The following is a 140,685-nucleotide window of genomic DNA, read 5'->3' on the forward strand; positions in this document are numbered from 1 at the left end:
TTTTTATTCCAGAGGGCTCAGAGAATATTCTCTCTATGCCTAAAGATATTTATGTTTCATATAAAAGAGGTGACTGGTGCCAGGTGCGGTGGCTCATGCCTGTAATCCCAGCACTTTGGGAGGCTGAGGCAGGCGGATCACGAGGTCAGGAGTTTGAGACCAGCCTGACCAACATGGTGAAACCCCGTCTCTACTAAAAATACCAAAATTAGCCAGGCGTGGTGGCGCTCACCTGTAAACCCAGCTAATCAGGAAGCTGAGACAGGAGAATCGCTTGAACCCGGGAGGTGGAGGTTGCAGTGAGCCGAGATTGTGCCACTGCACTCCAGCCTGGGGGATAGAGCGAGACTCCGTCTCAAAAAAAGAAAAAAATAAATAAAAAAAAAGAGGTGACTGACAGAAATATTGTGCTGAAGTATATTGTGTATCTAGACTGTTTCTTTTTGAACCAGAATAGGTTCAGAGAGGCTTCTTGTAGACTATTTCTACACCAAGCATTTAACTGCTAGTCTAGAATTAATTAAACCCAGGGTTGACAGACAGTCCTTCTCAAGAGAAAAGATACTCTGTGTAGAGAAACTTCTCCTGCCAGTGTGAAAGAAGCCAAAAGTTTTGGGGTAAACAGCAGCTTTTAAACAGACTTTGGGGCCGGGCACGGTGGCTCATGCTTGTAATCCCAGCACTTTGGGAGGCTGAGGAGGGCGGATTATTTGAGGTCAGGAGTTTCAGACCAGCCTGGCCAACATGGTGAAACCCTGTCTCTACTAAAAATACAAAAATTAGCCGGGCCTGGTGGCACGCACCTGTAGTCCCAGCTGCTCAGGAGACACAGGTTGCAGTGAGCCAAGATCATGCCACTGCACTCCAGCCTGGGCGACAGAGCGAGACTCCACCTCAAAAAAAAAAAAAAAAAAGAGAGAGACTTTGGGGCCAGATGCAATGGCTCACGCCTATAATCCCAACATTTTTGGGAGGCTGAGGTAGGAGGATCGCTTGAGCCCAGGAGTTTGAGATCAGCCTGGGCAACATAGGGAGACCCTGTCTCTACGAAAAAAAAAAAAAGTAATCGTGGTGGGGGGTGGCACGTGCCTTGTAATCCTAGCTACTCAGGAGGCTGAGGTGGGAGGATCACTTGAGCCTAGAAGTTTGAGGCTGCAGCGAGCCATGATCGTGCCACTGCACTCCAGTCTTGGTGACCAGAGTGAGTCCCTGTCTCAAAAAAGAAAGAAAGAAAGAAACTTTGGCCAGAGTTATATCATTACTTTGAGAAAAGCACCCAAGGTATTGGTTTTGCAGATTGTGCGGAGTCATTAAGAAAAGGAACAGGCACTTCTGCTTCTAGCCAAAATTAATTAACAGGGACCAAATGTAACTTCCCATCTGAAACAGCCAAAAAATCCCAGACTATGTAAGTGAAACAAAGGTTTTAAAGACACTGGATATCAGGCAATGTAGGACAGTGGCCCCTGAGAAATGGGAAATAAACAAGGTGAGCCCTATGACTGTCCCAGCTCACTGCCGTGATAAGGGATAGAGTTTCCAGGCCATAGCACAGAGAGGAGGAATTGAGGTGAAATCTGGTAGACTCCTTGAATCGAATACATTTCTTTGTCATAATATTGTACTATAGTTTTGCAATACGTTATTATGGGGGGAATTTGGCAAAAGGATACACTAATCTCTCTGTGTTCTTTTCTCTTCTTTTCTCGATGGGAAGGTGGGGGTGGGGACAGGGTCTTGCTCTGTTGCCCAGGCTGGAGTACAGTGGTGTGATCACACCCATTGCAGCCTTGACCTCCTGGGCTCAATCGATCCTCCCACCTCAGCCTCCTGAGTAGCTGGGACTACAGGTGTGTGCCACGGGGAAAAATACACTGTATTAACACCAGTGAAAAGAAAGCTGGGGTAGCTATATAAATATCACACAATTTAGATTCCAGAGCAAAAAATATATAATGGAAAAGAAGGCCATTCCATAATGATAAAGCAGTCAATTAATCAAGAGAACATAACAATGCTAAACACTTATGTACCTGGCCAGGTGTGGTGGCTCACGCCTGTAATCTCAGCACTTTGGGAGGCCAAGATAGGTGGATCACCTGAGGTCAGGAGTTCGAGACCAGCCTGGCCAACATGGTGAAACCCCGTCTGTACTAAAAATACAAAAATTAGCCAGGTGTGGTGGCGCATACCTGTAGTCCTAGCTACTCGGGAGGCTGAGGCAGGAGAATCGCTTGAATCCGGGAGGCAGAGGTTGCAGTGAGCCGATATCACGCCACTGCACTCCAGCCTGGGTTGACAGAGTGAGACTCAGTCTCAAAAAAATAAAAAATAAAAATAAAAAAAACAAAAGACACTTATGCACCTAAAACAGAGCTTCAAATTACATGAAGCAAAGCCAACAGAATTGCAGGGAGAAATAGATTTCAATTCCCCTCTTTCAAAAGCTGATAGAGCAAGTAAGCTAAAAAATATCAACAAGGATTTAGTTGATGTGAACAACATTGTATTAGTTTGCTAGGGCTACCATAACTAAATACCACAGACTGAATGGCTTAAACAACAGAAATTTATTTTCTTCTCATTCTAAAGCTGGAAGTTCAAGATCAAGGTGTCAGCAGCTTTTGTTCCTCCTGAGCCCTTGCTCCTTGGCTTACAGATGGCCACCTTCTTGCTGTGTCCTCACACGGCCTTTTTTTGTGCACTCGTGCCCCTGCTGTCTCTTTCTCATCTTTTTTTTTTTTTTTTTGGGTGGGGGGTCAAGTTCTCACTCTGTCACCCAGGCTGAAGTGCAATCATATCTCACTGTAACCTCAAAGTCCTGGGCTCAAGTGATCCTCCCACCTCAGCCTCCTGGGAAGCAGGGACTAGAGGTGCACACCCCAATGCCCAGCTAATTAATTTTTTTTTTTGTAGAGATGGGACCTCACTATGTTGCCCAGGTTGGTCTTCAACTCCTGGTCTCAAGTGATTCTCCCACCTCGCTGCCCAAGGTGCTGGGATTACAGGTGTGAGTCACTCCACCCCACCTCTTCCTCTTCATTTTTTTTTTGTTTGTTTTTGAATTTTGCTCTTGTCGCCCAGGCTACAGTGCAATAGCGCGATCTTGGCTCACTGCAACCTCTGCCTCCTGGGTTCAAGGGATTCTCCTGCCTCGGCCTCCCAAAGTGCTGGGATTACAGGTGTGAGCCACTACGCCCAGCCTTCCTCTTCTTACAAGAACACCAATTCTATTGGATTAGGACCCCACCATTATGAACTCATTTAACCTTAATTTCCTCTTTTAAAGGCCCTATCTCAAAATACAGTCACACTGGGGGTTAAGGCTTCAACATGTAATTTTTGGGGAAACACAATTTAGTCCATAACAAACACTACTGGCCAGCACTGGCTGACCTGGGTACCTGCAGGCCACCAGGATTGCTAAAACATCTGTTGATGCTGTGACTGAACCTTCTGAAATGAAACTAGACTTCATTTTGGATTATTTGGGTGTTTATTCTTGTGTAATCTTATCAGTGTCCTTGAACTTGGATCATTCAATAAGTACTGCCAAGGGACATAGATATTTGCTTTGATACTTTAATAATTTCAGTGGTGATGACAGTGATAACAGGAACAGTTAATAAGTACTACACAGTCACTATGCATCAGGCATTCTGTAAAGTTTGATGCAGATTAGTTCACAGAATCTTACAAGAACCCTATGGTGAAAATACTTTTAGAAAATATTAAAGATGTTAAAGCCTATAATCAGTTGACTTAAAGTTAAAAAAAATTAAAGATGAAACAGACACCAAGAGAAGAAACAGCTTGTCCAAGATCGCACAGTTATTAATACATAGCAGGACCTGAGGATATTCACACACTCTAACTAGATAAGTGGTCAAGTATTAAGGCATTCTGGGTAACTTCAGAATTGATTTTCTCATACCACATCATGGTAGGCAACATTTACATGGGTGACAAAAACTATTGCAAGCTATTTTATACTATATACAGAGAGGACTACATATTATATCAATAATGATATAGCAAAGACAACATGTGGTTCACTTATCCAGAAAAAATGAAAATTATTTGGAGTATATTTGAAATTTCATTTACAATAATTTTATAAATTGAATCAAAATTTATTAAATATAGATGATGTAAACCAACAGATATTACACTTTTTTTTCTCCTACGATGGGTGGTGAAATCTACTGTGGGTCAGTGTATATGTGCTTGGAATAAATGTGTAAACCTTGAGAAAATTTTTACAAAGTGTATTTCTGATTGAAACCAAAAGAAGACATTTCAGAATTCCTTGTTTGGTGGAAATGCTTTTTGTTTCTTTGTTTAATTAATTACACTTTAAAAATAATTGCTGACCATACTGAATTGCAATCCCTACCAAGGGAGCTACCAGGGAGGGAGAGAGGTGTCTGTCACTGTCCATGGCATCTTAAAGGTGGCCCCCACTGCTCAGTGTTTGTTTATGGGTTCATATTGATCCCTTTGCTTAACTAGTAAATATTTTCCTATTTGAGAAATAATCATACTTAGCACAGAATGTCCTCATCAGAGTAAATCTTTAATAATAAAATTATACGACTGTTATTTGATTTAATCATGTTTTTCCACTCATCTGATCCTTGGGTTTGGAAATGGAAAATATATCAGCCTGCACTTTTTTTTTTTTTTAAAGGAGTCTTGCTGTGTCGCCCAGGCTAGAGTGCAGTGGCGTGATCTTGGCTCACTGCAAACTCTGCCTCCCGGGTTCACACCATTCTCCTGCCTCAGCCTCCTGAGTAGCTGGGACTACAGGTGTCCACCACCACGCCCGGCTAATTTTTTTTGTATTTTTAATAGAGAAGGGGTTTCACCTGTGTTAGCCAGGATGGTCTCGATCTCCTGACCTCGTGATCCACCCGCCTCGGCCTCCCAAAGTCAGCCTGCACTTTTGTTTAATTTTATGAAAATATGGAGGTACCCTATATAACATATAATGAACTTTAAAAAAATAATTAAACAGGCCGGGCGTGCTGGCTCACGTCTGTAATCCTAGCACTTTGTGAGGCCAAGGCAGGCATATTGCCTGAGCTCAGGAGTTCGAGACTAGCCTGGGCAACATGGTGAAACCCCGTCTCACTAAAATACAAAATATTAACCGGGCGTGGTGGCGCACGCTGTAGTCCCAGCTACTCGGGAGGCTGAGGCAGGAGAATGCTGTGAACCCGGGAGGCAGAGCTTGCACTGAGCCGAGATCTCACCACTGTACTCCAGCCTGGGCGACAGAGCGAGACTGTTTCCAAAAACAAACAAACAAACAAACAAAACAAAACAAAACAAAACAAAAACAACAAAAAAAACCCCCAAAACTCTGTCTGTTAAATGGTGTGTTTTTCATAGGGATAGCAAATTGAAATTACTACTCAATGAATTTTGCTAAGAAAGACTTTTTAATAAGAACAGTTAAAAAGTCATGGTTAAATTCACTTACTTGTAAATTTCCTACACCTCTCCCCCGAGGGTTGTATATTAAAAATCCCTTCTAGGAATGTACAGAAGTGGAAACTTCCACACTCTACTTTTATTAAGGATTTCGATGGAACAATTACTGTTGCCTCATCACTAATTTAAAAGCAACATTAAGTTCCTTGTTTGTAGCCGGTCTCAGGCCCACACACCTCCCATTGGCCACCTCCTGTGCATAGCTATTGGTCTGTCAGTGGCTCCGTGGTGAAGTAGAGCCTATCAATGCCCAGGGTATCCCAAGGCCCGCCTTCTACTGCACTGCTATTGGCAGATCTCGCTGCCTGTTGGGGGGGCCTGTTGCGGAGAGAGGCTCCCTGGGTTGGCAGAGCGGAGCTGGTGGTTGAGGGGCCTGAGTCAAACCTGTGTTCCCGGTCTCAGAGAAATGTGCATGCACGGTCAACTCCCCCGAAATGAACAGCTGAGAGGGCGGCGGTGGGATGGGGTCCCAGAGATGGCGCTCTCCAGGCCGCAGCAGGGGCCGGTGAGGTCGGCGGCTTTGGAAAATGAGAGTCGCACGTTTTAGAGGAGGTCCCCAGGCACGCAGGACTGCTGGGTGGATCTGGGATTCCTTAAGGAGGTGCCCATGGCCCGCACCCTTGTTAAACACTTTTTATCAAACGAAGTCCTGGAGCACTCTCTCCTTTTCCCCTCTGGTTAGGGCAGCCTGAACCTTAATGTCCTCAGCTATAAAAGTAGCATTACAACGGCAGTCGGTGAACACTTCAGATTTTAAAAATTTTTCAGACATATTTCTGAGACTTTAAAATGAACAACAATAAAAACCAACAAGTACTTTGATAACTTTACATTTTTTTCCAGATGGATAATTACAAGGGGGATGTCAGAAAACTATAATCAACTAGTTTGGGTTTTAATTTTTGTCTTAATACATGGTACTTCCAATGGTTTAAATATGGTGGTGATGATAATGACAAAAAATCAAAAAGGCCAGGCGCTGTGACATGCGTCTGTGGTCCCAGCTTTCTGGGAGGATGGCTTGAGCCCAGGAGGTCGAGGCCGCAGTGAGCTGTGATTGCACCACTGCACTCCAGCCTGGGTGACAGAGCCAGACTCTGTCGCAAAACAAAAGAAAACCAAACCTAAATCACTTTAAAGGACTTCATGCTTTAAAGTGTCAGGTACCTGTAAGGCACTTGGCTGAAGTGCCAGTTGAGATGGGTGTGAAGTGAGTCTATGAGTCCTTGGGGGAGAAAGCATTGCCTTTGAGTGGGCTGTGTCCCCTACCCTTCCCCTCCTTCCCCCATCCTGCAAAAGCAATGAGCTTTTGCTGGCATTTTTCTCATCTTTTTGTAAACGTTGAACGATGGAGCCAGAGGTCTGTCTTCAAATACTGCCTAGAAATTAAAGTTTTTAAACAAATTAAATATTTAAGTGAATTGAAATGTAAAATGCACTCCCCTATTCCCCTCCCCAAAGCCCCTCACTGAGCTCCAAACAGGAGTTGTTCCTGACCCCACTGGCACTGAGGTGTTTGCCAGGGCTCCTGCAGTGGGAGATGGAGATTCAGGGTCTAGGGATTTAATTTCAGAAAAAAGAATTTTTTCAAAATAATTTCTCTAACCAATAAGAATTTGTAAGAAACAAATGTTTAGAATTATGTTTGTGGCCTTCTTCTTCTTTTTTTTTTTTTTTGCCATGCAGTTCTTATTCTGGTATATTACACATAAAGCAAAATATATCCATTTTCAGTGTAGAGTTCAATGAGGCTGGGCAAGGTGGCTCATGCCTGTAATCCCAGCACTTTGGGAGGCCGAGGTGGGAGGATCACTTGAGCCCAGGAGTTTAAGAACAGCCTGGGCAACATAGTGAGACTCCATCTCCACAGAAAATTTTAAAAATTAGCTGAGTGTGGTGGTGCATGCCTGTAATCCCAGCTACTTGGGAGGCCGAGGTGGGAGAATTACTTAAGCCCAGGAGGTCAAGGCGCAGTGAGCCATGACCGTGCCACTGCACTCCAGTCTGGGTGACAGAGCCAGACTCTGTCTCAAAAATAAAAAAAGATAATAATAAAAATAGAGTTCAATGAGTTCTGACAAATGCATACAGAACATTCCAATCACCTGCAAAAGTTCTTTAATGCACTTCCCAGTCATTCTCCCTCAAAACAACATCTAATGTGATTTCCTTCACTATAGATTAGTTTTGCCTGGTTTAGATTTCATATGGGTGGAATACAGTATTTCTCTTTTGTGTCTGGCTTTTTTCATTTTGCCCCATGTCTACGAGATTCATCTATGCTCTTCCTATATGTCAGTAATTTATTCCCTTTCATTGCTGAGTAGTATTCCATAATCCCATTGTTGTATTTTTTCGTCAGTTCTGTTTCTGGACACCTGGGCTGTTTCCAGTTTTTTGCTATTAAGAAAAAGCTAATCTGAACATTTGCATACAAGTTTTTGTGCAGACATATTGTAATAGTAGCATGTTGTAGCTGGCTCACCAGAGCGGATTTTGTGCATCTCTTTTAAATCTGGTTCAGCGACTGTCATATTGGTAGCCTGAAATAAGCCATGGGGACAGTACAAATTAGAGCTATTTTCTTCCTGGAGCGTTGGTTGTTAAACATTTACCAGCACACCATTGGACATGTGTTTTCATTTCTCTAGAGTAAATACCTAGGAGTGAGATTGCTGGATTGATTGCATGGCAGGTCTATGTTTAATTTTATATGAAACTGCCAAACTGTTTCTAAAGTGCTTGTGCCACTTTACACTCCCAATAGCAATGTATGAAAGTTCCAATTGCTCTACATTATCATCAATACATAGTATTGTCAGTCTTTTTAATTTTATCCATTGGAGTTGGGCATGGTGGCTCATGCCTGTAATCCTAGAGTGTTGGGAGAACGAGGCCAGGAGCTCGACACCAGCCTGGGCAACGTAGTGAGATCCTGTCTCTAAAAAAAAAAAAAAATTTTTTTTTAGCCATTAAATGGTGAAGATCCGAATAGAAAAGTGGAGTTGGGGCCAGGTGTGGTGGCTCAAGCCTGTAATCCCAGCACTTTGGGAGGCCGAGGTGGGCAGATCACTTGAGGTCAGGAGTTTCAGAGCAGCCTGGCCAACATAGTGAAATCCCGTCTCTACTAAAAATATAAAAATTAGCCGGGCATGGTCGTGGGCGCCTGTAGTCCCAGCTACTTGGGAGGCTGAGGCAGGAGAATCACTTGAACCCAGGAGGCGGAGGTTGCAGTGAGCCAAGATCTTGCCACTGTACTCCAGCCTGGGTGACAGAGCAAGGCTCTGTCTCAAAAAAAAAAAAAAACAAAAAAGAAAGAAAAGAAAAGAAAAGGGGAGTTGGGAAATGGAAATTATATGGGAGGCCAGTAGGCAGAACTTCTGTCTTCCTTCTTATAGACAGAGAAAGCCATGTGATAAATACAGATTGAAATATGTTGAGGCCCCCCCTCACCTATGACCTTCCTCTGATCTTTCCCATTACATTGCCAAAGGATGCTAAATCTCCAAACAGGAGAATGCAGTCACTTGAAACACAACAGGCCATTCATGGTGTTGGGGAAATAATGAAAAAGAGAATCTCGTGCCAACCCAATGAATCCTCTCCACAAAGTAGACAAGAATGAAAAGTTTTTTTTTGTTTTTTGTTTTATTGAGACAGGGTCACTCTGTCACCCAGGCTGGAGTGCAAGTGGCAAGTGGCGTGATCTCGGCTCACTGCAATCTCTGTCTCCTGGGTTCAAGTGATTCTCCTGCCTCAGCATTCTAGGTAGCTGGGATTACAGGCGCGCGCCACCGCGCCCAACTGACTTTTTTTTTTTTTTTGCATTTTTAGTAAAGATGGGGTTTCGCCATGTTGGCCAGGCTGGTCTCGAACTCCTGGCCTCAAGTGATCCGCCCGCCTTGGCCTCCCAAAGTGCTGGGATTACAGGCATCAGTCACCGCACCCGGCAGGAATGGAAAGTTTTATAACTGAATAAGCATTACACCAGACTGTGATGCACATCACAAACAATCTGCTACAGAGGTTTCAAAGACAGAAAGAAATCTCATCCGTTTATGTAGCAGGCAGATACAGCCCATTACAAACATATTCTCAAACAATAACTTGTGCTCAAGAAACTTGACGGCACCATTTGGTACACATACTTCATCCCAAATTCACCTGGTAATTAGGGTGGCTATCTGTGTTAGTTAATTGCCTTTATCCAAAGGAAAACGAAAACTCATATCTCTATGACAAGCAGGTAATAACTTGAAGCCAGGCACGCAGATCAAATTCCCACGAAGACAGGGAAAGACAGGGGTGCTATTTTCATTGATGTTTACATTTCAAAGAGATGGCTACAAGGCTCTTAAGAAAAACATTCCGGGGATGTAAAACTGGCAAGAGATTTAGCTTTTTAAAGGACTTACATACATCTCAAAGGGACAGAGAAAATTTTACAGTTACAAGTTTTCTAAAGGAAATGCTCTAAGAGAGACGTCTTTCTCTTTTGACACCAGGGAAAATTCGATCTTTAAAAATTTGTGTTTACCCCACAATACCTCCACACATTGACTGGCATCGTGCTCCCTTCCAGGTCCGCACTTCCCTCTTCACCTGGCCACCTGTGACTAGTTTTTCATAGTCCTAATCAACCCCATTCCTAAAGGAAGCCTCCCAGACAGCAGGCCGCCCCTCCTAGGCCCAGTCCCCCAGCCCCCGCCACACCAGAGACCCGCTGTCCTCAAAGGCTATGAACTACAGTCTCCTAGAGCTGGTGAACATCGCCGATCATTTGTTCTGATTCCAACCCATTTCAAAGATGGTAAAACTGAGACACGGGAAAAATCATAAAAGGGTGCTTAGGGCACTGGCCCAAAAAGGGTACTTAAGGATTTCTCCGCCCAGATGCCAAAGCCCTAAGGTCAGCCCCAAATGACCCGTGTTCTGCTTTATACGTCTATGCCACTGTTGGGGTTAAAGCCCTAGGCACGCAGGTCTTGCCTCAACTGCGCCTGCGCGAGTCAGGACGTGCGCTTGTCCCAGATCTTGGCGTTTCAGGCGGCCCCTCCTAATCCGGAACACGACTCACATTTCGTTGGTCTTGCCTTGACAGACGTGACCCTGATCCAATAAGGGTGGAAGGCTGAGTCCCGCAGAGCCAATAACGAGAGTCCGAGAGGCGACGGAGGCGGACTCTGTGAGGAAACAAGAAGAGAGGCCCAAGATGGAGGCGGCGGTGGCTGTAGCGGCGTGACAGGTGAGGGCGGGCCCGGGAGGGCTCGGTTTCTGGAGCGGCTGCCGGGCACGGGCAGGGAGCCCGGACCGAAAGCTCAGCTCCAGGATGGCTGCGCCTGGGCCCCGGCGTTCCCTGCCCGGAACCGGAGGAGTGGTTTGACCCGGGGCGAGACCATCGTCGACAGCGGGGGTGGGGTGGGTAACAGGAATAGGCGGGCAAGGCTGCGGGTGATGGTTTCGCCCGCTGCTAGTGGTGGTGCGCCTGCGCAGAGCCGGAAGCCCTTTGGTAGGCGGGACCCGACCGAGTGGTGCCGGGATTCCGTCTTAACCCCCGCTAAGGTGTCCAATGACCTTTCCTTACCAACTGCGGGGAGTGTGTGGAAACGCGGTTCACTCCCCGGTTTCCTTATTCTGGATCAGTGTCTGACCGCCCCCGCCGGGAGAATGTCAGGATTCTCGCCTCTGTAACCGCCTTCCATGATCCCTCATTCAGTTTAGACCAGTAATATGCCTGTGACCCCTCACAAGTTGTCAAGGAGAATTTTGGAGCTCCCTCTTTACCTCCATTTTTCTCCCCGCAACACCATACCTTCCTTCTCCTTTTGCTATGACAATGTCTGGTGGTCCACCATTACCTCCCCAGTTCGGCTAAATGTCTGGTCATTTCCATTTCCACCCTTCTCCCCATTACAGTCCCTAGTGACGCCTGTTACATCTCCCTTCCGCATAGTATGTAGTGACCCCCCCCCCACCATGAATTCCTCATCATAGAGGCTTGGGACTTCCATTAGCCACCTAACAACGGTGTCTGTGGTCCTAACATCAACATTATACCCCAGGGCTTAGGGATGTCCACAGTGCCCTTTAAGGACATGTTTGGTGCAACCTCCATCTTCCCCAAACTAAGGGCAGTATCTGATAATCCTCTCTTTCCCATCACCCTGCCTGCGACTCCTCCCTCACCACAGTATCTGGCATTTCCCCCGTTCTCTGTTAAAAAACCAGGACACTTTGGGAGGCTGAGGCGGGTGGATCACCTGAGGTCAGGAGTTCGAGACCAGCCTGGCCAACATGGTGAAACCCCGTCTCTACTAAAAATACAAAAAATTAGCCGGGCGTGGTGGCACACGCCTGTAGTTCCAGCTACTCAGGAGGCTGAGGCGGGAGAATGGCTTCAACTTGGGAGGTGGAGGTTGCGGTGAGCTGAGACCATGCCATTGCACTCCAGCCTGGGCAACAAGAGCGAAACTCTGTCAAAAAAAAAAAAAAACAGAAAAGAAAAAAAAAAAACAAACCCAGGACATTCTGTTCGTGCTTCTTATGTACCTGACAGCTCAGTGCAGTGTGTACTGACTTCCCCATTGGTCCCCAGCACAGAGTCTTGTGTGCTCCTGTACCTTCCAAGACAGTATGCTCTGTCCCCCTTCCCTGTTATCTCCCCTGCAACCCTGTGCAGTGAAGCTGAGACCTTGGCACTCAAGAGTGAGACAAGCAACAGGAGGGCCTGAGCAGAGAAGGAACTGGAAGGACTTCAGATGTGAGCAGGATCTCTTGGACTGTCGTGTGAAAATTAGGCTGCAGGGGGCGACAAGAGCCTGGACTTTGAATTTTATTTTGTCCCCTGCCACTTTGCTTCTAGACTATCATTATTGGACCTCTGAATTCTTCTGTCTGCCTTCTTGTAGGAGCCCCATGGCACCTGCCCAGCCCCACCTCAGCCCATCTTGACAAAATCTAAGGCTCCATGGAGCCACCACGGGGCCCCCCTGCCAATGGGGCCGAGCCATCCCGGGCAGTGGGCACCGTCAAAGTATACCTGCCCAACAAGCAACGCACGGTGGTGAGTCATGGAAGCGAAATGGCAGGGGCTGTGGATGGACCCAGTTGTAACTCTGGGATCAAAAGGGTGACAACGGTTGGGGGAGGCCTTTGCAGAAGGATGGGAACATCAGCTGCGGCTTCTGTTGGGCATTGAGGACCCCTACATCTGCACATACACACAGGTGACTGTCCGGGATGGCATGAGTGTCTACGACTCTCTAGACAAGGCCCTGAAGGTGCGGGGTCTAAATCAGGACTGCTGTGTGGTCTACCGACTCATCAAGGGGTGAGTGTGGCAGCCCCACGCCCACCCACTGGGTGTCCCACCTCCCATCCCCTCCTCAGTCATTTGATTCCTTCTGTACTTTATCGCAGAGTCTTCCATTAGTCTTCCCTTAGTCTTTAGTCCCCCCTTATCTGCAGGGTACATGTTCCAAGACCCCCAGTGGATGCTTGAAACCATAGATAGTACCGAACCCAATTGCTATGAGTCGGAACATGTTTCTATTCTTGTCTTCTACCCATAAATGTAATGCCTTCTCCGTCTTAACTAAGCACGTATCATGCACTCCGGCCATCACTTTTGCAGTTTGAGGTATGACATCAAAACTAGCATGAATTTATTTTTCCTTCTTCACAATTCCAAAGATGGAAGATTCTTTCTTACAGTAGATCTCAGCAGCCTCAGCATATGATTTTCTTTTAAGTCAAGAACTTTTACCTTTTTGCTTAAAGGAAGCACTTTACAGCTTCTCTTTGGCATGTCCGAATTGCCACCAACACTACTCTTGTGCTTTTGGGCCATTATTAAGTAAAATGGCAGTCACTTGAAGACAGCCACTATGATATTGAGTCAGTTGTTTGATAACTGAGCAGGCTACTAAGTGATGGGCGGTAGCGTAGACAGTGTGGATCTGCTAGATAAAGAGGTGATTCACATCCTGGGTGGGATGGTGCAGGATTTCATCACGCTACTCAGAATGCACGTAATTTAAAACTTATGAATTGTTTATTTCTGCAATTTTCAATTTAATACTTTCCCACCCGGTTGACCACAGGTAACTGAAACCATGGAGAGTGAAACCACAGATAAGGGAGGACTACTGTAGTTCAAGTAATCTATGAGTTCATCCATCTTTTGTTTTGTTACTTCATTGGTTTATTGGCCTGTAAGGTCAGCAACTCATTCTCCCCTGGCCCCCAAGTCCTCACCCTGGTCCATCACTTCTGCCCAGATTTCATCTATTTTGTCCTTTCACGATGTCATGACTTCATCAGCTCTCTTCTTCCTCATTTTCCCCATTCTCTGTCTGCTGAGTTGGGTCTTGCTGACTTTATTTATTCCTCTCTCGTGGGGTTCCTTAATTTATGATGCAGTTCACACACTGCACTTTATTTGTTGTTTCAGTGCCTCCTCAGCCCCCTTTTCAGGGGCTGGCTTAGCGCTTCTAAGATGTAGTTGTTTAGTTTCATTTGCTTCTCCCCTTCCGTTTCAGAGCATGGACTCTTCACACCATCCTGCCTCTCATTACCCTTGTGGCCCAGGGCCAGTCACTTTATCCCTCTGAGCCTGTTTCCCCATCTGTAAAGTTGGGGCAAGGATAGTGACTAATTTCTAGAGTTGCTGTGATGAGAATTAAACATGCCAGACATGACCCTGTGGGTAGCAGGCTTGGAGGGACTTGTGGGGGTTCCCTGCCTCCCCATGGCCCCTACCCAACCTCCCACTCATTCCTTTCCATGCCCCCTGCAGACGAAAGACGGTCACTGCCTGGGACACAGCCATTGCTCCCCTGGATGGCGAGGAGCTCATTGTCGAGGTCCTTGAAGATGTCCCGCTGACCATGCACAATTTTGTGAGTGCAGGGTGGACGGTGGGGGTGGACCATGGTGGGGGGGTGTCCTTGACCAGGTCTCAAACTTCCCTGCTCTGTGGCATCAGGTACGGAAGACCTTCTTCAGCCTGGCGTTCTGTGACTTCTGCCTTAAGTTTCTGTTCCATGGCTTCCGTTGCCAAACCTGTGGCTACAAGTTCCACCAGCATTGTTCCTCCAAGGTCCCCACAGTCTGTGTTGACATGAGTACCAACCGCCAACAGTGAGCCCAGCCTGGGGTGGGTGGGGGGATGGGGAGCACAGAGGCCCAGCCACAAGGCCCTTACAGACAGCTGACCCGTGTCCCCTTGCTTTATACCCTTCATGCCCTCAAGGTTCTACCACAGTGTCCAGGATTTGTCCGGAGGCTCCAGACAGCATGAGGCTCCCTCGAACCGCCCCCTGAATGAGTTGCTAACCCCCCAGGGTCCCAGGTAGGGATGCCTTAGCTGAAGAGCTGCTGGGGGAGAAAAAGATCTTGGGGCTCTTGTAGACCACGAGCCATACTTTATTCATTTGTTTACTTGACAAACATTTATTGAGCACCTACAAGTGTGAGTAAGGGCATGAAACTGGGACCTTGGGCAAGTCACCTCATTTCTCTGGGCCTCAGTTTTCTCATCTGTAAAGAGGGGATGATGATACTTTCTACCATATAAGGTTCTGGTGAGGCTTAAATGAGTTAAGACATGTTCAGTGCCTAGAACAGGATCTGGTACAGTGTAAATAATCAATTTTTTTATTATTAATTATAAATATATTTATAAGCATCTAACTACTTTGCTAATTCTAGTATAATCATACTCAAGCCTTTCCATTTTGAAATACGTATTATTTTATCATAAATTACTTCCCTTTTATTGCTTTTTTATGTTAAATATTATATAAAACTATAGCTATATTAAAATATATTATTGCTCTAATATATATTTTATGATGTGCATATTTTATGGTATATTTATGTTATTGTATCATGTTGTATTACATAATTTTATATAATGTAGAACATCATACATGTTTATATGATACATAAAATAAAGTTAGGGTATTATTTTAAATTATGAGTGTATGTGCATTAATTACCTTTGAGTTTCATTTCAGGATAGTGAAGGGAACATTAACATATTTTTGTAACTTTACAATATGTTTAGCATATATCATATGTATAACATGTATGTATAACAATATGGTAATATGTATATTTTAAAACATTGCCATTTTTATATAGATGATACATATTATATAACATTTGAAGAGTACATGTAATTATAATATATAATTATAAAATATGATACATTACCCTTTCCCCACTATTTGTGTGGCCTGCTATCCTGCCTTTAGGCGTTTACTCCATTGTCATCTCCTCCTCAGAGAAACCTTTCCTGACACTTTCTAGGAACACTTTGTGTCTCCTTATTTTGCTTTACTATTTTTCTTTATTGCACCTATCACCATCAGGCATATTATATATTTGTTTTTTATTTCAGCCCCACCAGGGCAAGAACTGTTATTTTGTTTTACAGTTTTATCTCCATCACCTAGAATGGTATCTGGCACACAGCAGGCACTCAATAAATGTTTCTTGAAGCAATGAATAATAGTACTGCCAGTGGACATTCGCTCTGTGTGAGCCAAATGCATGTTTATGGCTGGGGGTGGGGTGGGGGGCTTTCTCGGTTCTCTGATTCCTGGCAGTGATTTCACAGCCTTTCCCCTGGCAGCCCCCGCACCCAGCACTGTGACCCGGAGCACTTCCCCTTCCCTGCCCCAGCCAATGCCCCCCTACAGCGCATCCGCTCCACGTCCACTCCCAACGTCCATATGGTCAGCACCACGGCCCCCATGGACTCCAACCTCATCCAGGTTGGTGCTGTGGGGGACAATGCCGGGGACCACAGGGCAGAGGGTAGAGCCATCCCTGTTGGCCTCCGTGCCCTCTTTTTGACTCCTGTCCCTCTTCTTCTAGCTCACTGGCCAGAGTTTCAGCACTGATGGTGAGTCCCCTGTGCCTGCACCCTGAGCCCCGCCGCCCCACTTACCTCCACTCACATCCTCTCTGCAACTGCAGCTGCCGGTAGTAGAGGAGGTAGTGATGGAACCCCCCGGGGGAGCCCCAGCCCAGCCAGCGTGTCCTCGGGGAGGAAGTCCCCACATTCCAAGTCACCAGCAGAGCAGCGCGAGCGGAAGTCCTTGGCCGATGACAAGAAGAAAGTGGTATGCTCGAGGGGGATCCTTTTGGGGCCACCAAGGCTGAGTGACGTGGGATGAGGGATGTGGGCAGGCCTCTTAGATGCCACCCATCTGGCCCACAGAAGAACCTGGGGTACCGGGACTCAGGCTATTACTGGGAGGTACCACCCAGTGAGGTGCAGCTGCTGAAGAGGATCGGGACGGGCTCGTTTGGCACCGTGTTTCGAGGGCGGTGGCATGGCGATGTGGCCGTGAAGGTGCTCAAGGTGTCCCAGCCCACAGCTGAGCAGGCCCAGGCTTTCAAGAATGAGATGCAGGTGCTCAGGTGAGGTGGCATGTGTGCGTGGATGGGGGTGGCAGGCCCGGCCTTGGCATCTCTCTGGGAAAAGGCCATGCTTGGAGTGCTTCCTGGACATCACCTGTGTTTGTGTTGTTAAACCATCATCAGAAGTTGTTTCTCTCTGAAGGGTGTCCCTTTCCCCTCTGGGAAATGAGTATGTTTAGAGGACCTGTGATCATGCAGTTGTTTGTGTTTGGGTTATTAATGAATGGTTCTGCCTCCAAAATGTGAGTCTTCTCATTTGCCTGCTGCGAACTGGGTCTGTGTGTGGGCCACCATTCTTGTTACTGCATTGCCAGGAAGGCTTCCATCTTTCCTTCCCCTCTGCTTGGGCTACAATGGTAATGTTCTGTTTATAGTGTTGGTTCTTGTTATTCATTAATTCTAATACCTTGATTTAAACAATATTATCATCATCACCATAATCTAATCATTGCTTAATTATTATAATTGCTGTAATATGTAATCAATACAGTATTCATCTAGTCACGCTAAGAAAGCCAGGTGTCTCCTTTTTGCTGCTATAGTTACTATGTAGCATAGTACTGTATACCTATATACTATAGGTAGTGCTGGATAGCGTCTACCAACCCTGGGGATGTTGGCATTGGCTTTTCCTCTGTGTCAGATGGGCACAATTATGTTACAGAGAATAAGGTAGCTAATGCAATGATCAGTTTTACAGTTGAGGAACATGAGGCCCAGAGAGGTTAAATGTCCTTCCCAAGGTTGTACCTTGAGTACCTGGTGAGGCCTAGATTTGAACATGAGTCCAGACTCCAAGCTCTTTACCTCTAAGCTTCTCATGCTGCTGAACAGGCTCTAATCATCATATATTACCAATGTTTTAATCCTGCATCTATCCATATTATATTGATACATCAGTTAGGAAGGCTGGCATTCTGCTTTCTCATCTGTGAGATGGTCACAGACCCAGGTAATGGTCAGAGTCAGAGGGGTGGGGGATGTTAATGATTAGAAATGCTGCTGTAGGCAGGGAGGGGGAGGGGCAGCAATTCCTCCCTCCTGCTTTTGTTGGGAGACTCGGATGGGGAAGCTCCACATATAAGCCCACAGCAGAGAATCATAGCCCAGTAAACACATCTCACAAATTCATGGAATCTGGCAATGCTTTGGTCCTGAGTGCCCCAAAAGACAGGGTGAAAATAAATGACCGAGGAAGGTAAAGAACAGTGCCACTCCTGATGCTCGGTAAGTGACAGTTGCTATTTTTCCTCCCCACCTCTGACACTGCCCTCCCTGCCTGCAGGAAGACAAGACATGTCAACATCTTGCTGTTTATGGGCTTCATGACCCGGCCGGGATTTGCCATCATCACACAGTGGTGTGAGGGCTCCAGCCTCTACCATCACCTGCATGTGGCCGACACACGCTTCGACATGGTCCAGCTCATCGACGTGGCCCGGCAGACTGCCCAGGGCATGGAGTGAGCCTCCCAGCCTGGGGAGGGGTGGGGGGAAAGGGTGGGGGAAATGAGGTAACCCCCAGCCAATCCGCCACCTGCCTCCACCCCCACAGCTACCTCCATGCCAAGAACATCATCCACCGAGATCTCAAGTCTAACAGTATCTATCTGTCCCTGGGCTGGGGTTGAGTGGGGGTGTCAAGGGCTTAGAAGGATGCCTCTTGTGGGGGTTCTGGGAATTACAAGGGAGGGGCATGTGTCCCAGAGCTCCTTGCCAGGTGGCAGAGCTATGGCCAGCCAGGGGGCTTTAATGGCAGTCTCTTAGAAGTCAGAGGTGTGGCTGGTTCAGGTACTATTCTTGGGGACTCTGGTTAGAGTCTGATGTCTGACAGTTGTGGAGGGCATTATGGTCAACATCAGAGGCATAGTGGGTTTGGGTGCCCTCCGAGGGGCTTCCTGTTCAGGAGTCACAGCGGGGCTGAGTGTGGGCGGCATTAGCAGGCGTTCCCTGCCCACGTCAAGGTTGTGGATAGTTTGCTTGATATTAAGGGGCTCCTGGTCAGGATCAGAGGGATGAGTGGTATAGGGGCACCAATGGGAACCTCCGAGGCAGGGTGAGAGGCATGGCTATTAGGAGTCCCTGTAGTGGTCCTTGACGCTGGCGGACATCTTCCTACATGAGGGGCTCACGGTGAAGATCGGTGACTTTGGCTTGGCCACAGTGAAGACTCGATGGAGCGGGGCCCAGCCCTTGGAGCAGCCCTCAGGATCTGTGCTGTGGATGGTGAGTTGGGCCAGGCTGGATGGGGGGCACATGGGGACGTGGGCTCCGGGATTGGGGTGTGTGGGGCCAAGTGGGGACGGGGATGCCTGTGCCAGATGTGGGTGTCTGGACTCCTCACGTCCCACCTCGTGGGGGTGGCTCTGAGTTGTACCCTGTGTGGCCAGTGGGATCTGGGACTGTGGACCAGCCATTTGCTGACCTCCATGGTCCCCCTGCCCGGTCTGGCCTGTTGTAGGCAGCTGAGGTGATCCGTATGCAGGACCCGAACCCCTACAGCTTCCAGTCAGACGTCTATGCCTACGGGGTTGTGCTCTACGAGCTTATGACTGGCTCACTGCCTTACAGCCACATTGGCTGCCGTGACCAGGTGAGCCCCACACCTTACCCACAGTTCCCTGGGCTGAGGGATCCCCTCAGGCATCCATACCCCACATCCCCTCCTTTGCACTGATAAATGCCACACTTTCCCCAGAAACCTAAAATTTTCTAGGATAAGGACTCCCAGAATCCCTTGGGCTCCAGACACTTAGAATAAATTCTCTGGGTCTCCCCTACCCCAACTTCCCTCTTCTCACATCCACAGCCCTCTGGGACAAAAATCTTTGAAGTCCAAAATGCCCCGAATCTCCATACCTAGAATCCCCCGAGCCCCCCAAATACCCCAAAGCCCTCTGTATCCCTAGACGCCTATAGTCGTCTGCTCTGGGTACTCAAAATCCCCCAGATCCTCAAAGCCCAGATCTCATTTCTCCCAGCATCCCATTTCTCCCCAGAAACAGAACCCCTTTGTGCTTCTGGAATAGTCATGGACACCCACAGTCACCTAGGCCTTGGGTATCTAGCAGGCCCCAGGGCCGGGATACCTAGAACCCTCTAGGCCCCAGACCCCCACGGAAGTACAAGCTCCCCCAGACCCAGAACTCCATGTTTTCCCGAGACTCAGTACTTTCCAGGTCCCTAAGCCTCCTAGAAACCCGTGGGCCTATAATCCTCTGAGCCCCAGATACCTACAATCCTTGACAACCCCCAATTTAAATCCCTCTGTTCTGAAAGCAGAGAATCCTCCCAAGTCCTCAAGGACAGAGAATCCTCTGGGCCTTGATACTGACAGTACCCCAGCTCACTAAAAATGAACCTTCCAGGTCCCTCAATACAAAATTCCTTGGGCCTCCCAGCCCCTGACCCCAGATCACCCCTTTCCTGCCCCCCTCTGCCCCCAGATTATCTTTATGGTGGGCCGTGGCTATCTGTCCCCGGACCTCAGCAAAATCTCCAGCAACTGCCCCAAGGCCATGCGGCGCCTGCTGTCTGACTGCCTCAAGTTCCAGCGGGAGGAGCGGCCCCTCTTCCCCCAGGTGGGCTGGGTAGGGGGCTGGACACCTTGGGTGGGTGACTCTGGGATAGAGGAAGACTGAGATGGAGGCAGATGTGAATATGAAAGCTCAGAGGTATAGTGTGTGTGTGTGTGTGTGTGTGTGTGTGTGTGTGTGTGTTTCGCCATGAGGCTGGGACTGTTGGGTGTGTGTGTGTGTGTGTGTGTGTGTGTGTGTGTGTGTGTGTGTGTGTTTCGCCATGAGGCTGGGGCTGTTGGGATGCCCACAGGGCTCTGGACACCCCTCCTCACCCCCACCTGCCCTCAGATCCTGGCCACAATTGAGCTGCTGCAACGGTCACTCCCCAAGATTGAGCGGAGTGCCTCGGAACCCTCCTTGCACCGCACCCAGGCCGATGAGTTGCCTGCCTGCCTACTCAGCGCAGCCCGCCTTGTGCCTTAGGCCCCGCCCAAGCCACCAGGGAGCCAATCTCAGCCCTCCACGCCAAGGAGCCTTGCCCACCAGCCAATCAATGTTCGTCTCTGCCCTGATGCTGCCTCAGGATCCCCCATTCCCCACCCTGGGAGATGAGGGGGTCCCCATGTGCTTTTCCAGTTCTTCTGGAATTGGGGGACCCCTGCCAAAGACTGAGCCCCCTGTCTCCTCCATCATTTGGTTTCCTCTTGGCTTTGGGGATACTTCTAAATTTTGGGAGCTCCTCCATCTCCAATGGCTGGGATTTGTGGCAGGGATTCCACTCAGAACCTCTCTGGAATTTGTGCCTGATGTGCCTTCCACTGGATTTTGGGGTTCCCAGCACCCCATGTGGATTTTGGGGGTCCCTTTTGTGTCTCCCCCGCCATTCAAGGACTCCTCTCTTTCTTCACCAAGAAGCACAGAATTCTGCTGGGCCTTTGCTTGTTTATTTTGTTTCCCGACTCTTCTCTTGGGGTTCAGAGCCGCTGAGGGGTGGGGTGAGTCCAGGCAAGGAGTGAAGGTAAGGGGGAGGTGCGGACCACATAAACAGCGTCACTGCACGCATCACCACAGGCGGCACGATGAACGAGGACCACATATGCCAAGCACGGCACAAAAGGAGGCCACGTCAGTCACAGACACAGACATCACAGCAAAGGTGGGGAAGCGGAGACCACTGGCCTTCCGTGTGCAAAGGATTCTGGGAAGATGGGTGGAGTTTGCATATTTAAAGACAGCTGTCAGAGGCAGGAAACTGGGGAGGGGGTCCCTGGGGGAACCGAGGGGTCCTGGAAGTGGGAGGAGCTCCCAAGGTATTGAATGAGGTTGAGGGGAGCTGGTGAAGGGAAATCCTTGTGGGGCTAGGTGTTGGGTGGCATTTGAAGATGTGGATCTTCAGAGGGATGGAAGATCCATGGGAAGGGGCTCAACAGTAGGGGTTTCTTGAGGATTTGGAAAATTATGATGGGAAATAGGTGTGCTGGAGAGATTTGGGACCAAAAATAGGGTTTTCCAGGAACTTCAGGGCTCCAGGAAGGGATTCTGCAATGGGTTGCCTGGTATTTGGGCACTTCCAGGAAGGAAAACGCCCTCTGGGGAAACCAGGGGTGGAGGTCTTCAGGAATGTGGAGGTTCTAAAACAGAAGTAGATCCTGAAGTGACCACGAGTGGGGTTCTAAAAGGACTTGGGGATTCCACATGTGAGAACCGGATTTAGGGCCAGGAGGAGTCAGGTTTCTCAAGGTACTCAGGGATCTTGAGGAATGAGAGGTGGAATCTTGGAGAACCGGGAGATGGGTTCTCAAGGGATTTGGAGACTCCAAAAGTGAGAAATGGATTCAGGGCCCAGAGAAGGGTTGCCCAGGGATTTTGGGGTTCTCAGAGTGGGGTATCAGTCGGAGAAGAGGCTGGCGAAAGACTTCCTCAGGCTGCGGATGGTCTCAGCTTTCACCTCGTCCTGGCTAAGGCTGGGCCTGGGCGGGGCTGGCTCTGGAAGGTTGAAGGCATTGGTCAGAGACTGGGATTTGCTAGAGAGAGACAAGGTGGAGGCGTGGGAGGAAGGGGGAAGAGGAAGGGGAGGAAGGGGAGAGAAACACAACGTTACCCCAGGCCCAGCCCCAGCCCTGCCCCTCTGATCCTGGGGCTGTGCCTGTGACCTCCCCACCTGCCACCATGGGCCTGGACCCTAACAGGTTCTCAAGGCTGGGAGCACTCAGGTGGAGTGGGTGGAGTCCTGGGCCAGGGAGGCGAGATCTGGGACAGGCTGGGAGGACTTGGATCCAGGGTGAAGTGTGGGATTCGTGGCAAGAGTCCTGGGCAGAACCTTCTCTGTGAATTCTTGGCTAGTTTGATACAAAGGGGAAGATGAGCAGGGAGGTTTCCAATCTAAGGGTGAGGTGTCTAGGAGGGCATAGAAAGGGCTTGGACCAAGGACAGGCTGTTGGGCAAGTGAGCCTAAGGCAGAGCAGCTGGGTGGGGCAGGGAGGACGTCTGAGCTGGGATGGGAGTTGGAATGGACCAGAAAAGGCAGATGGGTGATGATTCGCGGGGAGACTGAGATGGGCCAGAAGGATGTGAAGGAGGAGGAAAAGTATGAGGATGGAGTGGGAAGAGCCAGATGATAGGAGGACTAGGACTCGGGCCAGGAGTTTTAGGGATGGGTTGGGGGGGGTGGCAGTTTGGCAGGGAAGGCTCTGGGCTGGGCAGGAAGTTGCAGAGGGTGGGTCAGCCAGGTGCCTGGGAGGCCCTAGAGGAGGAAACTTTCCCAGGGCCTTTGAGGAGGAATTCGAACTGAGTGCAGTTTCTCTGGGATTCTGGCACCAAATTCCTGGGGTGGGGGTGCGGAGCCTCTGGTGGGCCGGGAGGAGCCAAAGCTTGGGGGAAGGGCTTGGCTCAGGCTGGAGAGAGTTCGTGGGACCCCTGCATAGGACCTGGGTCTGAGGAGCAAGGGAGCTAGGGCTGCTCTACTGGGGCAGCGGCCCGCTTTGTGAGCAGCAAGGCGAGGGCTGCTGTAGGGGTCCCCTTACTTGAGCTGGGGGTGCGGAGGTCCCCCTGCAGCGGCGGTGGCGGGTGGCGGCACGTCCTGGCTGGGTTTCTGGGCCAGCTGTGGTTTGGGACGTCCAGCGGGGCCCGGGCCGCTGGGCCGAGGCTGCTGCGTGGTGGGTGGCCCAGTGCGGGGCACGGGACCCGCCTGGCTGGCCTGGCGTGTGGGGCCGGCTGGGCCTGGGGGTTTCTGGGGCGGGCCCTGGCGCTGCTGCCCGCCCGGTGGGGCCCCAGAGGCCTTTGGCGGAGCCGGGCCAGAGACGGATGTCTGACGGGTAGCCTGTGGGGGGCCCGCCTGGCGCTGGGGAGACGGAGAGGCGGGCGGGCGGGCTGCTGGAGGCGCCCCGGGGCCTCCCGCCACTGGCCGGGATTGGCGGCCTTGACCCTGGGTCGGCGGCGCGGCCTGGGACGCGGGCTGCTGGGGCGCTGAGGTGGGACTTGGAAGGCGCTGGGGCAGGGGGCTGCCAGCTGGGGGTCCAAGGCCTGAAAGGTGCTGCTGGCCCTGCGGGGGCGGGCGCTGCTGCAATGGGGGTCCCTGGCGCTGGGGGCCTGGACCCGGCTGTGGAGGGCCGCCTGGGGGACAGAGGGAGAGAAAGAGCACACGTGAGAGTGAGCGGGTAAGAGATGGCGGGCTGAGGGAGGGGACTGCGACCGCCAGCCTCTCGCTTACCCTGTGGTGGGGGTCGCTGCTGAGCCGGGGGCCCTGCGGGCTGCTGGGAGGTCTGGCGGCCCAAGGGCAGGGCCCCTGGGGACGGAGTCTGCGGCAGAGGAATGGAGCAGGAGAGGTTAAAAATAGTTACCAGCCAGTGGAGCATCAGCCAGTGATGACACAGGTTCCCTGTGCGCTGGGTGTTGCCCCACTTGTGGCTGAGCTGAGGGTACTCTGGGTTGTGGGGTGGGGGACCTGTTCCCAGGGGCAGGGCAGGGAGGTGCTCAGGGAAGTCAGGGCAGCAGCTGCTTATCAATGTTTTAAACAATTGGCAATCGCAGCCACATGTGTGCAAAGGTGATGCTGTGAGCCTACAGATTATCAGCTTCATGGCACAGCATGACCCAAGGCCGGCCTCCCCACACTAGCTCAAGCCACTAGCTCAGCGCCAGGGGCCTGACCTGGCCATGGGAGCCCCTGCCAGGGGAGGCATCCCGCTGTCGCTGCCGGGGCAGGGCCTGAGCCATCTTGTTGACCACGAGCTCTACGATGAGCTGTTTGTCTTCATCCTGGTGGTCACCAATGAGCGGCATGGAGGAACCCACCACCTGGGGGAAGGAAAGGATCCGTGAGGGGAGAGGCAGGCCTCGCACCTGAGGCAGCAGTAACGCCGTGCTTTCAGTTGGCCAAGGGCATGGCCGCCGCTGAGCCCCAGTGTCTGAGGCACTGATTGTGCACGGTGAGGAAGGCTTGTCTGTTCCAAGGTACCTTACAGCTTAGAAGGTGCTTCAGAGCAGGGCTCAGCAAATTAGGGCCCATGGGCCCAACCTGGCCGACCACCTGGTTCTGTATGACCCAGAGCTAAGGATGGGTCTTTAAATTTTGTAACAGTTGAAAAAAATCGAAAGATTTTATAACATGCGAAAATGGCATGAAATTTAAATTTCAATGTCCATAAACAAAGTTTTATTGGAACACAGCCACACTTATTTTTTTAACATATCGTCTATGGCTGCTTTTGCAGAGTTGAGTAGTTACGGCAGAGGCTACGTGGCCTACAAAGCCTAAAATATGTACCGTCTGCTCCTTTACAGAAAATGTTTGCCGATCCCTGCTTCACGGTTTTCTAGGTGCTTTGTCCTTTCCAAAATGCTTTGCTGTTGGTCCAGTTCGCAGAATACTTTAAAGGTTACTAAGGGCCTCGCCATTCACCAAGATGTCTCGATTCGCAGAGCACTAAACAATCTAATAAGGGTTTTGCTAGTCACCAGGGACGTGCAAGTTCAGTCTAGTGTTCTGCCATTGCAAGGGATGGCCCCTTCGAAAGTTCGTCAGGCACCTTACAGTGTACTAAGCACATTGCTGTTGGCTGAGGACCTCTGTGCCATGGAGTGCTTCAGTTTGCACTGCTGCTGCCTGGCATCTGTTCCTCCCTCTACCCCACCTACCCCTGGGTGCTCATACCTCAATGATGTGATCCCTTCCGTCCTTGCCATGTAGCGCTTCCACTGCGCAGATGTCCAGTCCCCCAAAAATCTCTGAGCACGTGTCCACCCACAGCTTGTATCTGCCAAGACAAAGGGTGGGGAAGCCTGTCAGTCTCTCACCTGAGCTGCCGTGCTCCCACCCCTCCTTCCCCTCACACCCTGAGTTCGGGCTGCCCACCTGTCAGACATGGCAATTTGCTCCAGCATCGCAGAGCCAGTATTGGTCTTCCAGTTCCCTGACACTGACGTCCTCCTGGGGGACAAGGGGACAGAAGCTCAGGGGTGCCTCAGCTGCATGAGGCAAGGCAGGGGACCCCTCCCAGGGCCTTGGTCTCTCCACTCACATGTAGGCCTTGTAGTTCTGCCCAATCTTCTGGACACGCACGTCATATTTGGCATCGATGAAGGGCTCGGCAGTGGCATACGTCTTGGTCAGTGCCACGACACTTGCGATGTCCTGGAAGTCATGCTGGTTGTCAACCTTGACCTGTGGACGTGCGGGCAAGGATCAGGGCCTGGTCAGGATAGGGCAGCTGTGGGGAGTGGGGGTGCCTGGGGGAGCATGTATACATGACACACAGGTGAGGCGAGTACACAAAAATTAGGTGGACATGCCAAGGCGCTCAAGCAGGCACGATCATGGGTCTCCTGTTTTGTATGTGAGCACACAGGCACAAAGTTGGGTGTGTAGAACACTGAGCATACCAAAATGTATTGAATTGTCTACTTTAAATGGGTGAGTTGTAGGGTGTGTGAATTATCTCTCACTAAAGCTGTGAAAAAACTGTGTATGTACAATATACTAATATAGGCATCCAGACGCAAAATCAATTGTACACACAACATGCTAAGATACAGAAACTCGGACACAAATTACAAGTCTACTTTCTACGTACACAGAGACAAAATCAGATGGATGTAAAGCACACAGGACCCCAAGACTTTGGAACATAAAAGATCACACCACATCATGTGTGTTTGGCACAGGCATGCATGTACACACAGACACGATGCTGGAGACAAGCAAAATAACAGGACACACAAAATTGGCTGAATGCAGGAGGAAAAAGGGGTCGATGAGGTCAGCTGAATGTGAGAAAACAAAAATCTATTAGGTTGGTGCAAAAGTAATTGTGGTTTTTACCATAAGAACTGGCAAAACCCGCAATTACTTTTGCACCAACCTGATAGATAACGACACCCCAGGAGACGCGATCACACAGAATGACTGGTGTGCATTGCACAAATACACATCTACCTATGCACAGCCCAGCCAGAGACTCACCTTGCCCATCCCAGAGTGTGCGTGCCCCATCTTCACAACCACGGGGTACGTTGTACTGCTGAGCTGGTGGGGAAAAGGCAGAGGAGACATGCTCAGGGCAGAAAGGGTGACCTCCAGGGGTGGGGCGGCACTGAGGGGATCCCAGCCAGTGGGAACTGCATTATGAGTCACTTCCCAGGACACACGGGTCAGAGACAGGCAGGCAGCAGCTGGGGGTCACACAGTGTCTCCACCTCCGGGCCCAGAATTGAACCCAGAGCCCTGTCTGTCTGTCCCTCACTCCACCCCACCAACAAGTTCCAGACGTCCCGCCCCTGCTTTCCCGGGCAGAGGCATGGTATGAGCGTGGGGGACTGTTCCAGTAAAAAGAAAGTTTGTTTTTACAGTGGATGGATGATAGTGAGGCAAGTGTGTGCCAGTGCATGTGTGTGGGGGTGGGAGGGGGGTGGGGAGTGGTGGTGAGCATGTAGTGACTGAACCCCTCAGCCAAACCTTGTATGTAAGCCTCACCTGCACACATAAACTATTGAGAGGCATGAGCCCTTGGAACTCAGATGTACATCGCCAAACCCAGAGATGCCAGTGACATTGAGACTGACAGCCAACACAGGCTCAAAGCACATGAGCTCTGGAGCAGCACAGACACCCACACAGTCATTCAGCCAGCCAGGTGCCCATAGCGTGGGTCAGCAGCCAGCACTCCAGGGCAGCACACACTGGACACCCTTAGGCACACAATCAATACTTGGGCACACACCCAGGTTCCCTCCCCTCACCCAAACCCACATCACCATCAGGGGAACACACACAACACAAAAGATTACCCGTCCAATCAAGAGACACACAACTCAAAAGATTACCCGTCCAATCAAGAGACACACAACTCTACAGGCGCACTCCACAGAACCGGGCACATACTCAACACACAGGCACACATAAAACACCCCTAGGCAAATGCACAGCAAATAAGGCCCTACACAACACACAGAGGTGTATGCACTTCTAGGTATTCACATCACCACTGGGACCCGTAAGAGACCCACGCCACATTCCTGGGCATACAAAAAGTATATCTAGACACACACACAACATGCCTTGCCACATATACAATACAGAGAGGCTACACACAACCAGAGACACCCACAACTCAGTTTGCAGAAAACATTCCTGGACACTCCCACCCCAACACACATACAGTCACACATTCAGGCGAGAGGGATACCTCAAGTCTCCCCCGCTCCTGGATGGGGTAGAGGAAACCAGGTTGGACGGCCCTAGGCTCCCCGCTCCCTCCACCCCCACCCCCACAGCACAGCTGCACAGTGCCCCTCTGGTGGCCCTCCCTCTCGCTGACAAGGTAGAGAGATGGCATTCCCGGAGGGGCTGCTGGGGCGGTGGTGGTTCCCAGTTCCCGACAGGCACAGGAAGCCCGCAGACTCAGGGTGACCGATTGACCTTAAGGCCTCCCTCTGCACACCCCCCCTTCCTCATTTCCCAAATGACTGGCGTCATTATGAGGTGGGCTGAGAGGCACGATGTTGGGACGGGGGTTTGGGGCATCTCTGGGCAGCGGGCCAGGGAAATGATGCCGAGGCAGATGCATACAGTACCACCCAGGTGTGCGCACAGCACACAGAAGTGCATAATGCACTCAGTTACATATGCAACCCAGATCTGCTTTGCCGAGGCTGGTAGACAACTCCCAGAAGTAACACACAAAACACACTGGCACATGCTCGACTCTTAGGAATGGACACACAACACACCAGAGAGCTGTGCGTACACACCCATACCTCCCCCAACAACCCTGAGGTTTCTAGGTGCCTCTTTTCGTTAACTGTCCTTGTTTTCTCTGGACTTGAGCCTGAACACAACGCTCTGTATATGTGTGTGTGCCCGTACATGTGTGCATGCAGAGTGCTTTGAACTCTGACTCTGGGAGCTCCTGGAAAGCCCTAGGTCTGAATTTTGGCCTTTCTTCTTCCTAAGGCCATGAAGGACACAACCCCTCCCTGAGCCTCAGTTTCCCCATCTGCACAAAGAGCACAATGAGGCCCAAGCACCTGGTATGCTGTGGGCATTGTCAGGTGTCCGCTTTGCACACGCCTCCTGGACCCCCATGGGCCCCCACACCCATCCAGCTCCCCAGATGGTCACACACCCCTCCATGAACACCCCTCCCACTCTCCATTTCAAAACTGCACAATAACCGGATCCACACGACTCCTCATGTAAACAGTCGGCAACACTCTGTGCTGACTCAGGTTTCAAAGAGTTGGCGTCAGAACCAGAGTCAGCGAGGGGCCAAGGCAGGACTTCCCCTGCCCTCATTTCTCCCTCGGAGGCACCAGGTTACTCAGCCCCGTCTCATTCACTCTCACTGTCCCACTTTCATAATCAGCTCCTACAGATTTTTTTGGTTTACTTCCCTTCCTCCCTGTTTTTGTCCCCCCCCCCACCCTCCCCCCACCACCCCGCAACAGAGCCATTTCTTCATTCTCATTCCTGGGTAGGTCACTCAGCCCTTTTGTGTCTAAGTTTCCTCATCTGTATAATGAGAACATGAGCTATATCTAACTCACAGGGATATTGTGAGAAATAAGTTAGTTATTTTGGGAAAAATGCTCTACATGGTATCGGGCATACAGTAAGCCTCGATCCTCAAGAAGTGTTGGGTACTGTTATTATTGGCTTAACATCTCTTCCTTAACTAACATTAATGAACAAAGAGGCAATCGGGATTGATTAAATGAGATAATGTCTGTAAAAAGACTTTAGAACAGTGCTTTTTTTTTTTTTTAAATAGAGACAGGGTTTCACCATGTTGCCCAGACTGGTCTTGAACTCCTGAGCTCAAGCGATCTGCCTGCCTCAGCCTCCCAAAGTGCTGGGATTACAGGTGTGAGCCACCATGCCCGGCCAAGTGCTTTCTTAAAAAATAGATTTAGGCTGGGTGCCGTAGCTCACGCATGTAATCGCAGCACTTTGGGAGGCTGAGGTGGGCGGATCACCCGAGGTCAGGAGTTTGAGACCAGCCTGGCCAACATGGTGAAACCCCGTCTCTACTAAAAATACAAAAATTAGCCAGGCGTGGTGGCGTGTGCCTGTAACCCCAGCTACTGAGGAGGCTGAGGCAGGAGAATTGCTTGAACCCAGGAGGTGGAGGTTGCAGTGAGCCAAGATCTTGCCATTGCACTCCAGCCTGGGAAACAAGATCGAAACTCTGTCTAAAAAAAAAAAAAAGATTTAGAAGGCCGGGTGTGGTGGCTCACGCCTGTAATCCCAACACTTTGGGAGGTCGAGGCAGGTGGATCACCTGAGGTCAGGAGTTCGAGATCTGACCAATATGGTGAAACCCCCGTCTCTACTAAAACTACAAAAATTAGCTGGGGGTGGTGGTGGTGTGGCTGTAATCCCAGCTACTCAGGAGGCTGAGACAGGAGAATCTCTTGAACCCCGGAGGCGGAGGTTGCAGTGAGCTGAGATCGCGCCACTGCACTCCAGCCTGGGTGACAGAGCAAGACTCTGTCAAAAAAAAAAAATAGATTTAGAGGGTACAGCTGCAGTTTTGTGACATGGATATATTACATAGTGGTGAAGTCTGGGCTTTTAGTGTCCCCATCAACCAAATAGTGTACATTGTACCCATTAGGCAATTTCTCATCCCTCACATTCCTCCCACCCAGAATAGTGCTGGATACGCAGTAAGCACTCCATAAGGGCTGCTGGTAGTTTTTGTTGTGTTCTTGTTATTGGGCTAACATCCCTGAGTTAATCAAACTTAATTAGCAAGGGAGTATGGTGAGTGAATGAGATAATTTATACAAACACTTTAGCACATAGTACACAGAAAGTGCTCAATAAGTGGCTGCCATCATCACTACAATTATTATTATTGATCTATCCTCTCGAATTAAGGATGTTAATCAGAACCCCAGGGAAGGTTCCTGCATTGTCAAAAAGCTGGTGGGCAAGGATTGCCCCACCCCACCCCGCACCAGGGGTACAGGTCCATGGGGAAGGGGCAGGGCAGGATGGGGTGGGGATTAGTTTTCTACTGACCCACTCACTTGCTTCTTTCACCATCATTCATGGCCACCCCCTTCCCAATGCTCATTCATTCACCCGCACCATTCCCTGCTTGCTAGGACGGTGCCACTCCTGAGTTACAACCCTGGTGCCAGGTAGCCTCCGTTTGAATCCCGGCCATGCCCTGTGATCTTAGGAAAATTCTACAGTTCCTCTACGCCCCATATTTCCTCATCTGTAAAACGGGAATAAGAACCGGTACCCATCTCAGAGATTTGTTGTGAGCTTTGAGTGAGATAAACTATGCTGAGTGCCTGGTATACAGTAGGTGCTGTATAAATGCCGGCTATTTGCCTGTGTTATTTGAGACCCTGGCTTTGGCTCCTGGCCACCTGAGTTCCAGTCTCAGTTCTGCCATGTATTGACTCTGTGATCCTGGGTAAGTCACTTAACTGCTCCGTGCCTCAGTTTCCCCATTTTGTATTCCTCCCCTTTCACCTGCCTTATCTCCCTCCACTGCTGCTACTTAATTTGTTTCCTCTCTGCCACCCCTCACCAGCATGTCAGACATACAAAACAAGGGATTTTTGTGTGCTTGGCACACAGTAGATGCACAATAAATGTTGAAGGGCTGAACTAATTTGGGTTTGAGTCATAGGGAGCTTGGGGGATGTGGGTGATTGGATAGATTCTGGAGACTTTAGGGGACTGGGCCGGGGGAAATGCGGCCTCTAAGCTCTCCGCTGAGGCGGCTTGGAAGGAATAGTGACTGACGTGGAGGTGGGGGAGGGGGCTGGCCCGGGCGAGGCCCAGGGAGAGGGAGAGGAGGCGGGTGGGAGAGGAGGAGGGTGTATCTCCTTTCGTCGGCCCGCCCCTTGGCTTCTGCACTGATGGTGGGTGGATGAGTAATGCATCCAGGAAGCCTGGAGGCCTGTGGTTTCCGCACCCGCTGCCACCCCCGCCCCTAGCGTGGACATTTATCCTCTAGCGCTCAGGCCCTGCCGCCATCGCCGCAGATCCAGCGCCCAGAGAGACACCAGAGGTAAGCAGGGCCCGGGGTGGCCCAGCAGGGACCGGAGCTGGGCTGCAGCTTGTGTGCTGGCCACCAGGCCCGTGCACTCCCGTGCCAGATGCCTGTCTACTCAGCTTGGCCTGCGGGTACCAGGACCCTGGGCTAGTCTAGGGGGAAGAGGGTCGGAGGCTGGAACTGCTTTCCCAACCCCGAGGCTCCAAACTCCCTAGAACCCCTGACATCCGCCCCCAATTCCCCCAAACCCATGACCCCCTACTATCACAAATGCTTTCCAAATCCCCCCGCAAATTCCTTCATCCCGCAATTTCCCTCATCGCCCCCTAAATACCCACCGCTAACCCCTGCAGCTCCCTAAACTCCCCCAGCTCCCCAATCCCCAGTTCCCCAGCTCCCAAGCTTCTTTTGCCCTCAAATTCCTCAAGTATCCCCATTGCCTTAAGCCCCCAAATTCCCCCAACCCCTTCAACCTCCAAACTCCCCCAGCTCCCTAAACCCCCAACCTCCTCCAAATTCCTCAACCTCCCTAAATTCCCCTAGCCTCTTATATCTCTTAATATACACAACCCCTAAACTCTGCCTTCTCCAAACTCCTCCAGCCCCCAATCCCAAATTCCTCACCCCCAAACTCCTCAACCTCCAGAATTCCCCAATCCCCTCATTCCTCAAACTTCCTCAGCCTCGTTCTCCCCCAAGTGCCACAACCCCATAACCCCGCAACTCACTCAGTCCCTCAATAATTTAAACTCTCCCAACTCTCTAAACCCTAAATTCCTCTGCGCTCCCCAATCCCCTTAAAATCCCTAAGCTTACCAACCCCTCAAGCCCAAATCCAGCCCCCTAATCCCCCCCCCATAGGCTGCCCCGGGGCAAGATGGGGTGGATGACCTGCCCAGGTCAGCAGATCAGCTGGGCCGGGGCCTGCCTGACATCTCCCTTCCCCACAGAACCCACCATGGCCCCCTTTGAGCCCCTGGCTTCCGGCATCCTGTTGTTGCTGTGGCTGATAGCCCCCAGCAGGGCCTGCACCTGTGTCCCACCCCACCCACAGACGGCCTTCTGCAATTCCGACCTCGGTGAGTCCTCACCCCACTCAGCCCACACACTCTGCCTTGGTTTCCCTTTCAGTCCAGTGGGGCTCACCATGGCACTTACCTCTAGAATGATTCCACTCGTCCCTGCACTTCTGCTTTAGCCACACTGGCATCCTCACACTTCCTTGAGTACTCTGTGCCCAAGCCCACCACAGGATCTGCATGCTGGCTGCTCCCTCTGCCTGGTACACTTTCCCCCCAGGTATCCACATGGGTGGCTGCCTCAAACGTCACCTTCTCAGGATGGCCTTCCCTGGCCATCCTGTTTAAAATTTTAACCCCTGCCCCTTAGTACTCCTGATCTCCTGTTAAACAGAAAAGTATTCAGTGATACTTGTTATAACACAGTAAGGAAGACCATATTCAGGACCATGGTGATGGGTATAGGAACCACTGCAATGGGATCTTGCAGTCGGTGGGAGAGATTGGGCTCAACACTGAATATAGCATGGGCCAGTGGGAATGTGTAGCTAAGGAGCAGTGTGAGGGTCTGTGGGTGGAAATTACTAAGAAGAAACATCAGGGGTAAGGGGGATTCTGGCTAAACCGACGTAACAGGATTCTTGCTGAAGGCAGGCCAAGGGGAATCAGACATCACCTGGGGGATGGTGGAAGATGAAGAACCCAGTCAGATAGCAAGGATGATCAGAGATTGAGGATGATCAGGTATTGAGGATGATCAGAGATTGAGGATGATCAGGTATTGAGGATGATCAGAGATTGAGGATGATCAGGTATTGAGGATGATCAAAGATTGAGGATGATCAGATATAGAAGATAGGGGTTCTTGCTAAACTGACTTAGCAAGGCTCTCGGCTAAAACTGGATTTTACAAGGAAGTGCACAGATGGGCCTAGGAGGAGGTTCAGGAGCCTGAGTAAAGTTTGGTCAAGCAAAGAATCTTTGTCAGCCCCTTACCCAGGTCTGTAATTCCCCATTATACTTAATGTCTAACATTCCATATCCTTATTTTGTTTGTTCTTAGCCTGTCTCCTCCTGGCTAGAATGTGAACTCCACAAGGAAAGGGATTTCTGTGTTTTGTTCACTGTTGTGTCCCTAACACCCAGAACAATGTCTGGCACACAGTGGGCACTCCCAAATATTTGAGGAGTAAATGAACAAATCAATGTATGAAAATGGCTTAAGCAGTGCCTGGCAAAGAGAGACACTCAACATACAGATGAATCAATGAACAAATGTGTAAATCACTTTGTGTGCTGTCTGGCATCCAATAACCCCTATTTATGTATGCGCTTTGCTGGTATGATGATGATGATGATGATGATCTTATTTTTATTGGCTCATGCAGTCCATTTGACTCATATTTCCCTCCTCTCCTGCAGTCATCAGGGCCAAGTTCGTGGGGACACCAGAAGTCAACCAGACCACCTTATACCAGCGTTATGAGATCAAGATGACCAAGGTATCCCCTGCCCCCGCCTCTTTCCCAGCATTTTCTAACATCTTCCTCCTGGTCAAAACAGAAACTTCTGGCCACTGGTTGGTGCGAGAAAGTTGGCTGTGATCTTGGGATGCTATGTGACTTCAGGGAAGAACCTGGAGTGGGAGGATTATGTCAGTAAAAGAGACACTTCCCCTCATCCATCAACAGATGTATAAAGGGTTCCAAGCCTTAGGGGATGCCGCTGACATCCGGTTCGTCTACACCCCCGCCATGGAGAGTGTCTGCGGATACTTCCACAGGTCCCACAATCGCAGCGAGGAGTTTCTCATTGCTGGTGAGGCACCGTCCCCGCGCCCTGTGCCACACCAACCAGTCCCTGGGGCGCGGCCTAGCAACCACGAGGGGGCGAGGCTCTGATGGGAATGGTCCCACTGGAAATGGGGACCACCCCAATTTCAGTCTATCAGAAGGCCGGGCCTTTGCCAGCCTGGCAGCTCAGCCAATCACAAGCTGCTTGTCCGTCCCCCCCCCCCCCACCCGCCTTTCTCCTTAGGAAAACTGCAGGACGGACTCTTGCACATCACTACCTGCAGTTTCGTGGCTCCCTGGAACAGCCTGAGCTTAGCTCAGCGCCGGGGCTTCACCAAGACCTACACTGTTGGCTGTGAGGAATGCACAGTGAGTGCCTGGACCCTGACCTCCAACGGGAGATCCTTCCCGGGGCCATTCCCTAAATCGTGGGCTTGTTTCTTGCTCCCTCTGGCTATTCTGTGTCCCTGTGGCTGCTCCCCAACCCTAAGGGCTGTCCCTGATCTCTCTTGCTATTTCCCCAAGCCCGAGACTGCTCCCTTACAAATTCTGGCTGCTCCCTTTCCCTGTGTCCAATACCCTGTGATCGCCTGTCCCTCCCTGGTCCCTCTAATTCTCCCTTGTGACTATTCTGTAATCCCACTCCCCGTTCCTGAGCCCCTGGGATTGTTTCTTCGTTCCCCAGAATGTTCTCCAAGAACCCAAAGTGCTGTTCCCTAATCCCACTGACCCTTCCTCAGCACATCTGCTTGTTGCTCTGCAGCTCTGACTATTCCAGACACCAGAGGGTGTTACACTGACCTCCTGGCTAGTCCAAGCCTGTTCCCTGATGGCTCCTGATGGCCTCTGAGCCCAGTGACTATCTTGAAGCCCCACTGGCTATTCCTGTGCTTAAACTCCTTAGCCGCCAACCGGGTGGGGCCCCTTACTACTGCCAGTTTTTCCCTGTCCTTTGGGACAATTCCACAGGCGACCTGCCTGACTGACCCCCAGGGCCTATTCCCCAGCCACCATTCCAGGACACTGATTTACTGGCTTACTGTTATCTTTCAGGACCCAGTGACATTTCCCTCAATGGGAGGGGCTGTCCTGGGGTATGTACTTAGGTGGGGTGAGAGCAAGTCTCCCCAGCGGCTCAGTGTTGAAAGCTGAGGAGAGGAAGTTCTGCTCCACGGGGGAGGCAGGGAGAAGCCCTCAGAGATGTTTCCCTCCTCCCTTCCAGGTGTTTCCCTGTTTATCCATCCCCTGCAAACTGCAGAGTGGCACTCATTGCTTGTGGACGGACCAGCTCCTCCAAGGCTCTGAAAAGGGCTTCCAGTCCCGTCACCTTGCCTGCCTGCCTCGGGAGCCAGGGCTGTGCACCTGGCAGTCCCTGCGGTCCCAGATAGCCTGAATCCTGCCCGGAGTGGAAGCTGAAGCCTGCACAGTGTCCACCCTGTTCCCACTCCCATCTTTCTTCCGGACAATGAAATAAAGAGTTACCACCCAGCAGACATTGTTTCTGTGTAGTGCCTGGGAACAAACCCATGTTGCTGATGACCTGGTGTGAGCACTCCGGGACCAGTGGGGATGAGGGATGCCAAATGTTGGGTTTTTATATTTTACTTAAATTCTGATGTACTGGTAGTAATTCTCAACATTGGCATTAGCACTGATGATCTGCAACAGCAGTAATGGTCACTGAACCTGCATTATCAACCGTAACCTCTGAATAATTTCTCCAGCCAATACTTTAAAACATTTTCCTATACTGATTCCTAATTGCTATTTGCCCAGGGCTTTCTAGTTATAAATTATCCCACAGCTGACAAATCACTGCCTTACTGGAAATTCCCCATTCACACATCTTGCCAGCTGACAGAGTCATTGACAAATGCCCTACCAATTGGCAAATGACTGTCATTGCCTCAAGCACAGTCCTGATGTTGTCCAGTGAGGATGCCCCATCCAAACACGTGGGTGTTACTGTCCTCATCCTCAGGTTTTGTACCATGAGTCTGACTTGAGTGAAAGGGGACCCAGGGCACCCAGAGTCCCACAGTAACCCAGCTGGGGACTTGGGAAGAAGGGGTGGCCCTGGCTCCCCAGCCATGGCTGCAGGACATTCCTTGGAAGGGGCTGTTTGGGGCAGAGGAGAGGTGGGATGGAGAGAAGGTATGAGCTAAAAATCCCCAAGCTCTGCCATCCTCCCTCCCCTACTTCTCCCCTCACTCCTCTGACCAACTTGGAAGGAAATACTGACAGCAATGAAATGCAGGTAGGGTTCAAAATTAAGACCAGCCAGATATGCTGGCCCATACCCTCCACACACCTCCCTCAACCCAACTGTCCCCTCACCCAAACTAGGGTCTCTAGACTCGACCCTCACCTTTATGAATCATCCTTTCTCTAGAAAAACTGAGCGAGAGAACCTCCAAATACTCCCCTCTGAGGCCTTCCTGCTTCCACAGCGGGGTCCAGTCCCTGGCTCCTGCCCCTCATACTCCAAAGGTCTTGACTCAAGTGAGGCCCTTGGGAACTAGAATTTCAGACTGGTGCAAACATTCAATGGAGCACCTGTGTCCTCCTGACCTGAACCTGCTTGAAAAGGGCCCCAATATATCTCCTTTGGTAAAGAAAAGGATCCCCAAATTCCCTCTCATCAGAGTACCCACTGCTCTTACCAGTAAGAACCCAGGTCTCCTCCAGGGCATTCTAGGTCACCAAGCACAGCCCCCTGGATCTTCTGTGGTCCTGTCCCAGAGCCTTTTACACTCCTGGGAGGTTACCCCATGGCCCAAATTATGTCCCGGATGGGAATGGGCAGATTTTGAACACACAGTACTCAGCCACTTAAGCAGGGAATGCGCATGCAGCAACAATTTCTACATCAACATCTACACCTTGGTTACGCCCTCGGAGGGTCTGAACCTTGTCCACCGAAGGGGCCAACCGCAGCCTTTGCTGATGGGCACAACTGTAAGGTAAGGGCCCGAGCCCTGGTTCATCCCTGGTGACCTTGTCAATGTTCCCTCAGCTGCCTGCAAGAGGCTGACCGCTCCTGGCAATTCGCCAAACCTTAGTGTCAGCTACCTGCACTCTTAAGCTGCTCCCTGGCCTCAGGGCCCATTTCCTAAGTCCTCAGCTCTTCCAAGCCCTAGGGGGAAGGTGAAGTAGCAGGGGAAGGATGGAACCCAGTGTGGAGGTCGTTCTCCTGATGACCTGTCTACCCTGCAGGTCAGCCCTTCGCCAAGTGCAATGCAGAATGGACAGGGAGGACCGGAGACCAGAACAGGTCTCAGGGGACACAGAGTCCAGAACAGCAGACGAGGCTACCTCCACCAGAGACCTGGCATGAGCTCCTGGCAGGATCTGTAACCCTGGGCTCATTACATCCCCCATTGCTCTTGTAGAACATCCGTTAAAATAGGTCAAGTGAGCATCCTCCATCCCCAGCATTCGGAGTGTCTGTGGGTGAATCTCTGGGAGAGACTCTGTGACAGCTGAGAGGAAGCTTGTAGGGGTCACAGCCATGTGGTATTCAGCATGGGACCCAGCTCAGTGGGGAGCCTGGGGGCCAGTCCTTCTCTCACCTGAGCCTCAGTCCTTCTCGCCATGTTTAAACATGGGCGTCACAGTCCTGGCCCAGAATCCTTCAGAGGTCTGTGGTGGGGTTAGAGGATGTTTATGGGGTGTCTTTGCCCCTTGGATATTTTTGGGGGGGTCAAAACACAGGAAATGGGACAGTCACGGTGGCTGACGCCTGTAATACTAGCACTTTGGGAGGCCAAGGTGGGCAGATCACGAGGTCAGGAGTTCAAGACGAGCCTGGCCAACATGGTTTCCATCTCTACTAAATATACAAAATTTAGCCAGCTGTGGTGGCGCATGCCCTGTGGTCCCAGTTACTTGGGAGGCTGAGGCACAAGAATCGTTTGAACCCAGGAGGCGGAAGTTGCAGGGAGCTGAGATCATGCCACTGCACCCCAGGCTGGGGGATAGAGCAAGACTGTCTCAAAAAAAAAAAAAAAAAAGGCCGGGCACGGTGGCTTACGCCTGTAATCCCAGCAATTTGGGAGGCCAAGGTGGGCAGATCACGAGGTCAGGAGATCGAGACCATCCTGGCTAACAAGGTGAAACCCTGTCTCTACTAAAAATACCAAAAAAAAAAAAAAAAAATTAGCCGAGTATGGTGGTGGGCGCCTGTAGTCCCAGCTACTCGAGAGGCAGGAGAATGGCATGAACCTGGGAGGCGGAGCTTGCAGTGAGCTGAGATCAAGCCACTGCACTCCAGCCTGGGCAACAGAGCCAGACTCCGTCTCAAAAAAAAAAAAAAAAAAAAAAAGCAGGAACCCTGGAGCCAGATCATCTGCATTCAAATCTTGCCCCTGCCATGTCTTAGCTCTGTGTCCTTGAATAAATCATATTGCCTCTTTGAGCCTCAGTTCCTGCATCTGTAAGACAGGGATAAAAAGAAGGCCTAACTCATAGAGACAATGTCCATATTAAATGAGGTTGTATATGTGAAGTACTTGGAACAGTGCTAGGCATATAGCACTTACAAGCATTAGTTACTAGAAGTAGTTATGATAACTATAACTTAACTTATAACTTTAGTAGTGATTATTTATAATATTGCAAACAATGTTTGATATTAGGCATGATAATATACAATATTGGAAACAATGTGTATGATTAATACCAATAATTTAATGTCCATTTCTCCCCCACACCAGTCTCCTCACCAAAATACAAGCTCCTGACCCTGCTCTGCCTGAAGGAATGGGGTAGGTCTCCGAGACCCAAAAGCTCCTGATGTGATACTAATATCCCAGCTCTTTACGCCATAAATATTCCTCAGTCCCAGTGTCCCTCTCTCTTTTCCCCCTCACAGACAATCCAGTTTCCTAGTGGAGTCCTGAACCTGTGGCTCACAGAAGCACCTGAAAATAAAGAGCAATGTGGTTAGATCCTTCTACACACCCACCCACAACAACTGTGGCGACACCATGAGGAGAGGTTCCCCTTTAGGGATTCCTAACGGCAGGCCAGCCAACCTGTCCCCACCCTGTGTGGACTCCTCACCCTCAGGTCTCCCTCTGCACCACCCTGGAACAAAAAGTCCCCATCCCTGGAGCATTCTCCCCACGAAGAACCCCCGCCTCACAATACTATGTTCCCAACTTCAGCCCGTCACAGCAAATTCTGTCCCCAGTCCGTAGTGTTCTGAGTCTTTGAGACTTGGGGATCATAGCATGTCCTAGCCAAGGGACATATGGTCATGCTACACTGGTCCTTGGGACATGGCCTCTGTCCCTCCAGGTCCTTTGAGGGATAGAAGTCTGCACTCTGCGAGATGGGGGGTGCATCCTTGGAAGGGGCTCAGGGAGGAGCCCAGAAAGGGCTTCCTGACTTTCTATAGGAAAGGATGCGATGGGGCCTTGAGTGAGTCCCTCAGGGACTCCCGCAGCCACAGGCGTCCCCTTTGTGTTGTGGCTCACCCCTGTTCTTCCTGCCTCTTGCTCCCCTACTTCTTCTTCCTATTCCCTGCTCCTTGTCCCCGTTGCCTACTTCCTATCCCTTGGTCCTTCTACATATTCCCTACTCTTTTGTAAAATGTTTTATTTTGTTTTATTTTATTTTTGAGACAGAGTCTCACTCTGTTGCCCCAGCTGGAGTGCAGTGGTGCAATCATGGTTCATTGCAACCTCAACCTCCTGGGCTCAAGCGATCCTCCCACCTCAGCCAGCTAAGTAGCTGGGTCTACAGGCACATGCCACCATGCTCAGCTAATTTTTTGTAGAGACGGGGTTTCATCATGTTGCCCAGGCTGGTCCGGAACTCCTAGGCTCAAGCGATCCTCCCAGCTCAGCCTCCCAAAGTGCTGGGATTACAGGCGTGGGCCATCAGGCTCCGCCTGCATGTTCCCTACTATCAAGCCCTGCTCCAGCTCCTGTTCCCACTCTTCGTGGTTCCCTTTCTGTTTCTACTCTTGTCAGAACTACATAGTTACAAAACAGCCAGGAGGTGCTGCTGCCCTACCAGGAACCAGGAATTAATGAGAAAAGTTGCTGTTAAGGTAGTATGGCTTTGGTACAGGTTTACAGAAAGTGGCCAATGGAACAGAATAGAGTTCTGAACCTGCAGGACAGAGATATGAAATGTTAGTATAGGCCGGGCGCGGTGGCTCACACCTATAATCCCAGCACTTTAGGAGGCCGAGGCGGGTGGATCACCTGAAGTCAGGAGTTCGAGACCAGCCTGGCCAACATGGTGAAACCCCGTCTCTACTACAAATGCAAAAATTAGCTGGGTGTGGTGGGATGCCCCTGTAATCCCAGCTACTTGGGAGGCTGAGGTGGGAGAATTGCTTGAACCCAGGAGGCGGAGGCTGCAGTGAGCCAAGATTGCACCACTGCACTCCAGCCTGGGCAACAGAGAGACACCCTGTCTCAAAAAAAAAAAAAGTATATATATGACAGAGGTGGCATACAAGCTCAGTGGGGGACAAGGGCTTACCTATAAGGAAAAAGATGAACTCAATCCCTACCTCCTTCACACTGTATATGAAAAGGAATTTCAGAAGAATGAAGAATTTAGATGGCAAAAACGAAACTTTACTAAAAAGTCCCTCTTTGCTCTAGTGACTTGAGTCACTACTTTGATCATACACTAAAGTTCCATATGTACATGGATCTATAACTGGACTTTTGTTTTTCTTCCTTTAATCTGTCAGCCTGTCTATTCATGGGTCAGCATCATACTATTTAAATTATAAAAGTTTCAGGCTGGACATGGCGGCTCACGCCTATAATCCCAGAGTTTTGGGGAGGCCAAGGCAGGAGGATTACTTGAGGCCAGGAGTTTGAGACCAACCTAGGCAACATAGCAAGACCGTGCCTCTACAAAATAAACAATAAAAAAATTAGCTATACATGCACCTGTAATTATAGCTACTCAGGAGGCTGAGGTGGAAGGATTGCTGGAACCCAGGAGGTTGGGGCTGCAGTGAGCTGCAATCATGCCACTGCACTCCGGCCTGGGCAATACAGCAAGATTTTGTCTCAAATAAATAAATAAATAAATAAACAAATAAATGAAATCTTCGTAAAATGTCTGGTGGCAGAGGCATCAGGCTCCCTGTGGGCTGGGAGTATGAGTCCTTATTATCACTTTTCTTTTTCAGGGTTTTCCTAGTTTTTCTTGCATGTTCGCTTTTCCATATGAACTTTACTATCAACTCATTTAGCTCTAGATATAAGTTTGTAGGTATATTTTTGGGAACCACATTAAATATATAAATTAAATAAGGACGTGAGAAGGTGAACTGCCATTTTCATGATGTTAATTCATTCTACCCGAGAACAAGGAATGTCTTTCCATCTGCCTAAGTCTACCTTTGTGCCTTTCAGGAGTGTTTTAAACTTTTCCTCATATCACTTTGCACATCCCTTGTTGATCTTATCCCAAAATATCTTATTTTTTTTGTTGTTATTGTATATGTTTTCTCTTCTATTATACCTTCTATCTGGTTATTTGTGTATATAAAAACTACTGATTTCTGCATGTTGATTTCATATGCTGCTGTTACTGCGTTCTTTTTTATTTTTATTTTTTGAGACAAGGTCTCGCTCTGTCACCCAGGCTGGAGTGCAGTGGTGGGATCATAGCTCACTGCAGCCTCAAACTCCTGGACTTAAGTGACCCTCCCGCCTCAGCCTCCCGAGTAGCTGGGACTACAAGGGTGCACCACCATGTCTGGCTAATTTTGTGTTTTTTTTGTTTTGTTTTGTTTTTTTGATAGAGATGGGGTTTCACCATGTTGACCAGGCTGGTCTTGAACTCCTGGGCTCAAGTGATCCTCCTGCCTTGGCCTCCCAAAGTGTTGGGATTACGATGTAAGCCACCGTGCTCACCCTTAATGTGGTTTTGAATTTCTTTGCTAATATTTTATTTAGGATTTTTGCATTGATATTTATAGTAAAAATGGTCTATGCTTTTTTTTTTTTGAGACAAAGTCTCGCTCTATCACCCAGGCTGGAGTGCAGTGGCATGATCTCAGCTCACTCAACCTCTGCCTCCTGGGTTCAAGTTATTCTCCTGCCTCAGCCTCCGGAGTAGCTGGGACTACAGGCGCACACCACCACGCCCAGCTAATTTTTATATTTTTAGTAGAGATGGGGTTTTACCATGTTGGTCAGGCTGGTCTCGAACTCCTGATCTCAAGTGATCCACCTGCCCTGGCCTCCCAACATGCTGTGATTATAGCCGTGAGCCACTGCACCAGGTCTATGCTTTTCTTTGTGCTATTAATGTTATAATTGCTTTAGAAAGGTAATATGGAAGTTTGTCTTCATTTTCCATTCTGTGGAACAATTTATGTGGCCATTGGGATTAACTAGTCTCTAGCATTTCAGTGGAATTCCCCTGTGAAATCATCTGGGCCTGATGATTTTTTATGGGGAAGTTCCTTAAAAACTTTCTCTATTTCTTTTATGGAAATTGGTTTGTTAACCTCTAATGGGGTCGATTTTGGTAAACTGTGTTTCCCCAGGAAATTACTTATTTTCATCTAGGTTTTCTATTTTATCTGTGGATGCCTTTTTTATATTTTGACTTTTAGAACCACGCTAACGTCTTACATTTAAAAATATAAAATTAAATCAGCATTACCAGGCGTGGTGGCTCATGCCTGTAATCCTAGCACTTTGGGAGGCCAAGGCAGGTAGATCGCTCAGGCTCAGGAGTTTGAGAGTAGCCTGAGCAACATGGTGAAACCCAATCTCTTATAAAAAATACAAAAGAATTAGCTAGGCATGGTGGCACGCACCTGTGGCCCCAGCTACTCAGGAGGCTGAGGTGGGAAGGTTGCTTGAGTCCAGGAGGCAGAGGTTGCAGTGAGCCAAGATTGCGCCACTGCACTCCAGCCTGGGCGACAGAGTCACGGACTCTATCTCAAAAAAAAAAAAAAGGCTGGGTGCAGTGGCTCACGTCTGTAATCCCAGAACTTTGGGAGGCCGAGGCAAGTGGATCACCTGAGGCCAGGAGTTCAAGACCAGCCTGGCTAACATGGTGAAACCCCATCTCTACTAAAAATACAAAAATAATTAGCTGGGTGTGGTGGCGCACACCTGTAGTCCCAGCTACTTGGGAGGCTGATGCAAGAGAATTGCTTGAACCCGGGAGGCAGAGGCTGCAGTGAGCCAAGACCACACCACCACACTCCAGTTGGGCGACAAAGTGAGACTCTGTCTCAAAAAAAAAAAAAAAAGAAAAAGAAAAAAAAAGACCTCCCTTTTAGAAGGGGTCCTGCCCAATACCCAGAAGGAAGGGATGTTGCAGAGAGAGTCTAAGGCTCTGAACAGACAGGCCTTGCTGGGTTTCCCCACTCAGTCTGTTAGTACAAGATCACACCCTTTTTGTCCCATCACATTTCTTTCTTTCTTTTCTTTTCTTTTCTTTTTTTTTTTTTTTGAGACAGAGTTTCGCTCTTGTTGCCCAGGCTGGAGTGCAATGGTGTGATCTCAGCTCACCGCAACCTCCGTCTCCTTGGTTCAAGCAATTCTCCTGCCTCAGCCGCTCGAGTAGCTGGGATTACAGGCATGCGCCACTGCCCCTGGCTAATTTTGTATTTTTAGTAGGTACGGGGTTTCTCCATGTTGGTCAGGCTGGTCTAGAACTCCCGACCTCAGGTGATCCGCCTGCCTCAGCCTCCCAAAGTGCTGGGATTACAGGTGTGAGCCACTGCGCCCGGCTGTCCCATCACATTTCTATACAGTTATAAATCCTGCCTATGCAATGAAGTCTCCATGAAGGGCTGAAGAGGATGGAGTTGGAGAGCTTCTGGATAGCCGAACATGTGGGGTTCCTGGAGGGTGGCTACCTGGGGGTGGGGCATGGAAGCTCTGTGCTCTTTCCCACATGCTTCGTCCTCTGCATCTCTTCATCTGTATCCTTTGTAATGTAATACTCTTTACAATAAACCGATCATGTAAATAAGTGTTTCCCTGAGCTCCATGAGCCACACTAGCAAACTAATTGAACCTGAGGAAGGGGTTGTGGACCCCGATTTATAGCTAGTTGGTCAGAAGCACAGGTAAAATAACCTGGGGCTTGCCATCAGCATTAGAAGTAGGGCTTAGTCCTGTGGGACTACATCCTTAACCTGTGTGATCTGATGCTATCCTCCAGGTAGATAGTGTCAGAATTGAATTGCAGGACATCCAGCTGGTATATTAATTTGCTGCAGAATTAATTGCTTCTTGGTGTGTGTGTAAAAGCCTCCACACATTGTATTGTGAGAGCAGAAGAAAAAACAGTTTGATTCTTCTACTCACACACATATAACAATTTTATATATACACATATATGAAATTATATATATATACATAAAGAAATGAAATGTCCTAGCTGTGTACAATGAGAGGGCCTTGAAGCAAGAACATTCCAGTAGCAATGAGTAAATCTAGTTCCCAGATCTTGGCTTTGAAATACTATTATCTTTGGGCTGGGGCCGGGAAAGAACAAGATATGCCTGGAGGTGATGTCAGCAGAAATGTAAGAGCCTGTCCTCTCCTCCTTAAAATTGCTTAAAAGCAATGAGAACACTGGCAAAAATTGTCAAAACAAACTTATCAGAACTCTGGAAATTGACCAAGGTTTACAATTCAGAAAGCGTTTTTTCAAGAAAATGGCTGAATCTTGGTAACAACAGGAAACTGTGGCATTTGAACTTCTCTTGTACACATCCCCTTCTCCTCACCTCCACAAGAGCCTTGAAAATCAACAGCCCTGCAATTCCAGTGAAAATCAGCAGACTAGCAACCATTGGAGGAGGCAGAACAGGGTTGGAGTTCCTCCAAAACCTCATTTCCAGAGAACTGTCTTTATTTGATCTGTCTGGCACTATCCTGAATACTCCACTCATGGGGCTCATCTGGTATAAACAGCTTTCTCTGGGGGTGCTTTTCAGAAACAATTAGCAGCAACTGTTTAACACAGCAGTGATAACATTTAGGAAAAAACAAGCTTTTCAAGAAAACTTAAAAGGAAAATCTAGGTAATTATATATCCATTATCAGTCCATTATTAGGCTTTAAAAAGCTCTGACATATGCCTGGGAATCTAGAAAAACACAAATACGCATAAGGCTGTATGTATGCCTAGGATCTCTGGCTGACCTCAAAACTCTGCACAAGCAGGAAATGAAGGATAAGGCAAAGTTGTAAACAGCCTGCCTTTGCATTAAAGGCACACCCTGACATGCACATAGAGCCCATCAGCAAAGTCTGGGAGACTTACTGGTTTCAGGTGATTTAAAGAAATATCTGTCCAATCATTAGCTGACCACTAAGCTAATGGAGCAGAGACTTGGGTAGCCACATATGACAAAGAACACAGGCTTTACAGAATTAGTTCAGGAAGGTCACTAAAAACAAAACAAAACAAAGCAATAAAAACAAATCCTGAGGAGGGGAGAGAATCTGATTCCCAGAGTTGCCACATTATATTATTTAGATGTCCAGTTTTCAACAAAAATGTATGAGAGATGCAAAGAAACAAAATTAAGTGTGGCCCAAACACAGGGAAAAAAGCAGTCAAACACTATCCCTGAGGAAACCCAGATGTTAGACTTAATAGGCAAAAACTGTAAATCAGTGATTTTTAATATTTTCAAAGAACTAAAGGAAACTATGTTTAAAGAACTAAAGGAAAGGATAAAATGATATCCTAATAAGTACAGAGTATCAATAAAGAGAAATTACATGAAAAAGAAATTCTGGGCCGGGCATGGTGGCTCATGCCTGTAATCCCAGCACTTTGGGAGACTGAGGCGGGTGGATCACCTGAGGTCAGGAGTTTGAGACCAGCCTGGCCAATACGGTGAAACCCCCCTCTCAACTAAAAATACAAAAATTATCCAGGCATGGTGGCGTGTGCCTGTAATCCCAGCTACTCAGGAGGCTGAGGCACGAGAATTGCTTGAACCTGGGAGGTGGAGGTTGCAGTGAGCCGAGATTGTGCCATTGCACTCTAGCCTGGGTGACAGGAGTGAAACTCCATCTCAAAAAAAAAAAAAAAAAAAAGAAATTCTGGAGATAAAAAGCATAATAACTGAAATGAAAAATTCACTAGAGGGGATCAACAGTAGCTTTGAGCTGGCAGAGTAAAGAATCAGTGAATTTGAAGACAGGTCAGGTGAGATGATCCAATCTGAGGAACAGGAAGAAGAAAAGTAAACAAAATGAACACAGTCCTAGAGGTCTGTGGAACACCATGAAGCATATAAACACCCACATAATGGAAGTCCCAAAAGGAGAGAGAAAAGAGAGAAAAAAAGGTGCAAGAAAGACTATTTGAAGGAATAATGGCTAAAAATTCCCCCAATTTGATTTAAAGCATTAATCTATTCATTCAAGAAGTGCACCGAACTCCAACTAAGATAAATTCAAAGAGATAGGCACCCAGACACATCATAAACTTATAAAAGCTAAAGACAGAGAGAATCTTGAAAGTAAGAGAGAAGTAACTCATCATATACAAGGAATCCTCAATAGGATTAGCAGCTAATTTCTCATTAGAAATATTGAAGTCAGAGGGCAGTAGGACAACATATTCAAAGTACTGAAAGAAAAAGACTGCCAAACAAGAATTCTACATCCAGCAAAATTATCTTTCAAAAATGAAGGAGAAATTAAGACATTCACAGATAAACAAAAACTGAGATAGTTCATCACTAACACACTTCTACAAAAAATGCTAAACGGAGTCCTTCAGGGTGAAATAAAATGATACTAGCTAGTAATGTAAATCTACATAAAGAAATAAATAGCACCTGTAAAGTTAACTACATAGGTAAATATAAAAGACAGTATAAATGCATTTTTTTGTGTGTAACACTTTTTTACTCCTGATTTAAAAGACAACTGCATAAAGCAATAACTATAACTATGTTCATGGGCACACAATGTGTAAAGATGTAATTTGTTTGACAATAATAGCACAAAGGAGGGATGATGGAATAAAGTTATATAGAGGCAATTTCTTTGTATTACTGAGCTTAATTTGGTATTAATTCTAATTGGAGTAATATAAATAATGACGTTAATTGTAATACCCAAGGAAACAACTAAGAAAAAAAAAAAACAGGCTAAGTGCAGTGGCTCATGCCTGTAATCACAACACTTTGGGAGGCCAAGGTGGGTAACTTGAGCTCAGGAGTTTGAGACCAGCATGGGCAATATGGCAAGGTCCTGTCTCTATAAAAAAATTAAAAATTGGCCAGGTGCGGTGGCACACGCCTGTAATCCCAGTACTTTGGGAAGCCAAGGCGGGCGGATCACAAGGTCAGGAGTTCGAGACCAGCCTGGCCAACATGGTGAAACCCCGCCTCAACTAAAAATACAAAAAAATTAGCTGGGTGTGGTGGCAGGCGCCTGTAGTCCCAGCTACTAAGAAGGCTGAGGCAGGAGAATTGCTTGAACCCAGGAGGTGGAGGTTGCAGTGAGCCGAGATCATGCCACTGCATTCCAGCCTGGGTGACAGAGTGAGACTCTGTCTCAAAATAAATAAATAAATAAATAAATAAATAATAAAAAACTAAAAATTAGCTGAGCATGATAGCATATGCCTGTGATCCCAGCTATTCAGGAGGCTGAGGCAGGAGGGTAGCTTGAGCCCAGGAGGTTGAGGCTCCAATGAGCCATGTTCCTACCATGGCACTCTGGCCTGGGTGACAGAGCAAGACCCTGTATCAAAAAAAAATAAAAATTTTTTAAATTAAAAAAATGAATAAAAGACATAGGGAAGAAATAACAGAAAAATTAAAAATGGTACACTAGAAAATATCTGTTTAACTTAAAAGAAGGCATTACTAGAGGAATACAGGAACAAAAAATAAGATATAGAAAACAAATAGCAAAATTGCAAACATAAACCCTACCTTATCAGGAATTACAATAACATAAGTTAATTAAACACTGCGATTAACCCTTTTCCTGTTTAGGAAAAAAAAACGTGCAGCTTGCTGCCTGTGCTCACTAGATTTTACATAAACATGCTCTTTGAGGCTGAAGCAAAGCTAACTGATTTTCAATGTCAAAACATAATATAAAAACTATTCTTGGAGTTATTTCTAAGCTGAACTAACATCAGAATCATCTGAATCATCAGAATCATCTGAATCATCAGAACCATCTATTTTGGAAAAATCAGATTCATCAAATGATTCTTCATCCAACGACTGTTCAAGAACGATGTTAACATCATTTGTAGGGATGCTACATTTTCTAGGATTTGACATTTTCAATGATTGAGAATTACTATATTTTGTAAGTGGAAATACCACTCCTAAAAACAGAATGCTATAAATAGAATGATGTCTTTTGTTTCCAAAGTCGATATACTAGAGTGATGTGAAAATAATAATAAAAATGAGACAGTTTGTGGCAAAGTTATCTCGGGGTGAACACTGCAGCCGCAAGTGCCATCAGAGAGTGTTCTCAGCACAAATGGTAAAGGGTTAATAGGCACAGTGGATGAAAAACGTGACTTAATTATATGCTATCTGTAAGAGGCACATTTTAGATTCACAGACCCAAATAAGTTGAAAGTAAATGGATGGAAAAAGATTTACCATGCAAACAATAGCCAAAAGAGAGCTGGAATAGCTATACTAATATGAGGTAAAATAGAATTTAAAACAGCAATTGTTACTTGAGATAAAGAAAAATATTTTATAAGCATAAATGGTCAATCCATCAAGAAGATTTAACAATAAGAAGTATATGTGCACCTAACAACACAGCACAAAATATATGAAATAAAAACAGGCAGAATTGGAGACAGAAATAGACAATTCAACAATTATAGCTGAAGACTTCAATATCTCATTTAAAGAAATGGATAAAACAACTAGACAGGGAACCAACAAGGAAGTTTTTTTTTTTTTTGGAGACGTGGTCTCACTCAGACTGGAGTGCAGTGGTGCAATCTCAGCTCACTGCAACCTCCACTTTCTGGGCTCAAGTGATCCTCCCACTTCAGCCTCCTGAGTAGCTGGGACTATAGGCGTGTGCCACCATGTGGCTTTTTGTGTGTGCATGTGTATTTTTTGCAGAGTTGGGGTTTTGCCATGTAGCCCAGGATGGTCTTGAACTCCTGCACTCAAGCAATCCACCCACCTCAGACTCCCAAGGTGCTGGAATTACAGGTGTGAGCTACTGTGCATGGCCAATAAGGAAGATTTGAAAAATGCTATAAACCAATTAGACCTCATAAACATCTATAGAACACTTCACCCTACAACGGCAGAATACACATTCTTCTTCAGTGCACATGGAACATTCTTCAGGACAGACTATATGTTAAGCCAGAAAACAAATCTCAGTAAATTGAAAAGGACTGAAATTATACAAAATATGTTCTCTGACCACAATGGAATGAAATTAGACATCAAAAACAGAAGAAAATTTGAAAAATTTACAAATATGTGGAAAGTAACACACTCCTAAATAACCAATAGGTCAAAGAAGAAATCACAAGTGAAATTAGAAGATACTTTGAGATGAATGAAAATGAACACACAACATATCAAAAGGTAAGGGATGCAGTTAAAGTGGTGCTTAAAGGAGAATTCATAGTTGTAACTGCCTATATCTAAAAAGAAGAAAGATATCAAAATCAGTAACCTAATCTTCCATTTTTTTCTAGGAAATTAGAAAGAAAAGAGCAAACTAAGTCCAAAGCAAGCACAAGGAAAAACATAATAAGAGTAGAAATAAATGACATAAAGAATTTTAAAAATAGAGAACTAATAAAACAAAAATTTGGTTCTTTGAAAAGATCAATAAAATTGATAAACCTTTAGACTAAGAATAAAAAAGGGCAGAAAATTCTAATTACTAAAATGAGGAATCAAAGAGTGGACATACTACTGACCTTACAGAAATAAAAAGTATTATAAGAGAGTATAAGAGAGTACTGTGAACAATTATGTGCCAGTAAGTTAGAAAACCTAGATGAAATGGACAAATTCCTAGAAAGACACAAACTACAAAAACTGACTCAGTAAGAAATGGAAAATCTCAATAGACCTATAACAAGTGAAGAGATTGATTTAGGAATAAGTAAAACTTCCTACAAAGACAAACCCAGGACCAGATGTCTTCACTGGTGAATTCTATTAACATTTAAAAAGAATTAATACCGACCAGGCATGGTGGCTCACACCTGTAATCCTAGCATTTTGGTAGGCCAAAGCAGGAGGATCGCTTGAGCCCAGGGGTTCAAGACCAGCCTGAGCAACACAGCAAGACCCTGTCTCAAAAAAAGAAAAAAAATTAATGCCAATCTTCACAAAATCTTCCCAAAAATAGAAGAAGGAACACTGTCCAACTTATTCTATGAGGCCAGTGTTATCCTGATACCAAAACCAGAAAAAGACATCATAAGAAAACTACAGAACAATGTCTCTTACGAATATAGATACAATAATCCTTAACAAAATAATCACAAACTAAATCCTACAACATACAAAAAGGATTTATACCAAGGCCAAGTGAGATTTAGCCTAGGAATGCAAATGTCTACACCTAGACACATCATAAACAAACTTATGAATGTATCAACTTGCATGAAAATCAATTAATGTACTATATACCATATTCATAGAATAAAGGACAAAATTCACACAATCATGTCAATAAACACAGAAGAAGCATTTGACAATGTCCAACATCCTTTCACAACAAAAATACTCAACCAACTAAGAATAGAAGGAGAAATTTGTCAACACTGAGGTAGCAGTTAATATATGCCAGATGCATTGTTCTAGACACCTTACATTTACTAAGTAATTTCATTCTCACACCAACTATATGAGGCGGGAACTATTATTACCTACATTTTGCAGATGAATAAACTGAGGTACAGGGCGTTTAAGTAACTTTTCCTGTGTTAAGCAACTAATAAGTTGTGGAGGTAAGATTCTTATACAGAAATTCTGGCTACAGAGTCCATGCTCTTAATCACATTCTGCTCTACTGTCTCTCAAAGAATGTAGACTAATAATAATGATAAACAAATTGGGTTTCCTTAAAACTAATGATTCAAGCCAGGCATGGTGGTTCACGCCTGTAATCCCAGCACTTTGGGAGGCCGAGGCGGGCAGATTGAGACCATGCTGGCCAACATGGTGAAACCCCTTTTCTACTAAAAATACAAAAAGTAGCTGGGCGTGGTGGCACGCACCTGTAGTCCCAGCTACTCGGGAGGCTGAGGCAGGAGATTCGCTTGAACCCAGGAGGCGGAGGCTGCAGTGAGCTGAGATTGTGCCACTGCACTCCAGCCTGGCGACAGAGCGAGACTCCTCCTCAAAAAAAAAAAGAAAAACTAATGATTCAATCTTTATCTGTAAGTAAACTTAACTTACAACACTGTTGACGTATATCAGTGATCATAATTTGTAATACTGGTAAGAATTGCTAATATTAGTAGCAATGTTTATTTAATCAAGTTGATAGTGTTGGATCAATATTTATATTTAATTGTAATTTTAGTCATAAAATTGGTGATGATCATTTACATGAGTAAACATAATTTGTAATATTGGTAAAAATTGACAAAATTACTTATACAATTTGATTGCATTAGTAACAATTATTTAATTTCTATTTGTAACTAAAATTTGATTCATAACTGTGGTACTCATAATTTATATTAGTAATCAAAATTTTAATATTAGTGATTTTTTAAATAATAGTTAGAATGTTAACCATATTAGTAATTATTTCTATTAGGAACTACAAGATAATTCAAAACACAGGTACTCATGGGTTATATTAGTAATCTTAATTTGTAACACTGGTAATAGTTATATCTGTAAAAATTTTTACACTGTTTGTACTAATGGTTTAATTTTATTTACTTATTTATTTAATGTTTTGAGACAGGGTCTCACTCTGTTGCCCAGGTTGGGGTGTGGTGGTGCTACCATGGCTCACTGCAGCCTCAACCTCCAGGGCTCAAGCGATCTTCCCACCTCAGCCTCCCAAGTAGCTGGGACTACAGGTGTATGCCACCACGCCGGGCTGATTTTTAAATTTTTTGTAGAAATGGGGTCTCGCTATGTTGCCCAGGCTGGTCTCAAACTCCTGGGCTCACGAGATCCTCCCACTTTGGGTTTAAATTTTTAAAAAATAATTACAACAATTTACAACATAAGTACTAATCATTTATACTAATAAACTTAATTTGTAACACTGTAATGCATTGTAATATTAGTTGTTATATTTGATGATATTAGCAATGATAATTCAATTTCTATTATTTAAACGTTCAGCATATTTTATTCTGGCATATTGTAGCCCAATGACCCAACTGTGGTAGTCTCCACTGCGTGCCATGTTTATGTAAGTCAAAACAGGTACTTATAATTTATATTAGAGCATAATTTGTAATAGCAATAATCATTTGTAATAACAGCAATAATCTTTGATGCTATTAGTAATGATTATTCAATTTCTACTAGAAACTATAATTTAATTCATGACATAGGTACTCAATTTACAACAGTAAAAATAATTTATAATATTAGTGATAATTTGTAATATTAGTGATTTTTTTATATATATATATATATATATATATATTTTTTTTTTTTTTTCTGAGACGGAGTTTTGCTCTTGTTGCCCAAGCTGGAGTGTAATAGCGTGATCTTGGCTCACCACAACCTCCGCCTCCCGGGTTCCAGCGATTCCCCTGCCTCAACTTCCCAAGTAGCTGGGATTACAGGCATGCACCACCACGCCGGGCTAATTTTGTATTTTTTTAGTAGAGACAGGGTTTCTCCATGTTGGTCAGGCTGGTCTCAAACTCCCGACCTCAGGTGATCCGCCCACTTCGGCCTCCCGAAGTGTTGGGATTACAGGCATGAGCCACCGCGCCCGGCCAGTGATTATATTTCATAATAGTAACCAAAAGTTCAATTTCTATTAATTAATTAATAGGAGGGAGGCTGAGGTGGGACTCTGTTGCCCAAGCTGGAGTGCAGTGGCGTGATCTCTGGTCACTGCAACCTCCAACTCCCGGGTTCAAGTGATTCTCCTGCCTCAGCCTCCCAAGTAGCTGGGACTACAGGCACGCACCACCATGCCCAGCTAATTTTTGTATTTTTAGTAGAGACGGGGTCTCATTATGTTGACCAGGCTGGTCTTGATCTCCTGACCTCATGATCTGCTCACCTCAGCCTCTCAAAGTGCTGGGATTACAGGCATGAGCCACTGTGCCTTGCCAACAATTTAATTTATAACATTATTATTGATAAATGTTATTGGCAATCCTAATTTGAATATAGGTAAAATTTCTATCAGAAGGAATATTTGATAATGTTAGTAATAATGACTTAATTTCTATATGTAATATATTCTGATTCATTACATTAATTCTGTCAATTCACATTAGAAATAGGTTTTTAATACTGGCAAAAATAGATAACATGAGTAACAGGATCTGATAAATATTAGAATGGATCATGATTTAGTTTTCCTTGTAAGCATAAGGAAATTCACGGTAGACCCTATCACAAAGCAACTTCATGACTCCACGTGTACACAGCAGCCACACTCTTGATATCGCACTGCTGATAATATACCAATATTTAATATTATTGCAGTAGTTATGACTCTTCCCTCCTGCCCACTCTATTTTCCCCAAACTCACCATTTCTTTGTGATTGGGGTAGAAGGTCTGATCAATTAGAGGGAATTCTTCTGTCCCCAGTTTCTTATGCAGTCGAACCATCTGGGCAAACTATGAGAACCAGGAGAGCTGGGTCAGTGAGTCCTTCACCACGAATCTGTAAGTTTCTGAACACCCTCACTTCCCCAAATCGCAGAGTGGTTTCAAGCTCCCACATACATGCATGAGCTGTTCCCTCTGCCAGTGGCACCCTTCCTGTTACTTACCACCCAGGGCTTGTCACAGAAGTTGTAGACAGAATGCAAGGAGTTAACACTGGGGATTCCAGCATACTGCAGCCCAATGACCAAACTGCGGTAGTCTCCATTGCGTGCCATGCTGAAGGCGTGCTGGCGGATCAGCACAAAATCCGGCTTCAGAGACCTAGTGTGGCAGGGGTAGGAGTGTTGAGAGTTCCCCCAGAAGCTCCCAATCACTCTCGAAACAAAGACCAAGTTTTTAAATCTCCATAGCTCCCAGAAATTGCAAAGTGGTTTCTCACCTCTGCACACATGTGTGAGCTGTTCCCTCTGCCTAGTGCACCCTTTCTACCCTCTGCCCACCTGGTGATCCCCTTTAAGCCTCTCTCCTACCTGTTCCCTTCTCAGCAAGGTCAGCTTGCAGCTTACCGACACAGCTCTGACAACTCCCTGGTCACCATCTCTCAGACTGCAAGCTGTCTTCAGTGTTCTGCCCAGAATAAATTCTAACCTCGGGACCTTTACCAAGGCTGTTCCATCTGCCTAAAGCACTTCCCCCCTAGATATCTGCATGGATCACTCCTTCACCTCCATCAGGTCTTTCCTCAAATGTCTCTCCTGCAACCAGGCCACCCTATCCCAACTGCAGACCCCACCATCATCCAACAATTGCTACATCTGCTTTAGTGCTATATATATTTTTTTTTCTTTTTTTTTTTTTGTTGAGACGGAGTGTTGCTCTGTTGTCCAGGCGCTGGAGCAATCATGGCTCACTGCAATCTCCGCCTCTCGGGTTCAAGCGATTTCCCTGCCTCAGCCTCCTGAGTAGCTGGGATTACAGGCACCTGCCACTACGCCTGGCTAATTTTTTTATTTTTAGTAGAGACGGGGTTTCACCATGTTGGTCAGGCTGATTTTGAACTCCTGGGCTCAAGCAATCCACCCACCTTGGCCTCCCAAAGTGCTGGGATTATAGGCATGAGCCATCACATCCGGCCACTGTTATGTTTTTTCTTAGCACTTTTACATTTTCTTATTTATTTGTGTATTGTGTGTATCTCACAGTAGAACGTAAGTTTCATAAGGCCCAGGTTCTTTTTCTTTTTTTTTTTTTTTTGGCCTTTCAGCATGTAGAATATCTCCTGGCACACAGTAGGTGTACAATAAATATTTATTGAATATGAAGTCCTGAGAGCAGCATCTGGCATGCAGCAGATGTCTAGCAAATGTTTATTTAATTAATAATTGAAGGCTGGGTGTGGCGGCTTATGCCTGTAATCCCAGCACTTTGAGAGGACAAGGCAGGTAGATTGTTTGAGCCCAGAAGTTTGAGACAAACCTGGGCAACATAGTGAGGACCCCCCCCATCTCTACAAAAAACATAAAAATTAGCCAGGCATGGTGGTGCGCACCTGTAGTCTCAGCTACTTGGGAGGCTGAGGTGGGAGGATCACTTGAGCCTGAGAGGTTGCAGCTGCAGAGAGCCATGATTGTGCCAGTGCATTCCAGCCTGGGAGACAGAGCAAGACCCTGTCTGAAATATATATATATATATATATATATATATATATATATATATATATATATATATATATATATTTTTTTTTTAAAGTCTGACTTGTGGCATCCTGGGGTCCCTGGCTCTTTTTCTGAAGAAAAGTTGTCTCCCCACATTCCATGCCTAAGTTCTTGCCCACAGAAGGATGGGTGGGGAGGTAGGAACTTTCCCCCAGCTCTAAGGGAGAGTTCTTATGCCTTGCTCATAACACCAAGGTACCCTTTTTATACTCACCGCACGACCTTCACCCCGTTCCGAAGAACTTCCATATCCACAGAGAATCCACCATTGGCATGGGCCACAAGGTTGAGATCAGAGAATTCGGCCTGGGAAGGAGAAAAAAACTGGTGATTCACCTACATCACACAAAAATGGCCACTCAGTTTGCAATATGGACAACTGACCCCCAGGTCCAAATGTCCCAACTTACCTGTTCTACTTTAATGTCAATTTCTCCATGGATCTTTTTCCCTTTGAAGTATTTTGCCCTGGAGAGGAAAAACAGAACACATCTGTCAATGATGAAATCTCAGAAGGGAAGACAAAACACAGGCCCTTGACCCTTTTGCCCCTTCAATGCTACTAAAGAAACCACAAAGTGCCTTATAATTATTGAAATATTTTGAAAAAATCAAGAGTGCTTTGTGAATAATGTCTGTTGTAATCCTCATGGAGTTACAAAAATATTAAAGGACATTGCAAACTGTAAAATGTGGCCTTACACTGCAGAGAGCAGGTATTTCCCAAAATTTAGTCTGCTCATCACATTGCCATTGTAAATTTTTTGTAAAAACTTCACAAAATTAGCAGTACTATGTAAATTAGAACATACTTTGAAATTGCATGGAGACCGGTAAACAGCAAAGAACCTTAGAAAACACCTATCTGGCCAGGTATGGTGGCTTATGCCTGTAATCTCAGCACTTTGGGAGGCTGGAGGTAGGAGGATTGCTTCAGGCCAAGGGTTGGAGACCACCCTGGACAATATAGAGAGACCCCCATCTCTACAAAAAAAATTGAAAAAAAAAAAAAAAAGCCGAGGGCTGTGGCTCACGTCTATAATCCCACAACTTTGAGAGGCCAAGGCGGGTGGATCACCTGAGGTCAAGAGTTCGAGACCAGCCTGACCAACATGGTGAAACCCCTTCTCTACTAAAATACAAAATTAGCCAGGTGTAGTGGTGCATGCCTGTATTCCCAGCTACTTGGGAGGCTGAGGCAGGAGAATCACTTGGACCCAGGAGGCGGAAGTTGCAGTGAGCCAAAATGGTGCTATTACACTCCAGCCTGGGCAACAAGAGCGAGACTCCATCTCCAAAAAACCCAAAAAACAAAAACTAGCCAGGCATAGTGGTGTCTGCCTGTAGTCCCAGCTACTGGGGAGGCTGAGGCAGGAGAATGGCTTGAGCCCAGGAGGTCGAGGCTGTAGTGAGCCGTGATTGCACCACTGCACTCCAGCTTGGGGAACAGAGCAAGACCTAGGCAAAAAAGAGAAAGAAATAAAGAGAAAGAAAGAAAGGAAGGAAGGAAGGAAGGAAGGAAGGAAGGAAGGAAGGAAGGAGAAGGAAGGAAGGAAGGGGAAGGAAGGAAGGAAGGAGAGAAAGAAACTACATTTCTCTGAAGCGTGCCTGTTTTTGTGTATTTTTTAGTGCCTGTGTATATGTCAGTGCCTGTGTCTGGCTGTGTGGCCTGAAGCATCTCTCTGCTCTCTGGCCCTTTCGCAAGGAGGAGCACATTCACCATGTGTGGTTGTGTGTTGTGAGAAACACAATGGCCATAGGTGGGCAGCTGAATCCGATAAGGAGGAGTGGATTGAGTGGTGCAGGCTGGGTGGCTCTAGAGAAGCCAGTGTAGCTGGCAATGATGGGGGGCAGGGAGGAATGCAGCTGAGGAGGAGAGGGAGCAACAGGAGGGAGGGGGAGTGGGAGCAGCAGTAGGAACATCACGAACTGCTATGTCATTGTCCCCGGGCCCGTCCCCAGCTGGGCTTGGTTTCCGGTGGCCTCCTCCCCCAGGCTCAAGATTTCTAGCCAACAGGCTGCTTGCTCCAGGGATGGAAGCTCATCCTCAATCAGGTTTATCATGGAAGGGGGATGAGGGGGAGAGACACTTTCAGGGCTACTGGTCACTGACACGCATACAATCAGGGTCTTGGACAGACACACACACACACACACACACACACACACACACGGCACAAATGGACCCTGGTGACTTGACTGACATATGCAAGAGACCCCAAGTACAGCTACTTCTTTTTCCTTGCTCTCTCTCTGACACACACACACACCATCACTGACACTATCCCCTCAGAAGTGTTGAGAGAGAATCTCTCTCAGCCCTGCACATTTTTCATCTATAAACTGATGAGTGGGGATGATGAGGGTGTATCACTGTTTCTAAAACTTTTCTGACCATAAGTGTAGTTGGATACTGTGGTGGTCTGCTCAGGCCTCCTCTTCAGGGACAATGTACCTTGAATGGCAGCTACTGACAGCTCATGGCTGTGTCCCCACTGGGAATTGTCTTGTCACAGGGAACTGCCTTGTCCAAGGTTACACCTACTTCATGAGGGCATCCCCATGGTCTGGTCTATGAAGGGAAAGAAAGGCCAGCCTCCTTGCCTCAATCTGGGCTGACTCTGAAGGACCCTCCCAGCCCCAGGGCTCCCCCTGAGAGCAGCGGAGGCCCCTAAGGCAACTACATCTTGAGCCAGCCTCTTCCTCTGCTCAACCCAACCCTCCTCACAAGCGTTGATCCCAATGGCACACTCCAGTAAGCCTCCTGCATGCAAATCTCCACCTCAAAGTCTTTTTCCAGGGAACCCAACCTAAAACAGTGGGCCATGGAAGTTAAACTACAAGGGTGGTCTAATGCAATTCTGGAGCTGGGTTACCCAGCAGCCAGATGGCAGTGAGGACCCATCAGTAGTGGGAGGTGGGGCATAGATAGCCTCCGATATGCTGTAGCAATGCAAAGTGCTCTGCAGCAGGTCCGGGCTGTGGTGCAAGCAGGATGTGACTTAGGCCATATGATCCAGCAGATCCTATGACACTGGAGGTGTCAGTAGTAGGAAAAGATGCTGTGTGGAATTTCTTCTCCCAGGTGGGAGAATACAGTGCAGGCCCCCAGGGTTTTGGAGTAGCGGTGACTTTTCCTGATGGTGGGCTGTAATGGGATTCTGGTGGAAGGGAATGTACTGGATGGTGAAATATCCCTGGAACTTGAGTGATGTCAGGGAAATGGTAACCAGACTTGGGTGACTATTCCCTAAACGCCATTGAGTAGCTGAAGAAAGACCTGACATGCTCAGGGTGAATTCAAGGCAAAATGTGAAAGCCAGAGGATCTCCCTGACTGCATTTAAGGAAACCCTCATCTCCTGCAGTCAGAGGGCAGACAGAAGGGAGGGCCAGGCTCAGAATTTAATTCTACATGGTGGCGGAGCTTTGGAGAAAGTTGACTTCTCAGGCCCAGCACATCTCCTGGGCCATGCTCATGTCCCTAATAGGACAGGAGTAGGACACTGAGATGGGGATATCTGGGCAGATGCAGTTAAACACCTTGAACTTACAGACTCACCTGCATCCACTGGGCCTGCTGAAGTAGACTACTCCCCTGAGTTAGAATATAGACCTTCTGCTTGAAGATAATGCAGAGGCCTCGGATGATGCAGGTGCTTTGTAAGACAATGCCTGCCCCCCTCAGAGTCTACCCCCCACCTACCCTGCTGGAAACCAGAGCAAAAATTAGGGTGAAATCCTAGTGAAACCTGACTGGACAGGTTCTAGGCTTGCAAAGGGAGAGAAATGATCTGTAGAAGAACCTAAAGAATCTGGCTAGTACGTATTGGCAGGAGCTGGGAAGGTATGCATGAGACTGGATCCTGAGGACAATGGGCGAAGGAGGTAGAACAGGAAGTTGGTGTGCTCTCCCAGGATACGGAACTTAAAACCCTGGCGAGGACTCTAGGAAGTGTTACTAACACACTGGTATTTGGAAACCTGGAGTAAACAATGGCCCACACTAAGTGAAGCAGAACTTCCATGGCAGATTGCACAGGGAAGGATTAAAGGGCTCAAAGAAGCAGACATGTTGGAGTAGATATACTACTGAAGTCTGGAAAACCCACCAGCTGATTAAGGCCTGGAGGATACACTCAACTTATGAAATTAATAAGAAATATGCTGGTGAGGGTGGTACCAGTCACGCTGAGAAGCACAGTAGCGGTAAGGTGATAAATGAGTCCTGGCCCAGGTCCTGCTTACAGTGGGTCTGGTGGGTCTAGAGACCCACCCAGTGGTCACTTCCTCAGTTCACAAATGCGTAATTGCAATGGCATACTTTGTAGTTGTCAGAACCCCTACATGGGCTCCTCAGCCTGTGGGATAAGAGCTGTTTCAGTAGGGAAGTCCAAATAGAAGCTTCTAAAATGGCGCACACCCCCATGCCCTGAACAAAACAATAAACCACAAACAATATTGTGTGCATCCTATGGGTGATGATGGAAATCAATGCCACATTGAAAGATCTAAAGGATGCAGGGGTGTTGGTCTCATCTTATCTCCATCGAGTTGAGCAGTCTGGCCCCTGGAGAGGTCAGATGGGTCCTGGAGAATGCTTGCAGATTACTGCAAGCACAATCAAGTAGTACCCTTAGTTATACCTGCCATACTGGACATGCTGTCATTGCCAGAGCAGATTAATAAGACCTCAGGTACAGCAGGTGGCCGCTGACTTGGCGAATGCATTCTTTTTTATTCTGATTAGAAAAAAGGATCAGAAACAGTTCACACTCACATGAGACTGATGATAATATTCATAGATGGTCTTGCTGTAGGGCTATGCTATCTCTCTCACCTGGTGTCATAATATAGTCCAGAGAAACCTGGACTATCTGGACATCCCATGGAATAGCACACTGGACCACCACATGGATTACATCATACTGATTGTGCAAGATGAGCAAGAGAGGGTGAGCATATTGCCCTGGTAAGACACATCCACTACAGAGGGTGGAGGATAAACTCCACAAAGACTCAGGGGACTGCTGCATTAGTAAAATTTTTAGGAATCCAGTGGTCCAGGGCAGTAAACCAGGACAGCCCCTCCAAAGAATAGAGCAAAGCATTGAATCACGCACCTTCCACCATGAAGAGGAAACCACAATACCTAGGAGGCCTCTTCCCATTCTGGAGGCAGCATATCCCCCACACACAAATAATGCTCTGACCCATATTCCAGGCGATATGTAAAGCTACCAGCTTTGTGTGAGGGCCAGAGCAGAAAAGGGCTCTGCAGCAGGTCCAGGCTGTGGTACAAGCAGTCCTGCCATTTAGGCCAGATGATCTGGCAGATCTTATGATACTGGAGGTGTCAGTAGTGGGGAAAGATGCAGTGAGGAGCTTATGGGAAGCCTGAGTGGGAGGCCCTTGGGGTTCTGGAGCAAAGCCATGCCATCTGCAGCAGAGAATTTTACGCCTTTTGAGAAAGACACCCCATTGAGGTGCTGGGCCCTGATAGAGACAGAATGCTTGACCAGGCACCAAATGATTGTGCATCCAGAAGTTCCCATTATAAGGTGGGTCCTGCTGGGCCCGCCAAATAATAAAGTCAGGTGGGCCCAGCAGTCAGGATTGAGCCCAAGCAGAACCAAGCAAAGTGCATGAGCAGGTAAGTAACCCTGATCCCCATGTCTTCCACACTGTTGTGCTAGTGCCTGTCTCACTAAGGGGACTCCTTAAAACTAGCTGATGAAAGAGGGAAAGGTCTAAGCTTGGTTCACAAATGGGTTGCCTTAGTATGTGGGTGGAAGCCAAAAATGGGCAGTGGTTGCACTATAAACCAACTGGAATGGCCTTGAAAGACAGTGGCAGAGCTCCCAGTGGGCAGAGCTTCAGGCTGTGCACCTGCTCATCTCCTTTGTGCAGAAAGAGAAGTGCCTCAAGATTAGAATACATATATACACTTATGGGCAGTGGTAAATGGTTTGGCTGGTTGGTCAGGGGCCTGGAAATAAAAAGACTGGAAGATCCAGACAAAGAGGTCTGGGATACAGAAATGTGGGCAGACACCTAGGAATGGGCAAGAAATGAGGAGTGAGACCGGGCGTGGTGGCTCACGCCTGTAATCCCAGCACTTTGGGAGGCCGAGGTGGGCGGATTACCTGAGGTCAGGAGTTCAAGACCAGCTTAGCCAACGTGGTGAAACCCCATCTCTACTAAAAATACAAAAATTAGCCGGGCGTGGTGGCGCATGCCTGTAATCCCAGCTACTTGGGAGGCTGAGGCAGGGGAATTGCTTCAACCTGGGAGGTGGAGGTTGCACTGAGCCAAGATCGCGCCACAGCACCAGCCTGGGCAACAGAGCGAGACTCCGTCTCCAAAAAAAAAAAAAAAAAAAAAAAGGGAGGAGCGAGGATCTTTGGATCGTGTGTTAACACCCACCAGACAGCATCTGCCATGGCGCCATGGAAGTGACACTAGGCAACCAGGTAGACAGCATGAGTCAGCCCGATGATGTCAGCCAGGCTCTAATCAGCCACCCCAGTGTTAGCAGATGGGCACATGAATAAGTGGCAATAGCAGCAGAGAGAGAAGCTATGTGTGGGGGCAGCAGTGTTACTGCTGAATGTCCAATCTGCCAGCAACAGAGACTAACATTGAATCCCTGACACACCACCATCCCTCCAGAAGGCCAACCAACCACTTTGTGGCAAGCTGATTAGATTGGGCCCCTTCCATCCTGCAAAGAACAGTAATCGATTTTGACTGGAATATTCCATATTTGAGTTTGCCTTTTCTTACTGCAGGACCTCAGCCAGCTCACTGTCTAAGGGCTTACATAACGTTTGATCCACCAGCACGAGACCCCGCATAACACTGCGTCAAACCAAAGGACACACTTTATAGCAAAGTAAAGGAGTGCAAAGCAAAGGAGGTGCAAAAGTGGGCCCATGACCATGGAATTAACTGATGGTATTACACACCACGCCACCCGGGAGCTGCTGGCCTGACGGAATGATGGAACAATTTGGTGCAGCCACAGCTAAGATCCCAGGTTGAAGGTGAGATCATGCAAGAATGGGCACCATCCTCCAAAACAGTGTCAACCCTAAATCAATGGCCATTGTAGGTGCTGTGTTCCTAACAGGTAGAATACACCGGTTTGGGGACACAGAGGTTAGGAAGGAGTGGCCCAGCTTACCAGCAATCCCAGTGATCCACTTTTGAAATTGTGCTTCCTGTTCCCTCAGGGCTCTGCAAGGTTAGAGGTCCTGGTTCTCCAAGGGGGAACACTGCTACCAGGGGACACAGCAAGAATCCCATTAAACTGTAAGCTATGATTGCCCTCAGGGCACTTCGTGTTTCTCATGCCAAGGGACATAAAAAGGAGTCATTGTCTTGGCAGGGGACGTGACCAACCTTGCTCCTCAGGAGGAGGTAGAGCTGCTGGTACACAGTGGAGGCAGGGAGGAGTATGTCTGGCACCCAGGGGATCCACTTGGGCATCTGTTGGTACTCCTTGCTCAACTTTGATAGTAAATGGGAAATGTGGTTGTTTGTACAGCAGCTACAGCCTGAGAAGGGCATGGGGACTAAAGGCTCAGGGATCTCTGCAGGATGGGAGCCACCCAGACCAAGAGTGGTGCTAGCTGAGGGTGGGGGGAATCTAGAATGGGTAACAAAAGAAGGAGAGGATGAGTATCATTTATGACGTTGAAATCAACTGCAGCAGCAGAGACTATGGCTCATCTCACTACCGTGCTCTTTCAAGTGTCCCTGAGAAAACAAGACCGATTAGAATTCTGGAAATGCCGTTCCCCAATGGGGTGAACTTACTATAAGAAGGAAGTGGATCGGAGCAGTGCAAGGTGTGGACTATATGCTCCCCCCAGATCCTTACCTCCTTGTTCCAGACCTTTGCATCTATCCTCAGCTTCTGGAATTATCCGCTGCTGATGGCTCATAGGTGTCCCTCACTGGGCATTGGCCTCTGCAACAGGGATTTGCCTCACCCAAGATTATGCCTCCTCCCAGGGGGCAGCCTACAGCCAATGACTGACATAGGAATTCAAAGCCTGGCCACCCCGCTTCAACTGGGACAACTCTGAAGGGTCATTCCAGTGCCAGAGCTCCCCAGAGGATTGGCCGAGGCCTCTTTTGTGGTTGCATCACAGCTCAACTTTTCCCTCTGCACAATCCTGCTTCCCTCGCAACCTCCCCCACAGGTGTTATTCCCAAGCGCTCTCCCCAGTAAATCTGCATGCAAATCTCAGAGTCTCGGGGTCTGCTTCCAGGGAAATATATCTGAGAAAAGAAGCCACAGTAAGAAATAAAGCTTATATAACCCACTATATATGTATTTGCATAATAACTCATCCTATATATGTATTATATAAGACACATATGTTGTACAGCAAATATGAGAATACAGAATGTCTTATATATTATGTAACATATAAAATGTTGTATATTACATATGTGTATATGTATTTAGAATGTATATAAATACATATGCATAACTGGAATTAAAGTTTCAATAGATAATTACCTTTACTATGTGTAATGCAGTCTGATTTTTCTATGCTATTTTATTTCATTTCATGAAGAAGAACATATACATATAGATGTATTATGTACTGTAAAGCCGTTGTATAACACATGTATTACATACCGTATGTCATATATAATATACATTACAGATTGTATATCTTAATGGAATAACATTATATGTTTTGCTAAACAACAACTCCATTTACTATGTGCAATATGCTCTGTTATTCTCTATTTTTATTTATCCTACTTCAAGAAGAAAGTGAAATGCTGGTCATAAGCCAATAGGTGACCCATAGTTTGAGAAACACCAGAGAGCCAGGCACGGTGGCTCAAGCCTGTAATCCCAGCACTCTGGGAGGCCGAGGCGGGTGGATCACGAGGTCAGAAGTTCGAGACCAGCCTGACCAACCTGGTGAAACCCCATCTCTACGAAAAATACAAAAATTAGCCAGGCATAGTGGCATGTGCCTGTAGTCCCAGCTACTCAGGAGGCTCGCTTGAACCCAGGAGACGGAGGTTGCAGTGAGCCGAGATCGTGCCATTGCACTCCAGCCTGGGCGACAGAGCAAGACTCCGTCTCAAAAAAAAAAAAAAAAAAAGAAAAACACAGGACAAAATTACCCACAAAATGGGGGAGATGAGTCTCAACTTAGAGTTTTCAACTTTAAACCACAGAGGAATTGAGACCCAGGAAGGAATGAGGGTGGTGAGGTTTGGTGGAAAAGGCGTCAGACTGTATTTGGGTGTACATTCCATCACAGAGTTTGCACAACTCCTGCTTTATTTGGGGCTGAAATCCCTGAAGCTTGTGTGGTTCCGAGTGTCTGCAAGTTGGTAAAACAGGTCTCTGTTCCCCACACTGAGCCTGGCGTACATACATAGGCTCTGTCCCTTTGTCCACCCCACCCCACATATAGTAGACACTAAATAAATATTTGCTAGATTGCCTGGAAGAAAAGACTGGAGGGGATGCTGGGACAAAGGGGGGCTTCTGAGATGCAGAAGGGGAAGGGATGGATCTTTCACTGAATTCAGCAGGTGCTCAATAAATGTTTTCTGGACAAAGAAAAAATGGAAAACATTGGATTTGTGATTATGGAAAGGGGAAGGGACTTGTCAGTATTCCATAGATAATAAATGCTTGATGGAAAGAAGGAAGCAGACGCAAAGGACCTGCATGGAGGGCTGGAGTGGAGACCGGAAGTCTAAAGGAGGGTGATTACCTATATCCAGCAGAGGCCTCATTGATGTTTGCTGACTTCAATGGAGCAAACTTAACCAGGAAGATAACACGTTGGTGAGTGGACGTTGGTGAAGGAATTACAGCACGTGCTCCATAAATGCTTTACAGATTGATAGAGAAAAAAGCAGAGAAGCCTGCTGCAGGGATGATAATGTGGCTGTTTGAAAATAATACAGTAAGAGATTAATAAGTGTTTTCTGGACTAATTCGGGGAGAAAAAGGCAGCTGGGGAGATGGCTACTAAGTGGAGGAAGAGGCCTAGCTAGAATAAATGGCAAACAGTGCACATTGTGAGCTTTCAGGATTGTGTTGTGTAAAAGGCAGGATGGAGATTGTTGAAGGGGGAATTGGGACTACAAAAAGGGGAGAAGAGGCATTTAACGCAGGGTTCTCAGTAGTATACGATAAATGCTCATTAAATGATTGTGGGGTTGCATGGAGGAAAAGGTATAGCAAGGCCAGCTGGCAGGTGAGGATTTCAAGCACACCTGCATTTAGAAAAAAAAGAAGGAAGGGGAGCTGAAGAAGGGTTATTCCTAGTATATAATGGTGCATAATAAATGCCTCCCACACTTTCATGGAAAGGATGCAATAAATATCTGCAGAATGAATAAATTGCTCTGAATAGAGAGAAAGGCTACTCGGTAAAGGCTCCTGGGGGAGAGGTAATCTAACCAGTAAACAGCTGGTACTCAATACATTTAGGCTGAAGTAGACCCCTAGAGAGAGAGCTCTTGAGGCAGGGTCAGGGATTTCCAGAGACTTGGAAAGAGGAAGTTGAAAGTGACTTATACAGTAAGTGCTCAATAAGTGTTTACTTAAATAGTAAAACTATTAAGTAAATAGTAAATTTAGTAAATTTACTAAATTTATTTAGTAAATTAAGTCAATAGTAAAACTATTAAGTAAAAGTGTTTACTTAAATAAGTGTTACTTAAATAGACTAAAAGCCCTTTGGGGGTATGAATTAAAGTTGGTAGAGGGAATCCTAGGGGTACTGAAGGGAGTGGGAAAGGGGTGATCATTATAAACTCAGCTCTGGATTTATCACAGGAAAGGACCTTGGGAGAGGCCTTGTGATTGGAACAGGCTCTCCTAGGGGTAAGGAAGAAGAATGTACTCCCCAAAACATCAGGTCCTGCATATGTGCTCACTGGATCTACTGTTAAGAAAACAATTCTGGGGAGGAGGTGTGAATATACAGAACACACAGAAGACACTCCATAAATGCTCAGGGGAGCCATTGGAAGAAAAGGTCTTTGGGGGAGGATGATTAAAATGGAGCACATGACAGACAAGGAATAAATGCTCACTGGATCCATTAGAAGAAAAGGCCTTTGGGGAGTGGGGCTGGGGATGGACATATAGTCACCTGATCAAGGCTCACTGCATCCCTGAAGGAAAAGTCCTATGGGGAGGGGAAATGGGAGTGCAGAAAGTTGATCTATGGGAGCTCCATTCTTCATCCATAGGAGAAAAGGCTTTTGTGAAGAAGGCACACAATCAGGTACACAGTAGGTGCTCCATAAATACTCCAAGGAGTGATTAAAAGAAAAGGTCTTTGGAAAGAGTGACTGGAATGGTACACACAGCAAGTGCCAGATATCTGAGCACTGTATTAACTGGAGGCACAGGCCTTTATGGAGAGATCTAAGGTTGGGTCATGCAGAAAGTGCTCATTACATGCAGACTGAAGCCACTGGAGGAAAGGGTATTGCAGAAAGGGTTTTAGGGTGGGGTATACAGCAGGCACCAGTCAATGCATGCTTGCTGAATACACTGGAGGAAAGAACTTTTAGAGAAGGCTCACACTGCAGGCAGTTGATAAATGCTAGATGGATCCACCAAAGGAAAGGTCTTTGAAGAAGTAGCTGGAGAACGGGGGATACAAGAGGCACTCAATAAATGTTTTCTAGATCCACTGTAGGGAAAGGTCTTTGAGGAGACGGTCTGAAGATGAGTCACACAAAGAAGGTTCAAAACTGCTCATGGAACTCACTGGAGGAAAATGATTTGTTTGAGAAGGGGTTTGGGGGTGCGGCACGTATCAGGCACTTAACAAATGCTTCCTAGATCCTTTGGAGAAAAGGCCCTCAGAGAGAGGGCTTGGAGTTGGGGCACAGAGAAGGCATCCAATCAAAACTCACAGGATCCATGAAAGGCAAAGCTTTTGGAGAGAAGCTGGGGTGGGATACACAGCAGGTACTCAATGTTTACTAAATAGTTTAAAAGGGCTTTAAGGACGGAGCTGGGGTGGGACACATAGCATAGACTGGACACATGCTCACAAGACCCATTAGAGAAGGCCTCAGGGCAAGGGTTGAGGAGAACAGGACAGTATCAGGCTCTCAAAGAATGCTCACAAACCTCATTGAAATCAAAGGCCTCGGGGAAGGGCTCTTGGATGAGGCATACTGCAGGTACTAGATAAGTGCTCACAAGATCCATTAGAGGACAAGGCCTATGGGGCAAGGGTTGGGGAGGGTAGGAAGGACACGTTCGGTTTTCGAAGGCTCATAGGATATATTGAAGCCAAAGACTTTTGGGGGAGGGGGAGTAGGGAACAGGTACGCAGCAGGTGCCTGATAATTGCTCCCTGGATCCATCAAGGTTTAAGGGGCGGAGGGGGGGCGACAAGGGCGGGGCACAGAGGAAGCATCCAGCTTAATAATTTAAAGGAAAAAGATTTAGGTGAGAGGGCCAGGTGTCAGGCACACAAGCGGCGCTCGATAATTGCTCATTCGCAGAAGAACGATCTGGGGACCCAGGCCCACGGGAGACGTCCGCGGCAGTGGCTTACCAGTCGGTGTGCGGCTCGTCGATGACCAGCAGCACCCTGGAGGCGGCTCCCCCGCGGCCTGCGCCCCCAGAGCCGCCGCCCACCTGCTCGCTGAAGGTGGCAGCTGCTGCCGCCGTGGTCTGCTTGACCGCGTTGGACAGCGACGAGAAGAAGCCACCGCCCCCCGAGGACCCGGGGCTAGGGGCGGCCGGAGAGGCCGCTGGGGCGACCCCGGAGGACCTCTCGGCAGTGGCGGTCCCGGGACCGGGCGTGGCTCCGGGGCTGTGGGCACCGGGCGGCGGCGGGGGCGGCTGCGGACGCTGCAGGTCTGTCATGTACCCATTTGGCAGATTGGCCATAAAGTTGCTGTCCGACAGGCGGCGCCGCAGGTAGTTCATGGCTGCGACTTGGGGCAGGGGGTCCTAGGGGTGGTCTGGCCAGGAGCCGCGGGGGCGGACTGCGCGGTGCCCAGGAGCACAGCTGCGCTCTCAGGCACGACACGACTCCTCCGCTGCCCACTGCAGACTGAGGCAGCGCTGAGTCGCCGGCGCCGCAGCGCGGATGGTCGCGCCCGTGCCCCCCTATCTCGCGCCTCGCGTGGTGCGGTCCGGCTGGGCCGGCGGCGGCGCGGACGCGACCAAGGTGGCCGGGAAGGGGAGTTTGCGGGGGACCGGCGAGTGACGTCAGCGCGCCTTCAGTGCTGAGGCGGCGGTGGCGCGCGCCGCCAGGCGGGGGCGAAGGCACTGTCCGCGGTGCTGAAGCTGGCAGTGCGCACGCGCCTCGCCGCATCCTGTTTCCCCTCCCCCTCTCTGATAGGGGATGCGCAATTTGGGGAATGGGGGTTGGGTGCTTGTCCAGTGGGTCGGGGTCGGTCGTCAGGTAGGCACCCCCACCCCGCCTCATCCTGGTCCTAAAACCCACTCGCACTCATACGCAGGGCCCTCTGCAGATACTCGGTTTGTAGTGTTGATATTCAACTCAGAAGGCATTTTTTGGGGGGAGGGGGGCACTGGAAGCGCACTCAGAGACACGAAAGTAGAGAAATAACCCCCTCACAGAGGGGGGTGAGGTCACACGCAGTGCCCGCGGGGAGATTAGTCTCCCACATCCACACAGGCTCAGCTAGGCAGAGAGCGGGGGCGTCATAGACAGCATCAGACAAGCGGAGGTGGACACTTGGGTGGTGTACACACCCTTGCCCAAGGTGGCAAGGGGGGCCTGGAGGCACACAAGAAATGACACACATATAAACACACACAAAAGTGAGGAAACATACAAGGGCATGTACAGACAGAACACACGCCAATCTAGGTATACATACAGACATACAAGTTCAAGGTAACACACATGGGCATGTTACATACATGCATGCATACACCCATACCCCCCCACACACAGGCAACACACTGACACACAGAGACCCAGGGAAACTCATATGAGCATACACTTGCAGACAAAACACATTCCCACCGACGATCATGGAGAAACCTAGATCTGCAACACAGACATTCTCTGCAGCCCTAGCCCTGGTGCGTGTCCACCCCCACACCAGAACACACTTGGTATATACGCCACCATCCCTTTGCTCTGGACACAGCCAAAACTCACGATAACTACCTGATGTCATCAGTGCCCATGGCTGTCTCCCCCTGCACCCAAGAACTTTCCACAGAGGCAGGCCCATCCCATGGTGCACACACAGTAGGTACCAAATAATGTTTGCATATGAGCAAATGAGGTAATCCAAGCAGAGGTGGGATATGGGAACCTGTCAAATCTTTATGATTCTGACTACAATAAAAGCACTAATTCATAATCATTTGTTCACTGATTGTACCCAACTCTTAACTAAGCTGTTTAGATGCATCATTTCATCCAACCCTCACAACAATCCAGTGGGGTGGATAATATAATGTCTATTTTACAGATGAGGGAATACAAGAACTCCAATTAATTCCCAAAGGGTCATGTTCACTTTATGATCAACACATTTTTTTTCTTTTAAGAATGTGCCAGGAAGAGGAAACATCCAGTGCCAATGTGGCTGGAACAAGCTGAAGGGGGTTGTGGTAGCAGGGGCCAGATTGGGTAGGACCTTGACCATAGTGAGCAGTGATGGTGGACTAGGAGAGGTGGCAGAAGATAGGCAAGAAGTAAGTAGATATGGAGTCTCTTTTGCCTGCAGAATTTTCAGGTGACTCATCCACTTATTCATTTGTTCATCCTTTATTCATTAAATCATTGGCTGGTTTAAACAAGGCAGTAATAGTGTGGGGTCTGGAGACACAGTGCCTGGGTTCAAGTGGGGCCTCCACCATACACTTGGGAAAGTGACTTAATCTTTCTGAGATTTGGTTTCCTCATCTGTAAAAAGGATACATCTCTAACCCACCTCTAAGGAGAGGGGTAGGAAGGGGGCAACCTCTGTACCTTTGCATGTGTTGTAGCTTCTGCCAGGAATGTCCTCTCCTTCTCTCTCGAGGGCTGCCTTTGGCCACTGTCTGCAGGAACCCCTCACCCCCAGGTCTCAGATTCTATCCCCTCCTGCCCTAGGCTTCCACAGTACCCAAGTCAAACACTTCCCAAACCATCCTCTACTCCCTCCTCCAACCCAGCCAGCTTCAGTCCCACCTCCAGGCCTTTGATTTGGCCACTCTTTTCTCCTCCCTTCAGGATTCCTTCTCTGGCATTCCAAATCCTAGTGTTACCCAGATGGGGATCTCCCTGCAAATCAGATATTTTCCAATGTCTTGAAGTATGTGCTCCCTGGTTTTTTGCCCAGTAACGGAAGCAAACAAGCTGTGCAGGGCGCGGTGCCCTCTTTGGGGACAGGAACAGCTGCAGGTCTACAGATCTTTCTGGCTCCTTTAGGTCTGAATTCAGGTTCCTCGGGAATCTATCTCCAGGCTGCGCCTCTTCCTAGGGTCCCCATTCCTAGGTTCCTAGTACTTGTGGCCCCAGCACCATTTCATTTTTCCACGTGGCTCAATTTCCAGAAATTAATTTTTTGTAGATTGTTTTGTAGAGGAATGAGGATTCACCTCAGGAGTGCCTCAATTCACTAAGGCAAAGGTTAGGCTCCCCCAAACTGTCTCCATCTTGTTCAGCAGGAATAGGCGTACAAAAGGGGCCCCAAGAATTATTTTGCTGTACATTGGTGAGCAACGACTCTCAAACACACACCCCTGACATATGTTCACATTCAGTATTGTACCCATGTTTGTGACTCACACATACATGTCCATGGCACCTTAATGTGTATGTGCACACACGGGACTCCTGCATTGTTATGGCATACATACAATTGTAACCTCACACACATGCCACATATCAATACATCCTTAATTCTTGCACAGCCCCAAGGGTCTGCATCTCTCTCTCACACACACACAGCTGAATTCCCACTTTCTTGTAAACGTATACCTCTCTCATACCCTGTAGTAGCAACCAGAACCCCTCACTTTGGCTCAGTCTTCCCAAGATGACCAAGTAAGTACTCATCAACTTCATCTTCACTTCAACTCATTGACTGGTCCACTTGAATAAGGGGAAAACGAACCAGAGAAGTCAAGTAAGTGTACCAATATACTCTGGGTGTGCATGTCACAAACCTCCTACCCGAACCTTCCCACACAGACGGGTCCCCTCCACCCACAGCACTCTTGACATTTAAGACCTCATCACAATCCATGATGCTTCAAAAATGTCCAGCCTACTACCTTTCTGTGCGTGTTTCCTTTGTAAAATGGGGATAATAATACTTACCCACATGGGTTTGCTGTGGACGAAATGAGTTCATGCTATGGAAAGCCTTAAGACACTACTAAGCACACAGTAAGTCCTTTCTAAGTAGTAGCTATTACCATGATTATTATGATTCTTATGATGCGTCTCTTCACAAGGGGCCCGGCATTCAGTAAGTGGTAAATGAATGAGCAAATGCTAAAAGCACTGGTGTCTGGCTTTGTTCCCTTTACTGCGGAGACACGTAACGCTCTGATTCCTCTTCTTCTCTATTCTCCGTGATGTCCAGCACTATTGTTAGTATACAGTAGGCGTTAAGTGTTGAATAGATGTTCACACGAAAGGAATACCTTCTGAGTCTGTTCCCTCGCTCAGATGTCCTCTTTCTACCAGCCCTCCTCCACCCTAGATGCTCAGACTTAGCTTTAGTATACAGCAGGCGCTAATAAGTGTTGAATGAATGAACAAATTACCAGAGGAAAGTGTCTGGATTTGTCTTGGGGGCTCCTCCGGGCGGATACTGACTCTAGCTTCTTTGCCCCTCCTCAGCTCAGAGCGCAACACAGGCACTTCCTCGGCCCGCCCCCCGCCTCGCCGAGCTATTTGTCGCTGGTAATTGTGGCATTGGAGCTGGGCTGTCGGGAGTGGGTGGGTGCAGGTGCTCGGGCGGCAGGGTGCCAGCCTCGGCCACGCCTCTGCCGTTCATCCTCGACTGACGCGGAGTCGGAGTCGGCCGGCAGAGGCTCCTCCAAGGTTCCGGCTGGTGGGAATCTAGGGAGGTCCAGGAGACGGGGAGACAACGAACAAGCACGCCGGCCAATCAAGAAGTGCCTGCCAGGACAAGTAGCCAATCAGGAAACCCGTAACGCGGAGCTCTGCAGAGGAACGTGCCGGGCGGCCTTGAGGCTCTAAGGGGGCTGCGCGGACCCAGACATTGGGGTTATGGCAGCGGCGGGGAGAGGCTGGGACTGCACACTCGCTTTCACTCCTGCCAACCTGCGACCACAGTGGAAAATACTGTTTTCCGCAACAGGCTGCTGTGTCTTGGCCCGTGCTGTGCTGTTTGCCCTATGAGATGCTATCACCCTACTTTTGGGGAAGGGGATAGGTTGTTTTTCCTCCTTTAAGGAATCGTAGACGAGCTCGAAGAGGCTAGTTTATTGAGGTTTGGAAGGTCAGGGGGCTCAGAGTGGAGGAGAGAAGTGTTAGAGTTCCTCTTCCTCAGGGTCTTTGCAAGCAGGCACGTGTAGACATGGTCGTTTCTCCTCCACCACCAGCTTCTGCCCTTGTAGCTCCTCACACCGTGGCAGCGGTCTCCCCCAGAAGGTCACGTTCTTCTCGCCCTGACCTTCGACCATGGAAACGGTGGGCCTGAGGCATTAGGGGTGGGGAGGAACGGAAGGGAGAATCTCAGGGAAGGCAAGAATGCATTCAATTCTTATTGAGTGCCTGCTATGTGCCGAGGGCTACTTTTGGTTTTTTTTTTCTTTTCCTTTTTTTTTTTTTTTTTTTTGAGGCAGGGTCTCACTCTGTTGCCCAGGCTGCAGTGCAGTGGCACAATCATAGCTCACTGCAGCCTCAATCTCCTGGGCTCAAGTGATGCTCCTGCCTCAGCCTCCCAAAGTGTTGCTGGGATTACAGGCGTGAGCCACTGTGCCTGGCCTCCCAACACTACTTTTTAGCTATAGGATATTGGGCAATTTCTTTAGCTTCCCTGTGCCTCGGTTTCCCTCATCTGCAAAATGAGAATGGTAGGAATAGTAATATTAATACTCACCTCACGGGGTTGAATGAGGATAAATGAGTTAATTCAGGTAAAGTGCTCAGAGCAGTGCCTGGCACACAGCAAGTGCTCAATAAATGCTGGTGAATGTTACTTGTTGGCATGAGCTACTTTCTTTTACCTCCGAAATATATACCCTTTATATCTCTTTCCACTGCCTCCAGGAAAAAACTCAATGCCTTGTCCTGACATTCAAGGCCTTATTGTTGGGCCCAAATCCCTGCCCCAAGCCAATCTCTCTCTCTGTCTCCTCCACTTTATTCAAGCTCAGTCCCTGTCCAGAAAGGTCTTTACCTGGGTTATTTGTCCCACTAGGAAAGCCCTCCATTCACTCCCATCCCAGTTCTCTCAATTGCTTCTTCCTCCACTCAGTCTCTCGCTCACTCAAGTCCTTTGTGCCTCCATTCAACACCTCTAATTCATCTTCAGGCCCCACTCTAACCCCCCCAGCCGGGAGATCCCTTCCCAGATGGCAGCCCTTCCACGAGCTGGGAATAGTTCACTTAATCTAGTAGCTTGATGTATGTGGAAGGAAGAAAAGGGATGAACATTTTAACCCTCTCTAACACCTGGGCCCCTCTGGCACCTGGAAACACTTATAGCAGCTAATCACCTAGCTCCAAGGCTCCGTTCACAGTCTTGATGCCAGGAATGCCTTTCCCAACCCCTACCTGCCCTGGGAGGCCCAGTCAGCTTCCTGGACCTAGGTTGAGGTGGCAAGCACCTGTTGCATGCACCAGCTGTTCCTCATATGCCTCCTGTCAGGGGCCTGCTCAGCTGGGTCCCTTGGAGGATCCACAGGATCTGGGCTGTGTGTATCTGCAACTGTTGCTGAAAAAGCCTTGGAGTGCCTTGGCTCAGTGAGATGCTGACAAAGTGGATGGAGGCATGAGTGACTGTGGGAGGCAGGCAGTGAATGGAGGCCTGAGTGATGGCAGCTAAAAGCATGGGTAACTGAAGGTCGGAGTCAATGACACATGAAGGACTAAGTGAATGGGAGAGTGGATGAGTGACTGAACAAGTGACTGAGGGGCACAGAGGCTACGAATTATCCTCCAAGAACTTCTTTCTCATCTTCTTTAGTTTCTCCCCACTTCCTGCAGCTGGGAGGTGGCACTCGGCAAGGCAGATACCTTAGATTCAGCAGTGGAAACCCTGGTTTCCTGGGGTAGCCGACTCTCCCGCCTGTAATATCATGACCCCCTCCCAGGCATACTTTGCCCTCTCACTCACGGGTACTTGGGGAGCAAGGGTGTGCAGAGGCGCTGGCGGGCACGGGTAGGATTAGGTCCACAGGGGGGCATGCACAGCCCCCAGGTACTCCACTCTGACCATGATCCTTTCACTGCAATGAGGGGTAGGGGTCACAGAGTCAGAACTGGAGGTCTTGGTGGGAAGGTGAGAGGGAGGCTGCAGAGACGTGAGGTCCACAGCAGAGAGTTGGAAACCCCTTATCCTGCATGGGCCACCCCACCCTCAGAGCACAGTCTGTGGGACACTCACAGGGGCAGTGCTGGATGCTGTAGCAGTGCCGGATATCCTGCTGTTGCCCGGCACATCGATGTCCGTCAAACTTGCGGCCCCTGCAGGTCCTCCCGCGTGACTGCTGGCCCGGGATTTCTTGACAGCTGATGGACTTCATGTTCCGTCGGATACAGGGGCTCCACTCCCCCCACGAGTCCCACTCTCCATCCACTGCAGAGACAGGGCAACAGGGGATTGGACCAAAGCAGGGAATCAGCAAGGGGGTTCAGAGGAAGGAATGAGGGCGGTAGGAGGGAGTAGAGGTGATCAGATGTGTGAATGGGGGACCAGGGGTGGAAACAAGGTATCAGGGCCAGGAAAGGAGGAATCAGAGACAGGAACAAGGCCTCAGCAGCAGGAGCTGGGCAGCAGAGAAGGGCAAGGGGGGCTTAGGCATGCAAATCGTGAACCCTGAGATGCTGACCAGGGCAGGGCACAGCTGTGTTGCAGATGTGGGTCCGGGTGGCATCGCCAGCACAGAAGGGGCCCCCATGCTGGGGCACAGGGTGATCGCACGTCCGTTGTTCCATGGTCTGGCCCAGGCCACAGGTCACAGGGCAGGGGCTCACAGGGCTCCAAGGCCCCCAGCCCCCAGCCACTGTTGGAGGAGGAAAGGGAGTGAGGAGAAAGGCCTCCTCAATCCTTCCTCTCAGCCCCTAGACCCTTGAAGCAGACTGTCCCCAAATGAAGGGCTGCATGGTCACATGGCCTAGGAACTCTAGAAATGGCAGAGCATCTATGCCCTCAATCAAGAGCCCCACCAGCAACATCAGCAGCCTCATCCTGGTGTACCTGGGCAGGGTGGCAGGCCGGTGCACCTCCGGTGCTCGTAGGCTAGCCCCGGGCAGGGCTTCCCAGGAGGCTTCTGGGAGGGCTCAGGTGCAGAACACTTGCGGCTTCGTGTCTCCTTAGGTTCGTGGGGTCCACCGTGGCAGGAGGCTGAGCAGGGGGTCCAGGGGCCCCAGGTGGCCCAGGCCCCGTGTGCTGTGGTGGGGTGGGAGGTGGAGGGATGCAGGTGTGGTCATGCATGCTAAAGTCCTCTCAGCCTGGCAGTTCCCTGCTGTAACCCTGCAGACCCACGCTGGGTGCACCCATCAGCATCCTGTGGCTTCCCTCACTCACTGGGGCAGACCTGCTGGGTGTCACAGGCCTCTGATTCCTGTGCCTGTCCTGGGCAGTGGCCCCCACACTTGGGAGCAGGGTGATTACAGGCTCGCTTGCGGGTCCGGGTCCCTTTGGAGCAGGTGACAGAGCAAGGCTCCCAGGGCCCCCAGCCAGACCAGCCGCCCATCTCTGTGGGAGAGAAGAGAGGGTAATGGGATGGAGGTGGGGTGTCATTCAGGGCTCTTTGCTTCCTTGAGTGCCCCACATGAGCTAATCCTGTCCTTATATCCTCTGCCACCATTCTGGGCCCACCATCCCCGCTCACCGGGCCTGCCGCAGCAGCCTTCACATGGGTGCCTCCGCTTCCCCTCTCACCCTCACCGTGCACAGTCTGTTCTCCTCCCAACCCCAGTCAGATCACGTTCCTCCTCTGCCCACAGTCCAAATTACTCAGACGAAAAGCCAACGTCCTCTCCGTGGCCCCCAGGCAATGGACCCTCCTCACCTCTCTGACCTCACCTCCCGCCACTCTCCTCCTTAGGTCCTTACAAACACTGGGGACGGGCCCACTCTGAGGACCTCTGTACCGATAGTTCCCACCAGTGCTGGGTGACAGGGAGTGCTTGCCCGCCTTGCTCATCCTCCTCACCAGGACAGCACTGCTGGTCCTCACAGGCCTGGAGCTGCCACTCCAAGGTCCCAGGTGCCACCTTTTCAGAGCACTGCCCATTCCAGCCCACACAGCGCCGGTACCGCAGCTGGGAGCCCTCAGAGCACGTCACTGAACAGGGGGCCCATGTGGACCACAGGGACCATCGTGGGGACCTGTGGAGAAGAGCACACACATCCCATCCTGGCATGAGCTAACAAGAATGGCATGTGGGACTCCAGAGTGTGGGCAGACACGAAGGGTTGCTAGGCAAGTGCGTGTGCGATGGATTGATAAGTCCTTACCTTTTAGGGATATTGGGATACTGAATGGGAAGCAGTGGATATACAATAAGTGCTTGATAATGTCATTTACCTTCACAATCAGGCATCTGGAGTTACCATTGGAAGGCTGGCAAGGCCAACACCAGGTCCGCAGTAAGCAAAGGTAAGGACTAGGAACCAAGGGCTGCTGTCAGAAACCCACCAGATCACCACACTACATGGTAGTAGGTAAATAGAAAGTGCTTAATAAACCTGAGCCATCATCCCTATGACCTCAGAGGCCTCCTCAGAAATAACCCCAGATCTATCCCCAACCCACTGCATAGCCCTAGGTATGCTGTTCATGCCAAATAGATGTGATGAACTGTTGACATGACTTGGGGCCCAGAGCTGCCCTCAAAAATCCCCAAGCTCCCCATGCCCACGGTGTATCTGGGATATATAGTAAGCAAGCAGAAAACAGGTCTGGCATACGGTAAGGGCTCAATCCATGCAAGCTGGAAATCATGATCAGGAGACTAGAGCTACCCTCAGAAATCCTCAAGCTCATCTCCCAACCCTGCCATGCAGCTGGTATACAGGGAGTGCTCAATGAATGTGAAGTGTCATCATAATTAGGGGCCTAGAGCTGCCCTTTGAATTCCCCAAACTTTCCCGCCCCCACAGTGTGTCCATATACAGTAAGCACTCAATAAACATGAGCTGTCATCAAAATTAGGGAAATACCAAGCTGCACCCCACCTGCAATGCTTCCAGTGTGCAGGAGGTGCTCAATATGTGTGAGCTATGTCAGTGGTTCTCAATCAGGGGTGATTTTGACCCCCAGGGGACATTTGGCAATGTCTGCTGACATGTTTGGTTGTCACAGCTGGTGGGGAGAATTGCTACTGGCATCTAGTGGAAGGCTAGGGGTGTTACAAAACATCCCACAATACACAGGTAAGCAATCCCCTCCCCCAGCCAAGAATTTCCAGCCCCAAATGTCAATAGTAACAAGGTTGAGAAACCCTGAGGTATGGTCACGATCAGGGCCTCAGGGCCACCCTTGGAAGTCCCAGAGAAAGAAAGTGCCCAGTTTTGGGTGACCCCCCCAGACAGTCCTTCCCTCCCCCCCATCCCCCACCCCAGGCTCCCCCTAACCTGCAAGGCTGACAGAGCCCACCACTACGTTTCTGGTAGGCAAAGGCAGTGTTGAGACAGCAGTCTTCCACGCTGACACCACCCCCCAGGAGGCCCTTGCACTTGCCGGAGGATTCTTCATACTGGGTGAAGCAGAGCACGGGGTCTGAGCCTGTAACAGGGCCGGGGGGATGGGTGGGTGGGGCTCGGTCAGGGATGTGGTGGGCCTGGACACCCCTGGGGCCAGCTGGGCCCTCACCCCCTCACCTGTGGCTGGCAGGGTGAGCAGCAGGAGCAGCGGCGGCAGCAACAATCGAGGGGCCTGCGCTCCCTCTGTGATCATGTTGAGTACTGCCCCCTGCACCTCTACCAGAGAGGAGGTCCCGCTTTATCTGGGTTGATAGGCTCCTGGAATCAGCAGGGAAAGAGGAACCTAGAGGCAGGAGGAACTGGGAGGGCATCCTGCTTTGACCCCACCCTGTCCCCTCTGCCTCCTTCTCTACTCTCCCCTCCCCATTTCCTGTCTTACTCTTGGTCTTGTTCTGTTTGTTACTGTATCCCCAGCACCTCGCGCTCCTCCCAGCAACCTCACAGTGTTCAATAGAAGCTCCTAGGACAAATTCTCACCCAGAGGAAATGGAGCATAGGAGCGTGCAGCAACTTCCTAGCCGTGTGACCTTGGGTGAGTCACTTAACACCCCTGAGCCTCAGTTTCCCTATGTGGAAAATGCATAATCTCTAACATAATGACAGGGTCAACCTCGTGGGGGTGTTGAACCAGGGTGAAGTGAGTGTGCCGTGCTCAGTATGTTCCTGTTCGTGGGGGTGGAGGGAGCATCGAGGCAGTTGCTCCACCTTCCACCCTCCCTTAACCTCGGCCCTCCTTTCCTGAGAGGTTCCCTGTGGTCAGCTTGTGGTCGGGGAGGTCAGCACAAGGGAAGTGAGAAAGGGAAGTGGCAGGAGCCTGGGGAGGGATTCAGGAGGGGAATGGGGTCTATCCATTGTTCCATGGGCCCAGGTGGGGACAACACCAGGGTCTGGGGTGATTAGGAGGGAATAAGCTGGGCCATATTCCATCAGAGAACCCTCGGGCAGATAACACCCCCCTTCTGGAGCCTGTTTCCCCTCTGTAAAATGTGCTCACAGACAGCACCTACAACATAGGTAGGGTGTGTTGCAAAGATTGCGAGTTAAGCTTTTGTTTGTTTTGTCGAGATGGAGTCTCACTCTGTCGCCCAGGCTGGTGTGCAGTGTCACGATCTCGGCTCACTGCAACCTCTGCCTCTCGATTTCAACCAATTCTCCTGCCTCAGCCTCCTGAGTAGCTGGGATTACAGCCGTGTACCACCATGTCCAGCTAATTTTTGTATTTTTAGTGGAGACAGGGTTTCACCATGTTGGCCAGGCTGGTCTCGAACTCCTGACCTCAGGTTATCCACCTGCCTTGGCCTCCCAAAGTGCTAGGATTACAGGCGTGAGTCACCGTGCCCGGCCAGGAGTTAAGCTTTTGGAAAGTCTTTAGAACAGTGCCTGGCATATAGTAGGTGCTCTGTGTTTGATAAATTTATTCAACATTTATTGAGCACCTACTGGATGCCAGATGCGGTTCTTAGCATTAGAGCAGAGAATAGGACAGACAAAAATCCTGGCCCTCGAGAAGATGGATAATAAATGTTGCCCCTCCTCACAGAGGCCTTCCCCATACCCTTGTCTGGCATCCCTGTCACTCTCTAGCCCAGTAGCCTCCAAACCTGTTTTTTTGTTTGTTTTGTTTTAAAGAGACAGAGTCTTGCTGTCACCTGGGCTGGAGTGCAGTGGTCTGATCATAGCTCATTGCAGCCTCAAACTCCTGGGCTCAAGTGATTTTCCCACCTTAGCGTCCCCAAGTAGCTGGGACTACAGGCACACACCACCACACAACTAATGTTTTTATTTTCTGTATAGATGGGGTCTCGTTGTGTTGCCCAGGCTGGTCTCAAACTCCTGGCTTCAATATTTTCTCCCAACCTCAGCCTCCCAAAGTGCTGGGATTGCAGGCATGAGCCATCACACCAGCCCTTCTTTTTTTTTTATTTTTTTATTTTTTTAATAAACCCTAATGAAACTCCAGGGCCTGCTTTAAAATTTTTATTTTGCTTTTAATTAACAAAAAGAAGCACAAGAAAGATAGGAAGGCAATGCCTAATTTCCTCTGCTCTCAGGGAAGCAGGGAGAGACACCATTCTGCAAATTCAAATGTAATAATTTGGTCAGCTGTTAAAACAGAAGTTCTTCAGGAACACTTGTTTTATGGGCAGTAAAGTATGTGTTAATATCTGTATCCATTACAGACGTACTCTGTTCTCTGATAACATAAGGCTATCCTTGAAAATGTGCTTTGAACAAAGGAGTCTTATTAAGATTCTACGACTTCAAGACAATCATTGCTGTGTTATCCTGTGAAAACACTCTCCAAGAGACCTGAAATTGGCCGGGCATGGTGGCTCACGCCTGTAATCCCAACACTTTGGGAGATTGAGGCAGGTGGATCACCTGACGTCAGGAGTTCGAGACCAGCCTGGTCAACATGGTGAAACGCCGTCTCTACTAAAAATACAAAAATTAGCCAGGCGTGGTGGCGGATGCCTGTAATCCCAGCTACTTGGGAGGCTGAGGCAGGAGAATCGCTTGAACTCGGGAGGCAGAGGCTCTAGTGAGCTGAGATCGTGCCACTGCACTCCAGCCTGGGCGACAGAGTGAGACTCTGTCCCCCCCCCCAAAAAAAAAAAAAAAAAGAAAGAAACCTGAAATTCTGGCTGGCTGCTTTATTTAACCACCTGTTGCCCTCGTAATAATATTAACAATATTTCCTTTGTTTCTAAACTGTATAAATACTCATAGGATTCCCTGTGGAAGAGGACTGTCAGCACTCTATCTTTTCCCACACGTTTAGGCAATAAAATGACTGCAGATTCCTTAAACAAAGAGTGAGAGTCTTGTCTTATTTAATTATTACATCCCTACCTGCTACTATGTATTTGCCTGCTTCTTGTTATTCTCACTCCCTAAATATCAGTTCCACAAGGGCAGGGATTTTTGTCTGGCTTGTTAACTGCTGGGTCTGCAGGGCATTAGATAGGCACCAGGAAACAGTGGATGCTCAATAAACATCTGCTAAATGAATCAATCAATGAAATAAACAAAACTTTAGAGATTCTGATAAAATGCCAGAAGGACAGTCTGAGTTAGAGGTAAAAATGTGGGCATCCCATGGAGGATAAGTAGTATTTCAAGTGTGAAGACCTGGATAAGATGACCTAGAGAGGATGCGTGAGAAGAGAGAAGGGAATCCCAGCATTTCAAGTTTTAGAGAAGTAGGAGAAGCCAGCCCAGCGGACTGAGCAGGAGGGGCCTGTGGAGGAACAGGAAAAACAGAAGAGGGTTTTTCTCCAGGGCCTGGAACATTCGAGGGTCTGCAGGGCATTAGACCTCTCACACAGTCTCATTTGGTCTGTTATTTTCTCTCTCTTTTTTTTTTAAAACCTATCTACACAGTTCTGTTTTTCTTTTCTTTCTTTTCTTTTCGAGACAGGGTCTGGTTCTGTTACCCAGGCTGGAGTGCAGTGGCGTGATCGCAGACTACAGCCTCAACCTCCTGGGCTCAAACCATCCTCCCACCTCAGCCTCCCGAGTAACTGGGACTACAGGCACACGCCACACCTGGCTAATTTTTTAAATTATTTGGAGAGACAGGGTTTTGCCACATTGCCCAGGCTGGTCTCAAACTCAAACTCCTGGGCTGAAGCGATCCTCCCACCTCAGTGTCCTCAGTAGCTGGGACTACAGGCATGCACCACTATACCTGGGTAATTTTGTTTTTTGTTTTGGTAGCGGCAGGGTCCTTCTATGTTGCCCAGGTTGGTCTCAAACTCAAAATCCTGGCCTCAAGTAGTCCTCCCACGTCAGCCTCCCATGTAGCTGGGATTACAGGTGCACAACACTACGTTATGCTAATTTTTTAAATTTTTAGTAGCGACGGGGTCTCACCATGTGGCCTAGGCTGGTCTCAAGCTCCTGGCCTCAAGTGATCCTCCCACCTTGGCCTCCCAAAGTGCTGGGATTACAAGCATGAGCCACCGCACCCAGCCCGGATTTACAGCCTCTACTATATTCTCTTAATCACACAGCCTCTCAGACATTCTGTCGCTCATAGTCATTTTCTGTGTCATGGATTCCAGCCTTACTACAGTCTCCTAACAGTTTCACACACACAATCATGTTTAACAGCCTGTCTCATTCAGTCAATATTGCCAATATTTTCTCTCACCAGTCAGTTCCTTACATACACGTGCAGTCACACAATCTCATGAAACGTTTAGCCACTCATTTGGCCTGTTACTTTCTCACATACACAAATAGTCACTGATTTATAGTCACCACTAACTAGTCTCTCATGAAGTTTCCCACACATGCACAAAAATCACCTCTCCTACCCCTTTCTCACTCAAGCCACTTTTTCACACACCCACGATCCCTGATTACAGCCTCTCCCACAAAGACATTCACACGCATACACAATCACACAGTATCTCAGACACTGTCGTCACCTAGTCTCACGTTTCTTCTCAATCAGCTTCCAGTACCCTCAGTCCTTGATTTACAGCCTTTCATAAAGTCTCTTGCAAAGGGTTTTACCCATGGACACACAATCCGTTTCTCAGCCACTGTCTCAGTCATCACTGTCCCTCAGTCAGCTTCTGATATACTCGGTCAGTATTTCACAATCACCACTAGGCCCTCGATAAGTCACCCACAGTCACCCATGCCCTGTCTCAGTCGTGCACACCGTCATTTTCTTCATATGGTCAGCTCATCACGGACACACGTGCACAGCTTTACAAGTTTCTCACACACTGTCACGTGGTCACTTGGCATGTCTCATTTGCTCAGCTCTTTTGTATGGCCCCTGATTTATGGTTTCTTATGAACTGTTTCACAGACCCCCTGGTGCTCTGACATCACTCAGTTGTCAAGTTCCTCTCCCACAGTTTCTGACTTCCAGTTACTGCTACTGCCAAGTCTCTCATAAACAGTTCCTTGTCCCTCTCCCTTGCATGCCCAGTGACGTGGTCTCTCACACCATGTCAGTGGCTCCGTCCGGCTCACCGTCATTTTCTCTCCCACTTTCTCACAGTCCCTGAACCTGTGGGATAGACTGTGGTAGTAATGGTAAATCGATTTGCAACTAGTTTCAGGTGTACACACACACACACACACACACAGCCTGTCACACTCTCCCAGTCACAGCCATTCGTTTTTCTCAGTCTTTGCTGCAGTCTCTCACGCCTGCTTTCGTACACACAATTGCACCTTCTTGTATCTTTGGTCTCGGTCACTGGTTTGGTCTCCCAGCCATTCTCTCCCGTACAATCAAGTTCGCACCCATACAGTCTTACGGCTTTAGCTGACACTACAGCCTCAAGTAAACAGTTTTGCACATCATCTATTTCTCAAACGTTGAGTCGCCTACAGTGAGGTTTGTCACCTACACAATCTTTGCCACAATCCCTGACAACCTCTACTGTAGTTTCATGCCCACGTAGTCTCTCACATGTGGTTTTGGTCACCCAGTCTGTCTTGCTCGCCATCAAACAGTGACAGGGCTGCAGTCCCCGTTCCCTTCTCGTAGACATTATTTTGTGCATACCATCACAGGTTCTTGTACAGTACCTTGACTATTCATCCAGGCTCAGTTATTTTCTGAAACACAGCCACAATTTCCCACATAGACACACCATCAAAAGTCTGTGGTCACAACTTCTGCACACTCTCACACACAATCACAGCTTTCCACGTCTCTGACACACACATGGTTACCGATATGCAGTCCCTACTACTGTTTCTCACACATGCCATCACACCGTTTCTCTCACAATCGACCTCTGCCTCACACCCTCCACACACAGTCATGCGTGTCACGCTCAGCTAGTCCTGACAACATCAGAGAAAAAGTGCCAGCAGCCTCCAGCATCACTTTGAAAAATATATATTTACAGGAACAATTCCCCATTCTCTGGGACTCTTTAGAAAAAAAAAAGGTCCATTTTGGGGAAGTAAAACAAACAGTGGAGACGAGTGTAGCACCGTCCCCCAAATCACCAACCCCCAGGTCCCAAGGCCTGGGCTGGGCCAGCGCTAACAGGTGAGCCCAGGAGTCTTTTGAACCCACTCTCTCTTGCCTAGAATAGAGACAGGACAGGCTTTATGTCCCCCATTCCTCCCTCCCAACTCCAGGGACATTGAAAGGGTCCTTTGTACCCGCCCGCAGGAAATTGGGGGGCTGGGAGGGAGGGAACTGAAAATTCACGTTTGGTATCAAAAATAAACACTTGGAGTGGGGGAGGCAGCAGGAAGATTCCCCCCCAAATCCCTTCCTTCCCACCCACCCCACCAAATATAGGAAGAGATGACTCCCTCTCCCCTATTGAAAAGCCCCATTTAAAAATAGATTATACTATCAAAATGGCAGCGGGGGAGAGACAGGGAGACCTGGAGTACTGGCTGGAGGGGCCCCCCAGACGGGGACCACCCCCCAAAAAAACCCTCCATTGGGAGGAAACAGGCAGGACCCCAGGGAGGTTGGCAGACAAAGGAATGGCTTCTCAGGGGGAAGAACAAAAGGGACATTCCTCCCTGGCCAAAAAGTTGGTTGAAAAGGATAAGCTGTCTGAGAGAAAGGTTGGGGAGGTGGAAATTTCTATTCCAAGGGTGTGATTCTTCCTTGGCCAAGACTCCCAACCCATTAAATGGTACAAATTCTTCCTGGACCCCTGAGTATGGCCAGGAATAATAAAACAAAACAAACTAACTCTTCTACTCACATCCGAAAACGCAGACAGGGCTCCCTCATCTCCCCAAGGGCAGGCTGAGAAATAAAGAAAGAAAGGTCGTTCTCAAGCCAGACCCCGATTGTCTTGTCTTGGGGAAAAAAGTGGGGAGGTGGGGGAGATGTCCTAACCACCCTAAAAGGTTAGGTCAGGCTCCTCCCAGTGGCCTTCAAAAAATAAATAAATAAACCGCCCCTACCATTGAAGTAGGAGACGTGTAAGGGCGGCCACTGGGGGACTGACAGAAAACAGAGAAGTTGTGGAAGCTGTGTGTTTTCTGTGGAGGAGATAATGAGAGTTACTCTTGGGAGTAATTCTTCCCAAGGATCCCCACCCCACCACAATCAGAGCATGAGTCTTTCAGTTGAACTATGTTTCTCCTTGAGATGGCTGGCTGGAGAGAGCATGGATGGAGTGACCCCAGAAGGGGTGGTGGTGGTGGTGGTAGTAGTCATGGCTTCTGGGGCCCTGGGGAGAGCACCACGGGGGTCGAGAGGCCATCCACGCTGATAGAAGGGATGTGCACCTGGGCGCTGCCACTGGATGGAAACTGGGGGCAAAAAGAGGGAGAGGTCACAGATGGGGGCCATTCTTGGGTCTCTCACCCTGTCCAAAACGGGGAAAGAGGATCCTACCTGGAAGGAGAGCTTGGCCGGGCTACGGGGCGCAATGGGACTCAGGGTGCTCCAGAAGTGAATGCTGGGAGGCAGCGAGCTGGGTGTCAGCAGCACCGGGGTCTGTGGGGAGAGGGTGGTCGGAGCTCAAGTGAGTAGAAAGTAGATGTGGGACGCTGGAAGGGACTTGGTCCCGGCCCCACCACAGATTTCCCACTCACACTCCCAGGGTCACTCCCCAAAGTGCACACACCTAGATGGTAACCATGGAGGCCATGCCTATGATCTCTCAAACTCTGCAGACACCCCCCACTCCCCACTCCCGAGAGCCCACCCTCAGTTGCTGAGACCTCATTGGTCAAGACCACCCACAAGACCCTATCCAAATGCTGCTCTCAAACCTCTCAAGTCACCATCCCAACAGCTCAGGGTCAACTTCCAACTCATGTCCCACCCATGAAACCCCATATGCACATCCCAGACCAAAAAGCCCTGCTCAGGTTCCTTAAGCCACACCCCAACCTAGAAACAGTCCCACAGAAAGACCCTCGGTCCCACCCACAAAAGTCCCCAGCCCTGCCCTTCACTAATCAAACTCCATCCCTCCAGCCCAGCATCAGCCCAGTCAATCACACTCAAAGGCTCCACCCTATTCAGGAACAACCACACTCACCCTCCTCTGATTCCTGTCAGTCACCCGCCACATGCCAATCCCATTGGTGCTGGCGCCCACACACCCCACCCCTCCGCAGGCACTCACCAATGTATGCGTAGGAAGCAGGGATGGGGTCAGCGCCGGCCCAGGAGCCTGGAGGCCGGCGCCACTTCCCGATCCTGGGGTCCGTTCGGGTCCCGGCCCACCTAGCAGGCTCGGGCTGAGTGGAAGCTCTAGGTCCCGGGGCTTCCGGCCCTTCTGCGGCTGGGAGATCTCAGGGCTGGAAGCCGCATGGCCGCCCGCCTGCCCTGCGGTGTCCATAACAACCGCGGGCAGCCGGGCTGGCACGCCCTCCTGTGGAGGGACTTCTGGCTCGGCCTTGGTGGTTTCTGGCACAAACCCTCTCTCCCCCGCAACTTCCAACTCTTCCTTGGGCCCTTCTACTTTCACTTCTGGGGGCAAAGCCCGGCCCAAACCCGGCTCCACATTAAGCTCTTCCGATTTCAGGTTTGGGGCCTCGGGCGGGGTCAGGATGACCTGGTAGAGGAGCAGGCACAAAGAAGGTGTGTAAGGATTGTTGGGACCACAGGATTCTCCTGTGGGCCACCCAGTCATTTCCCCGGGAAGGTGGCACTTGGTACTCAGGGCATGACTGCACATCAGAGCAAGTCCTCCAACAGGACATAGGACTTCGTCAAGGAAGTAGGGCTTCCTCTGGGGCAGGTCCTCCTATGGGACAGGGGACTTGGGGTGAGACAACCTGAAGCGGGTAGGAATCTGAGGGATACCATCCTCATTCATTAAAACAGTGGTTCTCAAAAATTTACCTTCCTGTGGACCAGCAATATCTGCCTCATTTGGTAACAAGTTAAAAATGCAAATTATTGGGCCCCTCCCCAGCCCCACATATTCAGAAACTCTGGGGGTGTGCCTGGCAATCTGTGGTTTAACAAGACCTACAGGTGATTCTGATGAGCACTAGAGTGTGAGAACCAGTGCATTAAACATATTCCAGGCACCTACATGTTCGGCAGCTACTAACTGTAGCACAGTATTCTCCCCTTTCTGTCTCAGGATTTGTGTAGCTCTCTGCCCCACCCCTCCTTCTAAGAGGATGTCTTCCTTCCACCATTATCTCCTTTAACGGGACAGCTATGTCTCTTCTACCAGCCTCCCTCGTCATCCGGGGATTACACATCCTTCCTCTTTACTGCCTCCTCTTACTGAATTTCTATATTCCAGTCCTTACCTGCAGAGGCAAGCCGGCCTCTTCAGCCTCCAGACAGGCCTCCAAGGGGCTTGGACTGGTGCTCCTGCTCCCCGAGGGGGGCGCTGCTGCCCCTGCAGGAGCTGCATTGGGGAGCACCACAGCAGGCCGAGGATGAGGGGGTGGCTGCGGCTGCAGAGACTGGATGGTGAAGGTGGAATAGAGGCCCGAGCGCATGTACTCGTTCCGGCTGCTGCGCGCCAAACCGCCTGGGCCTGCCATTCCCGCACCCTTGGGTGTGCCTGGCTTTCCAGAGACAGTGTCCCCTGGGGCGGCATGTATAGCAGCAGGGGCCACATTTGGCATGGTGGAGGTAACAGACACCTCTGGCTGGGGCGGGCAGTCCTCAGTGGAGCACCCTGCGACCTCAGGGTAGGACACAAACTTGTAGACGAACTTCTGGCCGCTCACCTTGCGGATGATGTTCTAGGAAGGGAGGAGAGGAACAGAGGGCCTTAGAGGAAAGGGGCAGGCTGGAGGCAGGGTGTCAGGGGGGAGGACGGGGGTGGAGTGGCATTTCTCTTCTACTAGTGGCTTTCTTCCCACTTGCTCCTCTCCGGCTTTCCCGTCCCTCCTCTGTAAGTTTCTCTCTCAGCCCATTTCCTCTCCCATTGGTTTCTACCTCTTTCCTCTCCCCCCAGATTCCCCTTATCTATATTCCTCCCCAGTTCCTCCCCTTTCTCTCTTCTCTCCACAATAATTTTTTCTTTAAGCCCCTTCCCATCCACCCCTTTCCAAGCCTCCCTTTGTCACTCTCCAGGTCCGTCTATCTGATTTTCCCACTCCCTCCACACTGTAGCTCCTCTTCACAATGGGGCCCATGAAGGGCAGTAGGTGTGGGAGCAGGTCTTCTTCCTGGCTCCAAGAACCAGAGGTTCACAGGGCCAGGCCTTGTGGGTGACTGTCAGGACACAGTTTTGGAGACTAGCAAATGCAATAAGACAAGAAAATGAAGTAACTGATATAAATGTTGGAAGAAAGTAAATTAATGTAGATGGATGGGGTGATGAATTATTAATACAGAGGATTATTTGAAGCTAATGATACAGAAGTGGAACAGGGCAAGGTCACTGCAGAGGAGAGGGTGAGGAGGCCTCATTATTAATACCACTGTGGAGGTTGAAGCTAAAATGGTAAGAAAATGAAGTAACTAACAGCAATTAGACAAGAATATTAAAAATACTGGTATAAATATTGGGAGGGGGCCTATATCAAGGCTGGCTTTGCTGGGTCACAGAGCATGTTTGGGGTTTTTCAGGTCTGGTGGGTCTCAGAGATGACCTAGTGTTCCCAGAGGGCAGAGTGAGATAGCTTCATTACTAATATTGTTCTGGAGGGTTGAGCTCAAGGAATAAAATATGAAAATGGAATAAATGCCATAAACTATGAAGGGTGTGCAGCATATGACCAGGGCAGTTCTGGGAGTGTGGAGGCACTAGGGCATTCTGTGGAAGTCTTAGTGCTTCCACAGTGTCAGATATGTCACAGGGTGGGCCTGTGTTTCTCGGAAGAGGAATAAAAAGGGATATTCATGAATATTGTTTGGGAAATTTCAGTAGAAGGATTAAGAAAATGAAATAACTGGTATAAATATTGGGGGGAGGAGAAACCCAGCAGTGGCCTGGGGGTCTGAGAGGGCAGGATGGGGGAAATTTTAAATTTTAGCTGTAGGAATAAGATAATGAAAACAATTGATATAAATATTGGGGTAGACCAGTGCTGCTCTGGGAATTTAAGAAGACAGTGTGTGGAAGTTGGCATTAAACATGTTGTTTCAGAGGTTTTAGCTTAAGGAATAAGAGAAGAAAATAATTAGTTAAAAATGTTGGGGGTCCCAGAGGACGAAGTAAGCAAAAGTTGGTATAATACTGTCAGGGAGGTTTTGATTCTGGGAATATGAAATATTCTGGAATAAGAGAAGACTATGAAATAACTAGGGAAGCCCAGCACTGGTCCAGGGGTTTCAGAGGACAGAATGAGGACCAGCCATTATTAACCGTGTTTTCAAGATGTTGGCTATAGGAATACGGCAGGAAAATGAAACGTTGTGCATGGCAGGGCAGCATCACTTTGGGGATCTCAGAGTGGGAGTAGAAAGAGTCAGTATTAATAATGCAGTGATGGTTTTCGCCAAAGCAGTAAGACAAGAAAGTAGGTGAGATAGTGTTTAGGGGCCCAATACTGGTCTGAGGGTACCAATGGATGGGTTAAAACCTGATAAATTTTAACATTGCTTTCAAAGTCATAGCTATGGCAATTAAAACAAAATAAAATCTCTGATATAAATGTCGGGGGGGGTCCCAGCCCTGGTCTGAGAGACTGTACCTTGTCATAGTAGTACCGCAAGGCCCGGCTGAGCTTGTCGTAATTCATGTTGGTCTTGTTCTTGCGTAGCCCCCACAGCCGGGCCACCTCCTCTGCATCCACCAGCTTGAATTCACCACCATCCCGTGAAGTCCAGGAGATGATGTGGCCATTGCCTTGCTCTCTCAGCAGCTGCAGCAGAAACTGCCACAGCGTCACAGATGGGTCCATCGCTGGGGGAGTGCTCACGCCATCCCAGGGGTACCTGGAGAGCAAACAGCTGAGTTGAGAGGCTGTGGACACAGGAGGGGCAGAGGTCAGCGGGAGGAGGATTCCTTTTTTTGTCATCTTTTCTCCATCTCTGTCCTCAAACCCTACCATCATTCCCTAAACCTTCCCAGACTAACTTCTAGCTCCCCAGTCTTGCTTGGGATGCTCCCTGTGATGGGATACAACTCATGGGTATCTTAGGATGGTGTGAATGTATTTTGCATGTGAAACGAATGTGAATCTGTGGGGGTCAGAGGGCAGACTGTGGTAGGCCAAATGATGCCACCCCTGCTCCGCATCCTAATCCTCGGAACCTGTATGTTATTTACACTACATAGCAGAAAGGAACTTTGCAGATGAAATTAAGGTTACAAACCCTAAGACAGGGAGATTATTTCTGGATTATTTGATGAAATTCAATCTAATCATATGAGCTCTGAAAAGCAGATGATGGAGAAAGAAAGGTAGCTCAGAGATGTGATGACAGAAGAGGCAGGGGAGATTCAAAATGTGAGAGGGACTCAACCTGCCATTGTTGGCTTTGAAGATGGAGGAAGGAGGCTCAGAATCAAGGACTGTGGGCAGCCTCTTAAAGCTGGGAATGGCTGTCAGCTGACAGACAGTAAGGAAACAGGGACTTCAGTCCTACAATCTCAAGGAATTGGATTCTGCCAACAACTTGAATGAGCAGGAAATGGATTTTCCCCTAGAGCCTCCAGAAGGAACGCAACCCTGCCAATACCTTGATTCCAGCTGAGACCAGTGTGGGACTTCTGACCTACAGAACTGTAAGATAACAAATGTGTTGTTTTAAGCAGCTAAATTTGTGATTATTTGTTACAGCAAGAATAGAAAACTAGTTCCATCCTCCTCATTTGAATATTATCTGTATCTTCTACCATATAAATGTCAAGTTTTTCAGAAGGTTCTTTTTTTTTTTGCCAGACCCTTGCAAAGGCTGCTCACTTCACGTGGGGCTTCCTTCTTCCGCCTAGCAGTCTTTCTTATCTTTCAAGTCCCAGCCCAAAGGTCCTTTCCTTTATGAAGCCGTCCTAAAACTGAATGAATGCCTGATCTCTCTGTCCTGTTACTGTCCCTGAATGTTCTCGTTCTTTTTATTTTTGAGATGGAGTCTCTCTCTGTTGCCCAGGCTGGAGCGCAGTATAGTGGCACAATCTTGACTCACTGCAACCTCTGCCTCCCAGGTTCAAGCGATTCTCATGCCTCAGCCTCCCGCATAGCTGGGATTACAGGTACCCACGACCACGCCCGGCTAATTTTTGTATTTTTAGTAGAGACATGGTTTCACCATATTGGCCAGACTGGTCTTGAACTCCTGACCTCAAGTGATCCACCCACCTCCCACCTTGGCTTCCCAAAGTGCTAGGATTACAGGTGTGAGATACCGTGCTCGGCCCTGAATATTCTCTTTCTTGATGACAGCAATAATTAACATCTATTGAGAGCTTAATACACATCAGGCACTCTTCTAAGCAGAGAGGCAATATGGCCTGCTGGACAACTGCCCAGGCACTAGGGCCAGATTGCCAGTGTTTGAATCCTGGTTCTGCCACTTATTAGCTGTGTGACCCTGGGCATATTCTTTTTCTTTTTTTAAGAAATGGGGTCTCACTGTGTTGCCCAGGCTGTTCTTGAACTCCTGGGCTCAAGCAATCCTCTCTCCCTGGCCTCCTGAAGTGCTAGGATTACAGGCATGAGGCACCACGCTTGGCTGATATTCTTTAACCTCTTTGTACCTCAATTTTCTCATGTGTAAAACAGGGATAATGATATGCCCATTAGTAAAATGGGGATAACAATACCTAGTTCACAGAGATATTGTACAGATTAAATATTATATGCCTGAGGTGTATGATAAGCTCTAAATATTAGTTTCTGATTTGTTCATAGTCCCTTATCTGCCATTCCAACATCCAAAATGCTCTAAGGGCAGAAAGCTTCTTTTAACTCTTTTGGCGGCAAAACCTGATTTGAAATGAAACAAGGCCCTTTCTGGTCTTTATTGAATCTCACTTATTGCAAGTGTTCATACATTTTGCTGCAGAAATATGAACACAGCCGATTACAGAGCTTACTAAGGGGTGTTATGTAACATCGTATATGCATCATGTTACCTTTCTGAAATGTGAAGAAATGGAAATTCTGAAACACATCTGGCCCCAGGGGTTTTGGGTAAGGGCATGTACACCTGTACTGTTATTTTTTTTTTAATGGGCATTGACTTATTTATCCCTGATCATGCCTCTGAGAAGTAGGTAGTCTTCCTGTCATTAACTTATAAATGAGGCAGCGGAGGCACAAATGTCTACGTACCTTCCATAGGCCACATGTGGCAGAGCCAGCACTTGGAGCCAGGCAGTCAGGTTCCAGTTGACTAAGCATTTCACCATTAGGCTAAAGGGCCCCTCACACCGACTGTTCCCTCTCAGCATGTCCTTCAAAGAACAGGATCCTCCCTGTCACCCCATTACTGCTTTCTTTCCTGAGAGCAAACTGGAAATAAACATGAGCTTCCTGTTCAATTATACAAGTCACAAAGCCATGAAGTGTCCGATTAGAGAGTCCTGTCACCAGAGACCTCACTGAATTTGTTTTGCAGGCAGGCTTGTTTCAGAAGTCCAAAGAGTTCAGAGTGACTCCTGGTGGCAAAGACAGGCAATTTTACCAGTTCTTCTTTCAGCTGCAACAGAACCTATCAGCTGAGTGAAAGGTGACGGTGGGCTTCCAGCTTCAACAGCACACGGGGCTTTGTATTTTGTTATTTCTCCCACTTGACCCCTCATAAGAGTTCTAGTAATCTGCCTTGCTTTGATATGTTTACTTCTTTCCATCTCCTTCACTTAGCAAGCATTTGGTGAGTGCCTACTGTGGGCCAGGTGCTGCGGATACAGTCGAGAACGCAACAGACAACAATCCCTGCTCCAGAGGAGCTCATATCTTAGCAGGGAAGGCAGATGAGAAAAAAGGCAAACATGTACAAGAGTGCGTCGGATGGTGGTAAGGGTTATGGGAAAAAAATCAAGCAGGGGAGAGCTGTTACTTTCACATGGAGAGTCAGGGGAGAGTAGTCGCCAAGGAGGGGACAACTGGGCAGAGACCAAAAGGAGGTGAAGGAACTGAGCTCGTGAGTATCTGAGAGCAGCAAGCCAGGTGGAAGCGGCAGCCGGTGTGAAGGGCCCAAGGCTGGAGAGTGCCTGGCAGGTGACATGGGGAGAGGAGGCCGACATGGGTTCGGGGGAGAGGAGGGAGGCAGCGGGAGAGGAGAACAGAGTGACGGGGGCCAGACTGAGCCAGGCTTTTTCGGGTGCTGTCAGGATGTTGAGTGAGACAGGAGCCACAAGAGGGTTGTGAACAGAGGGATGACAGGCTGTGACTGAGATTTCAACAGGATCCCCCTGGCGGTTGTGAGAAGAACAGACTGTCGGGGCTGAAGAAGCCACTGCGGTAGATGATGGTGGTAGCAGTGGGGCTGGCGAGAAGTAGCTGGGGTCTGGAGAAAGCCTGAACACAGAATAGGACTTGCTGACAGATAGCATGCCCCGGGGAGGTGAGAGAAGGGTCCAGGGTGAGTCTAGGTTTGTGGCCTAATCACCCACAAAGACAGCATTGTGGTCAGCTGAGGTGGGAGCCTTGCAGGAGAGTAAGTTTTGAGGGGGGTCACACCAGTTTTGGAGATGGTCAGTTTCAGAGGCCTGTCAGACATCTACGGGTATGCTATGAATACATTTTAATAATTTAAAAATGCAAGCCAGGCATACGATCCTTACCGTGGGCTGCACACTCTTTGAATCACTTAACTCATTGAATCCTCAAACCACCATTAAAGGGTGGGGATTATCATTTCCCCCATTTTCCACATGAGGCAATGGAGGTGCAGAGAAGTAACCTGCCCCAAGTCACACAGCTGGAAGTTGGCAGAGCCGGAATTCAAAACCTAAGTGGTTTGGCTCTAGTGAGCAATCGACTTACACCACCAGTTCTCCATGAAGAGAAACAGAGAAGGGTAAGATCCTAGAGAGTGACAGGAATGCTGTTTTTACACAGGGTGTACAAGGAGTTCTTCCCCAAGGAAGTGACACCTGGCCCGAAGGAGGGGAGGTAGCAAGCCAGGCTGCCCTCTCTGGGGGAGGGCCTTCAGGCGGAGCGAACGGCGTGTACAAAGGCTCTGAGGCAGCCACCCTGAACTATCTACCGTTCCCGAGACAGTTCCAACCTCTGAGGGTAAGCACGGGCTGCTCTCCCCACAGGGAGAGCTCTTCCCTCACTTCATGGACTCAATTACACAATCATCGCATTCCAGGAAGAATTCATTCTTCCTCTGCGTGATCAAAGGTGCCAAATAACCTGCCTGCCCTTGCAAATCTGTTCTTCTTTCTGAGTCTTCAGCCTTATGTTCCTCTGCCCCTGTTCTGGCTATTCTGGCTCAAGGTTACCCTGAGCAAGTTACTCAGTCTCTCTTTGCTTGTTTCCTCATCTGTAAAATGGGGATATTTTACTCTCAAAGTCAAATATTCTCAAAAGTACACCTACCCTCCAAGGCTTCTGTGAGGATTAACTGTGTCAATTCTGTAAAATACTTCTGTAAAAGACTTGAGGGGTTGACTTTTTTTTTTGTTTTTACAAGTAGCATTGTTAGGAACTTCTTTTTTATACATGTGCCTTTGTATAGTATATTCCAAGCACCACAGTGTTTAACAATGAATATTTACTGAAATAACACTACCCAGGTGCCAGAAAATCAAATCACTCTTAGAAACATCTTTTACGCCTGTGCCTTTAGGAGAGTGCATTATGCACACCACAGTGGTTATTTTTTGGGTTTTTTTTCGGAGACGGGGATCTCACTATGTTGCACAGGCTGGCCTGGAACTCCTGGGCTCAAGTGATCCTCCCACCTCAGCCTCTGTGCCCAGCTATACACCACAGTTTTGTGAACACATTCTTTCAATGCAACAACACAGTCCTTATTCACATATACAACTAGCACTCTTAGAAACAGCTTTTATACCTGTGCCTTCACAGAGCATATTACATACCTCAGTTTTGTGAACATATCCTTTTGAAAAGGAGGAAAACCCTTATTCATATATAAACTGGCATTCTTAGAAATATCTTTGACACACGTATCTTTTTGTACTGCATTCCAGGCACCACCGTGTGGTAAACATCCTTTGGGGGTTGGTATTTGAACAGAAAAGTGCCTCTGATGTGTGGCAGATACTCCACAGATATTAGCTATTAGCTAGTGTGTCATCCTTCTCCCCCTGCCCCTGCAATCCTATCCTATGTATCACCTGCATTATCTGGCTCCCATCACCTGTGTGACCTCACCTTCTACCCTTCCCCGCACTCTGCTCCAGCCACACTGGCCGCCTTGATGTTCCTTGAACATGGCAGGCACCATCCCACCTCAGGGCCTCTGAACTGGCGCTTCCTTCTGCCTGGTATGCTCTTCCCCTAGACATTAAGGCTCTCTCCGTCTCCACCGTGAGGCCCTAATTCAAGAGTCACCTTCCCTATGCCTAAGATTTCAACCACCCCCAATACTAGATTCCTACCTGCCCTATTTCATTATTTCTTCTCAGCATTTGTTTATTATGCTAATTTACTTATTTATTTTGTTCACATAGTCTGTCTCCCCAGCTTGGTTTTTTTTTTTTTTTTTTTTTTTTTTTGAGAGAGTCTCGCTCTGTCACCCACGCTGGAGTGCAGTGGTGCAATCTTGGCTCACTGCAACCTCCGCCTCCTGGGTTCAAGCAATTCTCCTGCCTCAGCCTCCCAAGTAACTGGGATTACAGGCGCACGCCGCCACACCCAGCTAATTTTTTTGTATTTTAGTAGAGATGGGGTTTCACCGTGATGCCCAGGCTGGTCTTGAACTCCTGAGCTCAGGCAATCCACCCACCTCAGCCTCCCAAAGTGCTAGGATTACTGGTGTGAGCCACCGTGCCCAGCCTCCCCAACTTTTAATAAATGTCAGCTCCACAAGCACAAATATTTCGCCCTGTTTCGTTCCTTGCCATATTCCAGCACCTAGAAGAGTGCCTGGTACTCACAAGGGGCTCAGTAAAGGTTGGTTGCAGGAACAGTCCCAACTAATTAGCTCTCATATCCCTTCTTCTTCCCCATGTGACCCCTACACTGGTGTCTCAAATTATCTTTTTCCCATTTATTCATGGGATAAATTCTTATTGAGCATCTGCTGTTTACCTGGTACATTTTCAGTTGCTGGAGACATAGCAGTGAATGAGCAGACAAAAACTGAGTCCTCATGGGACTCACATTCTAATGAGGAGAGACAGACAACAAACAAGTAACCCACACAGTGTGTCAGACAGTGATAAAGGGCAACGGGACAAAGCAGGGACCTGGCTTGAGCCCTGCTGGGTGTGCAGCTTCAGATGGTCAGGGAGGGGTTGACTTTTTTTGTTTTTACAAGTAGCATTGTTAGGAACTTCTTTTTTATACATGTGCCTTTGTATAGTATATTCTAAGTACCATGGTGTGACAATCAACCTTTAATGAAATAACACTACCCAGGTACAACAAAATCAAATCACTCTTAGAAACATCTTTTACGCCTGCGCCTTTAAGAGAGTGTATTACACACACCACAGTGGTTGTTTTTTTGGGTTTTTTTTCAGAAAAAGGGATCTCGCTATATTGCCCAGGCTGGCCTGGAACTCCTGGGCTCAAGCTATCCTCCCACCTCAGCCTCCTGAGTAGCTGGGACTATAAGTGCACACCCCTGTGCCCAGCTACACACCACAGTTTTGTGAACACATTCTTTCAATGCAACAACACAGTCCTTATTCACATATACAACTAGCACTCTTAGAAACAGCTTTTATACCTATGCCTTTACAGAGCATATTACGTACCTCAGTCTTGTGAACACATCCTTTTGAAAAGGAGGAAAACCCTTACTCATATATAAACTGGCATTCTTAGAAACATCTTTCATACATGTATCTTTTTATACTGCATTCCACACACCACAGTGTGGTAAACATCCTTTGGGGGTTGGTATTTGAACAGAGTGCTGAAAGGAACCATGCAGAGATCTGGGGGTGGTGTTCAAGGCACAAAGAACAGCCAATGCAAAGGCCCTGAGGCTGGCCCATGACTGCTATGTTTGAGGAGCTGTGTGGTGGAACCAGTGTGGTTGGAGCACAGTAAGGGGGTGGGAAGGTATAGGCAGTAATGCTAGAAAGGTTACTTGTTTTACCATTAATTCACAGTTAATATTTATTTACACTGGAAGGGATTCTAGTTCTGATCCCCCATTTCACAAATGAAGAAAAAGGCACAGAGAGGAAGTGGTTAAATCACTCATCTAAGGTCACACAGCTGCTGGGATTGGGGGGTGGGTGGGTGCTGAGAGAAGGTGAGGAATGAAGACTGCTCTGCAGGCAGAGGGAACAGCAAGAACAAAAGCTTGGAGGTGAGAACTAATTTGGTTTTTAAGGACTGAGGCCTCACGTGGGGTGGGATGGGATCTAAGAGGGGAGCCTCAAAAATTATCCTGTGTCCTGAGTACTTCCTGGGCCACCTTTGAGTAAGGAATTTAACCTCCCTATGGCCCAACTTCCTCACTACCTATCTCATGGGGTTGTGGTGAGGATTAAAGGAACTCATTCATATGAAACACTCTGCCTGATATACGGCAGGTGCTCAATAAACGCTAGCTCCTATTGGCATTACTATTATCACTGGCGCTAATGTATTCACTTATTGTAGTGAGGTAGAACGTCTTTGTGGTTACGAGTGTGACCAGGCTGACCCACTATTAAGAGGTGGAGGACAGGGAAGGCCGTACAGTGCTCCATCACAAGGAAAAGAGGATCAGCACGTTCTCTTCTGGGAAGGGAAAAAAAAGAGAAGGAAATTGAAAGTACACGGCCGATCTTCCCCCAATTACAAAGCACTGGACTCACGGGAGGGTATGCGGGGGACTGTGCAAGCATACAGGGGTGTGGGGGAGGAAGGCCAATGAACAGATCCACTGCAAAGGGAGGGGTGATGAGGCTCATCGTCTGAGGGGAAGGGGAGCAGAAAACCTTACAGACTCCTGCACCACAGTGAGAGGAGAGAAGAGCCATCACACAGACTGATTCAAAGCAGAGAGGGAAAAGGCTATGGACTGAGCTACTGAAAATAGGGAGATGTAAAGCACTAAACTAACCCACTATTAAAAAGGAGAGAACCCCAAGCGCTAGAGCGACAGTCTACGAAAAAGAGAAGACAGATAGGGCAATGGACTGATAGCTAAAGGGACGTGAATCCAAACATGAAGACTGATCCACTATAAAATGGTGGTGGTGGTGGGGGGGGGTGGTTTTGAAAAAAGCCATGGACTGATGCATTGGGGGACTGGAGGAGGCAGGAATACAAACTCAGGTAGACTCACTGTTAAAGAGGGATGCGGAGGAGTGCGGCGCCACGGATTGATTCGCTACGATGTACAGGAAGGGTGGAATAAATAAGGCCACGGACGGGTCTCCTGAAAGTTGAGGCTAGGAGAAATCCAAACACTCAGATACACCTACTATTAAGGGGGCTGAACACTGTCACAGGCTAGCTCCCTATAAGTGGGGGTGGGTGGGGGGCGGGTGGGGGTAGGGGTAGGGGGAAAGCCTATGGACGAGTCCACCCTAAGTTGGCGTGGGGAAAAACATAAGCACGCAGACCGATCCATTATACAACGGGAGGGGGAGGTTAGGCCACGGTCAGATCCACTATAAGGGACGAAGGGCTTGAGCAATGCCACACGCAGGTCCACCAGCCGTGGTGGTGGCGGCGGGGAGTCGAACACCAGCAGGCCACCGGCCAAGCCACATCCTCTGCGCGGGGGCGGGAAGGATACGTGGGGTCACGGACTGGGCCCTCCACCCTCCAGGCCCAGAGCTCACCTGTGTGTAGCGTGGCGGTGGCGTTGGCAATGTTGGCAGCTCCGGGGGGCGGGGGCTCCATACGCGGCCCCACCGCCCCCCAGGCCTGGGTTCCGAGGCGGCGGTGGAGGTGGTGGTGGCGGTGGCGGCGGCGGCGGCAGCACCTAGAAGCCGCCCCTGCGTTTCCCTACAGCTCACGTGGGCCCGAGGAGGAGGAGCCCAATGTCCCGCCGCTCGCTGATTGGCCAAAGCGCTATTAATCGGCCGCAAGGCCTCGAGGGGTTGGGGGACGGGCCCTTCCCTACAGAGCTGTGCCGTGATTGGCGTAAGGGGAAATGATGGAACGCTCACGGCCCCTGGAGTCCCGAGGAGGCGCGTTCGGCCTTCACGGTGCTCCACGCCGATTGGCTCAAGGACTGACGGACTGTGAGCAACTGAAGAGGCTCGGGGCCTGTGTCGGGGGGGCGGGGGTCTGCCTCACACTGATTGGCTTACATGGGATTGATGGAAGACAGCCCCCAAGGACGGGGGTGGGTGGCCCTGTTTTTCTCTGATTGGCGGACGAGGGACTTCTAGACCCCTGCCAAAACACCAAGGGGGCGGTGTCGCACGCCATGCTGCTCAGCGGAAGCAGGACTTGTATAGAAATGGGCGTAGCAGCCGGCGGGAGTGGGTCGGACTGGGCTCCGCGTAGGCGGGCAGGGCGGCTCTACGGTTAGACAAGACCATAGAGCTGGGTAGAAGACGAATTTAGAACACAGCGGAGGTAGGAGGGCAGGATGGCTGTCAGGCACACGAAAGAGCATTGAGTGGCAGAAACGAAATGCTTTCAGAGGGCAGGGTTGAACTGCGGCCAGAGTTAAAAAGGGGAGGAACCTGGCTCTGCGTTGATTGGCGGTGGCTGGACTCAACCTAGAATAGGGGCCCGACTAGGGAGAGCGGGATCCAGGTCTGTGCCCATTGGAAGCTGGAACACTTACAAGTAGGGGCTAAGACAAGGTAGGGCTGAGTTAGGGTTTGGGTGTAATTTAGGGTACCTGGGGAATGATTGGGTGTGTGAAAGGGTAAACCTTAGGGCCCTTTGATTGTTGTGGGAATGAACAAACCTCCACCATGAATTGGCCCATTCTCTATGGCAATTCAAAGGGTGGCGTCTAGGAAAAGGAATGGAAGAAAGGGTGAGGTGGGGGGCCCAGGTTGCCAAGATGACAGAAGAGAGGGCAGTGCATAAGGTCAACTGGCAAATACTGCCAGGCAACAGGCTGGAGGCAGGACTGCTGGGGCATTTTATAGGTTCCACAGAGAGACTGGATCTCTGGGTCTCTCAGTAACTTTGTGCCCTAGGAACAGCCCCCGTGGCAACTAGCAGGGTTTATGGGGAAAAAGAAGGGCCATGTGACTCAAAGGCATTCAGGCTCTTTAATGTCTGAGGATGGGGGGAAGAAGTCAATGGTGAGGCTTCTCTGGGAAATTCTGCAGGCCTTGTAGTTCTCTAAGCCCCTGAAAAAGAGGACAGAAGAGATTGAACAAAGACTGGGTCTGGGTTACACCCCCAGGCTTGCTCTGACCTCCCTCCCTTGACTCCAGTTTAGAGGGAAAGATGGTCCTTCCCTTCTTTCGCTCTCTCCCTTCTTCAGGTCACCACCCTAAACACAGAGTCTGGTAGTGGGGTGAGCTGCTCTCACCTCTAGCAACATGTGGATATGGGCTTTGATATTCATGGAGTCCTTGGTGAGGCTGTTGCTGAGCCTAGAGAAAAGAAACAAGAAAGGGCAAAATGGGCCCCACATGATTATGAGGATGACCCTTCCTTATCACTTCAAGATCTACTTATATCCTGGATGATTTCCACCTGGCTCATTCCTATGCAGAAATGCCAAGCCACCATCTGTTTTTCACTGATTCAAAGATTATTAAATGCCTACTGTATGCCAGGCAATTTTAGGCACTGGGAGATAGCAGCAAACACAACAAACAAAACTCCCGGCCTGATGGACTTCAAATTCTTGTAAAGAAAGACATAACAAAAAACCAATGGAATAAAAGCTATGTGTCAGATGGTTCTAACTACAATAACAAAAATTAAAAATGAGAGACAATAAGGAGTACAGGAGTGGGGGGCTGCAATTTTAAAGAGGGCTCAGGGATGGCTTCACTGAGAAGCATTTGAGTAAAGACTTAAAGACAGTGAATTTTGAGTAGTGTGGCTATATGGAGGATGTGTTCCACACACAAGGGGCAGCAAACACAAAGGCACTGAGGTGGGAGTGTGCCTGGCATGTTTGAGGTGCAGCAAAGAGGCCACTCTGGCTGCAGAAGAATAAGTGAAGGGGGAATGTAAGAGGTGAGGTCAGAGAGGTAATGAGGGAGACAAACTGTGTGAAGCCTACAAGGCCATGGTAAGGACCCTGGCTTTGACCTTAAGTGAGATGGGAGCCAAGGGAAGGTTGCAGCAGAGGAAGGAGGTTGAATTACATGAACCAGTCAGTTGACTCCTTTTCTCTAAGCCAGTTTGGATCAGATCTCACCCAAAAGAATCCTAATTGATATAAAGGGTCAAGGAAGGCCTTTCTCAAGAATGAAGAATGAGAAGGAATCGAAGAATGCCTAATGGTTAAGCAGTAGGAAGGCCTTTTCCACAAAAAGGACAAGAGGCAACAAAGAGCTGTTTGAGAAGCAGTGAGGTCAGAGTGTTAGAAATTAAGTGAGTGGGGAGGGAAAGTGGCCTAAGACAAGGTCCAAGAGATAGGAGGAGGTTAGATCACACAGGGTCTTAATATAATAAGGAATGTGGATTTTATTGTGCTGTCAATGTAGGAGTCAGTTTGAGGGGTAAATGAAACTAAATACTGTTGGAAAAGCAGAGAGCAATAAGATAGGATGTTAAATTGGAAAAAAAAAGTAGTATGAACCCATGTATATACCAATATCTCCCACATTTTTATTTCTAGCCCAGAACTCTCTCCTGAACTTGACTAGTTTTAATGACATCTTCTAAAAATCCACTTCAGTGTTTAATAAGTGCCTCATACTTAACAGGTTCCAGACTAAACTCCTGACCTTCCCCTCCAAATCTACTCCTCCCCTAACTTCTCCATCTCAGATAATGGCAACTCCATCCCTCCAGTTGCTCAGCCAAAAACCTGGACTCCTCTCTCTCACACTTTACATCCAGTCAGCCATTCTTCTTAAAATCATGACTGTTCCATTGCAGGTAATGCTTCTGATCTCCATGATATGCTTTCTCCATAGCACTGTCAACATCTGACATACTACATCATTCATTTGTTTATTGTTTGTCTCCCCTGACTAGAATGTCAGCTGTATGAGGGCAGATTTTGGTTTTTTTTGTTTCCTGCTCTATCCCCAGGGACCAGAACAGTGTGTGGCACAGAGGAGGCACCCAACGTATGTTGAATGAATAAGTGACTACTCCATTAAAAGGAACCTGAAGTTGGTTGAGTGTATGTTTAGGGACAGGAAATAAATGAAGTATGGGTGTTGTTGCCAGAAAGCAAGAATACTTTCAAGAATATTCTGGGGGTAACGCTTAAAGAACAGAAGAATGAACCTGATCAGCTCCTAAGGGACAATTTTAACATCAAAAAAGAGAACAAAGTTAGTTAATGGTGTAAGCTTACCTTATGAAAACCTATGAGTTCAACACTTTAAAAGGGAGAAAAATACAGAGTTCACCAAATGCTAGCTGTAACACAAAAGGGATATGTTTATTACTGCTGATTTATTTTTATTTGCTATGTGAGAAGCAAATTACTACTGATTTAGTATGTAAGGCAGTGTGAATAGTCATATGGTTATGCTTTTTTTTTTTTTTGAGATGGAGTCTCACTGTGTCGCCCAGGCTGGAGTGCAGTGGCGTGATCTCGGCTCACTGCAACCTCCACCCTCCGAGTTCAAGCGATTCTCCTGCCTCAGCCTCCTAAGTAGCTGGGATTACAGGCGCCTGCCACCGTTCCCGGCTAATTTTTTGTATTTTTAGTAGAGACGGGGTTTCACTATCTTGGACAGGCTGGTCTTGAACTCCTGACCTCGTGATCCACCCACCTCGGCCTCCCAAAGTGCTGGGATTACAGGCGTGAGCCACCGCGCCCGGCCATTAGGCTGTTTCTTCTATAATTACATGTCTATTCATGAGATGTGGATGTGTACTCCTTTCTGTGTCATCAGGAAAGAATATAGAGATTTCATCCCTTCCACTTCCCAAACAAAGAAATATACTAGGAACAGGAAGAACTGACACTTTTGATCACATAAAATGACCAGAAAGTTAGTTCAAAGTATATCCCAAGTAACCAAATATTTTAAAGGACAGCCAGCTACATAGACTCAAATCTTCATCTCTTAGAAAAATTAAACTTCTAGACAGTCCTACTAATTACAATAAAGCAGTAAGAGTCAACCATATTTTTCATCACACTAATAGACCAGGTCAGTACATCAAAAAGACCAGGCAAGGGGGCAGGCACTGACAATTTAAATACTTCATTTTGGGGAAGTACGTGGAGTCTCAAAACATTAAAATCTATTTGATAGGCTCAGGAATCCTGTGACATAACAAGGAAAGCCTTCTTATACAAACTGGACTTTAGCTGGGCGCGGTAGCTCACACCTGCAATCCCAGCACTTTGGGAGGCTGAGGTGGGCAGATCATCTGAGGTCGGAGTTTGAGACCAGCCTGGCCAACATGGCAAAACCCTGTCTCTACTAAAAATACAAAAATTAGTCGGGAGTGGTGGTGGATGCCTGTAGTCCCAGCTACTTGGGAGGCTGAGGCAGGAGAATCCCTTAAGCCCAGGAGGCAGAGGTTGCAGTGAGCCAAGATCGCACCACTGCACTCCAGCCTGGGCGACAAGAGCAAAATTCCGTCTCAAAAACAAAGTGGACTTGGTCTAAATGACCACCAGTTCAGAATTGTGTTGACCATGAAAGCAGGCCGTTTAATTAAACTATTTGCTAATTGGTCTGAACACCAAGAATCAGAAATCTCAGCAGGTCTGAGGTTCTTTTGGGTCCACTAGCACCTGCTAGTCCTTCCCATGGCTGGAAAGGTTTGAAAAGATAAAAATTACTGAAACTCTAAGGGAGGCAACTCTGGAAAAAATGAATGTAGGAACAGACATAAACATAACCAACAAAGAAGTTTAAATCAATGGTACTCACACTTGTGAGATGTTGTTAATCTAAGTGTATTGCTCAGTGCCCCCATGCTCATTCCATTGAAACCAAGCTCACCTCTCTTGGTAGTTTCACTAGCATGCCAGGCACACTATTCCTCTTGCCAGGAATGCTCTTCGCCAGATAGCCCCATGGCTTTGTCACCCAGTCAAATGATTCGAATGTCCCTTCCTCTGGGAGGCCTTCCCTAGCTACATTTCAAATCCCTCATCTATGCTCCCAACTGCCCTTCCCTGCACAAAACCGTAAATCAAGCTTGTCCAACCCGCAACCAGTGGGCCACATGCGGTCCAGGACGGCTTTGAATGCAGCCCAACACAAATTCATAAACTTTCTTAAAACATTATGTGATTTTTTTTTACAACTTTTTTCTTTTAGCTCATCAGCTATCATTAGCATTAGTGTATTTTATGTATGGCCCAAGACAAATCTCCCAATGTGGCCCACGGAAACCAAAAGATTGGACACTCCTGCCTTAAACTCAACTGGAGCCCACATTTTCTCTCCCCATCACCCCCAACACAGATCTGCTTCAATAACCACTTTAATATGCTTCCAGCATACCCTTTCAAATTATTTCAACAAACACAAAGCCAGGTACAGCGGTGCGCCTGTAGTCCCAGTTACTTGGCAGGCTGAAGCAAGGGGATTGCTTGAGCCCAGGAGTTTGAGGATGTAGTATGCTATGATCGCAGCTGTAAACAGTCACTGCATTCCAGCCTGGGCAACACAGCAAGACACCATCTCTTAAAAACAAAAACACAGAGTGTCTACTATATGCTTGTACTACTCTAGTCACCTGGGTATAACGGAATAAACCAAATCTCCCCCTTTGTAAAACTTACATTCTAATTGGAGGAGACAACATGAGAAAGAAATTACATAGTAAATATTAGGGGGTGATAAGTGTTAGTAGAAAAAAAGTAGAAGGAGGGGAATCAAGCATGCCAGGGGCTGTAATTTGAAAGTTAGGTTACAGAGGGCCTCGTTGAGGAAGTGACATTTAAGCAAGACGAGTGAGTGAGGAGAAAGGAAGCCATGTGGGTACTGGGGGAAAGAGCAGTGCAGGCAGAGAGAACAGCTACAGCAATATCCCTGGGGTGGGATCATTCTTGGGGTGCTGAAAGAAGCATGTGAAGGTGAGTGTGGCAGGAACACAGTGAATGAATAGTAAAATTAGCAGGAAGTGAAATCATAGGTAACTAGTTTTCTTGTTACCAATTCTAACAGGCTGAGACCTCATGGATCTGGTCATAATTGTATTTATGTATAACAGTATAGTCCTTCTAGATTGTAAGCCTTCAAGGAACTCTTCTGTCTTGTTCACTGCTGCATTCCCACTGCTAAGCACAGTGCCTGGCATACAGAAGATGCCCAATAAATGTTTGCGTGAATGAACAATACAAAGATCATTTTTTGAGTGCTTATTATGTGCTACACATGGGCTTTGCAACCCCATTTCTTCAGCCCCAGCTCTGAAGAGGAGGGGAGACGAGTCCTTAAGTATCATTCCAGGCAGCCATGGGTAAAGGGAGAAGAGTGTTGGAAATGGTGGTGTTTTTACACACTATCCTCATGGAATGGACTTACTCTGTGAGGAGAGAGCTCTTACGATCAATGAACTTGAGAGCTTCTGCCAGTGTCAACTCCAGGAAAAAACCATATCCCAGGGCCACATAGATGCGTGAAGTATCTGGGCTGAGGAAAGAGAGGTTAGAGGAAGTGGGGAGAAGTCCTTATCACTGTTTAGCATAGTTTATGTTTTGCTCCCCACCCTTCCCCAAATTGAGGCTCTGGGAAGGCAGGGATTTTGTCCTATTTTATTCACTGTCACATCCCCAGCACCTAGCTTATATCCTACTGGGATATAAAACCTCGCATAGTGCCTGGTACATAGAAGATACTCAAAAAAATATATGTTGCATGAGGGAAGGGGTAAGCTGAACCCTGTGGGCTCAGAGGGGCGGGTAGACACTCACACCACTGTGTCAACGAAGAAGTTACAGCCCAAATCCACCTGCATATATAACTCCGAGTGCTTAGCTTCCTGTGGGGCGAGGGAAAAAGAGGTAGGGGTCAGTGGTGAACTCTTAGGTCAGGTGACAGGGTTGGGTCTGGAGTCTCTCTTCCCATTTCCCTCCCTTGCCCACACATACCAAAAAAATGGTACCCAATCCGATAGTCTTTACCTGGAGTCGCTCAATGACATTTCTCAGTTGAAGGTATTTGGCCAGCTGCTCATATACCTTGTCTCGATGGTCCAGCACCTTTCTGATGGGACGAAAGTACAATGGTGACCAATAGGCAGCCCCATTCCTCCTAGTATACCTCATATCATGACCCTCTAACACTCTCATGTCACCATACACTGAAAAGGCTTTTTAGTGCATAAGTTAATTTTGGGCTCTGGGTCAGACTGCCTGGGTTTGGATCTGGGCTCTATCCTTTATAGATGTGTGACTTTGGCAAGTAAATAACCTGTTTGGGACTCAGTTTCCCCATTTATAAAGTACAAATGACAGTATTACCTTGTAGAGTCATTAGGATTAAATGAGCGTTTACTACAAAGCATCTAGAATAATGCCTATCAAATGGTAAACTCTCTATATACATGTTAGTTATAATTACTATTATTACACTCCCAATACTGAACTCCAATCATAATGTCCCATCCTCACCCTAGAAAAATCCTCCATCCCTTTTAGGATGCTCATAGGCCTAGTTCTGAACACCTTATTTCCTGCTTAGATTAACAAAGATTGCAATAATATTTCTTCATACTCATTGAACCTCTACTATGTTTCAGGCATCCATGCTAAATTCTTTACAAAGATGGGACACATCAAAAACTCAAAACCACTGCAAGGGGAAGGTTCCAGAAAACTCCCCATTTCACAGAAGAGTAAAGTTTATAGGGCACAGAAAGGCGAGGTAGGACGTATTCACAAGGATGAAGAATGGCCGAGCCAGGATTCGAACCCGAGAACTGTGGCTCCAGAAAACAAGCCTTAATCCGTTAAACATCGGAGGCCGCGCATGCGCTGACACGCCCCTGCTATGAACGCCACGTCCCAGCCAAACTGCACCCCGGATGTCGTCCCCACTTCTCGCTCCAAGGAGCGCGGGGCCGGACTCTGAACGCCTCGCCCGCCAATCCAAAGGGTTGGCCCTAACTTTGAACGCCCCACCCACCACGTGGAATGTTCCAAACGCCCCGCCCCCCGCACTGTCACTCACCGCAAGTCCCGCTGCAGCACGTCACTGATGAAGGTCTCGTAGCGCAGCACTTTCTCCCCCGTGGCCTCCACCGCCCGCCGCTTAGGGGGCGTCGCCATGATGGGCTCCTGGGGAGTGGGGAGGGGGAAGACCATGTTGACCGATCCAGTTTGGCCTCACACACAGTTCATCTCTACCCTCTCAACGCTGGGAATCGGCTTGTCCGGCTCAAGCTGGAGGTTCAGCCTTCCGCCCCTCCCAACTCGGGGACACTACCACCCAGGGACACCCAAGCGCGGCCTTTACCTCAGGCCGCCAGCAATAAGAACGGTTGGTAGGAACCGCGGCTTCCGGGTGGCGCGGGTGAATGACGTAAGTGGCAAGCGCGCTGGCCAACCAAATATCCAGTTGGGAAGGGGCGGGCCTGAGTGGAAGAAGACGGGCTAAAGGGGAGAAGAGAAGGGCGGGGCTTCACGGAATCCGAGGAGATCAAAGAAGACTAGGGCGTGCGAGCAGGGGCCGTCTGGCAATAAACCGGCCAATGGGGGACTGCAAAAGCGGCGCCTGGAGCCTATGGAGACCGTGTGTGGCTGGTGGAGGTGGGATTTAATGGGATTTGGCGGGTTCTAAGGTAGGCGCGACGCACAGGTGGAGGTAGAGAGAGGAAGTGAAGAGTTTAATATTTAAAAGGACCTAAAAATTGACTATGGTTCTGGTCTATAAGGAAGATCCCGTGTGATCTGTCGGCCTGGATATTGATTTTTCACACGGGAGGTTTGGATTTCACTCCTGGCAATGGGACTGAGTATGAGCATTTAAAAGGTTTTAAACAGAGACAGATTTTCTAAAATTCATCTTTGATAACTCCAGCTCTGCACTCGCAACCCATAAGTGAGGCTCAAGTGGAAATTGACAACACTCTCTGTCTAATCACCTCGTTTGATAGTCAAATGGAGAGGGTGGCTGAAGTCCTCTGCCGAAGATTGGCCATCTTGTAGTTAGGCATAGTTCCCATGTTTTTATTTAAATGGTAAGGTTTTTGTGAATTTATTCTTATGCACTAGAGTGACTGAGTGAATTTATTTTTCAGGTTAGATTTTCAAACAAGAACTTATAACCCAGCAAGAATGGGCCTTTGCCTGGAGAAGAATCCAGACCATGGGATGAATCCCCAAATGCTATTTCCATCTGTAGAGCCTAGAGCACCCACCCCTACCAAGGAAGTCTTCCCAGGTAATTTGTGTTTCATATGTAAAAGCAAGTTTTTTTTTCAAATGCTCAAAACCCAAGCAAGTTAAGCCCTTCCTTCCTTCCTTCCTTCCTTTCTTTTCTCTCTCTCTCTCTTTCTTTCTCTCTCTCTCTCTTTCTTTCTTTTTTTTCTTTTTTAGACAGGGTCTGTGTCCCCTAGGCTGGAGTGCAGTGGTATGATCATGACTCATTGCAGCCTCAACCTCCCAGGCTCGTGATCCTCCCGCTTCAGCCTCTGGAGTACCTGGGACTACTGGCATACACCACCACGCCCATCTAATTTTTAAAAAAATTTTTTGTAGAGACAGAGTCTCACTATGTTGCCCAGGCTGGTCTCAAACTCCTAGGCTTAAGAGATTTGCCCACCTCGGCCTCCCAAAATGCCGAGATTATAGGCATGAGCCAGCACACCTGGCCAAGTTAAGCTTTTCTTTGCCCTTAGAACGAGATAATTGTAAAATGAAAACATTGAGATTAGTTTTTTTGGTCTGTAAATCTCATGTTACATATAGTTTAAATTACATTGAGTGTGATTGGAATAGATACTAGGTAGAAAAATATTATCTAGTTAATCTATACCACTTTCCTGTGAAAAGAGAGAAAAGAAGACACTTATATTTATTTAACAGAGAACACAATTCTGATGGGCTGGAGATGAGTCTGTGTAAGTCTATTAACTTATATTTCACAAAAAAGAATTTTTTACTTAAAAATATATTTCCAACTTTATTTTTACATTTCAAACCTACAGAAAAGTTGACAGTGAACACTCATATACCCTGCACTTAAGTTCGCCAGTTGTTTTATTTTGAATTTTTAAAATTTTTTTAGAGGCAGGGTCTTGCTCTCTTGCCTAGGCTAGAATGCAGTGGTGTGATCTCGGTTCACTGCAACCTCTGCCACCGGGCTCAAGCAATCCTCCCGCCTAAGCCTCCTGCATAGCTGGGACTACAGGCATGAGCCACCATGCCCAGCTAATTTTTTTGTAGAAATGGGGTTTCACCATGTTGCCCAGGCTGGTCTCGAATGCCTGAGCTCAATCAGTTCGCCTAACTCGGCCTCCCAGGGTGCTGGGATTACAGGCGTGAGCCACCATGCCCGGCCTGGATTCACTCGTTGTTAATATTTGATCACATTTGCTTTCTTTCCAGACCATAGGATAATTGTTGACATGGCTGCATAGCATTCCATTCTTTGGATGGCCTCAGATTTTTGAGCCACTCCTCTGTCACTGGATATTTGAATGTGTTCAGATATTTTCGTTGTTATAACCAGAATGGGATAAGTCTTTGCTGTCAAATTTTTGTGCGGAGCCATGATTATTTCCTTGTGATAAATTCCTAGAAGTAGAATTTATAGATTTTTTTTGAGACAGAGTCTCACTTTGTTGCCAAGGCTGGAGTGTAGTGGTGTGATCTCTGCTCATGGCAACCTCCGCCTCCTGGTTTCAAGTGATTCTTCTGCTTCAGCCTCTGGAGTAGCTAGGACTACGGGCACACACTACCATGCCACCTAGCTAATTTTTGTATTTTTAATAGACACAGGGTTTCACCATGTTGGCCAGGCTGGTCTCGAACTTGTGGCCTCAAGTGATCTGCCCACCTCGGCCTCCCAGGGCGCTGGGATTACAGGCATGAGCCACCTCACCCGGCCAAATTTATAGATTTAAGGGAGGTCACTGCATTGTAAATCAAGTGTTGAGTGACAGTGGTACGCATAACAGTGAACCTCCTCATCTAAGCTCTATATCAGGGGTCAGCAAATTATGGCCCCTGGTTTGCTGACCCTTTACAGTTTCCTATAGCCTGCAAACTAGGAATACTATTTACATCTTTAAAGGGCTTTAGAAAAGTAAAACTAATATTTTGTGACACATCAAAATTATATGAAATTTGCATTTTAGTGTCCATTAATAAAATTTTCTTGGAACACAAGTCTCACTCATGCGTTTACATATTATCTGTTACTGCTTTCGTGCTATAATGGCAGAGTTGAGTAGTTGCCAAAGAGACCACATGGTATGGACATCCTAAAGTATTGACTATCTGGCCTTTTACAGAAAAGTTTTGCCAACCCCTGCTCTGTACAATGTCTGTCACCAATACAGAGGTTGGGGCTCTAACCAGGTGGGTCTCCCTGGCTTCCACTGGCAACCTCTTAACCTGGCTTATGGGTGCACATTTTCAGGCTGGTGCTTCTGGGAGATATGAGAGACACAGTCAGCTTGTTTCCAGCTCCAAGATGTGAGATGGACTGTGTCTCTTATGTCTGCATTTGAATCTTCTCTCCTTTCCATCCAACTTCCTGCCCCCAGCTCTGACTCATAGGTCTCTGTCTTTGCCTTTTCCCAAGAAGAGCAAGAAATGACTAAGGCCCAGGGGAGGCTGCATTTCCCTGATAGCTAATGATGTAGAACATCTTGCCATGTGCTTATTTGTCATCTACATGTCCTTTATGGTGAAATGTCTCTTCACATTCTTTGCTCATTTACCAAATGGATTGCTTTAAAAAAAAAAAAAAAAACTTGAGTTTTGAGAGTTCCTTACATATTCTAGGTATGAGTTCTTTGTCAGATATGTGGTTTGCAAATATTTCCTCCCAGGCTGTAGTTTGTCTTTTTGTCCTCTTAACAAGGTCTTTGTTAGAGCAAACACATTTAATTTTGAAGTCTAGTTTATTGATTTAAAAACATTTTTTGGATCATGCTTTTGTTGTTGTGTCTAAGAACTCTTCACAAGCCGTAGCTCCCAAAGACGTTCTCCTGTGTTTTATTTTTAAAGTTTTTTAATTTTATGTTTGACATTTAAATCTGTGATCTGTTTTTAAAAAACAGCTTTATTGAGATGTAATTCACATACAATAAAACCCACACATTTGAAGTATACAGTTCAGCAGTTTTTAATATATTCACAGAGTTGTACAAACATCACCACAATCTAACTTTATTTTTTTAATAATTTTTTTTTTTTTTGAGACAGGGTCTCACGCTGTCACCCAGGCTGGAGTGCAGTGGTAGGATCTTGGCTCACTACAGCCTCAACCTCTCAAACGCAAGCGATCCTCCCTGCCTCACCCCCTCAAGTAGCTGAGACTATAGGCATGTGCCACCACGCCGGCTAAGTTTTGTATTTTTTGTAGAGATGGGGTTCCACTGTGTTACCCAGGCAGGTCTTGAACTCCTGAGCTCATTCGATCCACCCACCTCGGCCTCCCGAAGTACTGGGATTACAGGCGTGAGGCACCACGCCCAGCAATCTAGAGTATTTTCATCACCCCAAATAGAACTGCTGTACCCACTCCTCAGTGTGTTCTCCCCACCCCAGCCCTAAGCAACCACAAATTTAATTTCATCTGTAAAAATTTTTGTATTCTGCACATTTCAATAAATAGAATCATATACACTATGTGGCCTTTTATGCCTGGCTTCTTTCACTTAGCATAATGTTTTTAAGTTTCATTTGTCCATGTTATAATACTTATTAGTACTTTATTCCTTTCTATGGCTGAATAATAGTCCCTTGTGCATATATGCCACATTTTGTTTATTTCTCTTACCAATTTCAGTAAAATGTAAAGTCCTTACTCCTTTTAAGTCCCTTTTCCTCCCCCTTTATAACATTAAATGTTAAATAAATATTTCCTCTCTCTATATTGGGAATCATCTCAATGTTGTAATTTATACTTCAACCATCAAGCACCATTTAATAAACTTGACAGGGAAAATAAAGTCTATTTATTGATATTTTTGCTCCTTTTGTTGTTTTCCTTTCTGATGTTCCAAGATTCCTTCTTATATCATTGCCCTTCTGTTGTAAGGATTTTCTTTAGCCATTCTTTCAAGGTAAGTCTGCTGGTAACACATTCTCTTAGTTTTCCTTCATCTGAGAATGTCTTGATCTCACCATCATTCCTAAGGACATTTCTGCCAGCTAAAGAATTCTTGGTTGGTATTCCTTTTATGTCATCTCTTGAAAACTGTTGTGCCACTTCCTTCTGGCTTCCATGTTTTCCAATGAGAAATTCACTGTCATTAAAATTATTTTTCTTATGTAGATAAGATGTCGTTTCCTCCTGCTTTCAAGAATTTTTATTTGTCTTTAGGCCAGGCATAATGGCTTGTAATCCCAGCATTTTGGGAGGCTGAGGTGGGCACAGCACTTGAGGTCAGGCGCTCAAGACTAGACTGGCCAATATGGTGAAATTCCCATCTCTACTAAAAATACAAAAATTAGCTGGGCGTGGAGGCACGTGCCTGTAATCCCAGCTACTCAGGAGGCTGAGGCAGGAGAATCGCTGGAACCCAGGAGGCAGAGGTTGCAGTGAGCCGAGATCATGCCCCTGCACTCCAGCCTGGGCAACAGAGCAAGACTCTGTCTCAAGAAAAAAAAAGAAAAAAATTTTCTTTGACTTTAGTTTTCAGAAGTTTGACTCTGATGTGCCTCAGCATGGATTTCTTTATGTTTATCCTGTTTAGGGTTTGCTTAGCCTTTTGAATCTGTTTGTATTCAACAGGTTTATATTTTTAGCCAAATATGGCAAAATTTCAGACATTGTTTCTTTGAATACTTTTTCAGCTCTTTCCTCTTTCTTCTCTCTTTTCTGGACTTTGATAACACAAATGATCGAATATTTGGTTCCACTAGTCCCTGAGGCTCTATTCATTGGTTTTCAGTCTACTTTTCTCTGCTGTTTGGAGTAATTTCTATTGTTCTATCTTCATGATTCGTGATTCTTTCTTGTGTCCTCTTCATTCTGCCTTTGAACCCATTCATTGAGCTTTCGATTCAGTTATTGTGAGACAAAGTACCATATGTAAGAAGCTATGTTTGCTCATTCGGCTTACCAGCAGAATTTCACAAAATCCCTTATCAGTGGAATTTTACAAAGCCCCTGACTCAGTGACTCAGCACCACCCACTGGAAGAATGTTCTGAAGATGATCAGCAGTATGGAGGACAGCCTGCCGTGTCCCTTGTGTGAATCACAGCAGTTTTAGAAAGGATAAGTTCAGCGATCCTAATCCTGGCCTCTTCCTATACAGAAGATAACAGGATTATCTGACCGGATTAATAATTAGGCCTCTGTAATCTATAACCAGATGTGCCCTCATACCCAAGCCTTGATGTGATTTTGCTCTAATGTAACTTCTGAGCACATTTGATGTAACTTCTAAGCTGCATGCAGAGCTGCCACCACCTGTGTATAAACTGTGGCCTAAAACAGTTGGAGCAGTTTAACAGAAACTCTCTGAAAGACTCTCTCCGGTTGCAATCTTCAGTAAGAGTTCTGAATAAAATTAACTTAGGCCAGGCACAGTGGCTCACACCTGTAATCCCAGCACTTTGGGAGGCTGAAGTGAGCGGATCTCTTGAGTTCAGAAGTTCAAGACCAGCCTAGGCAACATGGCCAAACCCCGTCTCCACAAAAATACAAAAATTGGCCGGGTACAGTGGCGCATACCTCTAGTCCCAGCTACTCGGAAGGCTGAGGTGGGAGGATCGCTTGAGCCCAAGAGATGGAGTCTGTCTGCAGTGAGCCGACATTGTGCCACTGCACTCCAGCCTAGGTGACAGAGACCCTGTCTCAAAAAAAATAAATAAATAACTTTAATTCTTTAAAAGCCTGATTTTTTTCTTTAGTTGACAGTATTTTTCAGTTCTAAAATTTTCATTTGGAAATTTTATGATGGCAGAGCCCTCATGAACTAATCACCTTCCAAAGGCCACACCTCTTAATACTGCTACATTAGGGATTAAGTTCCAATCTACGAATATTGGGAGATACATTCAGACTATAGCAGGCCCCCTCCATTTTCTCCTGAACATGCATGCAGATTTGCTTATGTGCTGTCTTCCAGACCGCCTGGGGTAAGTAGGATCTTATCAAGGCCTTTTTTGCCTGTCTCATTCCCTGTATCTCCCTGTTAAATTTATTACTGAACTGTTGATTTATTACTTAACCCCAGTCAGTATCAAGACCTCAGAATGTCTCTGATATTGACCTTTCCTGGTTGTTAGCCACTGAGATCACTGTTGTTTTCTTGTTTGTTTGTTTGAAGACAGAGTCTGACTCTGTTGCCTGGGCTGGAGTACAGTGGTGCAATCTTGGCTCACTGCAACCTCAGCCTCCCGAGTTCAAGCAATTCTCGTGCCTCAGCCTCCCGAGTAGCTGGGATTACAGGCATGCTCCTCCATGCCTGGCTAATTTTTGTATTTTTAGTAGAGACAGCGTTTTACCATGTTGGCCAAGCTGATCTTGAACTCCTGACCTCAAGTGATCCACCCCCACTTGGCCTCCTAAAGTGCTGGGATTACAGGTGTGAGCCACCACGCCCCGCCTGAGATCACTGTTGTGTTGTGTTGTGTTGTTTTGTTTTGTTTTATTTTATTTTGTTTTGAGATTAAGTCTCTGTCACCCAGGCTGGAGTGCACTGGCGCAATCTTGGCTCACTGCAATCTCTGCCTCCCAGGCTCAAGCGATTCTCCTGCCTCAGCCTGAGATCACTGTTGTTTTAAGTGTTGCTCCTGTGCATAGAATTTTCCTCACTGCTCTAAATAAAGTCAGCCCTCTCCTGCAGCAGAGCTGCTGGTTCTTTGGGTCTGCCCTTTCTTGGTGGAGCTTCTGTGCCTCAGAGCTGGAGGAGATAGTAACAGCTCTAGATTAAAACACCACAGGAACCTACTATTCTTACTGAGATCTGAGCTTCAGTAGATTTTCTTTTACTTTTTCCTATCAGAGCTTGTCAGAACATTTAATATATTGATTTTTAAAAATATTTTAATTTTTGTGGGTACATAGGTGTATATATTTATGGGGTACATGACATATTTTGATACAGGCATACAATGTATAAAAATCACATCAGGGTAAATGGGGTATCCATCATCTCAATCATTTAGCCTTTCTTTGTGTACAAACAATCCAATTATAGTCTCAGTTATTTTGAAATGCACAATAAATTGTTGTTGACTATAGTCACCCTGTTGTGCTATCAAATACTAGATCTTATTCATTCTATCTAATTATATTTTTGTACACATTAGCCATCCCCACTTCTCCTGCAACCCCACTACCCTTCCTGGCCTCTGGGAACCATCATTCTATTCTTTATCTCCATGAGTCCAATCGCATTAATTTTTAGCTCCCACAAATAAGTGAGAACATGTGAAGTGTGTCTTTTTGTGCCTGGCTTATTTCACTCAATATCTTCCAGTTCCATCCATGTTGTTGCAAATGACAGGATCTCATTCTTTTTTTGTGGCTGAATAGCACTCCATTGTGCATATGTATCACATTTCCTTTATCCATTCATCTGTTGACAGACACTTAGGCTCCTTCCAAATCTTGGCTATTATGAACAGTGCTGCAATAAACATGGGAGTGCAGATATCTCTTCAATATACAGATTTTCTTTCTCTCTCTCTCTCTCTTTCTTTTTTTCTTTTCTTTCTTTCAGACAGGGTCTCACTCTGTCACCCAGGTTGGAGTGCAATGGCTTGATCTTGTCTTGCTGCAGCCTTGACCTCCTAAGCTCAAACAATCCTCCCACCTCAGCTTCTTGAGTAGCTGGGACTACAGGCATGTGCCACCATGCCTGGCTAATTTATATCTATATATATATATTATATATAATAGATATTATATATAATATATATATAATATATAATATATAATATATATTATATATATTATATATATTATATAATATATAATATCTATTATATATAATATATAATAGATATTATATATAATAGATATTATATATATTTTATATATATCTATTATATATAATATATATAATATATATAATATATATTATATAATATATAATATATATTATATATAATAGATATTATATATAATAGATATATAATATCTATTATATATAATATATATAATATATAATATATACATAATATAATTTATATATATGATATATATATTATATATATCATATATATATTATATATATATATATTAGAGATGGGTTTCATCATGTTGCCCAGGCTTAGGATTATGTTTTCTATTTCTGTGAAGAATGTCATTGGTATTTTGACAGGGGTTGCATTGAATCTGTAGATTGCTTTCGGTAGTATGGTCATTTAAACCATATTGATTCTTCCAATCCATGAATATGGAATATGTCTCCATTTTTTGTGTCCTCTTCAATTTCTTTGTTTCACAGTTTTATTGTGGAGATATTTCACTTCTTTGGCGAAGTTTATTCCTAGGTATTTTATTTTATTTGTAGGTATTGTAAATGGGATTACTTTGCTGACTTCTTTTTCAGATGGTTTGTTGTTGGCATATAGAAATGTTATTGATTTTTGTATGTTGATTTTGTATTCTGCAACTTGACTGAATTTGTTTATTAGTTCTAGTAGTTTTTTGGTGAAGTCTTTTTTTTGTTTAATTTAATTTATTTGCCAAGATGATTAGTAAATTGCATAACTAAATTTGAAGTATACTTGAGCAAGTTTTCTAATTCCAAGTCTAATAATATTTCCGTTATACATGATAACTTTTGTAAACATACATGGCTTGATTTCAGCAAGTACAATAGAGAAATTAAAACCATAATCTACTGTTTATATGAAATGTCCGGAACAGGCAAACCCATAGAGACAGAAATTAGATTAATAATTGTCAGGGAATGGGAAGGAGGCAGAATTGAGAAGTAGCTGTTAGTGACTATGGGATTTCTATTTGAGGTGATAAAAAATTTCTGAAGTTAGATAATGGTGATAGTCACACAACTGTTTGAATATAGTAAAAAAAAAAAAAACCACTGAAGCCAGGTGTGGTGGCTCACGCATGTAATCCCAGCACTTTGGGAGCTTGAGGTGGGAGGTTCACTTGTTGCCCAGGAGTTTGAGATCAGCCTGGGCAACATGGTAAAACCCCATCTCTACAAAAAATACAAAAAATTTAGCTAAGATCACACCACTGCACTCCAGCCTGGGCAACAGAGACTGTCTCAACAAAACAAAACAAAACACACAACACTAAGTTGTATACTTTAAAAGGGTGAATTGTCTCTCAATACAGCTATTGTGACTACCATAATCTTCCAAGTTTGTCTTGATTCATTTTTAAAGTATAAAATGCTGTTTTTTATAGGTTAGAAACAAAATATATAGCAGACTGTCGTCACTTCATTCTCCAAATAGTTATTATGGAAGCAGATCACCACAGGAGTTATTCAAAGCATCAGGATTGACACAGGTAGGAAATTGTAATAGTCTCTAATGAACTGTTCTGCTCTTCATTTTAAGTAAAACTTGACTTCTTCTGATTATTTTCCTTTGATTTTTACAACTACTGTTCTTCCATTCAGACTGATCTTTTGAATTATCTTTTTTTTCTTTCTTTCTTTCTTTATTATTATTATACTTTAAGTTTTAGGGTACATGTGCACAATGTGCAGGTTAGTTACATATGTATACATGTGCCATGCTGGTGCGCTGCACCCACTAACTCGTCATCTAGCATTAGGTATATCTCCCAATGCTATCCCTCCCCCCTCCCCCCACCCCACAACAGTCCCCAGAGTGTGATGTTCCCCTTCCTGTGTCCATGTGTTCTCATTGTTCAATTCCCACCTATGAGTGAGAATATGCGGTGTTTGGTTTTTTGTTCTTGCGATAGTTTACTGAGAATGATGATTTCCAGTTTCATCCATGTCCCTACAAAGGACATGAACTCATCATTTTTGATGGCTGCATAGTATTCCATGGTGTATATGTGCCACATTTTCTTAATCCAGTCTATCATTGTTGGACATTTGGGTTGGTTCCAAGTCTTTGCTATTGTGAATAATGCCACAATAAACATATGTGTGCATGTGTCTTTATAGCAGCATGATTTATAGTCCTTTGGGTATATACCCAGTAATGGGATGGCTGGGTCAAATGGTATTTCTAGTTCTAGATCCCTGAGGAATCGCCACACTGACTTCCACAATGGTTGAACTAGTTTCCAGTCCCACCAACAGTGTAAAAGTGTTCCTATTGCTCCACATCCTCTCCAGCACCTGTTGTTTCCTGACTTTTTAATGATTGCCGTTCTAACTGGTGTGAAATGGTATCTCATTGTGGTTTTGATTTGCATTTCTCTGATGGCCAGTGATGGTGAGCATTTTTTCATGTGTTTTTTGGCTGCATAAATGTCTTCTTTTGAGAAGTGTCTGTTCATGTCCTTCACCCACTTTTTGATGGGGTTGTTTGTTTTTTTCTTGTAAATTTGTTTGAGTTCATTGTAGATTCTGGATATTAGCCCTTTGTCAGATGAGTAGGTTGCAAAAATTTTCTCCCATTTTGTAGGTTGCCTGTTCACTCTGATGGTAGTTTCTTTTGCTGTGCAGAAGCTCTTATTTTAATTAGATCCCATTTGTCAATTTTGGCTTTCGTTGCCATTGCTTTTGGTGTTTTAGACATGAAGTCCTTGCCCATGCCTATGTCCTGAATGGTAATGCCTAGGTTTTCTTCTAGGGTTTTTATGGTTTTAGATCTAACGTTTAAGTCTTTAATCCATCTTGAATTGATTTTTGTATAAGGTGGGTGAAGTCTTTAGGCTTTTCTAACTGTAAGATCATATTATCTGCAAACAAGGATAATCTGACTTTTTCCTTTCCAATTCAGATGCCTTTTATTTCTTTTTCTTGTCTGATTGCTCTAGCTAGGACTCCCAGGACTATGTTGAATAAGAGTGGTGAAAGTGGGTATCCTTGTCTTGTTCCAGATCTTAGAGGAAAAGCTTTCAGTTTTTCTCCATTCGTTGTGATACTAGCTGTGGGTCTGCCACATATGGCTTTTATTATGTTGAGGTATATTCCTTCTATACCCAGGTTTTTGAAGGTTTTTGTCATGAAGGGATGTTGAATTTTATCAAATGCTTTTTAGCATCAGTTGAAATGATCATATGGTTTTTGTCATAACCAACAATCGAAGTGAAAACTAATAAAATGCTACACTTTAACTTCATTCCCCAGCTTTTAAACTTTTTGTTGTTTCTATTTATAGCTTATTATACTGTCTCTATCTTGAAAAGTTGTGGTATTATTATTTTTGATAGGTTCATCTTTTAGTCTTTCTACTCAAGATAGAAGTAGTTTACATACTGCTGTTACATTTTTACACTATTCTGTGTTTTTCTGTGTACTTATTAGTACCAGTGAGATTTGCACCTTCATGTTTGAAGGATATTGTTACTGAATATACTATTCTAGGGTAAAAGGTGTTTTTCCTTCAACACTTTAAATATGTCATGCCACTCTCTCCTGGCCTGTAAGGTTTTTTGTCTCCTCTGACTGTATATTTTCAAATAGCCTGTCTTCAGGCTCACTAATTCTTTTTTCTGCTTGATCAATTCTGCTCTTAAGTGACTCTGATGCATTCTTCAGTATGTTAATTGCATTTTTCATCTCCAGAATATCTGCTTGATTCTTTTTATTTCAATCTCTTTGTTAAATTTATCTGATAGAATTTCAAATTCCTTCCCTGGGTTACCTTGAATTTTGTTGAGCTTCCTCAAAACAGCTATTTTGAATTCTCTGTCTGAAAGGTCACATATCTCTGCCTCTCCAGGATTGGTTCCTGGTGCCTTATTTAGTTCATTTGGTGAGGACATGTTTTCCTGGATGGCCTTAATGCTTGAGGATGTTCACTGGTGTCTGGGCATTGAAAAGTTAGGTATTTATTGTAGTCTTTGCAGCCTGGACTTGTTTATACCTGTCCTTTTTGGGAAGGCTTTCCAAGTATTCGAAGGAACTTGGGTTTTGTGATCTAAGTCTTTGGCCACTGCAGTCATATCTGCATTAGAGAGCACCCTGAGCTCAGTAATGCTGTGACTTTTGCAGAATGGTAGAGGTACCTCTTTGGTGATCTTGGGTAAGATCCAAGATAATTCCCTGTATTGCCAGGCAGAGACTCTTGCTCTCTTCCTTTACTTTTCCCCAAACAAATGAAGTCTCTCTGTCTGTGCTGAGCTGCCTGTAGCTGGGGGAGGGGTGACACAAGCACCTCTGTGTTTACAACAACTAGGACTTCGCTGGGTCAGACCCAAAGCCAGCACAGCACTGGGTCTTGCCCAAGGTCCATGGTGTCCATTGCCTGGGTACCGCCTATGTTCACTCAAGGCCCAAGGACTCTACAGTCAGCAGGTGGTGAATCCAGCCAGGCTTGTGTATTTCCTTCTGGGCGGTGAGTTCCCCCAGGCCCCAGGCAGGTTCAGAGATGCCATCCAGGAGCCATGGCCTGGAGTCAGGAACCTTAGGATTCGACCTAGTGCTCTATTCTACTGTGGTGGAGCCGGCACCCAAGTTGTAAGACTAAGTCCTTCCTACTCATGCTTCCCCTTTCTTCAAGCAAGGACATGTCTCCCTGTGGCTACCACCACTCTAGGCTTGCAGAAGGTACTGCCTGGCTACTGTTGATGTTCATTCGAGGCCCAAGGGCTTGTCAGTCAGCTTGTGGTGAATGCTGCCAGTCCTGAGTCTCTTCCTTCAGGGCAGTGGGCTCCCCTCTGGCCCAGGGCAGGTCAAGGAGCCAAGGCCTGGAATCGGGGACCCCAGGAACCTAGTTGGTGCTCTACCCCACTGTGGCTAAGCTGGTACCCAAGCTGCAAGACAAAGTCCCCTTCACTCTTCTCTCTCCTTTCCTCAAGCAGAAGGAGTCGCTCCCCATAGCCACCACAGCTGGGAATGTGCTGGGTCACACCTGATGCCAGCATGGCTCTGAATCTCATCCAACGCCCATGGTGAGTAGTGCCTGGCTATCACCTCTAAGTATTCAGGGCCTAATGACTCTTCAGTCAGTAGGTGATGACTCCTGCCAGGACTGGATCCTTCCCTTCAAGGCAGCAGGTTCCTTTCTGGCCTAGGGTGTGTCTAAAGTGCCTGGGAGCTAGGGCCTGGAACGGGGGCCTCAGAATTCTGCCTGATACCCTGTTCTACTGTGGCTGAGCTGGTATCCAAGTTGCAAGACAAAGTCCCTTTAACTCTTCACTCTCCTCTCCCCAAGCAGAGGGTAAGAGTCTCTCCCAGAGCTCCAAGCTGTGCTGCCTGGGGTTAGGAGAGGGGTGACACAAGCACTCCCTTGGCCACCCCAGCTGCTGTCTCACTAGGTCACATGCACCCCAAGTCCATTGGCTCTAAGCTCAGCACAGCACCAGGACTTGCCTAGGAATTGCAGTCCTTGTGGCCTAGACTGCCTTTCAAGTTTATTTAAAACCCCAGAGTTTTTATTTATATTTTTTATTTTGCTTTAAGTTCCAAGATGCACATGCAGAATGTGCAGGTTTGTTACACAGGTATACATGTGCCATGGTGGTTTGCTGCACCTATTGACCTGTCATCTAAGTTCCCTCCCCTTGTCCCCTACCCCCTGACAGGCCCTGGTGTGTGATGTTCCCCTCCTTGTGTCCATGTGTTCTCATTGTTTAACTCCCACTTATGAGTGAGAACATGCAGTGTTTGGTTTTCTGTTCCTGTGTCAGTTTGCTGAGGATGATGGCTTCCAGCTTCAACCATGTCCCTGCAAAAGACATGATTTCATTCCTTTTTATGGCTGCATAGTATTCCATGGTGTATATGTACCACATTTCCTTTATCCAGTCTATCATTGATGGGCATTTGGGTTGGTTCCATGACTTGGCTATTGTGAATAGTGCTGCAATAAACATATGCATGCATGTGTCTTTATAGTAGAATGATTTATATTCCTTTGGGTATATACCCAGTAATGAGATTGCTGGGTCAAATGGTATTTCTTGTTCTAGATCCTTGAGGAATCACCATACTGTCTTCCACAATGGTTGAACTAATTTATATTCCCACCAACAGTGTAAGATAAAACCACACATCTACAACCATCTGATCTTTGACAAACCTGACAAAAACAAGCAATGGGGAAAGGATCTCCTATTTGATAAATGGTGCTGGGAAAACTGCCTAGCCATATGTAGAAAACTGAAACTAGACCTCTTCCTTACACTTTATACAAAAATTAACTCAAGATGGATTAAAGACTTAAATGTAAAACCCCAAACCATAAAAACCCTAGAAGAAAACCTAGGCAATACCATTCAGGACATAGGCATGGGCAAAGACTTCATGACTAAAACACCAAAAGCAATTGCAACAAAAGCAAAGAAATGGGATCTAATTAAACTAAAGAGCTTCTGCACAGCAAAAGAAACTATCATCAGAGTGAACAGGTAACCTACAGAACGGGAGAAAATTTTTGCAATCCACCCACGTGACAATGGTCTAATATCCAGAATTTACAAGGAACTTAAACAAATTTACAAGAAAAAACAAATAACCCCATCAAAAAGTGGGCAAAGGATATGAACAGACACTTCTCAAAAGAAGACATTTACGTGGCCAACAAAAATATGAAAAAAAGCTCCACATCAATGATCATTAGAGAAATGCAAATCAAAACCATAATGAGATGCCATCTCACGCCAGTCAGAATGGTGATTACTAAAAAGTCAAGAAACAATAGATGCTGGTGAGGCTGTGGAGAAATAGGAACCTCAGAGTATTTTAGCCAGTGATGGCAGAGCTTGCTGGAACTCAGGTTTTGATTGCTGGGATGGATGTCGTCTGGTTAGGGCTCATCTAAATGCTCCCTCCATAGACGCCGGCTGAGTTCTGCCCCATGTTGCTTTTCGCTGTGACACAGCAGCACTGAGTTCCAATGCAAAGTCCCACATTCACTGTGTTCTCCCTTCCTCAAGCACACAGATTCTCTCTCTGCACCACGTGGCCACTGCCAGATGGTGAGGGAAGGGTAGTGTAGGTGATTCAAGACTGTCTTTCCTACCTTCTTTAGTGCCTCTTTCCTTAAAATAATATTAAAACCAAGTACTGTGACTGCTTACCTGCTTTTTGGTTCTTATGAAGGTGGTTTTCTGTGTGTGTAGTTGTTCAATTTGGTGTTCCTGTCGGGGGACAATCAGTGGAAGCTTCTATTTGGCCATCTTGCTCTGCTTCCAAGCCTCAGTAGATTTTCTTGAATAACCACTTCCCAATTTGTTATATTACCTTGGTAAATTTCCAGAGTCTTTAACTGGTTGTTTTTGGCAATTTTGTCCACTTTTGTCATGGCGTTTTGTGGAGAGGATTGCCAAGCTCCTTAGTCAACCTTTCCAGATGTCTCTCCCTTCCTTGTAACTAGAGTTTTGATTGCATCACTTAAAAAGTGTTAGTATGTTTCACAAAAATGTGTACCAGTATGAATTAGCAGTATATTTATTTATTTATTTGTTTATTTTTTAAGACGGAGTCTTGCTCTGTTGCTCAGGCTGGAGTGCAGTGGCGCAATCTCGGCTTACTGCAACCTCCGCCTCCCTGGTTCAAGCCATTCTCCTGCCTCAGCCTCCCAAGTAGCTAGGATTACAGGCATGCACCACCATGCCTGGGTAATTTTTGTATTTTTAGTAGAGGTGGGGTTTTGCCATATTGGCCAGGCTGGTTTCAAACTCCTGACCTCAGGTGATCCGCCCGCCTCAGCCTCCCAAAGTGCTGGGATTACAGGCGTGAGCCACTGCTCCCAGCCTTTGCCCATTTTTTAGTTGGGTTATTTATTTATTTTGTTTTAGCAAAGTGTAAGAGTTCTTTATGTGTACTTTTTGTGCCATATCTGAGAAACCATTAAGGGGCAGGATTTGAATACATATCTGGCTCCAGCATTCATGTTCTTAACCATTACACCACGCTGCCTGTCTTGAATTAGCAGTTTAGATATAAATGATTTATGTATGTCGTGACTTAGACTCTTGATTTATTCCAAACATGCTTAGTCACCATGCAGTATCTGTATTTTCACATGTGTATTTGTATATATGTGATGATTGTGACACATAAGAATGGTTATTGCATTATTCCCAACTATAGAAGATAATGGTTTGAAGCAGCAATAAGTGAGTACTATTATTGCTCTCCCTATTAATGGTGCCCTTATTTCAGTGATGACGTTCTCTGTCTTTTTTGCCTATCACTTTTGTTTAATATTCTTTCCTCACTTCTAGAAAAACTGTGTTTCTTCTTTAATATCTGATATGGTTAATGACAGAGCAGGAGCACCGTCATCTTGGACAAACACCACCACTCTAAGTTCAAGCTCCCTTTCTAGCCTCATGCATTTCAAGGAAATCACTTCTTTTCTAACTACAAGCAGCCAGAAAAGAGCAGACAGTAAAACACAGATAAGACAGCTCAGGCACAGAGGGAGGCGGGGAGGAAGTCTCCTGGGTAACTGCCGAACTTCACCCTCATACAATGGACCCCAGTGAAACTGTGGGCCTTACTAAGCACATTCCTTTCCCTTCAGGTGCACTAAGATAGGGAAGCTAAAAGTAGACTGGGGGGGGTATGCCTGCAGCTGCAGGAAGATGTATGGGAACAGACACAAAACTCTCCCTCCCAGATAAGCAAAATGAAGAGACACAGAAGCAGTCCAAGCCTCTGATAAACTCTCCCACCCTAAATCTTTAAAAACTCTTAGTCTGTAAGAGAGTGGGCTCTGATCTAACTTGGCCAGAATCCCCTGTCAGGTTTGTTTTCTCTAAAATAAACCTGTCCTTGACTGTTGAGCCACCTTTCATGTTTCTTTCCTCTTTCTTTAATTCTTAGAATTAGGCTTTGTGTTCCCCACCCAAATCTTATCTTGAATTGTAATCCCCATAATCCCCACGTGTCAAGGGAGAGACCAGGTGGAGGTAATTGAATTGAATCATGGAGGCAGTTTCCTCCATGCTGTTTTCATGATAGTGAGTGAGTTCTCACGAGATCTGATGGTTTTATAAGGGGATCTTCCCCTTTCACTTGGCACTTCTCCTTCCTGCTGCCTCGTGAAGACAGTGCCTTGCTTCCCCTTTGCCTTCTGCCATAATTGCAAGTTTCCTGAGGCCTTCCCAGACATGCTGAGCTGTGAGTTATTTAAACCTCTTTCCTTTATAAATCACCCAGTCTCAGGCAGTTCTTTATAGCAGCGTGAAAATGGACTAATACAATATCCCTCATAGCAGATGAAATATTGCATCCTTACCATGGACATCTGTGGTTAATCCATTGGTGTAACTTGACAAACATAGTCAGATGGTGTTTAAAATATATTCACACTTACATAAATAGACATCACTTTAAGCTTACTGCACTACTTATTTCTTAGTTACCTTACATTACGTAACAGGAATAATTTTTTTGTTTTATTTTTCTATAACCAACTGAAAGAATAAGTCATATCCCATTCTAGTATGTTCTGAAATTTTTTAAGGCTTTAATGTTAAAAGTTGTCATTCCTTTTCTTTTGTTTTCTCGTTTTTAGAGACAGGGTCTCCCTCTGTTGCCCAGGCTAGAGTGCAGTGGTGCTATCTCCGCTTACTGCAGCCTTGACCTCCTGGGATCAAGCAATTCTCCCACCTCAGCCTCCCAAGTAGCTTGGGCCATAGGCACATACCACCACACTCAGCTAATTTTTAAAAAATAGTTATTTCTAAAATGATTTTGTCTAAAATGATTCTCCTACTAACATAGGTGATTTTTTTTGTTTTTATAGAAGTTAAATGTTCCCTTATTTTTGAGACAAGGATTTGCTCTGTTACCTGGGCTGGAGCGCAGTGGCATGATCATAGCTTACTGCAGCCTCTACCTCCTGGATTCAAGCGATTCTCCTGCCTCTACCTTTCAATTAGCCAGGACTAAAAGTGTATGCCACCATGCCTGGCTAATTAAAAAAAATAATTTTTTTTAGAGACAGGATTTTGCTGTGTTGCCCAGGCTGGTCTTGAACTCCTGGCCTCAAGCAATCCTCCCGCCTCAGCCTCCCAGAGTGTTGGGGTTACAGACATGAGCCACTGCACTCAGCCAAATATAATTCCTGTCACCACAAATATCTGGCTCAGATTTTCCTTATCTATCTTATAATATTTAAAATTCATAGCTAATGAATTTTAGAATCTTAGTTCTGTTTTCATTAAATAGTCTATTCAACATGTTTAAGTTCTGAAAATGCCTTGATGGACATTAATTGTATACAAATGTTTCAATTTATGGCCTTATAAATGATTTATAATTTGTTTCCTTTTTAAAATGTTGCCATCTGTAATGGTTATACACAAATTCTTTTTTGATTTATTATTTTTATTTATGTTTTTGTTATGTTTGAAACTAAGCACTTGGTTAATTCATCAAAAAATTACTTTTAAAAAAAGTCTGCCAGTGCACTCATTTGAAAATTTGATTTTGCCAAATGACTTTTAAAATTTAGTTTTTGTGCAAACACAAAAATAGCAATTATTTGACTTTATAAAGTAAAATATTTCAGATTACTGGCAAATATTCTTTGAAAGCAAGTTTGCTTATGGATAATACAAATAGGATTATTTAGAACGCAGAACATACAATATAATGACCACATGGTTTAAGACATACGTGTAATTTACTGCTAGACATGTTAGAATCTTCTCTAATGACTATGAGTTGTTAAATTTTAAAAATAATTCTCTAGATAATCCTGATATCTTTTTCTTTATTTTTTTTGAGGCAATGCGACTAAATAAATAAAAGTTTAGACACTTTATTTCTTTCTGGTTAATTGTTCTTTTTATTCTTTTTTCCCTTTTTTATTTGTTCCTTTTATTCTTATGTAGCAATCATATTTTTACACTAGCAATAACTTTTCATTCATTCGTAGTAAGAAAGTATTTGCCAGGAACTGTTTCAAGGGCTTTCCATGTATTATTTCATTGAATCCCCTCAAAAACCCAATTATGATCCCCATTTTACAGATGAGGAAGATTAGGCAGAGAAAAATGAGGCAACTTGACTGAGGCCACTCTACTAAGTGATAGAGCCCAGATTTGAGCTGCGTTTCTAGCCCCATAGTCCATGCTCTTCACTAATGTGCAATTTGTTGAGCAATTCCTTTGTGCCAGGCACTATTCAAAGCAATGGATCTACAGTAGTGAATAAGACAAAGTCCTTGACCTCATGGTGCTTACATTCTAGTAGCAGGAGTGGTGGGGTGGGGTGGGAGATTGATGATAAACCAACAAGCAAGTGCAACGGAAGAGCATGTAGAGGGAGACAGAAAAGTGTGGAGGTTGGAGTTTCTATTCTGTACAGATTGGGCAAGGAAAACCTCTCAGTTAAGGAATAGCTGAAAAGAGAGCCATGTGAGTTGAGAAAGAGCAAAGGCTCTGAAGCTGTGCGTGGGATGTTCCAGCAACGGCAAGGGCATCAGTGAGTCCAAAGTTGAACACATAAAGGCAAGAATGGAAGAAGGTGAAATCAGAGATGTAGCAGGTCTTGATCTGATAAGGCCTTATAAGTCATTGTAAGGACTTTGCCTTTTTCTACCAACGAGGTAGGATGCATTAGAGGGCTTTGATCAGAGATATCAGTGATCAGTGATATCACTTATGCTTTTGAGGAATCCTTATGGCTATCATATTTAAAATTGGGTATAGAGGGATGAGGGCAGAAGCAGGAAGGCCAGTTAGGAGACTGCTAGGAAATCCAGATGAGAGATAATACTGGTTTGGACCAGGGTGGCAGCAATGGAGGGAGCAGTAAGTTGTCAGATTCTGGATATAATTTCAAGAGAGAACTGACAGTATTTTCTGATGGGTTGGCTGGTATATAAGGGGGAAAAAAAAGAAGTGAAGAATGAGACAAGGCTGGGCATGGTGGCTCATGCCTGTAATTCCAACACTTTGGGAGGCTGAGGCAGGAGGATCACTTGAGGCCAGGAGTTCGAGACCAGCCTGGGCAACATAGAGAGATACCATCTCTACAACAAATAAAACAATTAGCAGGGTATGGTGGCGCATGCTTGTGGTCCCAGCTACTCAGGAGGCTGAGGTGGGAGAATGGCTTGATCCTGGCCGGTTGAGACTGTAGTGAGTCTTGATCATGCCACTGCACTCCAGCCTGGGTGACAGAGCAAGACCATGTCTCTCAAAATAATAATAATGACACAAAAGAAAGGAGCCAAGTGTTTCTGACATGAGCAAATGAAAACGTCATAGTTTCCATTGCCTTAGGTAGAAACACTGAGGAAGGAGGAGACTTGGCTGATGGTGGGGAGAGGAATTTGGTTGTTGAGATATTAAGTTAGACATTGCCTGCATGGCATCTAAGTGGAAAATGTCTGTGTGCTGTTTTCCATGAATCTGGATGTAGAGGTATAGCTGCAGATATAAATCCGCGGGTATTGGGTATGTAAATCGTACCTAAAGTCACAAGACTGGATACTGTCACCTAGGGAGCGCATAGAGGGAGCAAAAAGAAGAGGCTGAGAACTCACCTCTGCGACACTCCCCCTTTTCCAGGTGGCAGAGATGAGGAGCAACCAGCAAATGGGATTGTGAGAGTGGCGTGTGAGGTAGGAGAAAGAAGAGAAGCAAATCTAGGAAGGCAAGTGATTAGTATGTTTCAAGAAGAGAGGGATCAATTCTATCAAATGCTGACAGGTCGGGTAAGATGAGGAATTACCATTGGATTTCACACCCTGAAGGTCACTGGTGATTGTCAAAAACCGATTGAATAGTGAAAGGTGCAGAATCTTCATTGGAGTGGGGCAGAGAGAAAGTGGAAGGATAATAATTGGAGACAGCAAGGATAGACAGCATTTCTTTTTGCCCTTACAGCCTATTTTATCTAATATTAATATAACTATACCAGCCTTTTTTGGGTCAGTATTTATTTGGTATATCTCTTTCCTTTTCTTTCTATCTTTCTTTCCTTTTCTTTTTTTTTAGACAGGTTCTTGCTCTGTTGCCCAGGCTGGAGTGCAGTGGCATGATCTCAGCTCACTGCAACCTCTGTCTCCTGGGTTCAAGCGATTCTCCCACCTCATCCTCCTCAGTAGTTGGGACTACAGGCATGCACCACCAGGCCCGGCTAATTTTTTGTATTTTTGGTAGAGATGGGTTTCACCATGTTGGCCAGGCTGGTTTCGAACTCCCGGCCTCAAGTGATCCGCCCACCTTGGCCTACCAAAGTGCTGGGATTACAGGCGTGAGGCACTGCACCTGGCCTGGTATGTCTTTTTCAATTTTTTTTTTATTGTGGTAAAATATACATAACATAAAATTTACAATTTTAACCATGTTTACTTTTCCATTCTTTTATTTTTAACCTTCTGGGAACTTCGGTTTTTGTTGTGCCTTTTGTAAACAGGTGAAAACTCAGGACAGGATTTAAAATGCTCTAGTCCTTTGCACTATGGGTAAAAGTAGTTACAAATATTTATGTAGTTTTGGATGCTTAAAAGCTCAACTAGCCTTTACAAGAATAGATACAGAACAAATGAATTAGAGCAGGGAGAAAATGGAATGAGAGAAAATTAAAAACAAAAAATTTGACAGAGAAAAAGGCGAGAAAGGAAGAAAAAAATAAAAATAGAAAAGGTAGGACAAATAGAATACATTCAATAAGATGGGAGAAATAAATTCAAATATGTTAATAATCATAATAAATGCAATGGATTAAGCTCATCAGCTAAAAGATAAATATTGTCACTGGATTAAAAAATGCAAGTTATAGTCTGTTTTTAGGAGGCATCTAAAAGGTCAGAAAGGTTGAAAGTCAAAGGATGGTGTAGTTATATTAATAGCAGACAAAATAGATCTTAAGGCCAAAAATACTAAAAACAAGAATAACTACATAATGATAAAAAATTCATGACACTAAGAAGTTTTAATGCAAAAATCATCTGCACTTAATATATAATGATCTCAAAACATACAAGACAAAAGTTGATAGAACTTCTAGAATTAAAAATGAGAAATCTATCATGATACCACAGAGCACTTCTACTTGCTGGGATGTAGGAGGACAACTCAGATTTTATGTTGCTAGTGAGTACCTTCAGGTATCACTACACCACTTACAGATATCATTTTCCAATCAAGGACAAAAGAGTAGAGTTGGGGCCAAAAAATCCAGGTTGTAAACTTGGTATGAACTCTACCACAGACTTTATACAAATCCAGGCATTGTAACCTAAACTCTTTAAGTCACAGTTTTCTAATCAGTAAAATGGCAATAAAAATCCCTACCCCTTTGAGATGTGGTGAGGAATAAATCATATAGTGCATGTGGTAGAAAGATCCCCTCCCCCATTGTTTCCCTAGCTGGCTCTGTCTGGACCAGATGACAAGGTTCAGGGTAATTTCCCTTCCAAAGTGTCATTCCCTTCTAGGTGCCTAGAAGGTCACTGTTCTTCTATAAGGGATTTATGAGAGTTTTGGGCCATTGAAAATAGGGTTTTCACATGAAGTTTTTACAATATGTGCAGTGGAATGACATATTTGTTTTAGCAGAATTTTAATACTGTGTTCACTTGTGGCCAACTATGTAGGATGAGATGTTCCAAATGTCTCCTCGTTGTCACCTCCATGAGCTATGCCCCATAAACCCTGGGAAAAACTGGATATGAACATGCCCTCATTGGGACCTCAGCCCTCACACCTAGGTTCTCAGCCCCTTTGCCATTTCTTCTTCCTCCTCCTCCTGTTCTTCTCCTTTCTTCTTTTTCTCCTCCTCCTTCATCTTTCTTTTTCTTTCTTTCTTTTTTTCTTTCTTTCCTCTTTCTTTCTCTTTCTTTCTTTTCTTTTCTTTCTTTCTTTTCTTTCTTTTTTCTTCTTTTCTTCTCCTTCTCCTTCTTCCTTCTTTTTCCTTCCTCCTCCTCCTCTTCCTCCTCCTTCTCTTCTTCTTTCTTCTTCTCTCCCTCTTCATCCTCCTCCTTCCTCCTTCTTTCTTTCCTTCTCTTCTTCTTTTTGTTTTTCTTTTTTTCTTCTTCTTTTATTCTCCTTTTCCCTTCTTCTTCCTTCTCCCATCCACCTTCTCCCTTCTCCTCCTTCCTTCCTCTTCTTCCTCTTCCTTTTTTTTTTTTTTTTTTTTTTGTAGAGATGAGGTCTTGCTATTGCTGCTCAAGCTGGTCACGAAGCCATTTCTAAACATTTTCTATTCTCATCAGCTGAACAAGAATCTGGACCTAACATTTCTCCCTGCCTAACCCAACCATAATGTATCACCTACCTAAAAGCCATTCTTTTTTTTTTTTTTTCTAATTTGGTCTTGAGGTCTGTCTCCTGAGAGTGGCCATAAACTCTAACCCCATCCTGTTGGGGCTCCAGGGAATGTGGTTGTGGGTGTTTACAATGGGCCTTCCAGAGAATTCTTTGTCCTGGTGGGCGGCTTAGTGCCTGTGTCTGACGCATGACCCTCCCAGAAAACCTGTTCGTTCTGGCAGACGCCCTTGTGGCTCTTGTCTGACCTGAGTCCAGCTTATTCCTACCAAGATAGCCACTCTCTAGGAGAGCTCTGACCGGGAGAGAAGTTAGGTTTGGGTGTGTGGGGCAGGTGAGACGCAGAGAGGCAACTCAACAGAACACATGAAGTCATGGAGGCAGCGCATTCATTTCAGGTCCAGACGGAAGAGGGCAGCACACCTCACAGGGCCAAGGGGATGCAGAGAGCTGTCCACGACACACATGCTCAGCCAGCGAGTGGGGACAGAGAAGGGTACGTGGGGACGGACCTGTGGGGTGAAGCCTTTTTGGGGGTCTAGGGCATTACCTGAGCAGCTTTCCCATGAAGAGTTCTAATTGGTGGGTGTAGAGCAAGCAGGCGCAAGTTCCATGGAGTCACCCCGTCACTGGGAGGTGGTCACTGCGGCATATCTGTGCAGTCCACATGGGGTGTGGGGATCAGAGGGGCGAGTCAAGTGGGTTGCGTCTAGCTGTCCACTGGGGGAGGTGGTCACCAGCAGGTGATTGTATAAGCAGTTATCTGGGTCGACCACATTGAGGAACAGGTGGAGAACTGGAGACTGTGTCAAGGGTGACTAAGCCCTGCTTCTTTCTTGTATGAGAAAGTCCAACTTATATTCAGACTGGATGTCATAAAATTCTAGGAATTCACTACAGCCTTGCTCTGTGGGGTGTAGAAATCCCTTCACATTGGCACTTGGTTTGGGGGAGCCTGTTCTGGAAAGTCCCCACTCTTCCCTCCTGAGGCTGGTAAAATAAACTGTTAAGCCATGTGGTTTGTTTGTTTGTTTTGCTAGCTCCGCTGTGTTAGCCACGAGGATCACAGCCAGTTTCACAACCATACCCCTTTCCAAGTTGCACTTTTCTTTCTCTTTCAGTGGCTTTGGGGCTTCTTGTTTTCCCTTCTTGACCATCTGTAATACAAGAAAGAAGTTGGGAATGGGGTCGTAATGTGTCTGGTAAATCTTATGATTCATTCATAATTGGGAAAATCAGGAAGCAATCCAAATATCTCTCAACTTGTGAATGGGTCAGCACATTGTGATTCATCCATACAATGGACTTATTTATTACACAGCCATAAAAAGAAACAAAATTACTGACTAATACAATATGGATGAATTTAAAAAGCATTATGCTGAGTGAAAGAAGCCACACAAAAAATACTCTATTTTGTGTGATTATGTGACTCCATATGCATAGCTCTGTATTGTATGATTATCCAAAACCCTAGAACAGGCAAATCTAGTCTCTAGGGGCAGAAAGAAGGTCATTGGTTACCTGTGATGGGAGACAGTATATAGACTGAGAAGGGGCATGAGGGAGCCTTCTGGGGGAGTATTCTATATGCGGATTTGAATGAGTTGTCAAAAACCAGGCATTACACTTATAATGTTTGAGCACACTGTATACTTTACTGTGTATTTTATCCCCCAATAAGAGAAAAGTTAAAATAAAAAACGTACAGATATACCATGGAATACTATGCAGCCATATAAAGGAACGAGATCATGTCTTTTGCAGGGACATGGATGGAGCTGGAAGCCATTATCCTCAGCAAACTAATGCAGGAACAGAATACCGAACACTGCATGTTCTCACTTATAAGTGGGAGCTGAACAATACACATGGACACGGGGAGGAGAAAAACACACACTGGGGCCTGTTGGGGGTGGGGGTGGGGGTGGGGGAAGGGAGAGCATCAGGATAAATAGCTAATGCATGTGGGGCTTACTACCTAGGTGGTGATGGGTTGATAGGTGCAGCAAACCACCATGGCACACGTTTACCTATGTAAAAAACCTGCATATGCTGCACATGTATCCCAGAACTTAAAATAACATTAAATTAAAAAAAGAAAATATTGGACTCCAGTTAAGACAGGCTGAATCAGAAACTCTAAGGGTTGAACTCAGCAATCTGTGTTTTACCAAACCCATCAGGTTATTCTGATACACACTAAAGTTTGAGAATCGTGGCACTGAAAAACAAAAACCAAGAAACGTAGAACACAGGATTTACCTCAGAAAAATACCAGCCCATGCCTTTGCAAAGAAACATAGGTGTGTTTTTTCCCAAACTTATCAATGTTTTCACAGATTCTTTCTACTTTTCTAACCTTAGCACCTGCAGGGATCCTCCCTTGTGGCCCTCTCCCTGCTTGAAGTCCCACCCGAAAGGCTTGGGGACATAGCAGCAGCTGCCTCGGTACAGAGGACTAATAAATTTTGTTTGATGCTCTCTCTCCATACTACAATGCGTGGACCGAGGTTAGTGCCATAAATATGTGCCAAATGTGTGAAGGTAGGTCTCCCTCAGCTTCCAAGAAGTCATTTCATCTCCTGGACTTTTTTTGAGGTGCGTGGCTCTTTATGACTTATTTGGTTTATGTGCAAGAAAAATCCTTTCTCAGGGAGGGAGGGCTGCAATAGGGTGGAGCAGTAGGGGCTGTTTGTTGCTCTGCTCCCTTAATTTCCATCTTTATCTGGTTCCTAGTGGACCTTTGCCAAGAGTCAGTGTCCTTGTGCATTTCACATAGACAAGCATACAAGTAACTATCTTGCTGGTACAAACTGATCTGAAACGCACATTCCCACAGTATTTCTGATTGTTTCCTTTATTGAAGTATAATTTATATGCAACAAAATGCTTCCATCTTGGGTATATAGCACGTTGAGTTTTTACAAATGTATAGACTCATGTAATAACCTTCATCTCTACCAAGATACTTCTATTACCTCAGAAAGTTCCATCGTAGTCTCTTCCCAGTCAGTCCTCTTCACCAGTCCTAAAACTTCATGTAAATGGAATCCATACAATTGTACTATTTTCTTTCTGGTTTCTTTTATTCAATACACACACACACACACACACACACACACACACACACCACACATATACATATACATATATATATATATATACTGAATAAATTATATATATTAGAGGGACAGTGTGTCGCTCTGTTATTCAGGCTGGAGTGCAGTGGTGCCATCATAGCTCACTGCAGCCTCAACCTCCTAGGCTGAAGCGATCCTCCCACCTTAGCCTCCCAAGTAGTTAGGACTACAGGTGCACCACCAAGCCCTGGTAATTTTTGTATTTTAATTTTTGTACAGACAGGGTCTTGCTGTGTTGCCTAGGCTGGTCTCACACTCCTGGGCTCAAGCGATCCTCCTGCCTCAGCCTTCCAAAGTGCTGGGATTACAGGTGTAAGCTACCACACCCGGCCTTATTGGGCACGTTGCTTTTGAGATTCCTCCATGCTGTTGCATGTATCAATTTTTTGTTCCTTTTTATTCTGAATACTATTCCATTGTATGGATGTTCCTCAGGTTTTTTATCCAATCACCTGCCGATGGTTAGTTTGGGGTTATTATGAATAAAGTTGCTATGAACACTCATGAGGGCCACTGGGTTGATTCCTGGAATGGAAACCATAACTTGCTTCAGGAGTGGTCAGTGTTTCTCTTCTCCATGAGTCAGTTTCAGACACTATATGGATTAGTAATTGGCAATCTGAAAGATCAGTGGTTGAAGACCTGCTGAGGGCATGGCATTGGGGAGCCTGTGTTGGACATTATTCAAGGTTCTCATAAAAGGTTGCTAATGGCCCACTCTGGGACATAGTAATTGGTTATTACTGTGGATAAATGTTAGGAGGAACCTGGGCCATGCCAGTGATTGGGGGACCTTAAAATGCCCACTGCAGTCCCTGTAGTTCAGCCATGGGTGGATTCTGCTGGTCAGTGATTGGCAGCCAGAGGAATCAGGGTCATGGTTCCAGGGATTTGGGACCTGAGGTTACCAAAGATCAACAGTCCTAAGTTGGTCAGCTATAGGTGGACCTGATGCTCACCTGATGTTTGGTGTCCATCACCAAAAGAAGGGGATGGGGAAGGTAAGTTTGAGTTTTTTGTCTTTGTCAGAGAGAGCTGTGTAGGTTTCCCTGAATGTGCACTGAAATATGTGAAAGATCTGTTTGTGTGCACGAGATATCATCCCTCAGCTGGAACGCTTGCTTAGAATACAGTGGAAAATAGAAATACCATTTATTGGGAGCCGACTCTGTATGGGGTTCCATATGGGGTTTCAGCTGCTACTATTATATAATGGGCCAAATGATAATCATTGTTATCCAGCTGACAGAGTCACTGTGATTAAGTTAAATGAGGTACCTGACATCTGTCCCCAGAGCCTCAGGGCAGGAGCAGGTGAGTCAGAGGAAGCTGCAGATTCTGGACCTGCTGCCTTGGAGACAGATTAGGATCCTCCCACCGAGAGTGAGCGCCACATGGCTGATGCTGCCACGTCCAGGGCCCTGCGTGTTTCAATGGACTGTGTGACTCAGCTGGTGGAGAAGAGGGGATGTGGAGGGTCTAGCCCCATGGCCTAGGGAAGAAGGAAAAGGCAGCTCCCTGCAGGGTGTCTGAGGGGGAGGTCCGGGTGGGAACAGCCACTGGCCACAGCCAAGGAGATGCTATCCCCCACCCCAGCAGGGACCCTTCCCTTTCATCGGTTCTTTACAGACATCAGCTGATCCCCCCAGAGCCCCGTTCCCGCTCCCCGGCACAGTACTGTTAAATAAACTATAGACTTAATTCAAATTTCACCAGTTTTTCCACTAATCTTTTTTCTGTTTCAGGAATTCCTCCCATGTTTTGTTTCTCAGTCCTTCCTTGCCTTTCATGACCTTGACACTATTGAAGAATACAATTTAGGTATTTTGTAGAATGTCTCTCAATTTAGGTTTGTCTGATGTTTCCCATGATTACACTGAGGTTACACGTTTTAGCAAGAATGCTGCAGAAGTGTTCTTAGGGCATCTTACTGGGAGGTATGTGATGTCGATGTTAACCTTGATCCTTTGGTTAAAGTAATGTCTGCCAGTTTCTCCACTGTAAAGTTCCTATTTTTCCTGTTGTATTTAATAAATATCTTGGAAGAGATACTTTGAGATTATGCAAATATCCTGTTTCTATTCAAACTTTTGCCTGCAAATTTTAGCATCCATTGGTAGATCATGCTTGCAACAATTATTACCGTGATGCTTGCCCAATAGCAATTTTATGTTTTCTCATTCCTTCTACATTTATTAATTGGAATTCCTCTATAAGAGAAAGCTATCCTGGCTGGGTGCCATGACTCACACCTATAATCTGACCACTTTGGGAGGCTGAGGCAGGTGGATCGCTTGAACCCAGGAGTTCAAGAGCAGCCTGGGCAACATGGTGAAACCCTGTCTCTACAAAAAAAAAATGCAAAAATTAGCCAGGCATAGTCATGCACACCTGTGGTTCCAGCTACTCAAGAGGCTGAGGGGGAGGATCTCTTGAGCCCAGGAGGTCAAGACTGCAGTGAGCTAAGATTGTGCCACTGCACTCCAGCCTGGGTGCCAGAGCAAGACCCTGTCTCAAAAAAAAAAAAAAAAAAAAAAAAAAGCTACCCCTTCTCTTTCTCTCTGATTTATTTATTCAACTTTTAAATTTACATCACTATAAACGTGTGGCTATTTTATTGTACAGATTATTCTTCAATACTATCATTATTTATTGTGTTACTCAAATTATTCCATCTGTGGTAATTGGGAGCTCCTTAAGGTTGACTCCCGTGTCCTTTTAAAATATTTAAATAAACTTTTAATTTAGAAGAGTTTTAAATTTATAGAAAAGTTCCAAAGATAGTACAGAGAGTTTTCATATACCCCTTACCCAGTTTTCCCTATTGTTAACCTTCCATATTGCTATGGTATATTTATCACAAGTAATGAACCATCGTTGGTACATTACTGTGGACTAAACTACACACATCCTTTGGATTTCGCTAGTTTTAAAATAATGTCCTTTTTGTGTTCCAGGATCTCATCCAGGATGCCACATTACATTTAGTTGTCACATCTCTTCGGTCTCCACAATCTCCTTTAGACTGTGACAGTTGCTTATACTTTTCTTGTTTTTGATGACCTTGAAAATTTTGAGGAGTACTGGTCAGGTGTTTGATGGAATATTCTTCAATTTAGATTTGTCTGCTATTTCCCTCATTACTGGACTGGGGCTTTGGATTTTGGGAAGAATACCACAGAAGTGAAGTACCCTTCTCATCACTTCACATCAGGGGTACATGCCATCAACATGACTTAGCACTGACAATATTAACCCTGATCATCTGGCAGGCATTTGCCAGATTTCTCCACTGAACGTTCCTTGTTCTCCCTTTTTCATACTTTGCTCCTTGGAAGCAAGTCACTAAGCACACACATATCTGGGGGAGGAGTGGGAGGTTAACTACCACCTCCTGGAAGGGGGGTTATCTATTTACACAAGTTATTTGGAATTTTCCAAAGGATTTGTCTCATCTCTCCTGTTTATTAATTTATTCAATCTTGTGTTTACAACAGCACGGACTCATGGACATTTATTTTACTCTGTGGGTTATAAGCCAGTACTACCACTGTTTATTTTGTTCCTCAGATTCCAGCTTTGGCCATGGGGAGCTCCTTCATGCTGGTTCCTGCATCCTTCAGACATGCCCTGTCCTTCTGTGAGCACTGTCTTACTTTCTGACCCCACAAGATATTTCAGGCTCATCTTGTAGTTTCCCTGCTCCAGTCCTGGACTCAGCCACTTCTCCAAGAACCTCTGATTCTTTTTCTTAGAGAATGGTATTGAGAAGCCAAGATCTGGGGACTAAGTGTTCAACTTGTGTTCCACTGTTACTTTAATGTATCCCTGGAATCCAATCAAGAGATACAAACCACATGGTAGTTTAAATAGAGAATGTTTAATATAACTATTAACTATAACAGGAGATTGGAGAAATGGGGGATTGGCTAGTAAGAGGTAAGAAGAACCCTCACTGCTCCCAAAACAAAGGAGGAATATCAGATTTAGGGAGTAGCCATTGTCTCCAGTGCCTAAGAAAGAGGCCACTCTCCATCTTTCCACCCCCTCTCAGAACCAGACCTCACTGGAAAGGGCTCCACTGTGACCTACTGGATGGCAGAGAAGATTGCTGGGGTGCTTTGGAAATCTGCCCTCTGTAATGCAGAAGGAAGCTGTCCATGGGCAGGAGTCATGCTTTGGAACTCACAGCAAAGTCACTAGAGGGCTGCCGGGGGAAGCTGTTCATAGGGATGTGCCACATGCTGCTGGCCACTGGGCACTGCTGGCCACCTAGAGATGCATTGTGTAAGCCGCAGATGCTGCAGGAGCCTGATGAGGGGAGCTCATGAGAACCAGGAAGAGAAATCTCTTCCTCTTCCAAAGTCTTTCTAGTGCCCTCTACTGATAATTGGAACATTTAGGTGAATTCTTCTGTTTCCCATGTTCTTCAGTGTCACTATGCTATTCATTTTTAATACATGTATGTTCATTTGCTAGTTTGTATGCCACTTAGAGTTTCCCCCACATCATAGTCCATTTTGAATTTGATTTTTTTAGGGTATGTGAAACAGTATGGTTCCAAGAGAAAAAGCTGCACAAAAGGTCCCTTCAAAGAAGTGCCACTTATCTCATCCCTACTATCCTGTCCCTTTCCCACCATCCCCTTATAAGTAAGTAATCTCTTTAGTTTCTATTATAGTTTATTCACCTGTATTTCTTTTGCACAAATGAGCAGGTACATATATGTCTTCTCATATCCCTTCTTTCTGTGAAGGATAGCATACAGTAGATATTCTTTAGAGCTTTGCTTTTTCACTTACAGATATGTCCTAGAAATTATTCTGTATTAATTCATGATATTCCTCTTTTTAACAGTTACCTAGTACTCCATTGTGTGTATATACCTTAGTTTGTTCAACTACTCTCCTATGTATAG

At 46.7% G+C, this 140,685-nt stretch overlaps 6 protein-coding genes and 1 long non-coding RNA gene across 16 annotated transcripts; 2 read left to right on the plus strand and 5 right to left on the minus strand.

The window, feature by feature from the left end:
- The first annotated feature begins 10,436 nt into the window (after positions 1-10,436).
- ARAF (A-Raf proto-oncogene, serine/threonine kinase) lies at positions 10,437-21,378 on the plus strand. Of its 3 annotated transcripts, none has more exons than XM_008964549.5 (16): positions 10,437-10,741; positions 12,405-12,559; positions 12,723-12,826; positions 14,294-14,396; positions 14,483-14,637; positions 14,750-14,848; positions 16,121-16,277; positions 16,381-16,408; positions 16,483-16,628; positions 16,727-16,929; positions 18,215-18,391; positions 18,484-18,530; positions 19,036-19,154; positions 19,390-19,521; positions 20,375-20,509; positions 20,795-21,378. In XM_008964549.5, the coding sequence occupies exons 2-16, from the start codon at positions 12,464-12,466 to the stop codon at positions 20,927-20,929; spliced, it is 1,836 nt and encodes a 611-aa protein (XP_008962797.1). In that variant the 5' UTR covers positions 10,437-10,741; positions 12,405-12,463; the 3' UTR covers positions 20,930-21,378. The 3 variants fall into 3 exon arrangements, with proteins under 3 accessions (XP_008962797.1, XP_008962798.1, XP_034806255.1); XM_008964550.5 differs by having other exon boundaries at positions 10,439-10,741; positions 16,136-16,277; XM_034950364.3 differs by lacking the exons at positions 10,437-10,741; positions 12,405-12,559; positions 12,723-12,826 and adding an exon at positions 12,915-13,654.
- On the minus strand, positions 21,369-69,416 carry SYN1 (synapsin I). Of its 2 annotated transcripts, none has more exons than XM_034950363.2 (13): positions 68,849-69,416; positions 56,679-56,736; positions 56,483-56,574; positions 54,718-54,874; positions 54,473-54,562; positions 26,907-26,969; positions 25,966-26,108; positions 25,800-25,874; positions 25,599-25,701; positions 24,596-24,742; positions 24,156-24,243; positions 23,470-24,058; positions 21,369-22,432 (listed from the first exon to the last, which is right to left on the minus strand). In XM_034950363.2, the coding sequence occupies exons 1-13, from the start codon at positions 69,223-69,225 to the stop codon at positions 22,405-22,407; spliced, it is 2,010 nt and encodes a 669-aa protein (XP_034806254.1). In that variant the 5' UTR covers positions 69,226-69,416; the 3' UTR covers positions 21,369-22,404. The 2 variants fall into 2 exon arrangements, with proteins under 2 accessions (XP_034806254.1, XP_034806253.1); XM_034950362.2 differs by having other exon boundaries at positions 21,369-22,470.
- On the plus strand, positions 31,623-36,265 carry TIMP1 (TIMP metallopeptidase inhibitor 1). 2 transcript variants are annotated; one of them, XM_008964548.4, is made up of 6 exons: positions 31,623-31,977; positions 32,913-33,041; positions 34,404-34,483; positions 34,673-34,799; positions 35,019-35,143; positions 35,997-36,265. In XM_008964548.4, the coding sequence occupies exons 2-6, from the start codon at positions 32,921-32,923 to the stop codon at positions 36,165-36,167; spliced, it is 624 nt and encodes a 207-aa protein (XP_008962796.1). In that variant the 5' UTR covers positions 31,623-31,977; positions 32,913-32,920; the 3' UTR covers positions 36,168-36,265. The 2 variants fall into 2 exon arrangements, with proteins under 2 accessions (XP_008962796.1, XP_063457813.1); XM_063601743.1 differs by having other exon boundaries at positions 31,818-31,977; positions 35,019-36,265.
- Positions 39,444-50,159, minus strand: LOC117977724 (uncharacterized). The gene is made up of 2 exons (XR_004668894.2): positions 41,695-50,159; positions 39,444-39,696 (listed from the first exon to the last, which is right to left on the minus strand). It is a non-coding gene; the product is annotated as an uncharacterized LOC117977724 (long non-coding RNA).
- Positions 69,417-73,714: 4,298 nt separating the features above from the next.
- CFP (complement factor properdin) lies at positions 73,715-82,548 on the minus strand. 2 transcript variants are annotated; one of them, XM_003812146.5, is made up of 9 exons: positions 79,302-82,548; positions 79,056-79,206; positions 77,632-77,807; positions 77,001-77,171; positions 76,671-76,862; positions 76,303-76,476; positions 75,858-76,049; positions 75,588-75,699; positions 73,715-73,942 (listed from the first exon to the last, which is right to left on the minus strand). In XM_003812146.5, exons 1-9 carry the CDS (start codon positions 79,375-79,377, stop codon positions 73,777-73,779), a joined length of 1,410 nt encoding a protein of 469 aa, XP_003812194.1. In that variant the 5' UTR covers positions 79,378-82,548; the 3' UTR covers positions 73,715-73,776. The 2 variants fall into 2 exon arrangements, with proteins under 2 accessions (XP_003812194.1, XP_063457635.1); XM_063601565.1 differs by lacking the exon at positions 75,588-75,699.
- Positions 82,549-85,043: 2,495 nt separating this feature from the next.
- Positions 85,044-100,131, minus strand: ELK1 (ETS transcription factor ELK1). Of its 2 annotated transcripts, XM_003812145.5 has the most exons (7): positions 99,944-100,131; positions 99,442-99,547; positions 90,762-91,005; positions 88,419-88,862; positions 87,275-87,706; positions 86,536-86,637; positions 85,044-86,450 (listed from the first exon to the last, which is right to left on the minus strand). In XM_003812145.5, exons 3-7 carry the CDS (start codon positions 90,969-90,971, stop codon positions 86,352-86,354), a joined length of 1,287 nt encoding a protein of 428 aa, XP_003812193.1. In that variant the 5' UTR covers positions 90,972-91,005; positions 99,442-99,547; positions 99,944-100,131; the 3' UTR covers positions 85,044-86,351. The 2 variants fall into 2 exon arrangements, with proteins under 2 accessions (XP_003812193.1, XP_003812192.1); XM_003812144.5 differs by lacking the exon at positions 99,442-99,547.
- A 1,191-nt stretch (positions 100,132-101,322) lies between these two features.
- UXT (ubiquitously expressed prefoldin like chaperone) lies at positions 101,323-108,784 on the minus strand. Of its 4 annotated transcripts, none has more exons than XM_003812148.5 (7): positions 108,641-108,784; positions 108,356-108,462; positions 107,308-107,389; positions 107,098-107,165; positions 106,709-106,816; positions 101,608-101,671; positions 101,323-101,422 (listed from the first exon to the last, which is right to left on the minus strand). In XM_003812148.5, exons 2-7 carry the CDS (start codon positions 108,451-108,453, stop codon positions 101,369-101,371), a joined length of 474 nt encoding a protein of 157 aa, XP_003812196.1. In that variant the 5' UTR covers positions 108,454-108,462; positions 108,641-108,784; the 3' UTR covers positions 101,323-101,368. The 4 variants fall into 4 exon arrangements, with proteins under 4 accessions (XP_003812196.1, XP_063457636.1, XP_034806366.1 ...); XM_063601566.1 differs by lacking the exon at positions 108,641-108,784 and adding an exon at positions 103,564-103,588 and having other exon boundaries at positions 108,356-108,489; XM_034950475.2 differs by lacking the exon at positions 108,641-108,784 and having other exon boundaries at positions 106,731-106,816; positions 108,356-108,489.
- Positions 108,785-140,685: the final 31,901 nt, after the last annotated feature.

The sequence above is a fragment of the Pan paniscus genome, chromosome X (assembly GCF_029289425.2).
Source record: "Pan paniscus chromosome X, NHGRI_mPanPan1-v2.0_pri, whole genome shotgun sequence".
NCBI lineage: Eukaryota > Metazoa > Chordata > Mammalia > Primates > Hominidae > Pan > Pan paniscus.

Bases quoted from the DNA above. Each gene is read 5' to 3' on its own strand.
- ARAF (XM_008964549.5), top strand. From the start codon at position 12,464: ATGGAGCCACCACGGGGCCCCCCTGCCAATGGGGCCGAGCCATCCCGG. The intron at 14,638-14,749 runs GTGAGCCCAGCC...CATGCCCTCAAG, and splicing joins ATGAGTACCAACCGCCAACA to GTTCTACCACAGTGTCCAGG. The intron at 16,409-16,482 runs GTGAGTCCCCTG...CTGCAACTGCAG, and splicing joins CCAGAGTTTCAGCACTGATG to CTGCCGGTAGTAGAGGAGGT.
- TIMP1 (XM_063601743.1), top strand. From the start codon at position 32,921: ATGGCCCCCTTTGAGCCCCTGGCTTCCGGCATCCTGTTGTTGCTGTGG. The intron at 33,042-34,403 runs GTGAGTCCTCAC...CCTCTCCTGCAG, and splicing joins CTTCTGCAATTCCGACCTCG to TCATCAGGGCCAAGTTCGTG. The intron at 34,800-35,018 runs GTGAGGCACCGT...CTTTCTCCTTAG, and splicing joins CGAGGAGTTTCTCATTGCTG to GAAAACTGCAGGACGGACTC.
- SYN1 (XM_034950362.2), bottom strand. From the start codon at position 69,225: ATGAACTACCTGCGGCGCCGCCTGTCGGACAGCAACTTTATGGCCAAT. The intron at 54,875-56,482 runs GTGAGTATAAAA...CTGCCACACTAG, and splicing joins AACGGGGTGAAGGTCGTGCG to GTCTCTGAAGCCGGATTTTG. The intron at 25,702-25,799 runs GTGGGCAGCCCG...TTGTCTTGGCAG, and splicing joins CAAATTGCCATGTCTGACAG to ATACAAGCTGTGGGTGGACA.
- CFP (XM_003812146.5), bottom strand. From the start codon at position 79,377: ATGATCACAGAGGGAGCGCAGGCCCCTCGATTGTTGCTGCCGCCGCTG. The intron at 77,172-77,631 runs GTGAGGAGGATG...TCTCTCCCACAG, and splicing joins GGACCAGCAGTGCTGTCCTG to AGATGGGCGGCTGGTCTGGC. The intron at 76,050-76,302 runs GTCAGCATCTCA...CTGTCTCTGCAG, and splicing joins CACAGCTGTGCCCTGCCCTG to TGGATGGAGAGTGGGACTCG.
- ELK1 (XM_003812144.5), bottom strand. From the start codon at position 90,971: ATGGACCCATCTGTGACGCTGTGGCAGTTTCTGCTGCAGCTGCTGAGA. The intron at 88,863-90,761 runs GTACAGTCTCTC...CTCCCTTCCTAG, and splicing joins TGCGGTACTACTATGACAAG to AACATCATCCGCAAGGTGAG. The intron at 86,451-86,535 runs GTAGGATCCTCT...TTTTGCCCCCAG, and splicing joins CGGCCAAGCTCTCCTTCCAG to TTTCCATCCAGTGGCAGCGC.
- UXT (XM_008964551.4), bottom strand. From the start codon at position 108,489: ATGGTCTTCCCCCTCCCCACTCCCCAGGAGCCCATCATGGCGACGCCC. The intron at 101,672-106,708 runs GTAAGTCCATTC...TCTTTTCTCTAG, and splicing joins AAGAGCTCTCTCCTCACAGA to GCTCAGCAACAGCCTCACCA. The intron at 101,423-101,607 runs GTGAGAGCAGCT...CCTCTTTTTCAG, and splicing joins ATATCCACATGTTGCTAGAG to GGGCTTAGAGAACTACAAGG.